General features: G+C 38.9%; 1 protein-coding gene across 1 annotated transcript; it reads left to right on the plus strand.

Annotated features, from left to right (window-relative positions):
• Nucleotides 1–29,918: 29,918 nt before the first annotated feature.
• On the plus strand, nucleotides 29,919–100,988 carry CYSLTR1 (cysteinyl leukotriene receptor 1). Its single transcript, XM_007534341.2, has 4 exons — nucleotides 29,919–30,138; nucleotides 50,370–50,404; nucleotides 94,690–94,775; nucleotides 99,732–100,988. The coding sequence occupies exon 4, from the start codon at nucleotides 99,764–99,766 to the stop codon at nucleotides 100,784–100,786; it is 1,023 nt and encodes a 340-aa protein (XP_007534403.1). The 5' UTR covers nucleotides 29,919–30,138; nucleotides 50,370–50,404; nucleotides 94,690–94,775; nucleotides 99,732–99,763; the 3' UTR covers nucleotides 100,787–100,988.
• Nucleotides 100,989–144,179: the final 43,191 nt, after the last annotated feature.

Consider the following 144,179-nt stretch of genomic DNA (forward strand, 5'->3'; position numbering starts at 1 on the left):
CAAAAATAGATGTGCAAACACTAAGTCAGAATGAGAAACCCAGAACATAATTCCATTTACTACAAAAGGGAAAAACAAATCAAATACCTAGGAATAAACCTAAATTGAAAGACTTGCACACTGAAAAACTATGACTTCCTTTTTTTGCTTGTTTTCAAACTTTTATTATGGAAATTAGTAGCTTACTGCCAACAATACAGTTGTTGTATTGTTGTATATGTGCAAAATTTCTTAGTGTCTTGCAAAAGACTCTCCCCACCTAGGTCCTCCTCCACCAACATGCACCAGGACCTGAACACCCCCTCCTACTCCCAGGAGTTCATTACTTTGGTGTAATACACCAAACTCAGTCCAAGTTATACTTTGTGTTTCCCTTTCTATTCATATTTCTCAACATCTGCTGAGAAGGAGATGGTTTAATATGCATTCTTCTCTTTCTTAACTAACTTAACATGATTCCTTTAAGCTCCATCCAAGATGAGGTAAAGAAGCTGAATTCATCATTTTTAATGGCTGAGTAATACGCCATTAGGTATATATACCACAACTTTCAAAACCACTCATCTTTTGTAGGACATCTAATATGCATCCAGGTTTTGACCATTACAAATTTTGCTTCTATGAACATGGGTATACCACACATCTTTTGGGGTATGTTTGGTTACTTAGGATATATCCTCAGGAGAGGAATTGTCTGGTCATAGGGTAGGTCCATTTCTAGCCTTGTGCAGATTCTCCAGACTGCTCTCTGAAAGGGTTGCACCAATTTATATTCCCACAAATAATGCAGGAAGGTTCTTTTGCCCCCACAGGCTCTCCAGTATTTGTTGTTACTATACTTTCTTGTGTATTATATTCTCACAGGGGTGAAATGGTATCACATTGTGGAATTTATTTGCATTTCCCTGACAATGACTTGGAGCATTTTTTCATATTCCTATTAGCCTTTTTGATCTCTTCTTTGGTGAATATTCTGTTCTAATACTTTGCACATTTTTGAAAAGGATCATTGGATTTTTCATTTTTGTTGCTGAGTTTGGTGAGCTCCTTATATATTTTAGTTATTAGTCTTTGATCTGGCATATAAAGATCCTCTGCCATTCTGTGAGGGAACTGTCTCTTTGTTTGGGTGGTGGTTTCGTTTTCTGTGCAGAAGCTTTTCAATCTGATGTAGTTGCATTGGTTTATTTTTCCTTTTTTATTTAATTTTTTATTTATAAAAAGGAAACATTGATTAAACCATAGGATAAGAGGAGTACAACTTCACACAATTCCCACCACCAGAATTCCGTATCCCATCCCCTCCCCTAATAGCTTTCCTATTCTTTAACCATCTGGGAGTATAGACCCAAGGTAATTGTGGGATGTAGAAGGTTGAAGGTCTGACTTCTATAATTGCTTCCCGGCTGAACATGGGCGTTGACAGGTCATTCCATACTCCCAGCCTGTCTTTTGCTTTCCCTAGTGGGAAAGGACTCCAAGGCACACTGGTGGGGTTGTCTGTCCAACAAAGTCTGGTCACATCCTGCTAGCATCTGGAACCTGGTGGTTGACAAGAGAGTTAACATACAAAGCCAAACAAATTGTTGACCAATCATGGACCTAAAGGCTGGAATAGTGCAGATGAAGAGTTGGGGGGCCTCCATTTTGTAGATAGCTAGTAGGCATATTTTAGTTATATTTCAAAGGGCCTGTGGCTATACTGGTGTTGGGTGTTTGTTTGTTTGTTTTTTGCTTGAGCTTGAAAACTAATATGCAGGTGGATCCTAATTATTGTCTGGGGAGGTGGTGTCATGGCTGACAGAAGGAACAGAAAGCTGGATCAGGGAAGAGAATAGCTCCCAAATATGGGAAAGGTGTATAAATATTGTTGACTGTAAACCCCATCGATCTGATGTGATCTGGGGCCCATATTCAGCTTAGGAGCCTATGTAACCTCTGGATACCTGTAGATCTGAGCTCACATTCTGTGGTCATCAGTAGGAATGTTCCAAGATGCCCCAATTTCAGGACCCATCTTCCTCAGGTGTAGCATAGAGTATGTTGTCCATCCTCTCTTCGGAGGATGGAACATTCTCTACCGTTGTTGATCCAAGTTGAGGGCAAGGTCCTATGGGGGGCCCACAAAGGGGTCTATTGTGTTTTCCTGATAGGAATGACCGGTAACAATGGAGAGAGGGATTTATTCAAGGTCTAGGCCCATCATTTCTGTTTGGGAATCTCAGGACTCCCCATATAGGGCCCCAGCTGATGGGGTTGCCTGATAGTGACTAAAAAGTCATCCTTAAAGTATGCCAGTCACTTGCCCTTATTCACCTTTTGCAGTCCTTGCTGTGATGAGGCTAGCTCTGGAGTGAAAGAGAGAACTGCAATAGGAAGTAAGTGAAGAGGGTATCTAAGTCTAAGTAGACACTATTTCATTATGAACTTGATACTGACTCACTACAGACTATTGTGTACTTTTGCTTTCAGGTATATATTTTTCCCTAATTTATGGGCACATGTGAACATATGCTCTATCTCATAGGACCTGGTCTATATCTAGGATTTGGGGTTTTGTTAGGAAATGAACCTCCTGGAATGGAATTAGAGAATACTATGAAAGGAAAGGTCTTACCCGAATAATGAGGGTGAAGGGTTGACATTCCATGCCTGACATCTCTGGACACAGTCTGAAGTGAAGCATGCTGAGGTGGTACTCGTTGCATTGATTAGGTTGGGATCAGAGAGTGCAATATCATTTGGTATGAATTGAGAGAAGCATGCAGAAAAGTGAGCCCCACCCCAGAGGTTCCAGGACTAGGGGAAATATAGGCTCTATAGAGGAAGCGGGAGGTTCCTGCTGTCTTCGGGTTTAAGAAGACAATAGATAGTTATTGTTATAATCACATTATTTGGCATTTGGGTTAACTTTTAAATATCCCTTTGTTAGGACTTGCTGTATCATAAAAACATCACCGTAATTTATGTCCTTGGACATTATTTGTATATAGCTGTGCCACCATTTGCTTCTGTTCTCCCCAGTCTAAGCTTTTAAGAGAGTCAACATATCAAAAACTCAGCCTATGTATTAGAAAGACTCAGTCTGTCATATAAAAGGTTTGAGACATTCCATCAATTTTTCCCCTTTCATATTAATTAAATAGTGATTTATATGACTACAAATTAATAGGAGTGTACATAAACACCATTCCCACCACCAAAAGACTATGTCCCATCCCGTCTCTCCCCCCCACCCCCGGTGAAGCTGAACATTAACACTCACCGTCACCCCAGCGTTTTTACTTTGGTGCCCTACTCCAAGGTTTATTTTTCTTTTAGTCTTCCTTTCAATTGGATTTGTATCATTGAAGATGCCTATAAGATTTAGATGGAACATTCCAGGCTGTGACAATTTCAGGATCCACCATCCTCGGGTGATAGGCAGAGTATGCTATCCAACCTCCCTTCAGAGAGTGGAACTTTCCCTACCACAGTTGATCCACATTGAAGGCCAGGTCTGATAGGGGCACAGAGCCATGACCACAGAATATGAGCTCATATCTACAGGGATGTAGAGGTTACATAGGCTCCTGTGCTGAATACGGGCCCTAGATCAAATCGATGGGATTTACAGTTAACAATATATATATATACTTTCCCCATATTAGGGAGCTGCTTTCTTCCCTCAGCCAGCTTTCTGGTCCTTTTACCAACTATGACACCATTCCCCCAGACAATAACTTAGGTCACCTGCATATTAGATGTCAGGCTCAGGCAAAAATTAATTGGGTCATGGGCTACTTGGAATATACCTAAAATAGACCTACTAGCTTTTTCCAAAACGGAGATCCAAATCTTTATCGGCAATATTCCAGCCTTTAGGCTCATGATTAGTCAACAATTTGCTCTGCTTTATATGTTAACCTTTTTCCAGCCACCAGGTTCCAGATGCTACCATGATGCCAACCAGACTTCCCAAGGCAGATGACCCCACCAATGTGTCCTAGAGCCTCACTTCCCCAGAGCTCTGTCCCACTAGGGAAACAGAGAGAGAGAGAAAGAGAGAGAGAGAGAGAGAGAGAGAGAGAGAGAGAGAGAGAGAGAGAGAGAAACTGGGAGTATGGATCTACCTGTCACTGCCCATGTTCATCAGGGAAGCAATTACAGAAGCCAGACCTTCCACCTTCTGCATCCCATAATGACCCTGAATCCATGCTCCCAGAGGGTTAAAGAATAGGACAGCTATCAGGAAGGAATTGGGATACAGAGTTCTGGTGGTGGGAATTGTGCGGAATTGTACATCTCTTATCCTATGGTTTGGTCAGTGTTTCCATTTTATAAATAATTTTAAAAAGGGGGAGAGTTCACTGAAGGCCAAGTTGAGCAATATAAATTTGCACTCAAAGTATTTATGGGCATCTAATAGTTCACCTGCTAATGTGCTCCATTAGGAAGTACCTTATGCATAAAAACTGTTGGTTAATTTTTTATTTGTGAAATTGTTTAGCCTGCTAGCTACTTGGGGAGGGAAGGAGTTAATAATCAAGATATGATAACAGATAAAACAAAAATCACCTGGATGACTCCAGAAAAATATTTATATGGAATAGAAGAGTTCTTCCATAGTTTCCTCTAAGTATTTGGTAGTTTCTGGTATAATATATACATCCTTGATCTATTTGGATCTATGTGTGAGTAAATGTAGTGGATAAGTTTCACTCTTTTGCACTTATCAATACAATTTTCCTAAACCATTTGTTGAAGTTACTCTCCTATCTCTATTAAATATATTGGGCCCCTTTGTTAAAAATTAGATTACCATAGGTGTGGGGACTCATTTCTGGGCTATAAATTCTATTCCACTAGTAAATATGTCTTTTTTAAAAATATTTATTTTATTTATTTATTCCCTTTTGTTGCCCTTGTTGTTTTATTGTTGTAGTTATTATTGTTGTTGTCGTTGTTGGATAGGACAGAGAGAAATGGAGAGAGGAGGGGAAGACAGAGAGGAGTAGAGAAAGATAAACACCTGCAGACCTGCTTCACCTCCTGTGAAGCGACTCCCCTGCAGGTGGGGAGCTGGGGTTCAAACTGGGATCCTTATGCCGGTCCTTGTGCTTTGCACCACCTGCGCTTAACCCACTGTGCTACAGCCCGGCTCCCAAATATGTCTATTTTTGTTCCATTATCATAAATGGCCCTATAATATAGTTTGAGATCTGGGAGTGTAATGCCTACAGTTCTGTTCTATTTCTCAAGATTGTTTTAGTGATTCTAGATATTTTCTTGTTCCAGATAAACATTTGTAGCTTTTGTTCTATAATCTTAAAAAGTAGTCTAACCTAGCTAGAGATTTCATTAAATCTGTATATGGTTCTAAGTAGAATATTCACTTATATGATGTTTTTTCTTCCAATCCATGAACATTATATGTCTTCCCACTTCTTTATATCTTTTTCTATTTCCTTGAACAGTGACTTACAATTTTCAGTAAAGAAGTCTTTCATTTCTTTTGTTAGGTTTATTCCTAGACTTTTTTTTTCTGCTATAGTCAATGGGACTGATTTCTAGATTTCTACTTTGGCTTAGTATTTATGGATTTTATTTGGTTAAGGTATTTTTCATCTATTCTCATTGTATATAGTGCTTTGATCATAGAGGGATGTTGTAGTCTGTCAAAGGTATTCTTTTTCTTACTGAGATAAACATGTGAGTTTTCTTTTATGGATGTAGTGGATCACTTTTATCAGTTTATGTATACTGAAGCAGCCTTGCTTCCTGGGATAAATCCCACTTGGTTGTGATATGTATTCCTTTTAATACAATGCTGTATCTGGTTGTCTAGGATTTTGTTCAACATTTTGACATTATATTCATCAGATATATTGGTCTGTAGTTTTCTCTCTCTCTCTCTCTCTCTCTCTCTCTCTCTCTGTGTGTGTGTGTGTGTGTCCCTGTTTGCTATCGGTATCCAGACTATGTTAGTTTCATAGAAGTTTCAAGGAAGTATTTCTGTGTCTTCAATATTTTGGTATTAACTCTTCCTTGAAGGTTTTGCAGAATTTATTTGCAAAACCATCTGTGTCTGGACTTATACTGTTAGGAAAAAGTTTCTTTTTTTTCTTTATTAAGTTTCTTGATAACTATTTAATTTCTTTAACTGTGAATGACCTGTTTTCTACTTCCTCTTGTTTCAATTTGGGAAGGTCATATGTTTCTAGGAACGCTTACATTTATTCCAGGTTCTCTAGCTTGGTGGCATATAAATTTTCATGGAAGCCTCACAGATTTTGGGTTTCTTTGGTGTCAGTTATAATACCTCCTCATTCATGTACATTCCTATTTACTTGAGTCTTCTCCCTTTTTTAGTGAGTCTGACCAAGGGATTGTCCATTTTGTTTACGCTTTCAAAGAACCAATATTAGCTTCATTGATCTTTTGTATGGTTCTCTTATTTCCAATGTTATTTACTTCTTCCTTAATTTTAGTTATTTTATTCTTTCTATCGCTTTAGAGTTTCTTTGCTCATCTTTTTCTAAGTCCTAACGGTGTGTAGTCAGGTTGTTTATTTGAGCTTTTTCTTGCTTCTTAATGTGTGTCTGTATGGCTATGAATTTTCTTCTTAGTATTGCATTAGTTGTGTTCTAAATACTTTATTAGCTCAAAGCCAATTGTCATTTGATTTTATGAGAATTTTAATTTCTTCCTTAATTTCTTTAATAAACCCATTAGTTTTTTATTATTTATTTATTTATTTATTGGGGAATTAGTGTTTTACATTCAACAGTAAATACAATAGTTTATACATGCATAAAATTCCCCAGTTTCCCATATAACAATACAAACCCCACTAGGTCCTCTGTCATCCTTCTTGGACCTGTATTCTCCCTACCCACCCACCCCCACCCCAGAATCTTTAACTTTGGTGTGATATTCCAATTACATTTCAGGTTCTACTTGTGTTTTTTTCCCTTCTGATCTTGTTTTTCAACTTCTGCCTGAGAGTGAGATCATCGCATATTCATCTTCTGTTTCTGACTTAATTCACTTAACATAATTTTTTCAAGGTCCATCCAAGATCAGCTGAAAACAGTAAAGTCACCAATTTTTACAGTTGAGTAGCATTCCATTGTGTATATATACTACAACTTGCTCAGCCACTCATCTGTTGTTGGACACCTGGATTGCTTCCAGGTTTTGGCTATTACAAATTGTGTTGCTAAGTACACAGATCTTTTTGGATGGATGTGTTGGGTTCCTTAGGATATATCCCCAGGAAAGGAATAGTAGGATCATAGGGTAGGTCCATGTCTAGCCTTCTGAGAGTTATCCAGACTGGTCTTCACAGAGGTTGGACCAATTTACATTCCCACGAGCAGTGTAGGAGGGTTCCCTTGACCCCACATACTCTCCAGCATTTGCTGCTATTACCTTTTCTGATATATGACATTCTCACAGGAGTGAAGTGATATCTACTTGTTGTATTTATTTGCATTTCTCTGACAATCAGAGATTTAGAGCATTTTTCATGTGTTTTTCGGCCTTTTGGATCTCTTCTGTGATGAATATTCTGTCCATGTCCTCCCCCCATTTTTATATGGGGTTATTTATTTCCTTTTTGTTGAGTTTGGCAAGATCTTTATATATGTTGGTTATTAAACTCTTATCTGATGTATGGCATGTAAAGATCTTCTGCCATTCTGGGAGGGGTCTCTTGGTTTGGGTAGTGATTTCTTTTGCTTTGAGGAAGCTTTTTAATTTGATGTAGTCCCATAGGTTTGTACTTGCCTTAGTCTTCTTTGTAATTGGATTCGTTTCATTGAAGATGTCTTCAAAATTTATGCAGAAAAGAATTCTGCCAATATTTTCTTCTAAGTATCTGATAGTTTGTGGTCTAACATCCAAGTCCTTAGTCCACTTGGAATTTACTTTTGTATTTGGTGAAATAGAGTGGTTCAGTTTCATTCTTCTGCATGTTTCAACCCATTGTTTCCACCACCATTTGTTGAAGAGACTCTGCATTCCCCATTTAATAGTCTGGGCACCTTTGTCAAAGATTAGATGTTCATAGGTGTGGGGGCTCACTTCTGGGCTCTCAATTCTATTCCACTGGTAAGTATTCATGTTCCAGTACCAAGCAGTTTTGATGACAATGGCCCATAATACAATTTGAGATCTGAGAGTGTGATGCCTCCGGTTCTGTTCTTTTTTCTCAAGATTGTTTTGGCAATTCTAGGTCTTTTCTGGTTCCAGATAAACATTTGTAGCATTTGTTCTATTCTCCTAAAAATGAAGCTGGGATCTTGATGGGGATAGGATTAAATTTGTATATGGCTCTGGGTAGTATATTCATTTTGATGATGTTAATTCTTCCAACATATGAACATTCAATATCTTTCCACTTCTTTTTGTATTTTTCAATTTCCTTGAGTATTGACTCATAACTTTCAGTATACAAGTCTTTCACTTCTTTGGATATGTTTATTCCTAGATATTCTATTGTTTTTGTTGCTATAGTAAAAGGAATTGATTTCTGGATTTCAATTTCTTCTAACTTAGTGTTTGCATAGAGGAATGCCACTGACTTTTGAATGTTAATTTTGTAGCCTGACACCTTATTGTATTGCCTGATAATTTCCAAAAGCTTCTTGCTGGATTCCTTAGGTTTTTCTGTGTATACTATCTTGTCATCTGCAAATAGGGAGAGTTTGACTTCTTCTCTTCCAATCTGTATTCCTTTAATTCCTTGGTCCTGCCTGATTGCTATGGCAAGAACTTCCAACACTATGTTGAATAGTAATGGTGATAGTGGGCAGCCCTGTCTAGTACCTGATCTGAGTGGAAATGCTTCCAGTTTTTCAACATTGAGTATGATGTTGGCTGTAGGTTTGCTATATAAAGACTCCACTATCTTCAGGAATTTTCCATCTATTCCCATTTTTTGTAGTGTTTTGATCATAAAGGGATGTTGTATTTTGTCAAAGGCTTTCTCTGCATCTATTCATATGACCATGTAGCTTTTGGTCTTGCTTTTGTTGATGTGGTGGATCACATGATTGATTTATGTATATTAAACCAACCTTGTATGCCTGGGATAAACCCCACTTGGTCATGATGAACAATCTTTTTAATAGACTGCTGTATCTGGTTGGTTAGAATTTTGTTCAGTATTTTCGCATCTAAGTTCATCAGAGATATTGGTCTGTAGTTTTCTTTTTTGGTTGTTTCCCTGTCTGCTTTTGCTATCAGAGTGATGTTGGCTTCATAGAAGCTGTCAGAGAGTACTCCAGTGTCTTCAATATTCTGAAAGACTTTTAAAAGTAGAGGTATTAGTTCTTTGAAGGTTTTGTTAAATTCATTTGTAAAACCATCTGGTCCGGGACTTTTATTTTTGGGAAGACTTTTGATAGCTGTTTCAATTTCTTTAGCTGTGATGGGCATGTTCATGTTATCAACTTCCTCTTTACTTAGTTTTGGAAGTTGGTAGGTAGCTAGGAACTCGTCCATTTCTTCCAGGTTTTCTAGCTTGGTGGCATATAGTTGTTCATAGAAGCCTCACATGATATGTTGAATTTCTGCAGTGTCTGCTGTGATATCTCCTCTTTCATTTACTATCTGATTTATTTGGGTCTTCTCCCTTTTTTGTTTTGTGAGTCTGGCTAAAGGTTTGTTGATTTTGTTCACTCTTTCACAGAACCAACATTTACTTTTGTTGATCTTTTGTATGGTTTTCTAATTCTCAATGTTATTTATTTCTGCCCTAACTTTAGTGATTTCTGTCCTTCTGGTTGCTTTAGGGTTCCTTTATTGTTCTTCTTCTAGGTCTTTAAGATGTGTAATCAGACTGTTTATTTGTGCTTTTTCTTGTTTCCTAATGTGTGCTTGTATAGCTATGAACTTCCCTCTTAGGACTGCTTTAGCTGTGTCCCAAATATTTTGATAGCTTGTGTCTTCATTTTCATTGAAGTCTCGAAACATTTTGATTTCTTCCTTGATTTCCTCTTTGACCCAGAAGTTGTTAAGAAGTGTACTGTCGAGCTTCCACATTTTGGCACTGTTACTAATCTTTTGTTGATTATTAAGTGTTAGTTTAATTCCACTGTGGTCTGAGAAGATGCTTGGGATGATTTCAATGCTCTTGAATTTGCTGATGCTGTCTTTATGGCCTAACATATGGTCTATCCTTGAGAATTTCCCATGTGTATTTGAGTAAAATGTGTATTCCAGTTTCTTGGGATGAATGACTCTGAAAATGTCCAATAGTTCTAGTTTATCTGTCTCTTCGTTTAGCTCCCTTATGTCTTTATTGATTTTCTGCCTGGATGATCTGTCAAGTTGAGATAGTGGGGTGTTGAAGTCCCCTACTATGACTGTGTTGCTGTTAATATATTGTTGTAGCTCTTTCAGTAGAAGTTTGATGTATTTAGATGGCTTCTCATTGGGTGCATAGATGTTAAAGATTGTTAAGTCCTCTTGATTGACTGATCCTCTGAGCATTAAGTAGTGTCCATTCCTATCTTTTTTAATCTTATCTATTTTAAAGTCTATCGTGTCAGATATGAGAATAGCTGTTCCTGCCCTTTTTTGTGGGCCATTGGCTTGTATGATAGTTTTCCATCCTTTCACTTTAAGTCTGTGTTTGTCTTGTTGAGGTAGGTGTGTTTCCTGTAGACAGCATATTGTTGGGTTGTGTTTTCTGATCCATCTTCCTACTCTGTGTCTTTTAATAGGTGAATTGAGGCCATTGATATCAAAGATTGAAGATACTTTAACGCCATTCTTGTAGAGTTTTAGAGTGTTCTGATATATGACCTATTTATGGTGGTCTGACTGTTTATAGAAAGCCTTTCAGAACTTCTTTGAGGGCAGGCTTGGTGGTAGTTGAGTCCTTCAACTGTTGCTTCTCTGAGAAGGTTTTGATGCTTCCATCTAGTCTGAATGACATTCTAGCAGGATATAGTATTCTTGGTTGAAAGCTTTTCTCATTGAGCACTCAATAGATATCTTGCCATTCTCTTCTGGCCTGTAGTGTTTGTGTGGAGAAGTCTGCTGCTAATCTTGTGGGTTTTCCTCTGTAGGTGACCCTGTTTTTCTTCAGGATCCTTTCTTTATCCTTATTCCTTTCCATTCTAAGTATGATGTGTCTTGGTGTCTTTAAGTCTGGGTTAATTCTGTTTGAGACCCTCTGGGCTTCTTGAATCTTTATGTATTTGATGTTGTCTAGACTAGAGAAGTTTTCAGCTATTATGGTCTGAATAAGGATTTCTTCCTCTCCCTCTCTTTCTTCCTCTGGTAAGCCAATAATGCATATATTGTTTCTTTTGAAGTCATCCCATAGGACTCTGTTGTTGTTTTCAGCATCTATTAATCTCTTTTTGAGATCTCTTACTTCTTTTTTAGTTGTCTCTAATTCATCCTCGATCTTGCTAATTCTGTCTTCAGCCTCATTGATTCTATCTCTCTGCCCTCTACTGTTTTCTGGAGTTCAGCTATTTTGTTACCCTGTTCTGATACTGTTTTAGCTTGTTCAGCTAGTTGCGTTCTTAGCTCAGCGATTTCAGCTTTCAGGTCTCTAATAACCTTGAGATAATTAGTGTTTTCTTCCATAGTCTCATTTGTTGTTCCTGTATTTCTGATTACAATTCTTTCAAACTCTTTACTCACTCCTGTGATTATTTCTTTAGCTAGTCTTTGGATGTTGAACTCGTTATTTTGTGCTTCACCCTTTGGGGGGCTTTTAGCTGGACTCTTATCCTGGTTTGTTTCTCCATTATTTCTTCTTGTTGGTTTAACCATTTTTTTTATATTATGTTATGAGTTCTCTCTCTCAGTACTTTTCAAATTACTGATGACTATTGTCTGGATTGACCTGTGTAAGGTAATTAAAGGGTTCACAGTGGTGGAAGTTAACAGTTGTATTTTAATCCCTGAGTTGGAGCTCAGTGGTTTAAAAGCCTCTTTTTCTCTTTCTTCCCTGTAGGCTATGGGAGCCTGAGGGCTTTTAAACTACAAATAGGCTTCTTAGCTTAATCACTAACTCTTGACCAAGAGATAAAGCAGGATGTGGCAGAGATACTCCAGTGGTTATGCAATGAGACTTTCATAGCCCCTCAGTTATGCCACCTAGGTATAGGTCTTCTCCTGAGTTTCCTGGCTAGATCTCTGTCCCCTGTTGTCCCTCCCTGCTGCGGCTCCAGACTCTGAGGGCAGTAGCAATGGAGACACAGAGTTGCACTTGGTGAGTCTCCAGGAGTCCTCTCCTCCCCTCAGCTATCCCCTTGTTGGTGGAACAGACTGGAGGTGGCATCTCAACTAACAAACTGCCTTACTGTTACCATCCACTTAATCTCTCCCTAGGCTCCTCTCTGTCACACGTGTTTGCACTCACAGGTGACCTGGTGGCTTCCCGTAGTCATTCCAGTTGGTCTCCTTTGGTATTCCTAGTTGATCTGGGAGAGGAGAGGAGAGGAGAGGAGAGGAGAGGAGAGGAGAGGAGAGGAGAGGAGAGGAGAGAAAGAGATCTACTGCTGCTCGTAGCACCACCTCTGGAAGTCTCCCCTAAACCCAGTAGTTTTTAAGTAGTACTGTTGAGTTTTCATATTTGGGGACTTTTACAAACACACAAAGAAAGTGCATTCCATTTTCTTGGGATAAAGCACTCTTACAATGTCTTTTTTGAAGTCAGAAAGTACTTCTTTCTTATATTTGGGTTCATGCCTTTGGTGAGCATATATATACACAAAGGTATATCTTCTTCTTGGATTGATCCTCTGACCCATATGATCAAAAGATATGTTAAGTGCAGGTGGCACCAAGTGCAAGGACCGACTTAAGGATCCTGGTTCGAGCCCCTGGCTCCCCACTTGCAGGGGAGTCGCTTCACAAGCAGTGAAGCAGGTCTGTAGGTGTCTATCTTTCTCTCCCCCTCTGTCTTCCCCTCCCCTCCTCATTTCTCTCTATCCTATCCAACAACAGTGGCATCAACAACAACAATAACTACAACAATAAAACAACAAGAGCAACAAAAGGGAATAAATTAATTAATTTGAAAAATAAAAATTAAAAAAAAACTTTAAAGAAAGAAAAAGAGACAAGTCTGTCTCTTTTCACCTTCTTTTCCTAAAAGCCTAATTTATCTGACATTAGAATAGCTCATATTGCCCTTTTATTTGCAGTATTTGTTTAGAATACTTTGTTCCAGCCATATGCTCAGAGCTTCTCTCTGTCTTTCTTTTAAATGTATGTTTGCTGTAGACATAAACTGATCTTGCTATTTAATCCATTCCTTCACCCTGAATCTTTTGTCTAGTGAACTCAAGTCATACACTTGTAGGGTATTTAATCAATGTGGTTTGCTTATACCCATCCTGGTGTTTGTTTCAATGTTCTTTTTTGTTCTTACTGACTCTTTCTTTGTTGGTTTATGTTTGTTACCTTATGTGGATGGCTTTCGATAAAGTTACTGCCTACTATATATATGATTCCTATTTGTGCTGTATCTTTTTCCTGTGTTTATCATTAGTATTGTGTTTTTTTATGAGACAGCCTGTGAATAGGATTTTGGGAAATGATCAGCATATGAATGAGGACTGACCATAAGAACATAATTAGCAAATGGCTGATTAATGTAATTAGCATATGGCTGACAACAGCCTACAAGCACAGTATGAACTCATACCAACAAGGGATTACTATTAGGAGGATTCTCTTTTTTTCTTTAGTGAGGTTCTTGATAACTATTTAATTTCTTTAACTGTGAATGGCCTGTTGTCTACTTTCTTTTGGCTCAATTAAGTGATCTAACTTATTTAAGCTTATGCCAGGTGGAAGATGGCCTCTTTTCCTGTGCACTTTCCTTCTCCTCCCCTCAGAACACCTCTGTGCCTACTGTTCCCAGAGACTAAACATGTGTAGCCAGACTCTGCCCCAGCACTCTCTCTCTTTTCCTGTGCCTTCTCTTCTGGCCTCTCTCTTTTTCCTCCTTGCTCTCAGTGGGTGCACTGCTCCCCAGAAGCTGCCATACTGCTTCTTGCTGGACCCGAACTCAGTAAACTTAGTTTAAATGACTCATGCATCTCTGACCATAATGACTAGCGGATATTTGCCTATTTACTGTACCTAAATAACTGCAGTGTAATAAACCTTTATTTGTCTTAAACCTGTGCCAAGCCCCCAAAGTCTTTTCTATTTTAATCACTACAGTGTCTAACTTAAAATAGCTACAATAGTCTTTTTTAAGTTGTCCTTAGCTCACCAACATTGAATAGTCTCACTCTTTCTATTGTGTTTTCCCATTTCCCATGTGTTTTTCCCTGTTGTAGTTGTGTTCCTGGTTCTATTCCACTACTAATCATATCATTAAATGTTGGAATTCCTTTGGTTGTTCTATTCACGTGGAACTCTTCTTTTTTATATATATATTTATTTATTTTCCCTTTTGCTGCCCTTGTTTTTTTAATTGTTGTAGTAGTTATTGTTGTTGTTATTGATGTCATCATTGTTAGATAGGACATATAGAAATGGAGAGAGGAAGGGAAAAACAGAGAGGGGAGAGAAAGATAGACACCTGCAGACCTGCTTCACCACCTGTGAAGTGACTCCCCTGAGGGTGTGGGGGCAGGGCTCAAATCAGGATCCTTATGCTGGTCCTTGGGCTTTGCTCAACCTGCCCAACTCCCCAGAACTCTTCTTAGTAACTCTTGCAAGTCTGGATGGAAGTGAAAATTTCCTTCACTTCCTGAATATTTGAAAAGATCTTTACTTCTCCCTCATTTTTGAAGTTTAACTTAGCAGGTACAGTATTTGTGACTGGAAATTCTTATCATATAACACTTTGAATATGCCATTTCATTCCTTCCTTATCTCTAGTGTTTGTAATGAGGAATCTGATGAAAGTTTGATGCTTTTACTGCTGTATGTGACTTTCTTCCTTTCCCTAGCAACCATCAGAACTCTTTATCCATGGTTTATGATAGTATTACTATTACATGTCTTGGTATGTGCTGTTTTGGATTCAGGAATTTATGTGTGTGTACATCTTCTGGTATTTCTGTTTTGAACATTGCTCAGGAGTGTAAGATTTTAGGCTATAATTTTTTAAATATATTCTCTGCTCTCTCTGCCTATATTCTTCCTCAAGGATCACAATAACTCTGATGTTCATCTTTCTGATGCATGCGTTTTAGGGAAAGGAAAGAAGTAATATACAAATAGGAGTTATCAGGCTTTAGTCAGACTTATCACAAATTTTAGACAAGGATAGTCTAGTAATATATCCAAAATAATCAAAGATAATAACTGCTAACGACAGATACTCTATCCTTCAAGATTATCCTTAAAATATGGGGGAGAAAAAGGTGTTTTCAAACATACAAAAACTAAAGGAATTGCCATTGCTGAACCTGCCTTTCAAGAAATACTGAAAGGAGTCCCACAAGAAAAAAGAAGCAAAGGACTACATATTTTAAGTGAAGTGATCAGCAACAGAATAGAACTAACAACACAACATCAATAGTAAAAATAATAGAATAGCAAAGGAGAGGGAAATGATAATTGATACAGCAAAAAAATAGTGCCAAGTAAATCAAGAACAATGTGACATGCACTTTTTTACATATGTAAAATATTATATTATACTAATAGTAGTTATTACACTTATCAAGACCACAATACAAAATAAAGAACCCATATAAATATAGCTGACATCAGTGGAGAAATCATCATAAAAACTCACTCATGCCAAGTGGCAGATGCAAACAAGACAAGAATCGATTTAAAGACTGATTTAAAAGGAGAAAAATTTTAACTTTTTAATTATCTTTATTTATTTATTGGATAGAAACAGCCAGAAATTGAGAAGGAAGGGGGTGATAGAGGGGAAGAGAGGCAGAGAGACGCCTGCAGGCCTGCTCTACTGCTTGGTGGGGTTGTCTGCCCAAGGAAGTCATTAACTGCCCAAGGTTGACATCATGCTAGCATCTGGATGGAACCTAGTGGCTAAAAAGAGAGTTAACATAGAAAGCCAAACAAATTGGTGATTAATCATGAACCTAAAGGCTGGAATAGTTCAGATGAAGAGTTGAGGGGGTCTCTGTTTTGTAGATAACTAGTAGGCATATTTTAGTTATATTCCAAGGGGCTTGTGGCTATACTATTTTTTTCCTTTTCTTTTTTTTTCCCTGAGCCTGAAAAGTGATATGCAGGTGGGTTCTAGTTATTGTCTGGGGAGATAATGTCATTGCTGGGAAAAGGACCAGAAATCTGCATCAGGGAGGAGAGTAGCTCCCAAATATGGGAAAGGTGTAGAAATATTGTTGACTGTAAACCCGATCGATTTGATGTGATCAGGAGCCCATATTCAGCTTAGGCGCCTATGTGACCTCTGTATCCCTATAGATCTAAGCTCACATTCTGTGGTCATGAGTAGGAACATTCCAATGTGCCCCAGTATCAGGACCCATCTTTCTCAGGTGTAGCATAGAGTATGTTGTCCATCCTCCCTTCAGAGGATGGAACATTCTCTACCGTTGTTGATCCAAGTTGAGGGCAAGGTCCTATGGGGGCCTACAAAGGGGTCAGTTTTGTTGTTCCTGATAGTGATGACTGGTAACAAATGGAGAAAGGGATTTATTCGGGGTCTTGTCCCATCATGTTTGTTTGGGAATCTCATGACTCCCTAACTAGGGCCCCAGCTGATGGGGTGCCCTGAGAGTGACTAAAGAGTCATCATTAAAGTATGCCAGTCTCTTGCCCTTATTCAACTTTTGTAGTCCTTACTTTGATAAGGTTAACTTTAGAGTGAGTGAGGGAAGTATAATTGGAAGTAGGTGAGGAGGTTATCTAAGTTTAAGTAGAAACTATTTCATTGGGAACTTTATGGGGTCTTTTAAAGTCTTTTCCCCCAGCATTGTGAGCATATTCCTAGTGAAGGATGATCTTGTTATGTCCTCAGTTTCATATTGTTAGGACAAGCCCACACTGCCTGCCATGTCCTTCAATAAAGGAAAAATTATATCTTCTGAAAAAATGTAGGTAGATGCTGAAAGAAGTAGTAGTGCATTTTAGAGAACTATCCAATGAGTATGTTTCTTTTCTTTTCTCTTCTTTACCAGGAAAGTATTTTGGTATGGGTTACTAACCTTTTGATAGCACTCTATTTTCAAATTTTCAGACTTAGAGGCTACCTCCTGCTTGCCAGCCTGGGCCTGTATGTATCCAGACAGTTAGTTGTGGTCTTATACTTTTTAAATTTTTTTTGTTGACTTCATTTATTTATTTATTGAATAGAGACAGCCAGGAATTGAGAGGAGGAGGGGAGATAGAGAGGGAGAGAGACAGATACCTGCAGACTTGCTTCACCACTAGCAAAGCTTTCTCCCTGCAGGTGGGGACTGAGGGTTTGAACCCAGGTCCTTGTGCACTGTAACATGTGCACTCAAAGAAGTGAGCCACAACCCAGCCACTGTGGTCTTATACTTTATCTCCTCCTCTGCTTGGTGGAAATGTTTTGGAATCAGAATTACACAAACATGGAGGTACAAGTTCTGGCTTTATTACTGGCCTTTAGTTTGCCCATCTGAAAAACAAATGTCTAATTTACCATGTGTACATGTAGTTGTTGTTTTGTAAGAGAACTGAATGTGGTAGTCAATTACTTTCACATGTATAAAGTGAAGTGCTACTGGTTGAATTTATTGTGGAGACTAAAACATTTAGAAACTATTTTTACTTGAGTAATCAGTCGGAAGAAACTTTCAGACTAAAAGTCATCATCAGGAAAAGATTGGCAAGAATTTTATTTAATAAGTCTGTAATGGTTTGTGAAAAGAAAGTAGAATCATATGTTCCTTGCATGTTTCTCTGGATAAAGCCAGAGAAATATATCAATAAGTATATCAAGATAGAGACATCTTATAGGCATACAGATTTTTATTTTATTTTTTTTAATTTTTTATATTTATTTTTATTTATTTATTCCCTTTTGTTGCCCTTGTTGTTTTATTGTTGTAGTTATTGTTGTCATTGTTGTTGGATAGGACAGAGAGAAATGGAGAGGGGAGGGGGAAGACAGAGAGAGGGAGAGAAAGATAGACACCTGCAGACCTGTTTCACCGCTTGTGAAGCGACACACCTGCAGGTGGGGAGCCAGGGCTTGAACCAGGATCCTTATGCGGGTCCTTGTGCTTAGCGCCACCTGCGCTTAACCCGCTGTGCTACAGCCCGACTCCCCAGATTTTTATTTTTAAGCCTTAAATACAGATAGTTGCACAAGACTGTGTATGTAGGAGAAGAACTAAGATGACTGAAGGACAATGACACAATTGTTTATTTCCCTGAAAAATCTAACCAATCTGCAATGTAATTTTAGATAAATATACATGAAAAGCAGGTTGTAACCTAACTGAAGAGATCCAGAGCAGTAAGAAAAGTGTATCCTCCATCCAGGAAGGGAAGCAACAGAGGAATATACAGTAGCCAAACCTTAATATTATGTCCCAAGAGTACCTGAGAGAGGATAACTCTCTGAGGAAGAGGGAAATCATTACCAAAATATCTGAAATCCTACCATCATAAGTAGCTCTCCATCATTTACTGAAAGACCAGATGCCTGATCTCATCTGTACCTTGCAATCTCTCCTTTCAACCTTGTGATTGGTCTATCCACTTACCGGGAAAACTTTTACAACATGAAAATTCACCAAGGGCCTGGGCGGGTGTGGCCTGCCTACTGCACAACCTTCTTGAGGTTGGACTTCTTCAAGCCTCTGAGACAAACCTGCCTTTTTGCTGGGTTTTGCTGTGACTATAGGTCAGCTCTCTGGGAGGATGTGGCCTGCCCACTTCCTGGCCTTGCAAAGGCAGGAAATTCACATGCCTTTGAGGCAGCCCAGCCCCCTTTCTGGATCTTGCAGCTACTGTACTCCAAGCCACTAGGAGGGTATGACTAGCTCTCTATACAGACTTGAGGCAGAAATTACGTCAGCCACACCTCTGGAGCAGTCCAGTCTTCCAGGAGCTCCCCCCCCCACTCATCTCTACTGCAAGAACTTACAAAAATTATGCCACCAAAGCTCTCTGAGTTGGCAGAGGCAAATAAATTTTAAGCTTTGAAAATAACTTTACACCTGTGACCCCCCCCCCATGTACTTCTATCTAGCAATTTGTCTATAGCTTACAGCCCATAAGACCTTATGTGCTACAAACTTCAACAACTCCAGGTCTATCACCTCTTCATACTATGAAATACAACTGGATTATGTTGGTTTCAGACATCACATTCTCAATTTTAATGCACTCTGAATCAGATCACTTGCTATCTTCCACCCCTTACCAACCCATCAGACCTAATTACCACCACAGTAGTAAGCTCACAACAGTCATGTCTCCAGACACCACCCCATTGCTTCCACAATAAAAACCTATTGCTACTGATGCCAGTCCTAGTGGTTGGGAAACCCCACTGCTAGTCAAACTCAACATATTCTTTATATAGGAGATGTTACACCCTGAAAAACTTGCCTCTCCTCAGTTCTCATCAAGTTAGGGTCACTAGTACAGATTAATGAAGTACAGCAACAATATCAAGGAGAAAGGAAATTACCTTCACCAGTGAGTCAGTAGAGAGTCTTTTTAAAAAGGTTTCAAATACATCATAGGTAGTAAACCTCCTTAAAAACAATTTGAAAGCAATACTTGATGCTGAGATGAGGAAATCAATAGTTGAAAATTTCAACAGTCACAGAGAAATTATGAAATTATGAAAGGGTGAGGTAAGTCAAAACAGGAATTAAAGAGCTAAAAGACATAGTAACAGAACTGAAGAATATAATTTAGGGGCTCAAGAGCAGAATGAAGGGAACTGAAAGTTAATTTAGTGAGCTTGAGTATAAAGAAACTAAGAAAAAAATTAGAAAAGAAAAATAATAATGATGATAACATTAATTTATGGAGCAAAATTAAGGTAAAAACATTTATATCATTAAGTGTTCCAGAATGAGAAGAGACAGAGTAAGGGAGATAATTCCAACTGGATGTTATTATAGCCGAAAACTTACCAACTTGGCAAAGAGGTAAATAATCCGGATCAAGGAACCTCAGAGAGTTCCAAACTGAATAAACTCAAATACACATAAAACAAGACCTAAAATTATTAAATGGCAAAATTTAAATAGAAAGAAAGAATCCTCAGGGATCCAAGAGAAAAACTAAGAGTCACCTGCAAGGGGAATCCCATGAAAGTATCAGCATATTTCTCAAAAAAGACTCTGAAAGTCAGAAGGGAATAACAGGATTTTCACAGACTGCTCAACAGGAAAGACTTCTAAGCAAAAATAGTCTATCCTACTAGACTATCTTTCATATTTGATAAAATAATGATTTCTTTTTTATATTTTATTTATTTTTATTGGATAGGGACAGAGAGAAATTAAGAGGGGAGGAGGAAGGTAGAAAGGAAGAGAGACAGAGAGACACCTGCAACACTGATTCACCACTTATGAAGCTTTCCCCCTGCAGGGGGGGACCAGGGATTTGAACCTGGGTCCTTACTGCTTTGTAATATGTGTTCAACTAGGTATGCCACCACCAAGTCCAAGAAATAATAATCTCTTATACAAGCAGCAGCTGAAGGAATTTACCAGTACTTATCCTTCTATAGAAAAAAAAATTAAATGTACTCCTATATGGGAAAGAAAAAAAAAACTTCAGGAACAGTCAATGTCCACACATAATAATGACAATGAATGCTCTTATATCCATATTTCCACTATATATCAATGGTCAGTGCTTACCTAGCAAAACGTATATGGTAGTAAAGTGGGTTAGGATACATAACTCATTCCTATGTTTATTAAAGTGACACACTTTTTTGTTTTTTTTAATTTGTGTTTAAAAATGGGTTACAAGATTATAATATTACAGTGTATAGTTCCACATCACATCCATCATCAAAGTTCTGTGTCCCCACTCTCCTACCTTCCAAAGATAACCACAATAGTTCTAACAAGTCTGAGAACAGTTTTTTGTTTCTGATTTTTGTTTTGTTTTGAAGTTCATGTGCATCAGTTCCCAAGGTTCCATATATAAATGAAACCACCCAATAATTGCCTTCCATATCTACTTATTTTGTTAAGCATAACCACCTCCAGTTCCATCCATTTTTGTCCCAAATGACACAATATAATCTCTTTGCAGAGTAATATTCTATGAATTATATATCCTATAACTTCCTTATACAGTCATTTGTTGAAGGGCATTTAGGCTGCTTCTACTCTTAGCCTATTGTGAATATGTAGCTATGAACATAGGAGTGCATATGTCCCTTCAAATTAGTGTTTATGAGTACTGTGAACAAATGGTATCGTGGGTAAGTGGTACTGTGGATAAGTGGTATGCTGGATCCTAGGGTAATTTCATTTTTATTTGTTTAAGAACTCTTTTATAGAGTCTTTCAAAGAGACTGCATCAGTTTGCATGCCCACCAGAAGGACAGCAGAGTCCATTTTCTCCACAACCTCAACAACACCTGTCATTTTCTGTTTTGTTAATGTAAGCTATACTCAGAAGTATGAGATGGAATCTCAGTGTAGTTTTAATTTGCATTTCTCTGATGATAAGTGAAGTGAAGTATTTCATCGTATTTCTGTGGCACATGTATATCTCTTCTTTAGAAAACTGTCTAGTTCTTTGGTTCACTTTTGTATGGGTTTTTTTTCTTTTGTTTAATTGTACCAGTTTTTAAAAGATATTACATACCAGTAGCTTGTCAAATATGTGATATGCAAATACATTCTCCCATTTACTGGGTTGCCTAATTATCCTTATATACTTATTTTTCATGTGTAGAAGATTTTTAGTTTGATGTAGTACCATTTATTTACTCTTATGTTCATTTCTCATGTCTGAGAGTTGAGTGTTCAAATATATCTTTGATGTGAAGCTCATGCAATGTTCATCAATGTTTTCTTCTATAAATTTCAGATTCTCTAGTCTCATATCCAGATCTTTGACCCATTTTGATTTGATTTTGACTTATGGTGATCACTGGCAGTCTAGTTTCACTTTTATATATGTTGCTGTCCATTTTTTTAAGTTTTATTTATAAAATGGAAACACCAACAAGACAATAGGATAAGAGGAATAGGGTTCCACAGCTTCCCCAGGTCTCTGCCCCACTAGAGAAAGAGACAGGCTGCCCAACTTTATTGACAGTCTTTCATCAGTACTCATCAGGCATATAGTTTTAATTTTTCTGTTTTATTTTATTTTCATTAGAGGGTTACAAGACTGTAATATTACAGTGTACAGTACCACACTACATGCACCACCAAAGTTTTCTGTCCTCATCTTTTCACCTCCCTTAGATAACTACCATAGTTCTTTCTCACAAGTATTAGAAATAGTTATCTTTTTTTAAATGTATATGTATCTGGGTTGCTTCCAAATTTGAACTATTACAAACTGACCTACTTTGAACATCAATGTACATAGGTCTTTTCTGATAGGTATCTTTGTTTCCCCCTAGTTATATCTACAGGAGAGGAACTGCTGGGTCTTAAGGTAGATCCATTTCTAGTGTTGTAATATTCTTTTTTTAATTGTTGTATTATTTTAAATTTGTTTTTTATTTAAGAAAGGATAAATTAACAAAACCATAGGGTAGAAGGGGTACAACTCCACACAATTCCCACCATCCAATCTCCATATCCCATCCCCTCCCCTGATAGCTTTCCCATTCTCTATCCCTCTGGGAGCATGGACCCAGGGTCATTGTGGGTTGCAGAAGGTGGAAGGTCTGGCTTCTGTAATTGCTTCCCCGCTGAACATGGGCGTTGACTGGTTGGTCCATACTCCCAGTCTGCCTCTCTCTTTCCCTAGTAGGGTGGGTCTCTGTTGTAATATTCTAATGAATCTACAATGTTTTCTACAGGTGTTAGACCAAGTTACATTCCCACCAGCAATGTAGGACAGTCCTCCCCCCCACACATCTCCAGTAATTCGTATTTCTGTCTTTTCTAAAGTATCACATTCTCACAGCTATAAAGTGGTATCTCATTGTTGTTTTTATTTGCATTACCTTAATCATCAGTGACTACGAGTATTTTTCATGTGTGTGTTAGCCCTTTGAATCTCTTTGGAGAAGACTCTGCCCATGTCATTCCCCCAATTTTCCAGTGGCATTATTTGTCTTTTTATTAATGAGTGTGGTGATTTTTTTGTATACTTTGGTTGTCAGCTCTCTATTTTTACATATAACATATAAAAGTCTTCTCCCACTTGGTGGAGACTCTGTTATGGTGGTGATATTTTTTTTACCATGCATAAGCCTTTCAGTTTGATATAGTCACATTGATTTATTTTTGCTTTTGTTTTCACATCAAATCAATGGGGTTTACAGTAATATTTATACCCCTTTCCCATATTAGGGAGCTACTCTCTTCCCTGATCCAGCTTTCTGGTCCTTTTGCCAGCCATGACATCATCTCCCCATACAATAATTAGGATCTACCTGCATATCAGATTTCAGGCTCAGGAAAAAAAAAAAAAACAGTAGTATAGCTATAGGCCCTTTGAAATATAACTAAAATATGTCTACTAGCTATCTACAAAATGGAGTACCCCCCCAACACTTTATCTGAACTATTCCAGCCTTTAGGTCCATGATTGGTCAACAATTTATTTGGTTTTGTGTGTTACCTCTCTTGTCAACCACTAGGTTCCAGATGCTAGCAGGATGCGACCAGACTTTGCTGGACAGGCAACCCCACCAATGTGCCTTGGAGCTCTGCTTCCCCAGAGTCCTTCCCCACTAGGGAAAGAGAGAGACAGGCTGGGAGTAAGGATTGACCTGTCAAAGCTTATTTTCATTGGGGAAGCAGTTACAGAAGCCAGACCTTCCACCTTCTGCATCCCACAATGATCTTGGGTCCATACTCCCAGAGGATTAAAGAATAGGAAAGCTATCAGTGGAGGGGATGAATACAGAGGTTTGGTGGTGGTAATTGTGTGAAGTTGTGCCCCTCTTATCCTATGGTTTTGTCACTGTTTCCTTTTTTATAAATAAAAATTTTTTTAAAAGAAGAATTTGGTCACAGGCAGTGAAGCAGGTCTGCAGGTGTCTATCTTTCTCTCTTCCTCTCTGTCTTCCCCTCCTCTCTCCATTTCTCTCTGTCCTATCCAACAACAACAACAACAATAATAACTACAACAATAAAACAACAAGGACAACAAAAGGGAATAAATTAAATAAATAAATAATTTTTTTTAAAAAAGAAGAATTTGGTGTCAATAGGTGTAAGAACTAATTTCTGGGCTCTCAAATCTATTCCACTGGCCTGTGTGTGTCTGTTTTGGTTCCAGTATCAGACCATTTTGATTATAGTGGCTCTGTAGTATGCTTTGAGGTCAGGAAATATGATGCATCCATTGTTGCTTTTTTCTTTCAGGATTGTTTTGGTTATCCTGAGTATTTTCTTTCTCCTGATAGTCATTTGCATTGAAGAGATAATTTTTATTATTTCAATATTCACATATATATTTTTAATTATTGAATATTGATTTACAAAAGTATGAGGTAACAGGGGTATAATTGTACACTGTTTCCACCAACAAAGTACTCATTCCCTCCATTGGAAACTGTAGTAGTTCTACCATGGTCACAGTTATGGCTTGATTATTAGTTTCCATAACTATCTTTATTTCTATATAGTTGCCCATTATTTCTATGATTTATTAAGGCTATCTTTTTGTCCCAACAAATGGTCAATCATTGACAATTTCCATGTATACTTGAAAAATGTGTATATGCTTTTAATTTGGGATAAAAGATTCTGAACATATCAGTTAGACTCATCTAATTCATGATTCATGTAAGGCTTCTATTTCCTTCTTAATTTTCTGGCTGACCTCTTGCTGTGAGTAGTATGTTAAGATCTCCCACAATTATGCAGCTGTCAGTGTCTCCCTTGAGGTCAGTAAGTAGTTATTTTATATATTTGGGTGTACTTTTATTGGAAGCATATATATATATTGACTATGATTACGTCTTCTTTTTTCCTATATATATATATGCTTCCAATAAGATCACAGAGCATGCTTATTATATCCTCTAACCCTGGTCGTCTCTCTCCAATCTTATTTAGTCTACTTCCTGGACCTCTTACCTGAGATTAAATTATATTCAAATTGTTCTTCATGGTTATTTTGGTTATTACCAAGGCACCTCATCTTCCGGGGGTCCTAGTCAGGGAAACCTGGGATTCCCACACAGACATGATGGACCTAGACCTCTTAAAAGATCCCTCTCTCCACAGTTACTGGTCATCTCCATCAGAAACAACATAATAGTTTGGTATAAGATTGTACTATTTTGTGGGTCCCTATAGGAACTTGCCCTCAATGTGGATCAATGATGGTAGGGACTGCCTTATTCTCTGAAGGGAGGTTGGGACAAAATACTCTCTCTCGAGGAAGATAGATCCAGCAATGGGTGCAACCTAGAATGTTCCTAGCTATGACCACAGAATGCAAGCTCAAGCCCACAAGGATGCAGATGTTACACAGGCTCCAGCGATGAATATGGGCACCAGATCAAATCCATGGTGTTTACAGTAATGGTATTTATATACTTTTCCCATATTTAGGAACTATTCTATTCCCTGATCCAGCTTTCTAATCCTATTTCCAACTCTGACACCACCTCCCCAGACAATACCTTTGGTTCACCTGCATGTTAGCTGTTGGCTCAGGCAAAAATTAGTAGTCATGGGCCCCTTGGAATATATTTAAAATAGACCTACTAGCTTTTTCCACAATGGAGACCCCAAATCTCATCTGCTGTATCCTTGCCTTTAGATTCCTGATTATTAAACAATTTGTTCTTTTTTATATCTTAATGCTTTTTCAGCCAGCAGGTTGCAGATGCTACCATGACGCCAACCTGACTTCCCTATACAGGTGACCTCACCAGGGTACCTTGGAACCCCATGTCCCCAGAGCCCTACCCTAATAGGTAAAGATAGAAACAAGCTGAGAGTATGAATTGAATTTCCATTGCCCATGTTCAGTAGAGAAGCAATTACAGAAACCTTATCTTCCACCCTCTGCACCCCATAATGACCCTGGGTCCATGCTCCCAGAAGGGTAAAGAATAGGAAAGATTTTAAGGGAGGGAATGGGATACAGAACTCTGGTGGTGTGAATTCTATGGAATTGTTTGTACCCCTCTTATCCTATGGTCTTGTCAATATTTTTTCATTTTTATTTTATAAATAAACTAAAAATTAGTTTGTGATATTAACAGTTTAATAAATGAGTAGTAGTATCTCAAAAAAAATCTTCTACACATACAAAGCAAACTACACAAGGATAACCAGGCCACTGAGTATGTGAGAGAAGATTTTTGCACATCACACGTCAAAACAGCAACTGATATCAAACATTTATTCCAAGCAATAACTTGGATCCACCTGCATATCAGATGTCAGGCTCAGAAAAAAAAACTAGTATAGTTTGGACCCTTTGGAATATAACTAAAATAGGCCTACTATCTACAAAACAGAGACCCCCCAAATCTTCATCTGCAATATTCCAGCCTTTAGGTTCATGATTAATCAACCATTTTTATGTCTCTATATGTTAACTCTTTTTTCAGCCACCAGGTTCCAGATGCTACCATGATGCCAACCAGACCTCCCTGGGCAGACAATCCCACCAATGTGTCCTGGAGCCACCCAGTAAAACAATGGGCACAAGATCCAAACAGTCCTCTACAAGATAGTCATGTAGACTATCCATAGTTGTCTCTAGACATACTGTCTCTAGTTCCACCTATAAGTGAGGTCATTTGGTATTGGTCTGTCTTTTTCTGGTTTGTCTCATTCAACATAATGCCTTCAAATTATGACCAAGATATTGCAAAGGAGATGACCTCATCATTTTAGAAGCTGCATAGTACTCAGTTGTGTATATATATACACCACAACTTCACTAGCCATTATCTGTCATTGGGCATCTGGGTTGTTTCCATGTTTGGGCTATTACAAACTGTGCTCTTTATGTATCATATATTGGACAGAGAACTGATAACCAAAATATACAGAGAACTCACCGAACTCAACAACAGTAATAAAATAAACATTGAAAAATGGAGTGAAGATATGGGCAATATTCTGTAAAGAAGAGATGCAAAAGGTCAAAAGACAAATGAAAAATGTTCAGTCCCTTATCAGGGAAATTCAAGTGAAATAAAACAATAGTGAGATAACACTTCATACCTATGAGAATGTCACACCTTAGGAAAGACAGAAACAGGAGTCAGGCGGTAGCACAGCGGGTTAAGCCCAGGTAGCACAAAGTGCAAGGACTGGCATAAGGATCCCGGTTCAAGCCCCCGGCTCTCCACCTGCAGGGGAGTCGCTTCACAAGCAGTGAAGCAGGTCCACAAGTGTCTATCGTTCTCTCCCCCCTCTGTCTTCCCCTCCTCTCTCCATTTCTCTCTGTCCTATCCAACAGTGACGACATCAACAACAATAATAGCTACAACAATAATTAAAAAACAAGGGCAACAAAAGGGAATAAATAAATCAAAATTTTAAAAATTAAATTAAAATTAAAATTAAAAAAGACAGAAACACCAGCTGTTGGAGAGACTGGGGAAAAGGGAGTCTCTAATATTTCTGGTAGGAATGTAAATTGGTCCAACTCTTATGGAAAACAGTATAGTTTACCATCCTGAATATGCCTATTCTCATCTGGAAGATAGTCTGAAGATTCATCAGAATTCTAGAAATGGACCTGTCTTAGGACCAGCTTATGACCTACCTAATGATCCCTCTTCTAGGGATATACCCAGGGAAAACAAAAACACTTATCAGAAAAGACCTATACATATCTAGCAGGTTTTTATTTTAAAATATTTATCTTTAGTTTTGAAAGATGAAATAGCATCATTCAGTGCAAAATGGAAAGAAAACTGCAGGGTAATTTTTCTCATGTGTGGAATATAGATAATAAAAACTACAAAAAAGGTAAACAGGATATATCCTAGATTTTTGTGGTAATCATGGCTGTTTTCAGTAAGAGGAATTGATCTGTGGGTTGTATGACTTGCACTTTATATGTATGAAGACATCAAGAAAGAAGATAAGGAATCTGTTGTCAGTTACAGAAAACAGTGCATAAACTATGAGGAAAGGCACAACTGAAGATGGTTGTTACCCAATAAATAAAGAATTAAATAGAGAAACAATTAAATAGAGAAGCAATTGAAGAAGAAAACAAGTAGAAGAGTAGTATAAGGAATCCCCATTTCTGTTAGCTACTGTGCTGCATTTTGAAACTCAAATATCTAGACTTTTTTTTCTTTCCTTCCTTACCTGTGTATAAATTGACTTCTACTATATCTTAAGATGACTGGAAGTATTCAGACTGGAGGGGAAGTAATATCTTGCCCTCTGTTTCCTTTATGAACTTACCCCTAAATATCTGGAGTTTCAAAATCAGTTGAAGAAATTCTATTTATAATATCACTTTAGTTAGTAAAAATTGCAGGGACAAAATTAGAGTCTGGTCTTAGATTCAAATGTTATCTCCCCATTTAATTTCACAGAAAGGCCTTCCTCCATAGTCATGATCACAGCAGAGCATTCTATGAAAGAGATGAAAATCCCAGAAATCTGAGAATCCTAACCCTCAACAGACTCTAAAGTAATTCTAGTATCTACAGATTCAAAGTTTTAGTAAATGATTTCATTCCTGAAGTAGATAGTAAACCAGAAGACTATTGTTGGGTTCATGCTTCACAGAATACATGAATGAGTTACTAGTTTTGAGGCCAGATTTTAAAAAAAAGTTAACATAAGCATGTGTGTGTCCAGGCTCATATTGATTTTATATTTATAATATAGTATTATATCAGTTTTTTATACACTTCACTCTTAATATTAAGGTACCTTCCCAGAGGCTAAAGAAATAGCTAGTTAGGTACAGTACAAGCTTTTTCGTGAACAGGGGCCCAGGTTTGTGTCCCAGCACCACACAGAAGTACCACAGCAGCAGAGTCAGCTCTAGTGTCTCTCCTGTCTCTCAATCTGAATGAAATGCAGCCCAGGAGTAGTGAAAACAAGTGCTTAAGCCTAGTTCATAAAAGCTGCCTCCAGGCACTAATTAGCATACATCAGAATGATTCCACTGTCAGGAAGCCAGACAGAGGACCCTACAGTTACAACATCAGTGCCAAGCCATAGGACTCAGTATTTAGCTGGGACTTCTAAAATTTTTGAGATAGTATGGTACTACTGACAAGTCCATTCATTCCAGACCATCTTCAGTGAAACAGATGTAAAAAAAAATAATTAATCCAATTTGGGGTAAAGAAATGTATTGTGGGATTTCAGGAAACCAAGTTCAAACTAAAATTTATCTTCCAGGATGTATGGTACCAGAAAGGAAAGCTGTTTTTCTAAAGCACATAAAGCTACAGATGTAATAAAAGAAAGAGAGAAAGAAACGTGAAATTCATCTTGTGGGGGAGATAGCATTTATCTTGCCTAAGATCAAATTTCACTTAATGTCAGTTACTTCAGTATATACTTGTATTATCTTTCTCCACCTACAAATGCTCTAAGCACCACCAAAGTCAGAAAACTTGAGATAGAACTAAGATGAGCAGAGTATGTATAACTTTCTACTTCTTGTCTTGAAGCAGCTATATAAATTCCTGAGGATCTTGTTGCTATAGTTAGAGATAAAGTTTATTTATATACACAACAGTCTGATTTGCGACTCTCCAGTTTCTATTTTTCCTCCATTCCTTTGATACCCCTCCCCCACTTTGTACTAACAAAGCTTTAAACAGTTTTGAGGACTAATCTGAAAGAGGAAGAGGATTCTGTACACAGTGACTAGCGTATGTTCTGTCCTCTCTCCCCTTAAAAGTAGCAGCAAAATAACTTTTTAAGGAAATGTGTCTAGAGAGCAGACACTCTGTGAATGGAGTTTGATTTCAAGACCCTAAAGGGTATTCATATTTACTTCAAGGAACACCAATGAAGGCTACTCTGTAGAGGACAAATAAATTTGACTTATTGAAGGCCTAAAGAGCTTGTTTCTGAGAGGAAATTCAAAATGACGGTAAACTACCAATCTTGAAGCTAGCAGGTAAGGCAATTCAATATTTCAATGCTAGAATGAAAACTTTAATAGTTCTTCTTACTGCAGCTTTTAGCAAATTCTTGCTAATTTTGACATAACTAATCTGCATTCCCTGCTTTAAATTAGATAGCTAATGTGATTGTTTTTCTTTTTTACTTGATGGAGTGTTTAACAATCTAACACCTCTGTACTTGTTAGGGGCCCAAAGGGACAAAGTATAAAATGCACACTATAAACCTCCATCATGTTCTAAAATCCTAATTTACAACTCAGTGAAGTTTGTTGAAGGTTAAACAGTAAATAGCTGATATTTTTATAAGGTACTTTCACCTTTATTGTCCCATTTGAATCCTCTCAGCATCCTTCCAAGTACAGGTGAACAAGAAATTGTCTGGAAACATACAACTAGAAATTGACCAGTGATGACTAGAGGTGTAAACAGAAAGTTCTAACATCTTTAATGAATAAGGAAATTGCATGATACGTAACTTAGATATGTGTAACATAGACCAGGCTTACACGGAAGGAGCAATTCATACATTTTAATCAAAATCTTTTTCCAAGAGGTTTTCTTTTTCATTTAGTAGCAAAGAAGCTATTTCCACAGGTAAACAAATGGATTAATTCCATTTCTAGTTAACTTAATAAAACCTTGAATTCAGTGGTTTCTATCTTCCAATGTTCCAATTTTTCTGAAACCCAGAAAGAGACTATGACACTATACAATCACCAGGTGATTATTCAAAGACAAATGTAACTAAACCTGAGACTGGGTTTGCATTGTATTTCAAATATTTCATTAATATTTGTTTCTAGATATTTTTAAATTTCTGGTGTCTATTGTAACAACATTAAATTTGTGGTATTGCAAACATTCAAAAACTGTTCCCATTTTATTATTGCCAGATTAATACAGCAAGAGTCTGTGTTTACTTCTATTACTATATTGACATCCATACTCTTAACAAAAACTGACCTCTAAGTTTCTGTGATATTTAAGTGACTACATTAGCTAATCAGTTCCTGCAAATAAAATGAATCAACCTGGCATCCAGTGAATCTAAAAATAACTAAATATGTCAAAGAAAGTTTGTAGGTTGAGTCCAATCTCAGTCTAATATTTCAGTGTTTTACTAGCCTAAGAATGATCATTTCATTTTTCTGCTACATTTTTTCCTCTTACCTTTAATAAAAATATTTAAGTGGGAATTGTGTGGAATTGTACCCCTCTTATTCTATGGTCATGTTAAGATTTCCATTTTATAAATAAAAATATTTAAATTGCCTTTTTAATCATAAAATATTTAACTAAATACTTTTTATAACTGGAATAAACAGGTAAAGCACCCATGTCATCTTAATTTTTTAATAATTATTTTTGGGAGCTTAGATATGTTAAATAGGCAGGTGGTAAACATATTATTATTAGAAGTTATTTTCAGGGCCGGGAAGTGGTGCACCGGCCTAAGTGCACATGCTACAATGCACAAGGACCTGGGTTCAAACTTCCAGTCCACACTTATGGAGTGGAGGTGTGGAAGCTTCTTAAGTGGTGAAGCCGTACCACAGATGTCTCTTTATCTCTCCTTTTCTATATCCTCCTTTGTTCTAGTTTCTGTCTGTCTCTTTCCCAAAAATAAAATAGTAAAGAAGAGATTATTTTCAACTAAAATGATTTTAAGTGTTCAAGAGCTATATATCTTGGATAAGAATGAGATTCTGGGAGTCGGGTGGTAGCCCAACAGCTTAAGCACACGTGGCACAAAGTGCAAGGACCGGCCTAAGGATCCCTGTTTGAGCCCTTGGCTCTCCACCTGCAGGGGAGTCGCTTCACAAGCGGTGAAGCAGGTCTGCGGGTGTCTATCTTTCTCCCCCCCCACCGTCTTCCCCTCCTCTCTCCATTTCTCTCTGTCCTATCCAACAAAAACAATAACTACAATAAAACAAGAGCAACAAAAAGGAATAAATAATTTTTTTTTAATTTTAAAAATGAGATTCTTCCCTGGTATAGAAAATTAGTACCGCTGGGGATTAAAAGGATAACATAAATCATTCAAGTCCAACACTGAAAATTTGATCTAACTGTCACCATAATTCTCACAGTCGTTGACACAGTTTATTTGTTTCTGTTTTTTTTTGTGTGTGTGTGTGTGTGTGTATGGTCATGTATTACAGTTCTCTAGATTCCACATATGAGTGAAATCATCCAGCAGTTGTTATTCACATCGTTATTTCACTAAGCATAGTCACCTCTAGTTCCATCTACTTTGTCTCAAAAGATTCAATGTCACTTTATTTTTTACTGCAGAGTAGTATTCCACAGATTATAAATTCCATAACTTCTTTAACCTGTCATCTGTCATTGGGTATTTATGCTGCTTCCAGTCTTTAACTCTAGTAAATAATATGGCTATGAATATAAAGGTGCATATGTCTTTTATTGTTTCCATATCCTTTGAATAAATACTTAAGAGTGGTATTGCTGGATCATAAGGTAGGCTTTTTTTTTTAACTTATTTAAGGACTCTCCATGCAGTCTTCAAAAGGGGCTGCATAAGTTTGCATTCCCACAAGCATTTTAAGAGAGTAGTCCTTACTCCACAGGCTTGCCAATACTTGTTGTTTCCTGCTTTGTTGATGTAGGCCGTTCTCACAGCTGTGAAGTAGAATCTCAGCATGGTTTTTGTTTGCATTTCTCTAATAATAAGTGAAGTAGAGCATGTCTTCATAAGTCTGTGATATATATCTTCTTTAGAAAACTGCCTATTCAGTTCTTTTGCCCACTTTTTTTTTTACTGGGTTATTAGTTTTTTCTTTCCTTTTGTTGGGCTGTTCTTTAGTGATCTTTGATACCAGTCGTCTGATGTGTAAATATCTTCTCCAAGTTATGGACTTGTCTGGTTATCCGTGTATAGTTTGCTTTCAATGTGCAGAAACTTTTTAGTTTTAAAAAGTCCCATTTTATTTATTCTTGTTTTCATTTCACATGCCCATGGACTCAACTCCAAATATGTTTTTGATCTTAAGTTCCTACAATATTTCACTGAAACTTTCTTCTATATATTTTATACTTTCTGATATAATATACAGATCTTGGATTCACTTTTATCTCATTTTAGTGCATGGTGTTAGATGATGATCTAGGTTTATTTGTCTTTTTTTCTATATGGTATATGTATTATCATAATAAAAATAATTTAAAAACAAGAGTGCAATATTATTATACCTGTTGCCTCATCAATGCTCTAAAAGAAAACGAATTCCAACAAAGAAACTAATTCCAACTTTCTGCCAGATTTAGACCTTCAATCTTTCCTTTTTAATTGTTTTATTTTTTATTAGTGATTTAATAATGATTGACAAGACTGTGCTATAAGAGGGGTACAGTTCTATACAATTTCCACCAGTAGATTTCCATATCACTCCCCTCCATTGGAACCTTCCATATTACTTTTTTATAATTTTTATTTATAAAATGGAAACACCAGCAAAATCATAGGATAAGAGGGGTACAATTCCACACAATTCCCACCACAAGAACTCCATATTAAAACCTCTCCCTTTATAGCTTTACTGTTCTTTAACTCTCTGGGAGTATAGACTCAGAGTCATTATGGGGTGCAGAAAATGGAAGGTCTGGCTTCTGTAATTGCTTCTCCACTGAACATGGGCATTGGCAGGTCAAACCTGTCTCTTTCTCTCCCTAGTGAGGCAGAGCTCTGGGGAAGCAGGGCTCCAGGACACATTAGTGGGATCATCTGCCCAGGGAAGTCTAGTTGGCATCATGGTATCATCTGGAACCTGGTGGCTGAAAAAGAGTTAAGATATAAAGCAGAAAAAATTGTTGACTGATCAAAAACCTAAAGGCTGGAATTGTTCAGATGATTTGGGGTCTCCGTTTTGGAAAAAGCTAATGGGACTATTTTAGGTATATTCCAAGGGACCCATGACTTTCCCTATTCTTTATCCCTCTGGGAATATGATCCAAAGATCTTTATGGGGAGAAGAAGGTGAAAGGTCTGGCTGCTGTAACTGCTACTCCACAGGACATGGGCTTTGACAGGTAGATCCATACCCCCATCTTGTTTCTATATTTCCCTAGTAGGGTAGGGCTCTGGAAAGGTAGGGTTCCAGGACACACTGTTGAGGTCGTCTGCCTCACCATCTATCCCCAACACCATCCCACCCAAGCTTTTAACTTTGGTGCAATACTCCAAACTCAGTCAAATTCTGCTTTGCTTTTCACTTTCTTTTTTATTATTATTCTCTTTATTTATTAGACATCCAGAAATTGAGAGGAGAGGGAGAGATAGAGAGGGAAACAGACAGACACCTGTGGCTCTGCTTCACCACTTGCAAAGCTTTCCTCCTGCAGGTGGTGGCGGGGGACGATAACCCAGGTCCTTGTGCATTTTAACCTGTGCGCTCAACCAGGTGAACCACCACCTGGCCCCTGCTTTTCAATTTCTGTTCTTCTTTCTCAACATTTGTTTATGAGCGGTATCATCCCATACTCATCTTTCTTTTTCTGGCTTCTCTTACTTACCATAATTCTTTCTAGCTTCATCCAAGATGGATCAAAGAAGGTAGATTCATTATTCTTAATAGCTGAGTTGCATGACATTGTGTATATATACCAAAACTTTCTCAGCCACTCATCTGTTGCTAGACACCTGAGCTGTTTCCATTTTTTGGCTATTATGAACTGTGCTGCTATAAACATAGGTGTACACATATATTTTCGGATGGGTGTGTTTGGTTCCTTGAGATATATCCCTAGGAGAAGAAATACTAGGAAGGTACATTTCTAGCTTTGTGAGGGTTCTCCAGACGGGTCTCCATAGGGTTTGGACCAATTTACATTCCCACCAGCAGTGCAGGAGGGATCCTTTGTCCCCAAAACCTCTCCAGCATTTGTTTTCGCGGTCGTTTCTGATGTATGACATTCTCACAGGGGTGAAGTAGTCTTTCTTTGCATTTATCTGACAATCAGTGACCTGGAGCAATTTTTCATATCTGTTGGCCTTTTGTATTTCTTCTATAGTGAATATTATGTTCTCTTTTTACTTTTAAGTTGGGTCATTTGCTTTCTGTTGCTAAATTTAGTGATCTCTTTATATATATTTTTTTCTTGTCTGATGTATGGCATGTAAAGATTTTCTAGCATTCTGTGAGGAGTCTCTTTCTTTGGGTGATGGTTTCTTTTGCTTTGCAGAAGCTTTTCAATTTGATATATTCCCACTGGTTTATTTTTTTATTTAGCCTTTCTTGCATTTGGGTCTGTATCATCAGAGATTCTCTTGAGATTTAGATAGGAAAGAGTTCCAACAATATTTTCCTCTAAGCATTTGATACTTTCTGTTGTAACATCCACGTCCTTGATCCATTTGGAGTTTACTTTTCTTTCTGGTGAGGTAAAGTGGTTCAGCACCATTTATTGAAGAGTACTTTCTTTCTCCATTTGATAGCTTAGGGTCCCTTATCAAAAATTAGATATCTATAGGTTTGAAGGGTTATTTATAGGCTTTCAGTTCTGTTCCACTGATTTGTGTATTTATTTCTGTTCCAGTATCAGACAATTTTTATTACAGTGGCCTTATAATATAGTTTGAGATTTGCTAGTGTGATGCCTCCATTTCTGTTATTTTTCTGAAGATTGTTTTGGTGATTCTAGGTGTTTTCTGGTTCTAGATAAATGATTGTAATTTTTGTTTTAATTTCTAAAAGAAAATTGGTGGGGCCCCAATGGGTATTGAGTTAAATTTGCACATGGCTCTAGGTAGAATATTCATTTTTTAGAGGGCAGGGAGTTAAGTTTATTTTGCAATAACGGGCTACAGGTCTATTCCTACCAGACCTGCACAAGCTTGTCCAACAGCAGACAGCATTTATCAGTATCAAACTGGGTGCGGCACAAGCTGATTGGTTAGAAACAAAGTTCATCAAGTTGCTGACTGTCAGGAAATTGTGAGGATGTGGTTGAGCTTGGCAGGGTTTGAACCTGAGGGGTGCATCTATCCTGTTAGTCTCTCTCTCTACTGAGAGATTGAACAAGGAGAGACAATAGTACCCCCAAAGGTGTGCCTCATCCTATCAGACTCCCTGTCTCACAAAGCACCCTGCATTTCTGATGCTATGTCCATTAGATAAAAAGAAAGAGGAGTGTCGGCATTAAACCAATTCTCCCCTGCTCTATCCTGCATTGCTGATGCTATGGGTTGTTTACATAATCATTGTTTTGCCTGAAGGATCTCCACCCATCCCATTGATCTATCTTCTTTCTACCTCGAGACCTGCCCTGCCTGCAGGGTAACATTAATCCCACCAGTTAAAACCCTCGCAACAGTTGCTAAGGAAGCTTCTACCTTCCCAGCATGCTTTTGCCTTTCTCCACCCCCTTTCCTAACCATTTCCGTGACTTGCCACTTCTGGTTTTATCCGATAAAAGCATTGGCTCTCTGATCAATATATCCTTTTGCATTACCTCACACCATGTGTTTGGTTCCTGAGTCATCTATCTCCTGCGTCCCTGAATGAGTAGCAGCCCAGGCTGGCTCCAGTCGAGTTCTCTCCAACCCAGAGAGTACAAGCCCAGGAAAAAGCACCCCCTTGCTAGCCCAGCAGCTGACAATAAGGGTGAGAGCAGGTTGGCTACCATCACAGCCCGCCACTGGGATGCTGGAATGTAGAAGTGGGCATCCACCAGGAGCCTATAGATTTTTCATTTCATCCCTCCTCTTCTTGTACCCAGGAAATCTTTCCTGATGTTTTGGATTACCTCAGTTTACATTCTCCCTGTACCAGCTGTAACTTAACTGTTTCTAGGCTCTCAGTTACAAACTTTACTGACAGGCTGACGGGCTTTCATGAGGAGATAGGGAAACCATACCCATTGCACCAGTTTATAAACTTCTAAGCTTGCTTCTGTTTTTGTTTTTTTCTGCCTCCAGAGTTATTACTGGGCTTGGAGCCTGCACTACAAATCCACTACTCCTGGAGGCCATTTTTCCCATTTTGTTGCTTTGTTGCACTTGTTGTAGTTGTTATTATTCTCATAGCTGTTGTTGGTGGATAGGACAGAAAGAAATCCAAAGAGGAGGGAAAGATGGAGATGGGAGAGAAAGATAGACACCTGCAGACCTACTTCACCACTTGCAAAGTGACCTCCCGCAGGTGGGGAGCCAGGGCTTTGAACCAGAATTCTTACTTTGGCCCTTGCACTTTGTGCCATGTGCGCTTAACCCACTGTGCTACTGCCCAGCTCCCACTTCAGTTTCTTTTCTTTTTTAATATTTATTTTTATATTTATTTATTCCCTTTTGTTGCCCTTGTTGTTTTATTGTTGTAGTTATTATTGTTGTTGTCGTTGTTGGATAGGACAGAGAGAAATGGAGAAAGGAGGGGAAGACAGAGAGGAGGAGAGAAAGATAAACACCTGCAGACCTGCTTCACCGCCTGTGAAGCGACTCCCCTGCAGGTGGGGAGCCGGGGTTCGAACCGGGATCCTTATGCCGGTCCTTGTGCTTTGCGCCACCTGCACTTAACCCGCTGCGCTACAGCCCGACTCCCCTTCAGTTTCTTTTCTAAGCCACACCCACATCTGTTAAAAACTTCTTTTTCTAATAACATGAGAAGCCCCTGTATCTGGGGAGGAAGTACTCTAGCATGTCACAGTACTGCCCATGTTCCCCAGGTTCTGCCTGTTTATTTTCTAGCCTCAAAATTAGGCATATGGACCAGAATTTCCCTGTTTAGGCATATGGACCAGAATTCTTTTTGGATGTTAAAGGATGGAGTCACACACTTCTGTAACTGCTTCCTGCTGACATGTGGGCAGTTGCCTGGTCGATCCATACTCCTAGACAAACTTATACTGTCCCTAATATTTGCTAATGGGCGGGGCTCTAGAGAGATGAGGTTTCTGGACACTTCGCCATGTAGTCATCTGTCCAGGGTGGTCAGGATGGGGGCCTGGCAGCATCTGGAACTTGATGTTGGTGATTTGGTAGGTTCCTAAAGTCGTTCTAGTCCTGTCTTGTTGCAGTCCCAGGTGGTCTCCTTTGATATTCCTAGTTGACCGGGGAGAATAGAGAGAATATTCATTTTGATAATGTTAATTCTTCCATTTCATGAGCATGAGGTATCTTTCCACTTCTTTGTATCATTTTCTATTTCCCTGAATAGATACTAATAGTTTTCTGTGTATGAGTTTTTCACTTCTTTGGCTAAGTTTATTCCTAGATATTTTATTGATTTTGTTGCTACAGTGAATAGGAGTGATATCTGGATATCTTCTTCTGACTTAGTATTTATGTAAATGAATGCCACTGACTTTTGTATGTTAATTTTGTAGCCTGACACCTTGCTATATTGCCTAATGATTTCCAGAAACTTTCTGCTGGATTTGTTAAATTTTTCTATGTATATCATCATATCATCAGCAAATAGTGAGAGTTTGATTTCTTCCCTTCCAATCTGTACTCCTCTGATTCTTTTCTCTTGCCTGATTGCTATGGTGAGTACTTTCAATACTATGTTGAAGAGCAATAATTATACTGGGCATCACTGTCTTGTCCCTGATCCAAATGAGAATGCTTTCAGCTTCTCCCCATTGAGTATGCTTTAAGTCTGCTGTATATGGACTCCACTATCTTGAGGAATTTTTTTATCTAGTACCATTTAATATCCATATTTTGGATCCATTTTTATCTCATTTTAATGTATGTTGTTAGATGATAATCTAGTTTTATTTTTCTACATGATACTTTTTAGTTGTTCCAGTACTATTTATTGAAGAGGCCTTCTTTTCCCCATTGGCTACCTTTTTGCCCTCTTTGTCATATACTCGATGACTATATATGTGTGTACTTATTGCTGGGCTCTCAATTCTGTTCCATTGATCCAAGTGTATATTTTTATTCTGGTACCAGTTTTAATTATTATTGCTTTATAATATAAATGGAAGTAGGAGATGGTGGTACCTCTATTATTTTTCTCAGAAGTGCTTTCACTTTCATTTTTTTCCACTCACAATTTTTTAGATAAGTTGTTTAATTTCATTGAAAAATGTCGTTGATATGTTGATAGGTATTGCATTAAAACTGTAAATTGCTTTTGGTAGGATAATTACTTTAATAATATTGATTATTTCAATCAAAGAAAAATGGATGCTATTCTATTTCTTTGTATTATTTTCTATTTCTTTTTACCAAGATCCTATATCTTTAACTATAAATATCTTTCAGCTCCTTTGTGAAATTCACTCTGAGGTGTTTTATTTGGGGGGTTGATTGTAAATGGAACTTAAGTTATTCCATTTTAACCCTCTTAAATGTGATTTACACTCATTACAGTATGTGACACAAAGTAAGGTAAAGATTGCTTTCTATCCTTAGGAAATTTACAATGCTGCTGCTCTCACAAGACTTTCAGAGCAAATAAACATTAAACTAAAGTGATGCTTTTAATGGCAAAGATGTTAGGGAAGAAAGAAGTAAACTGGAGTGAATAGAGAAAGCTAAACAGAGGAGACAAAATGAGATATACCTAAAAGAAAATCTAGGATATGGAAACAAACATGCTGAGAAGACTTTCCATAAGTGGTTAATATTGTTACTTGAATTCCATTTTAGTAGCAGAAATATCAGAAATATATTGTCAGGAGTTAGTTTTGTACCTGCAGGATAAACTTAGAACCTGGTTTGTCTAGGGTAGAAGGACTGAGTTCACAAGTAACAGAAAATAAAGTTGGATAGACAAAAACATAACCAGATTATTCAAAATTGCATTTCAAAGCATATCAGCAAATATTGAATAAGTTGAGGACATGGTAGAAAAAAATTAGTGTGTGAATCTGGTAGCATCTACATAGGTTTCTAACTACAATTAGAAAAAAAAACTGGAGTTGCAGATGTCATAAAAGTTTATGAGGGCCGGGCAGTGGCACACCTAGTTAAACACACATAGTACTAAGCACAAGGACCTGCAAAAGGATCTGTGTTTAAACCTTTACCCCCACACCTGCATGGGGAGAAGCTTCACAAGCAGAGAAGCACATCTGCAGGTGTCTTTCTCTCTCAATTTCTTCTCCCCTTTCTCTCACAATTTCTTTCTGTCCTTTCTAATAAAATGGCAAAAATGGATTTGTAGTGTCAGTACCAAGTCCCAGTGATAACCCTGAAGGCAATAATAATACTGATGATGATGATGATGAAGCTCAAGGCTAAAATGGAAATGGCATGCAGAGGAATGCAAAATACATTTAAAAGAACAAAGAGTAGGAGTCGGGCAGTAGCACAGCGGGTTAAGCACAGGTGGCACAAAGCACAAGGACTGGCATAAGGACCCCAGTTAGAGCTCCAGACTCTCCACCTGCAGGGGAGTTGCTTCACAGGTGGTGAAGCAGAACTGCAGGTGTCTTATCTTTCTCTCCTCCTCTCTGCTTTCCCCTCCTCTCTCCATTTCTCTCTGTTCTATCCAACAGCAATGACATCAATAACTACAACAATAAAAAAGGGAACATTGGGGGAAAAAAAGAACAAAGAGATGGAAGTTTTTGAGTGATCATATTACAGGCATAGAAGAGGGACAAGTTAATGCCATCTTTGAAATATTGAACTTATGATATCTTGGCAGAGGTGTTAATAATATTCATAGAAATAAATATTTTGGAGCTAGTAGTGGAAATGTAGGGGATGATGAGTTACATTTCTTTCCAATTAGTTTCATGCAATGGCAAGAATTCCAAGAAGCAGTGTATGATGGGTAGAAATTTGGATTGGAGTAGTGGATAAGAAATAGAGATTGAAGTTAAATTTGGAGTGGGTGATGGCCAAGTCACTAAGAATACCTGTGAGGCAGGGCTACAGAATAGTTGCAGTTGCTTCTCTCACCTCTCCCAGATCAACTAAGAATAACAAAGAAGATCCCCTGAGAACACAAGACAAGACTCAGAATACTCTGGGAACCCATAAAGTCATGGGGAAGTGCAAACACATGTGGCTCATGGACAGAGAGGGGCCTAAGGAGAGATTCCAGGGGCTGAAATCCTGTACCTACTCAGGAGGGACTAGTAACATTCCTGCAGTTTGCCAGTTAAGACACCACCTCTGGTCTGAATTTTATCAACAACTAAACTGCTGATGGGAGGAGAGGATCCCCTAAGGCTTACCAGATGTAACTGTGAGTCTCCATTGCTACTGTCCCTAGAGACTGGAGCAGCAGTGAGGAGGCCCTGTGCTGACATCAGAGGCAGAGACCTGAACGGGCAACTCAGGAGAAGACTTATACTCCCAGTGGTCTGAAAATGGGGCTGTATAATGGCAGCCTTTCCACATTGTTCTCCTAATGAATTTGGAGACATGTTGAATAATTGCCTCAGAACCCACAGAGTAAAACAAGATTTCTTTAGAAACTCACAGGGGTAAGGACTACTGCCCTTCTTGGTTCTGACTGCTGTCAGAGAAGCTGAATTGGGCATGGGGCTTTGGACCCTTGGGGTGTGGGAATCTTGTTGCATAACCACTGTGCTATCTTTCTCTCTTTTCTTTTCCTCTGGTTAGGAGTGAGTAATTAAGCTTTAAAAAAAAATCTACTTATAGTTAAAAAGCCCGCAGGCTCCCATACCCTACAGAGAAGATAAAAAACAAAAGAGGGTTTAACAGCCACAGTGCTTCACCTCAAGGATGGAGAGAATATTGAAACAACAGTTTCCATACCAGCAAACTCTTTAAGTAATTTACTTAGACACAAGTCAATCCAGGCAAGTGTGATTAGTGGATTGAATAGTATTGACAGAGGGACCTCATAACATATCATATACAATGGTTAAACCAAGAAGAAACATTGGAAAAAGGAAACAGGACAAAAGCCCATATAACCACCATCCACCCACCCCCCGCCAAAGATAGAAGCACATTAGAACAAGGACAACATCCAACCACTAATTGAGGCATTAGTCACAGGAGTGAGGAAAGCTTTTGAAAGTAATAGCATCAGAAATGCAGAAACAGCACATAAGACACTGAAAGAAAACACTATCTCGAGGTAATTAGAGAGCTGAAAGCTGAAATAGCTGAGCTAAGAGCACAACTAGCTGAATCTTCTTCTAGCGTTTGCCCTTCTTCCGTAGCCAGTCAACAGCTTGTTGCTGGCTTTGAAAGTGACTGGGATCCATGTGGATTCAGTCGGCTAGGAAGGATCGTCAGTTTTCCCAATGAATGGGTACTCACAGGATGCACCACGGGAAGGTCGATCCAATGCATCCCTGAATAAGCTAATATAGTATAAAGGGTAACAAAACAGCTGAGCTATATAAAAAAACAGAGGGGAGAAAGAATAGAATTAGTGAGGCAGAGAACAAAATTAGCAAGATTGAGGATGAATCAGAGAAAAATAAGAAGAGATCTCAAAGAGATTAAGAGATACTGAAAACAACAGAGACATATGGGATGACTTCAAAAGAAGTAATATACATATTATTGGCTTGCCAGAAAGAAAGACAGGGAGGGGAAGAAAGCATTCTTTAGGACATAATAGCTGAAAACTTCCCTACTCTAGACAACATAAAAGACACAAAAGTTTAAGAAGCACAGAAGGTCCCAAATTGAGTTAACTCAGACTTCAAGACACCAAGACACATCATATTTAGAATGAAAAGCAATAATGATATGGAAAGGATCTTGAACCCTGCAAGAGAAAAACAAAGAGTCCCCTACAGAGGAGAACCCATAAGATTAGCAGCAGATTTCTCCTCACAAACACTAAAGGCCAGAAGAGAATGGCAAGATATCTATCAAGCACTCAATGAGAAAGGCTTTTTTTTTAAGATTTTATTTATTTATGAGAAAGATAGGAGGACAGAGAAAGAACCGGACATCACTCTGGCACATGTGCTGCCAGGAATCGAACTCAGGACCTCATGCTTGAGAGTCCAAACAAAGCTTTATCACTGCACCACCTCCCAGACCACGAGAAAGGCTTTTAACTAATGTATCCTGCTAGACTGTCATTCAAACTAAATGGAAGCATAAAAACCTTCTCATACAAGCAACAGTTGAAAGAATCAACTATCACCAAGCCTGCCCTGAAAGAAGTCCTGAACGTTCTCTTATAAAAAACCATATCATCCACCACTGGCCCAGGAAGCTGCATGTCTACCCCTCACCACAGGGTTTTTACTTTGGTGCCCTACCAGTGGGGGGTGGGAGTGGGTGGGAGGGATGGGTCACAGTCTTTTGGTGGTGGGAATGGTGTTTATGCATACTCCTAGCAAAATGTAGACATATAAATCAGTAGTTGATTAATATGAGAGGGGGAAAATCAATTGTATGTCTCAAAGTTTTTCAAAACACAAACTGAATCTTTTTAATATATAGGCTGTGTATTTGATATGCGGGCTCTCTCAAAAGCCTAGACCAAGTAGATTAGAAGCATCCAATAGCACAGCTATATACAAGATACTGGATACTGTACAGCAAAGCCTAACCAAAGAACTTTTCAAAGTTAACCCAATTACCAAATAATGTGATGATAACATTAACTATCAATTGTCTTTTTGAACCCTAAGACAGCAGGAACCTCACATCTCCACTATAGAACCCCTACTTCCCCCAGTCCTGGAACCCTTGGATAGGGCCCACTTTCCCGTATGCATCTCCCAATTCATTAAGAGAAAAAAAAACAACATATCATCATAAACATGTCATATATCAGAACACTCTAAAATTTTAGAATAATGACATTAAATATCTTCATTCTATAATATCAATAAATGATAGTGACCTGAATTCACTTATTAAAAGGCACAGAATAGGGAGATGGATCAGAAAACACAACCCAACCATATGTTGTCTGCAGGAAACCCACTTAATTCAACAACACAAACAGACTCAAAATGAAAAGTTGAAAAACCATCATAAAAGCCAATGGCCCACAAAAAAGGGCAAAACCAGCTATTCTCAGTCTGACACAAGAGACCTTAAAACCAATAAAATTTAAAAAGAAAGGGATGGACATTATTTAACGCTCAGAGGATCACTCAATCAAGAGGACTTAGTGATTGCTAACATCTACATGCCCAAGGAGAGGCCATCTAAATACATGAAAAATCTACTGAAAGAGCTACAACAATGTATTAACAGTAACACAGTAATAGCAAGGAATTTCAAGACCCCTTGGATGTTAGACCAGAAATTATCAAATGCTTAGAGGAAAATATTGGCAGAACTCTTTTTTCTATGCAATTTTTAAAGTATTTATTTATTTATTTATTCCCTTTTGTTGCCCTTGTTTTATTGTTGTAGTTATTATTGTTGTTGTTATTGATGTCGTTGCTGGATAGGACAGAGAGAAATGGAGAGAGGAGGGGAAGACAAAGAGGGGGAGAGAAAGAGACCTGCAGACCTGCTTCACCACTTGTGAAGTGACCCCCCCCCCCCAGGTAGGGAACTGGGAGCTCGAACTGGGATCCTTACGCTGGTCTTTGTGCTTTGAGCAGCTGGCGCTTAACCCGCTTTTCTACTGCCCAACTCCCTTGCCTCTCTCTTTTGACTAGCAATCAACTCTAAATATCTGCCCAACTCTTCCTTTAGCATGCATATTTTTATTTTCCATGTTTCTTCTTGCTGAGATAAAATTCATCTTGTAATCTTGTGTATTATATGTCACCCACTTTGAAGCAATATTTTTCTTTTTTATTTATTGGGAGATTAATGGTTTACAGTTAACAGTAAAATACAATAGTTTGTACATGTATAACATTTCCACATAACAATACAACCCCCACTAGGTCCAAGTCTTCCATCATGTTCCAGGACCTGAACTCTCCCCTCCACTCCAGAGCCTTTTACTTTGATGCAATACACCAACTCCAGTCCAAGTTCTGCTTAGTGTTTTCCCTTCTGACCTTGTTCTTCAACTCCTGTCTATGAATGAGATCATCTCATATTCATCTTTTTGTTTCTGACTTATCTCACTTAACATGAAATCTTCGAGCTCCATCCAAGATAGGATAAAAAAAAAAGAAGGTGAATTCACCATTTTTAATAGCTGAGTAGTATTCCATTCTGTATATATACCACATCTTACTCAGCCACTCATCTGTTGTTGGACACCTGGATTTATTCTTGGTTTTGGCTATTACAAATTGTGCCGCTATGAACATAGGTATACACAAATCTTTTTGGATGTGTATGTTTGGTTCCTTAGGCTATATCCTCAGGAGGGGAATTGCAGGGTCATAGGGTAGGTCCACTTCTAGCCTTCTGAGAGTTCTCCAGACTGCAGCAAGATTTTTCTTGTATATTTCCTTCATATACTCTGTCCTTGTAATATATATTTAGTATCTCGTCTGAGGGCTATATATTCAGCTATCCTATTATTTACATTTGAATGAGATTACTTTTCTGAGACCATCTAATGCAAGAATGACCTGAGGTGGTAGATGGGAGATAAATTAGCCAGTAGAATGTTTGAGCCCTGGCAATACAAGTGAACACCATGGAAGCCCCCAAGAGATCTTCCTGGATGGTGGAACAATGCTGTGGTATTTCTCCTGTCACTGTATACAAGAGATCTTTAACTCCATTTTTCTTTTTTAATATTCTTTTTTGTTTCTTTTCTTTTTCTTTTTTCTTTTCTTTGGAGTACTTTCCAGCTCTTGTATATGATAATATCTGGGATTAAACCTGAGACCCTGGAACTTGAGGCATGAACATCTTTTGCATAATGATTTTATTATCATTCATCCTCTGACTATAAATTTTAATGTGTGTGGGGTGGGGGAAGGCATAAAATGTGAAGTCAAAGAGTTTTATCTTTCACTTTACTGTGTTCAAAGACTTATTACGATAGCTGATATCTGTCGCTGAAAGACCTACATTTTTCTGAAGGACAGTTGCCAGATGGTTTTGCTCATATGTGCAATATAAAGAATTGAAAAACCTATCAATAGATGACTGGCTAAAGAAGTTAGGGGGTAGGGGATGGTGCAGTGGTGCAATTGGTTGAGCACACAAGTTACAGTGCAGTACAGTTCTTACCCAGGTTTGAGCCCCCAGTCCCTACCTGCAGAGGGAAAGCATTGCAAGTGGTAAAGTAGTGTCGCAAGTATCTATCTCTCTCCTTCTCTGTCTCCTCTACCCTGTTAATTTCTGACTATCTCTAACCAATAAATAAACAAAGATAATAAAAACCTTAAGTTATTGGATATATATTCCATGGAATACTACTTTACAATTTAAAAAAGACAATATTTTTTCCTTTGGGACAAAATGGATGAAACTGGGAGTGATTATCCTTAGCAAAATAAGTAAAGAGATGAAAGACAACTACTCATATGTGGAATCTGGACATCTGATTCACGTGAACATGGGGAAAAAAATCCAAACAAAACAGAACTAAGCAACCTGTTCCTTTCCCTGGCAGCTTGCAATTTTTTTTCTTCCATTTAGGAATTTGAGTTTTCCCCACTTAGTGAATATCTATATCCAGACCATATCTCAAAATTGAAAATTTTTCCATTATTTCTTTCAGTGTGGTTTATGCTCTCTTCTTTTTCTCCTCTTCTTCTGAGATCCCTACAATTATGATATATGCTTTTCTAGTGGAGTTTTCAGTCTCTTGAAGAGTTGCTTTGTTTTCCCTCAACATTTTGTTTCTGAGTTTGAAGTCAAAGAGTGTGGTCATTTTTTTTTTTATTGTGGTCATTTTGTCTTCTATCCTTGGTGTTCTCTCTTCGAAATGCCTGCTTCCTTGACTTGCTATTTGAAATTGGAATGCATTTAAATTGCCCTTCACACTGTGTAGCTCTGTTTTTTTCATGTTTTCCATTTTCCTATCTAGTGAATATTTGAGTTCATGCATTTATTTTATAATCCATTACTTCGTATTAAATTGAAACCTTTACATTTGTTCAAATTTCCTGACAATGTATTTCTTAAATTCTCTTGAATCTACATCATTGTTTCTGGCCTTCACACTAATTCTCTGGAGCCAGTGTTTTCCTAATTTTACCCATCTATTTTGACTTCTGTTTTTGGTCAACAGTTGGAGCTGAATTTTGTGTTGTATAAAAGTTGAGGAGGAGCAGAGAAGTTTTGAAGAAATGACATAGTATTATAATACCTAATGTCCTTAAAAGAAGCTTAACCTCACTGCAAACTCTAGTGTACTTCTGCTTTCTTACTTTGGTGCCATACTCCAAACTCAGTCAATTTCTGCTTTGCGTTTCTACTTCTTTTTTTTTTTTTTTAAATGCATAACATTCCCCATTCATTGCAGTGAGTACCTCCCTAATACTTCCTCTCCACTTTTCCAAGCTTTGGGTCCATGATTGCTCAACAATTTGTTTGGCTTTGTATGTTAACTCTCTTTTCAAAAAAAAAAAAAAAAAAAAAGAAGCTTAACCTGCTGAGCGAGAGGAAGAACCCAGAATTTTTTTTCCCTCTTTCCAGGCTGTTTTCTGACATTCCCACCAGCAGTGAAGGAGAGTTTCTTTGACCCCACAACCTCTCCAGCACTTGCTGCTGTTACTTTTTCTGATGTATGATATTCTCACAGGAGTGAAGTGGTATCTCGTTATTGTCTTTATTTGCATTTCTCTGGCAATCAGAGTCTTGGAGCATTTTTTCATGTGTTTCTCAGCCTTTTGGATCTCTTCCGTGGTGAATATTCTGTCCATGTCCTCTCCCCATTTTTGGATGGGGTCATTTGTTTTCTTGTTGTTGAGTTTGGTAAGCTCTTTATATATTTTGGTTATTAACCTCTTGTCTGATGTATGGCATGTAATGATTTTTTCCCATTCCGTAAGGGTCTCTTTGTTTGGATATTGGTTTCTTTTGCTGTGCAGAAGCTTTTTAATTTGATGTAGTCCCATAGGTTTATGCTTGTCTTAGTCTTCTTTGTAATTGGATTTGTTTCATTGAAGATGTTTTTAAAAATTATGTGTAAAAGAGTTCTGCCAGTATTTTCCTCTAAGTACCTGATAGTTTCTGGTCTAACATCTAGGTCCTTGATCCAATTGGAATTTACTTTTGTATTTGGTGAAATATAGTGTTTAAGTTTCATTCTTCTGCATGTTTCAACACATTTTTTCCAACAACATTTGTTAAAGAGACTCACCTTTTACCATTTAATAGTCTGGGCACCTTTGTCAAAGGCTAGATGTCCATAGGTGTGGCAGCTTACTTCTGGGCTCTCAATTCTATTCCACTGGTCAGTGTGTCTGTCTATTCATGTTCCAGTACTAAGTAGTTCTTATTACAGTGGCCCTATAATACAATTTGAGATCTGGGAGTGTGATGCCTCCGGTTCTGTTCTTTCTTATCATGATTGTTTTGGCAATTCTAGGTCTTTTCTGGTTCCAGATAAAGATCCATAGCATTTGTTCTATTCTCCTAAAAAATGTAGTTGGGATCTTGATGGGGATAGCATTAAATTTGTATATGGCTCTAGGTAGTATATTCATTTTGATGATGTTAATTCTTCCAACATATGAACATTGAATATCTTTCCACTTCTTTATGTCTTTTTCAATTTTCTTGAGTAGTGACTCATAATTTTCAGTATACAAGTCTTTCACTTCTTTGGTTAGGTTTATTCCAAGATATTTTATTGTTTTTGTTGCTATAGTAAAAGGAATTTATTTCTTGATTTCATCTTTTTCTAACTTAGTGTTTGCATAGAGGAATGTCACTGACCTTTGTATGTTAATTTTGTAGCCTGTCACCTTACTGTCTTGCCTGATGATTTCCAAAATTTTCTTGCTGTATTCCTTAGGTTTTTCTATGTATACTATAGTGTCATCTGCAAATAGGAAGAGTTTGACTTATGAAGTAACTCTCTCAGTACTTTTCAAATTACTGGTCACTCTTGTTTGGATTGACTTGTGTCTAAGTAAGGTACTCAAAGAGTTCACAGTTGTGGTAATTAACAGTTGTTTCAATATTATTTTAATCGCTGAGTTGGAGAGCAGTGGCTGTTAAAGTGGCTCTTTTGTTCTTTTTCTTCCCTGTAGGCTATGGGAGCCTCAGGGCTTTTAAACTATAAGTAGGGTTCTTAGCTCAATCACTCACTCTTGACCAAAAGACAAAGCAGGGTGGGGGAGAGATAGCACAATGGTTATGCAAAGAGACAGTCACACCCCAACGATTCAAAGCTTCAGGCTCAATTCAGCTTCTCTGCCAAGCCAGGCAGCACTGCTGGGCCCTGTGAGTTTCCATTTATAGTCTGTAGGTCCTGAGGCAATTATTCACCATGTTCTCATCAGGAGAACAATGTGGAAAGGCTCCCACCACACAGTCCCACTGCTAGGCCACACTGCTAGGTGTAGATCTTCTCCTGAGTTTCTTGGTCAGTTCTCTGTCCCCTGATATCAGCACAGAGCTTACCCCCTGATGCTCCAGCCTCTGAGGGCAGTAGCAATGGAGACTCACAGTTGCATTTGGCTAGTTTTAGGGGAGTCCTCTCCTCCCTTCAGCAGTCTTTTTGTTAGTAAAACAGACTGGAGGTGTTGCCTTAACTGGTAAACTGCTGGACTGTTACCAGTTACTCTATCGTGTTTGCACTTACTGGTGATTTGGTGGGTTCCCAAAGTCGTTCTAATCCTGTCTTGTTGTGGTCCCAGGGGGTCTCCTTTGGTATTCCTAGTTGGCCTGGGAGAGGAGAGAAGAGAAAAACAGCTGCTGCTGCTCCATAGCCCCACCTCCAGAAGTTTCCAAGCTCTACTTCTTTATCTGCTTCCACTCCCTCTAAAACCTCTGTTATACAAATGTTTTTCCATTTGATATTGTCCCATAAAATCTTATATTGGGGTAGGGGGAAAAGCGTAATGGTTATGCAAAAAGATTTCCAGGTCTGAGGGTTCACTCCCCAGTACCACCATAAGCCAAAGCTGATTAATACTTTGGTAAAAAAAAATCATATGTTGTTTTCATTGGTTTAATTATTTTCTTTATCTTCATCTTTTTACTTAGTTGTTTCTACTGTATTCTCCAACACATTGATTCAACATTTGGTATCTACTGTTCAGTTGTTTAACCTCTCCATTGTGTTTTCTAGTTCACCCATTGTTTCCACTATATTAGTTAGCACCATAATATATGATTGTACAGTTCTTACATTTTCCCAGCTTTCTTGATCTCCTTTGCTATTGATCTCTTCATTTCTGTGATCATCATTAGTTATGTTTTTGTTATGTCCACATCAAGTACTTTACATAGTTATGTTCTATTTCACAGATCATTGTCTTGATCCATCTACTAAGTTGATGCTGGTGAGTAACTCTATCTCCTCATTATCATCTGGGTGTCTGTGTTGCTGAGGAGTTATTCTGATGCAGTCTCCACCCCCAGGTTTTACTACGCCTTCCGAAACCCTAGCATTGCCCCCTTCAACCAATCCTGGCCCTACACGTCATGCCGCGCGAAACCCTAGCATTGCCCCCTTCAACCAATCCTGGCCCTACACGTCACCCCTGGTTGTCTCCCAATAAAAAGCCCCCTCACCCCCCCCCCTCTCTGGGCTCTCAGCTCTCCCTCTCTGAGGTCTCGCTCCCTGCTCTCCCCCCGTGGTCGGCCATTGCCGGCTGGCTCCACGTGGTCTGAACCAAACCCCCCCATCCTATAATAAAGATTTGTGTACCCCTTTGCTCTGGACATCCGGTCTCTTCTCCGCGGTGCAGCCCGACACCAGACCACCTCAACAACATGTCTGCACATGAACAGAACTGAGTATCAACAAAGATTCACAGTTGTAATTGTCTTCCAGTCTTGTGGACCTATGGTAAACAGTGGTTCAAGCTTATGCCCAGAAGCATCTATAGGCCTGTGGTTCACTGGACCTGAACAGTAACCCAAAATTCAGGATCTCAAGGACATAGTAGTGAGTTGGAATAGGCTTAGGAAATATAAAGGATTTTCCATTGTGAATGTTCAGGTCATTTGTGCATCAAGTTCCTGTTGCCATGGGTTGCCTATAGGTGCACAGCAGCAGTTGCAGCACTAGGGTAATTCATACAGACCTGGATGGTGACCAGAAGTTTTGTGGAATTATTATTCAGTATCCTCTTTTTGCCATATTTGAATAGATATGAACAAGATTGGGGGTTTATAGTCACCTATGCCCAGTACTGGACATAGCAACTACATAAAGATGGCTTATGAATCAATCTGCAGTTCAATATTGTAGATGTACAGTGGCATCTGTGGCTTCATATTAAACTTATTTGTGTGAGGCTAGGGGTTTGTGGTTACTACTATATGGTAATGGTAATGACACCAATCTTGCTTATCTAGAGATTAACTAGTGGTTTGACAAAATGAATATCCAGTAGTCTCTGTGCACCAGTTCAAAAGGGTCTAAGCAAGACAAGGTATTCAAAGTCACAAATGTCCAGTAATGGCTACAATATCAAAATTAAATGGGATTTAAAAGCTACTTTTATTTTACTGCAATGTGTGACCTGTGCCATTTGTGCACCCAACTCAAACAAGCCTTGTGGTTTAAATATCCATTAGTAGATATAACAGAAGAATCAAATAAGCCTGAGTGTGACTGAGTAGCAACCTGAGGTTTGAGATCTTTTAAAAAGCATTTAATTTATTATTGGATAGGGACAGAGATAAATTGAGGGGGGTAGAGAGGGAGAGAGACAGAGAGACACTTATAGTACTGCTTCACCACTCATGAATCTTTCCCCCAGCAGGTGGGAACCAGGAACTTAAATCTGGGTCCCTGCACACAGTAATGTGTACACTTAACCAGGTGTGCCACCACCTAGCTTCTTAAGGTTTGAGGTCATTAAGGACAAATAGCACCAGAGTGCCACAACCATGCCAGCCTGGGCATAACCAATGGTCAATGATTGTGAGTAACTGTGTTCTCAGTCATGTTGACCTTGGCAGAGTAGGAGCAGAAACATGAGTCCTCAAACAGGTATGAAGAAGGCCGAATCAGACCTTAGTTCCAACTGGTTATAGAAAATATACTCTATTAAGGAAACTGGTGTAATGCAATGGGGAGAATGAAGATTCAGAGATTTAGTGGTGGGAATGGTGTGGATTCAAACCCCTGTCGACATGTAATTCTGTAATATAAAAATAAAAATAATAATTAAAAAAATAAAATATCCTCTTGGGTTGGCAGGAAGCATAGTCTTGCAGATCGTGGAACAACAGAGGTGTAATCAGTGGAGCCCTCCTGCTTGCTGGCTATAATTCAACAGGGCTATGCGACACTTAGGAGCATGGTGTGGAATTTAGATATGTGTTTATGGTGACCAGGACTGTTTGTCTGCCAGGAGAAAGCACACTGCATAAATATTTCTCTGTCCCTAGCTGGCTCAATATTTAGCTAGAAATGAGTGAATCATTCCTCAGGGGTTTGCTTCAAAAATTTCTTAAAAAAAAAATTTCTTACCATGAAACTTAAGATCCACTATGGCAGATTCACTTTTACTTAGAATATAAATAACCAAATCCAATGAACTTGCAAAAACAACAATAGTTTCTGGGAAAACTAAGATTATGGGGACTGGGTGGTGGCACATATGGTTGAGCATACATGTTACAATGCCTGAGGTCCCGCCTCTGAGCCCCTGCCCCCCCACCTGCAGGGAGTAGCTTCACTAGTGGTAAAGACGGTCTACAGTTGTCTCTCTGTCTCTCTCCTTCTCTATCTCCCTTTTCCTTCTCAATTTCTCTTTGTTCTAGGAAAGGGAATAAAGAAATAAACAATAAAAAATTTTAAAAGAAAACTAAGGTTGCTATGGTGTAGGTAGGAGGAGGAATAGGGCTAGTGAGAGGCACATCTTTGGTGTGATGACATTGAAAATTTGGTGGTAGGTATGGTGAATCTTATATAGAGATAAGAAACTATGTTCTCCCAAATTTTATATTATTATAAAACAATGCTAAAGCAATACATATTTTAAAGAAAGGAATGGAGAAAAAAATCTATTAAAACATGTAATAAAGGAAAAAAAATCCACTATGGCATCCACCCCGTAAGGCTGTTAGAGTGAAACAAAATGTTGTCTGCCATTATGGGAATTTGGACTGTACTATTTCCAATCACCAGTTCATTTTTTTAGAGGTATAAGACTATAAGATTGGGATTTCTGGGGCTTAGCACAAACCTTTCCCCTCATCCCCCAAGGAAAGTTCCACACTTTAGCAATCTCTTCTGGATTGTAGCTGTTTATGCACAGTGAGATATCTTTCCTGGATATTATAACTTTATATTTTGCTGTGGAAGCTCTTCACACAGGTTTCAGAATGATTTCTGCACGAAGTGGTCTCTGTGCTGGTTTATATTTGCTTTTTACACTTCAAGAGACTTCTCAGATTCTTCCTATACATCCATCTCAATATCACTCTCTGGTTTCATGTATCACATCCAAGTCTTTAATATATTTGAACTAACTTTGTGGAAGGTGATAAGTCTACTTTAATTGTTCTAGCATTCATTTTTCAATTTTCTCTTCCAGATTAGGCCCTTGGCTCTTTTGTTGTAAATTATTTTCCCATATATGTGTAGTTTTATTTTGGTGTTCTGAATATTATCCCATTTGTCTGTGTCTGTTTCTATTCCACAAATATTCTATTTATTTCATATCATTTAATATTATAGTTGGAAGTCTTTGAAAATAATAATTTTATTTTTTAATTTTTATTTATAAAATAGAAATATTGATAAGACTATAGCATAAGAGGGGTACATTTCCACACAATTCCCACAACTAGAGCTCCATATCCAGTCCCTTCCCTTGATAGCTTCTCTATTCTTCATCCCTCTGGGAGTATAGACCTAGAATCACTGTAGGGTGCAGAAGGTGGAAGGTCTGGCTTCTGTAACTGCTTCTCCACTGAACATGGACATTGGCAGGTCAATCCATACTCCCAGCCTGTCTCTCTTTTTCCCTAATGGGGCAGGGGTCTGGGGAAGCTGGGCTCCAAGACACATGGTGGGGTCCTCTGCCCAAGGAAGTCAGGTTGGTATAATGGTATCATCTGGAACCTGGTGACTGAAACAGAGTTAAGATATAATGCAGAACAAATTATTGACTAATCATGAACCTAAAGGCAAGAATATTGAAGATGAAAATTGGGGTCTCCGTTTTGGAAAAATCTAGTAAGTCTATTTTAGGTGTATCCAAGGGGGGCATGACTTTGCTAGTTTTTTTTTTTAAGCTCTTTTCTTTTTTATTTATTTTTATTTTTATTTTTTATTTAAGAAAGAATTAATTAACACAACCATAGGGTAGGAGGGGTACAATTCCATACAATTCCCACCACCCAATCTCCATTTCCTACCCCCTCCCCTGATAGCTTTCCCATTCTCTATCCCTCTGGGAGCATGGACCCAGTGTCATTGTGGGTTGCAGAAGGTAGAAGGTCTGGCTTCTGTAATTGCTTCCCCGCTGAACATGGGCGTTGATGAGTGGCTGAGAAAGTTGTGGTATATATACACAATGGAATACTATGCAGCTATCAAGAACAATGAATCCACCTTAGCTGACCCATCTTGGACAGAGCTAGAAGGAATTATGTTAAGTGAGCTAAGTCAGAAAGATAAAGATGAGTATGGGATGATCCCACTCATCAACAGAAGTTGAGTAAGAAGATCTGAAAGGGAAACTAAAAGCAGGACCTGACCAAATTGTAAGTAGGGCACCAAAGTAAAAACCCTGTGGTGAGGAGTAGACATGCAGCTTCCTGGGACAGTGGGGGGTGGGAGTGGGTGGGATCGATGGGTCACAGTCTTTTGGTGGTGGGAATGGTGTTTATGTACACTCCTAGTAAAATGTAGTCATATAAATCACTAATTAATTAATACAATAGTGGGAAAATTAATTGTATGTCTCGAAGTTTTTCAAAACACAAACTGAATCTTTTGAATATATAGGCTGTGTAATTGATATGCAGACTCTCTCAAAAGCCTAGACCAAGTAGATCAGAAGCAACCAATAGCACAGCTATATACAAGATACTGGGTACTGTACAGCAAACCCTAACCAAAGGACTTATCAAAGTTAACCCAATTACCAAACAATGTGATGATAACATTAACTATCGATTGTCTTTTTGAACCCTAAGACAGCAGGAACCTCACATCTCCACTATAGACTTTGCTAGTTTTTGCCTGAGCCTGACATCTAATATATAGGTGGACACAGGTTATTGTCTGGGGAGATGGTGTCATAGTTGGAAAAAGGACTAGAAAGCTGGATCAGGGAAGAAGGTAGCTCCCAAATATGGGGAAAGTATATAAATATTGTTAACTGTAAACCCTATCGATTTGATCTGGGGCCCATATTCAACACAGGAGCCTATATAACCTCTACATCTACATCCCTCTAGGTCTGAGCTCGCATTCTGTAGTCACGGCTAGGAACTCTTCAGGCTGCACTAAGTTCAGGACCCATCTTCCTTAGGTAGTAGGTAGAGTATGTTATCCATACTCTTGGGAGAATGGAACATTCCCTGCTATTCTTGATCCATATTGAGGGCAAGAACCTATAGGGGCCCACAAAGGGTGCATTATGTTGCTCCTGATGGAGATGACCTGTGACAGTGGTGAGAGGGATCTGTTAGAGGTCTAGGCCCATCGTGTCTGTGTGCAAATCGCAGCAGAGAATTCCTCTTATAGCCTAAACCAGTTTTGAACCACGTTAGCCCTTCTGGATCACTTCTGCTTTTTATTTTAAATTATTTCATTTCTCTTCTTGAATATATGAATTTATTTGCCCAACTTCATCCCCTTACTTTTCTTCTCCAATTACTTGTACAATGCCCATCCATAAATCACAGTCCTCTACATTCATTTTGATTTTCAGTTTTCTTTTAAATAGATTCCACCCTCCTAGAGATGTTCACTTTTCACTTCCACTTTATGCTATAATCTGCATTTTAGCACAACGGCACCATAACAAGTACATATCCTTCCCTCAGTTCTCTAGACATATTCCATAGAGAGTTGCTTTATTACTCTTAATACCATAGTCATTCTTTCAAAGTTACTTAATTAGAAGAAAGAGTAGAAATGACAGAACGTATTTCACTACCAGTAATGGAATCACTATCTAAATGAGTAACAGAATATTTACTCTGACAGGGAGAGAGAACAATGAGCCCAGTATATATCCTAAGGTTTTACGTATTTGGTATAATGCATTTGGAATTAGCATGGGCTAGAAAGATAACCATCTAAGTATCTCAAGTTCCAGCCCCAGAACCTATAGAAAAAGCTGTGGCTCATGAGGAAGCTACAATGCTGTGTTGCCTCTGTATCACTATATCTAAATGTAAAAGCAGGGCTGGGGGAGACAGTGTAATGGAAACACTTTCATGTCTGAGGCTTGGAGGCCCCAGGTGCAAACCTCAGTACCACTATAAGCCACAGCTGAATAGTGCTCTGGTGTCTCTCTTTCTTTCTATCTTTCTCATTCTCATTTCTATCTCTGTGTATGTATGTATGAGTGTATAAAATCAAAAAATTAAATTTAATTTTAAAATGAATTTGACAGATATATAAGCAAAAGAAATTATTAGGAGAAACATCACAATGCTTATGTTAAACTACTTTATTTTTTAAATTTATTTATAAAATAAAAATATCGACAAGGCCATAGGATAAAAGGGGTACAATTCCACACAATTCCCATTACCAAAGTTGTGTATCTTATCCCCTCCATGCTGGGCTAGCATCGCGAGAGAGAGACCAGGAACTCATGGCGGCGTGGTAATACAATTCTTTATTCATGTGGGAGCCCCAGAGTCGGGTGTGAGCACAGCTGGTTAAGCTACGTGGTGCTAAACTGCAATGGCTGGCGTCCACCTCCCTGTCTGCACACCTGCTCTCCTCCAGGTTGGGACATGGAATGAGGAAGAGAAGAGAAGGGAAGGGAAGGGAAGGGAAGGGAAGGGAAGGGAAGGGAAGGGAAGGGAAGGGAAGGGAAGAGAAGAGAAGAGAAGAGAAGAGAAGAGAAGAGAAGAGAAGAGAAGAGAAGAGAAGAGAGGAGAGAGAAACCAGAAACAGAAGTGACTTTATAGGATAAAACCGGAAGTGGCAAGTTGGAAATGGAAATGGCTAGGAAAAGGGGGTTGAGAAAGGAAAAAGGCACGCTGGGAACTTCCTTAGCAACTGTTGTGATGATTTTAACTGGTGGTATTAATAATACCCTGCAGACAGGGCAGGTCTCGAGGTAGAAAGAAGACAAATCAAAGGCAGGGGGGACTGGCTTAATGCCTGACACTCCCTTGAAAGTTTTCCTATTCCCTGGGATATGGAGTTCTGGTGGTGGAAACTATATGGAGTTGTACCCCTCTTATCCTATGTTTTTGACAGTGTTTCCTTTTTATAAATAAAATAAAATACAAAAAAGAAATAAAGACAGAAAGGAAAAAATATAAGGTGAAACTTGGACTGGGTGTGGCATATTAGACCAAAACAAAGGATACTGTGGAATGAAGAAAAGGGAAAGAGTGGAGAGGACATTGTGGTACTGGGGCATAACAATAAAATAAAACCAAAGTTGGGGTGAGATTGTTCTTCAGACACCTACCACAGGAAGATGAGAAATTACACCCATATATCAACAAACATACTGTAAACTATTAACCCTCTGGTAAAATGATAAAAAGAAATATATCCTTCAAAAAGAAACAGCTAGGGAGATATCATAATGATTGTGCAAAAGACTTTTGTGTCTGAAGTCTGAGGTCCCAGGTTCAATAAACAGCACCACCATTAAGCCAGGGTTGAGCAGTGCTCTGACCTCTGTCTTGTCTGTCTGTCTTCATCTTTCTCTCTGTATATCTCTCTCATTAAAATAAATAAGACAGAAACACAACAAAAAAAAGAAAACTACAGACCAATATCTATGAAGAATATAGATGGTAAAATATTGAACAAAGTTCTAGCCAACAGTATATATTAAAAAGATTGTTCATCATGACCAAGTTGGGTTTATCCCAGGAATACAAGGTTAGTTTAATCTACATAAATCAATCAATGTGATTCACCACATCAGTAAAAGCAAGACCAAAAACCACATGATTATATCAATAGATGCAAAGAAAGCCTTTGACAAAATCCAACATCCCAGGACAGGGTGTTGGCACACCTGGCTGAACACACATGTGACAATGCCAAGGACCCGAGTTCAAGCCCCCAGTCCCCACCTGCAGGAGGAAAGCTTTGCAAGTGGTGAATCAATGTTGCAGGTATCTTTCTTTCTCTGCCTCTCTATCACCCCCTTCCCTCTAGATTTCTGCTTATCTCTATCCAATAAACAAAATAAAGTTAATTAAAAAAATAAAAATTAAAAAAAAATCCAACATCCCTTCATGATCAAAACACTAAAAAAAAAGTGGGAATAGATGGAACATTTCTTAAGATAGTGGAGTTCATATATAGCAAACCTACAACCAACATCATACTCAATGGTGAAAAACTAGAAGCATTCCCCCTTAGATCAGGTACTAGACAGGGCTGCCCACTATTATCATTACTATTCAACATAGTGATGGAAGTTCTTGCTACAGAAATCAGGCAGTATCAAGGAATTAAAGGGATAAAGATTGGAAAAGAAGTCAAACTCTCCCTATTTGCAGATGATAATAGTATACATTGAAAAACATGAGGAATCCGTCAGGAAGCTCTTGGAAATTATTAGGCGAGACAGTAAGGTGTCCGGCTACAAAGTTAACATTCAAAAGTAATAGACATTCCTCTATATAAATACTAAGTTAGAATAAGAAGAAATTCATATAATAATCCCTTTTACTATAGCAACAAAAATAATAAAATATCTTAGAATAAACCTAACGAAAGACTTGTAAACTGAGAATTATGAATTATTCAAGGAAATAGAAAAAGACATACAGGGAGTCTGGCAGTAGAGCAGCCGGTTAAGCACACGTGGCGTCAAGCACAAGGACCAGTGTAAGGATCCTGATTGAAACCCCCAGCTCCCCATCTGCAGGGAGTCGCTTCAAAGGTGGTGAAGCAGGTGTGCAGGTGTCTTTCTCTCCCCCCTCTGTCTTTCCCTCCTCTCTTCATTTCTCTGTCCTATCTAACAATGACGACATCAATAATAACAACAATAATAACTACAACAACAATAAAAAACAACAAGGGGCAACAAAAAGGATGATAAATAAATATTTTTTTAAATTTGAAAAAAACATAAAGAAGTGGAAAGATATTTCATGTTCATGGGACGAAAGAATTAGCATCACTGGGGGAGTCAGGTGGTAGTGCAACGGGTTAAGCACACGTGGCGCAAAGCACAAAGACCCGCATAAGAATCCAGGTTTGAACCCAGCTTCCCACCTGTAGGGGAGTCGCTTCACAAGCGGTGAAGCAGGTCTGCAGGTGTCTATTTTTCTCTGCCCTTCTCTGTCTTCCCCTCCTCTCTCCAATTCTCTCTGTCCTATCCAACAGTGACGACAACGATAATAACTACAACAACAATATAAAAACAACAAAGGCAACAAAAGGGAAAAATAAATAAATAAAATTTAAAAAAATTAAAAAGAAAGAATTAACATAATTAAAATGAATATACTATCCAGAGCCATATAGAGATATAATGCAATCCCAGTTAAGGTCCCATCCAATTTTTATAGGAAATTAGAACAAAAGCTACAAATGTTTATCTGGAACAAGAAAAGACCTAGAATTGCCAAAATTATCTTGAGAAGAAAGAAAAGAACTGGAGGCATCACACTCCTAGATCTCAAAGTGTATTATAGAAGCATTGTAATCATAACTGCTTGGCACTAGAGCATAAATAAATACATTGACCAGTGGAATAGAATTGAGAGTCCAGAAATAAGTCCCCACAATTATGGACATCTAATCTTTGACAAAAGTGCTCAAACCATTAAATGAGGAAAGGAAAGTCTCTTCAACAAATGGTGCTGAAAAAATGGGTTGAAACATGCAGAAGAATGAAACTGAACTACTGTGTTTCACCAAACACAAAAGTAAATTCCAAATGGATCAAGGACTTGGATGTTAAACCAGCAACTATCAGATACTTAGAGGAAAATATTGGCAGAACTCTTTTTCCATATAAATCTTAAAAGCATCTTCAATGTTATGAATCCAATTACAAAGAAGAATAAAACAAAAATAAACCAGTGACTACATCAAATCAAAAAAGCTTCTGCACAGCAAAAGAAACCACCACCCAAACAAAGAGACCCTTCATAGAATTGGAGAAGATCTTTACATGCCATATATAAGACAAGAGGCTAATAACCAAAACAAATAAAGAACTCAGCAACAAGAAAATAAATGAACCTATCCAAAAATGGGGAGAGGATGTGAATAGAATATTCACCAAGGAAGAGATCCAAAAGACCAACAGTCATATGAAAAATTGCTTCAGGTCACTGATTGTCAGAAAAATATAAATAAAGACAACAGTGAGATACCACCTCACCCCTGTGAGAATGTCTGTCGTATGCTTTACATTGGTTTGTTCTAGCCCTCCCCCGCCAAGAGAATTGGATGAGTCCTGTTAATTTCGCGGGCCTGCTTGGCCCCGCCCCAAGGAACCCAGAGAGGGGGTTCCCGAGTACGAGAGTTCCAGAGTAAGAGAGAGAGTTCCTGAGTTCGAGAGTTTCAGAGTTACAGAGTAAGAGAGAGTTCCATAGTTGAAGAGTTTCAGAGTGCCAGAGTTGGAGAGTTCCTGGGTTCCTGAGTTCCAGAGTAAAAGAAAGAGTGCTTGCACCGCCGCAAAGAGACAGCAGAGTTCTGTTTGGTGATTAGTTTGTCTTAGTTTATGAATCGTTGTTCCTGAATAAAGAAATACAGCTTCCCTGCCCAGCTGTTGTCTCCGCTTCTCTGTTACCCGCCAGTGAAGCTAGCCCGCCCGGCAAGAGCCTTCTGAAATTTTAACAACAAATGTCATACATCAAAAACAACTGCAGCAACAAATGTTGGAGAGGTTGTGAGGACAAAGGAACCCTCCTATGGTATGAATGTAAATTAGTAAAACGCATGTGAAGAACAATCTGGAAAAATCTCAGAAGGATAGAAGAGGACCTACTCTAAGACCCTGCAGTTCTTCTCCTGGGGTTATATCCTAAGTAGCCAAACACAATCTTACAAAAAGATCTGTGTATAGCTATGCTCATAAGAGCACAATTTGGAATAGACGAAACCTGGAAGCAACCCAGGTGTCCAACAGATAAGTGACTGAGTTGTGATCTATATACACAATAGAATACTACTCAGCTATTAAAAATGGTTAATTCACCTTCTTTTAAAAAAACTTTATTTATAAAAAGGAAACACTGGGAGTCAGGAGGTAGTGCAGCAGGTTAAGTGCTTGTGACACAAAGCACAAGGACTGGCGTAAGGATCCTGGTTCAATCCCCCGGCTCCCCACCTTCAGGGAAGTCGCTTCACAGGCGGTGAAGTAGGTCTGCAGGTCTCTCTCTCTCTATCTATCTATCTATCTATCTTCCCCTCCTCTCTCCATTTCTTTCTGTCCTATCCAACAATGATAACATCAACAATAATAATAACTACAACAACAATTAAAAAAAAACAAGGGAACAAAAAGGAAAAAAATAAATATTCAAAAAAAAGGAAAAATTGACAAAACCATAGGATAAGAGGGGTACAACCTCACACAGTTCCCAGCACCATACCTCCATATCCCATCCCCTCCACTGATAGCTTTGCTATTCTTTATCCCTCTGGGAGTATGGACCCAAGGTCATTGTGGGATGCAGAAGGTTGAAGGCCTGGCTTCTGTAATTGCTTCCCTGCTGAACATGGGCATTGACAGGACAACCCATACTCCCAGCCTGTCTCTCTCTTTCCCTAGTGGGGAAGGGCTCTGGGGAAGCGGAGCTCCAAGGCACATGGGTGGGGGTTGTCTCTCCAGGGAAGTCTGGACGGCATCATGCTAGCATCTGGAACCTGGTGGCTGAAAGGAAAGTTAGCATACAGAGCCAAACAAATTGTTAACCAATCATGGACCTAAAGGCTGGAATAGTGTAAATGAAGTGTTGGAGGGGGTCCTCCATTTTTTAGATAGCTAGTAGGCATATTTTAGTTATATTTCAAAGGGCCTATAGCTATACTAGTGTTTTTTGGGGTTTTTTTTTTTTGTTTTTTTTGTTTTTTGCCTGAGCCTGAAATCTGATATGTAGGTGGATCCAAGTTATTGTCTGGGGAGATGATGTCATGGCTGGGAAAAGGATCAGAAAGCTGGATCAGGGAAGAGAGTAGATCCCTAATATGGGAAAGGGGTATAAATATTGTTAACTGTAAGCCCCAATGATTTGATGTGATCTGGGTCACATAATTAGATTAGGAGCCTGTGTGACCTCTGTATCCCTCTAGATCTGAGCTCACATTCTGTGGTCATGTGTAGGAACATTCCATGCTGCCCCAGCATCAACCCATCTTCCTCAGGTGTAGCATAGAGTATGTTGTCCATCCTCCCTTCAGAGGATGGAACATTTTCTACCATTGTTGATCCAGGTTGAGGGCAAGATCCTATGGGGGCCCACAAAGGGGTCTATTTTGTTGTTCCTAATAGAAATGACTGGTAACAATGGAGAGAGGGATTTACTTGAGTTCTAGGCCCATCAACTCCGTTTGGGAATCTTAGGACTCCCCGATTAGGGCCCCAGATGATGGAATGGCCTGATAGTGATTAAAGAGTCATCGTTAAAGTATGTCAATCTCTTGCTCTTATTCAGCTTTTGTAGTACTTGCTTTGATAAGGTTACCTTTGGAGTGAGTGAGAGAACTGTAATAGGAAGTAGATGAGGAGGGTATCTAAGTCTATGTGGACACTATTTCATTATGAACTTGATACTGACTCACTACAGACTATTGTGTATTTTTGCTTTCAGGTATATATTTTGCCCTAATTTATGGATACATGTGAACATATGCCCTATCTTACAGGATCTGGTCTATATCTAGGTTTTGGGATTTTGTTAGGAAGTGAACCTCCTGGACTGGAATTAGAGAATACCATGAAAGGAAAGGTCTCACCTGAGTAATGAGGGTGAAGGGTTGGAATTCCATGCCTGATGTCTCTGTACACAGTCTGAGGTGAAGCATGCTGAGATGGTACTTGTTGCATTGATTAGACTGGAATCGGCGGATGCAATTCACCTTCTTCACCCCATCCTGGACAGAGTTTGAGTGAATCATGTTAAGTGAAATCAGCCAAAAAGAGAAGGAAGAATATGGGATTATCTTACTCATAGAAGTTAATAAATAAGAACAGAAAGGAAAACACAAAGCAGAACTTGGAATGGAGTTGGTGTATTGCACCAACATAAAAAACTCTGAGGTGGGGTGGAAGGTTCAGGTCCTGTAACACAATCACAGAGGACCTAGTCGGGGTTGAATGGAAATGTGGAAAACTAAGAAATGTTACATATTTACAAACCATTGTATTTTACTATTGACTGTCAACCATTAATCCTTTAATAAATAAAAATTTTAAATACTTAAATAATGAATTAATAAATATTGAAATTTTTTTCTCCTCCAGGGTTATCACTGGGGCTTGGTCCCTGCACTATGAACCCACTGCTCCTGGAGGCTATTTTTCCCTTTTGTTGTTTATTGTTGTTGTTACTATTATTGTTTTTACTGTCGTTATTGTTGGATATGACAGAGATATGACAGAGAGAATCCAGGAAAGGGGAACACAGAGAGGGGGAGAGAAAGATAGACACCTGCAGACCTGCTTCACCGCTTGTGAAGTGACCCCCCTGTAGGTGGGGGACCAGGGACTGGAACTGGGATCTTTGTACCAATCCTTGTGCTTAACACCATGTGCTATTAACCCCGCTGCACTAACACCCAGCCCCTTAAAAAATATTTTTTAACTAAATAGAAATTAAATCCCCGAAATAAGCTCCTTCTTTAGAGAACAAATAGGCTTCTTAGTAAGTTGTATTGGGAAAATTAGACCTTGACATTCATAAGAATCTAAGGAAGGGAACCACCACATCTTACAGTGCACAAGCATGAGCTCAAGATGGGTAGAAGATATAGATGTTAGGCCAGAAACCATAAAATATATAAAATACAAATAGAACACTCTTCAGTATTGTATTAATAAATGTCTTCAGAGACATTAGTCCAGCAAAAGTAAAAATAAGCCAGTGAGATTGTATCAAAATGAAAAGCTTATAACAACCAAAAAATTACCGCAGCAAACATACATCCTACGGAATATGAGAAAGTATTTTCACAGCATACATCAGGCAAAAGGCCAATAGTCAAAATTATGATGAGTTCACAATTTTCAGCAACAACAACAAAAAAACTACTAATAACCAGGAAGTAGACATGAACAGAATTTTCATCATAAAAATGCTTAATATCATTGCTTATCAGAGAAATGCAAGTTGAGACAATAATGAGATATTATCTCACACCTATAAGAATGTGATTCATTAAAAGGGACAGAAACAGCAAGTGCTGATAAGAATATGGTGGAAAAGGAATCGTTTTACATTTTGCATTGGAATGTAAATTGTTCTCACCCCTGTGGATAATAAAGCATCCTCAAATATTACAATTAGACATACTATATTTTCTAGCAACTCCTTTTCTGAGGATCTATGCAAAAAATTAAAAGGCACTTATCTGAAGAGAAATATGCACATGTATGTTGGTTTTCCACTCCCTTATCATTAGTAATTTAGCAGGGCAAACGCTAGAAGAAGAAGTAATTTAGCAAATTTATGGGGCACAACTTCACAACCATATATAGTCAGTGCAAGTCACGACCCCTTCCACCAAAGTTCTGTTTCTTCCCGTACAACCACCATAATTATCACAAAGTCCAACAGACAGTTTAGTTATCATTTTTGAGAATTCATTTGGTTAAGTCACATCAATGTCACTTATATCACTATTTGTAACAGGAAAAATTTGGAAACAACCCAAATGTCTAATGTTAAGGAAGCTGCAGTATATATTCCACAATAGAATATTACTCAGCTATAAGAAATGGTGAAATAATCTCTTTTGACACAACTTGGATAGAACATGGAGTGCTTTTATTGCTTTATTAGTGAAATAATCATTTACAAGACAACTGTTGTCACATAAGTAAATTTTCTTATATTGTCACGATAGGTGTCTGTGCACCTTTCTCACCACCAACCTAGATGTGCCCTCAGAATAGTACACAGGATCCTTTGATGTGCACTCAAACTTCCCACCTCTGCTACTTGTGAAGATGCATGATTGCCTATCTCTCCCGACAGATTCTGGTGTCCTACCTGGCTTCAATTAAGTCTCATAGGTTGAACTCCATTCTCACACAGTTCAAAAAGTGTACTTTCAATCTGATCTACGTCTACAGATGGGTTCCTGCAACCCTCCTAGATGTCCAGTATGATACCAGTCAGATTAGGTCAACGTCAATCCTGTAAGACTTTACCCTAGCACATAGCATTGGTAGTATATAAATTAGACTCCACACAGCCCACAGAGATAAACACATTACGGAGGACATCTGAGGATGAAGCATAGGAAATCAAGAAAAAATATAGAAAAGACATTAAGACATCATGAAACAACAAGAGACACATAGGATAACTTAAAAAGAAACACCATTCAAATCACTGGTCTGGCAGGCAGAGAAGAGGAAAAGAAAAAGGAAGAACACATAAATAACTAGGAGCACATAAAAAAAAAAATCCAAGCAGTTCAAATGAATCCCAAACAAAATGGACCCATAACTAAATACAAGACAAATTACGGTTAATCTGACAATGACCAAAGAAAAAAGAATATCATGAAAGCTGGAAGGAAAAAACCAAGAATCACATACAGAGGTAAATTCATAAAACACAACCCAACCATATGCTAATTTCAGGAGTCCTACTTGACCCAAATGGACAAAAAAAATAAGTAGAAATGAAACAAAAGAACATCATCACACAAGTTGATGGACCTTGTAAAAGACTGTGAAAACAATAATCATATCTGAGATAACAGACTTCAAAATAATTAAAGTAATAAAAATATGGGTAAGAACAATGTAATTCTTCTATTAATGTGTTGCATTGACTTTTGGTTTAATCTGGAGAGTGTATATCTTTCTAGAAATGTATCCATCTCCTCCAGATTTTCCAGCTTTGTGGCATATAGTTGCTCACAGAAGCTTCATATGATGCACTGGATTTCTGTGGTGTCTGCTGTGATCTCATCCCTTTCATTCATAATAAAATTTATTTGAGTCTTCTCTTTGTTTTTTAGTGATTTTGGCCAAAAATTTATCAATTTTGTTTATCCTTTTAAAAAAAAAAGCTCCTAGCTTCATTGATCTTGTGTATAGTTCTTTTGTTTTCAGTGTTGATAATTTCTGCTCTGATTTTTATTTCACTCCATCTTCTTGCTTTAGGTTTCATTTTTTTAATTAATTTATTTATTTTAAAAAGGAGACATTAACAAAACTATAGGATAGGAGGGGTCAACTCCATACAATTCTCATGACCAGATCTCTATATCCCCTTCCCTCCCCTGATAGCTTCCCCATTCTTTATCCCTCTAGGAATATGCACCCCAGATCATTGTGGGTTGCAGAAGGTGGAAGGTCTGGCTTCTGGAATTGCTTCCTCGCTGAACGTGGACATTGACTGGTCGATCCATACTCCCAGCCTGCCTCTCTCTTTCCCTAGTAGGGTGGCTCTCTGGGGAAGCAGAGCTCCAGGACACATTGGTAGGGTCATCTGTCCAGGGAAGTCTGGTCGGCATCATGCTGGCATCTGGAATCTGATGGCTGAAAAGAGAGTTAACATACAAAGCCAAACAAATTGTTGAACAATTATGGACCTAAAGGCTGAGATAGTGCAGATGAAGTGTTGGGGGGTACTCACTGCAAACTATTGTGTACTTTTGCTTTCAGGTATATATTTTGCCCTAGTTTATGGATATGTGTGAACATATGCTCTATCTCCTGGGACCTGGTCTATATCTAGGATTTGGGACTTTGTTAGAAAGTGAACCACCTGGAATAGAATTAGGGAATACTATGAAAGGAAAGGTCTCACTCGAGTAATGAAGCTGAAGGGTTGTCATTCCAGACCTGAAGTCTCTGGACACAGTCTGAAGTGAAGCATGCTGAGGTGGTACTCGTTGTGTTGATTAGGTTGGGATCTGCAGATGCAATGTCATTTGGTATGAATTGAGAGAAACATGCAAGAAAGTGGGCCCCACCCTAAGGTTACAGGATTGGGGAAAATATAAGCTCTATAGTGGAAACGTGAAGTTCCTGATGTCTTAGGGTTCAAGAAGACAACAAATATTGTTATCATCACATTATTTGGTAATTGGGTTAACTTTGAAAAATCCCTTTGTTAGGATTTGCTATATAATACCTAACATCTTGTATATAGCTGTGCCACCGGTTACTTCTGTTCTCCGTGGTCTAGGCTTTTGAAAAAGTCAACATATCAAAGACTCGGCCTATGTTTCCCTTTCTGTTCTTCTTTGTCAACTTCTGTTGTTGAGTGGGATCATCCCATACTAATCTTTATCTTTCTGACTTAGCTCACTTAACATAATTCCTTCTAGCTCCATCCAAGACTTTTTAAAAATATTTATTTATTCCCTTTTGTTGCCCTATTGTTTATTGTTATAGTTATTCTAATTGTCGTCATTGTTTGATAGGACAGAAAGAAATGGGGAGAGGAGGGGAAGACAGAGGGGGGAGTGAAAGAAAGACGCCTGCAGACCTGCTTCACTGCTTGTGAAGCAACTCCCCTGCAAGTGGGGATCAGGGGCTCGAACCAGGATTCTTATGCTGGTCTTTGTGCTTTGCGCCACGTGCACTTAACCCACTGTGCTACTGCCTGACTCCCGCTTTGGGTTTCTTCTGTTATTCTTTTTCTAATTATTTCAAGTGAAAAGTCAGGTTGTTTATTTGTGTGTTTTCTTATGTGTTAGTGCATGGATGCATTGGATCGACCTTCTCGTGGTGCATCCCGTGAGTACCCATTCATTGGGGAAACTGACGATCCTTCCTAGCCGACTGAATCCACATGGATCCCAGTCACTTTCAAAGCCAGCAACAAGCAGCTCCTGACAGCTTTCAACCTGACCTGTTGACTGGATACGGAAGAAGGGCAAACACTAGAAGAAGAAGAAGTGCATGGATATGAATTTGCCTCTTAGTATTGCTTTCGTTATGTCCGAAATATTCTGATAGCTTGTGGTTTTATTTTCATTGATTTCCAGGAACACTTTAATTTTCTCTTTCACCCAATAATTATGAGTAATGTACTGTTGAGTTCCCAAATTTGGGGGTACTCTCTACCATTTTGCTTGTTGCTGAATGTTAATTCAACTCCACTATAGTCTTAGAAGATACTTTGGATGATTTTGATGCTTTTAAATTTATTGGTGCTATTCTTGTGAACCAATATATAATCTATTCATGAGAATGTCCCATGTGAGTTTGAGAAGAATGTGTATTTTGCTCTTTTAGGATGCAGAGTTCTGTATGTGTCTAGTAGGTCTAATCTATATATCTCATTAGTTAATTCTCTTGTTTCTTATAGATTTTCTGCCTAGTTGATCTATCTGTTTGCAAGAGTAGGCAGTTAAAATCCCCTTTCTCAGGTGTCTCAGTAACTGCTTTACATATTTCTCTACCCCTTCACTTGGAGCATAGATGTTGATTATTGTGAGATCATCTTAGTTTGCTGACCCCCTTAACAATATGTAGTGGCCATCCTCATCTTTTATTATTTTAATTGGTTTGAAGTCCACTGTAACAGATATGAGAATGGCTGTCCCTGTGCTTGTTTGTTTGTTTATTTGTTTGTCTTGACATCCATGGACTTGTATAATGATTTTTTAGTTTATTTATTCCCTTTAGTTGCCCTGGTTGTTTATTGTTGTAGTTATTCTTGTTGTCATCGTTGTTGGATAGGACAAAGAGAAATGGAGAGAGGAGGGGAAGACAGAGAGGAGGAGAGAAAGGTAGACACTTGCAGACCTGCTTCACCACTTGTGAAGGGACTACCTTGCAGGTGGGAAGCTGGGGGCTCTAACTGGGATCCTTAAACTGTCTGTGTGCTTCGGGCCATGTGAGCTTAACCCGCTGCGTTATTGGTATGCTTTTAAAAACCCCTTCTGTTTCATTTGGTTTAAATCCCGCCTACTCAATACTATTCTATCTACATAACCACTTCATTCTATTTACATAACCACTGTTAACAAGCACCACCCTCCCTCCAGGGCATTAGTGGTTCAGTGATAGAATTCTCGCCTGCTCCACCCCCTCTCCTTGTCACACCCTGATCCTCTCCTTGTCACACTCTGATTTTCACCAGTCACTTTTCTCTCCACCCTCTCTATGTCACATCCTGTTTCCACCCTACTTGGCAAGTATATATAAAGACAACATTGTTCGTTTTAGAAGAGTTTAGCTTAGCTCGGCTTAGATTGTGCTGCGTCCTGCATGAATAAAGAGATACTGCCTACAGCTCAACCATGAGTCCCTGGTCGTCTGTTACCCGCCTGTAAAGCCAGCCCACGGAAAACAACATAGCCCGGTGAAAACAACACTGCATTACCACCCAACTCCCTGTATAATGATTTTTCCATCTTTTCACTTTGAGCCTGTTATTGTTAGGATTACATGGGTCTCCTGCAAATATCATACTGTTGGGTCATATTTTTCCATCAACATTCTTATTCTGTGTCTTTTTAAAATTTTTTTATTTATAAAAAGGAAACACTGACAAAACCATAGGATAACAGGAGTACAACTCCACACAGTTTCCACCACCAGAACTCCGTATCCCATCCCCTCCTTTGATAGCTTTCCTATTCTTTAACCCTCTGGGAGTATGTCTGTTTCTTTTGATGGGTAAGTTCAAACTACTAACATTTAATGAAATTATGAACTTGATATGTTCCAGTACTATTACTTTATAAAGGTTTCGAGTGTCCTTGCATGTGTTTGTATGCTTTTATAAGAGTCCCTTTAGAACTTCTTGTAATGCTAGTGTGGTTGTAATTGACCATTTCAGCTTTTTTTTTTTTTCTGAGAGTGTCTTTATTTCTCCCTCCAATTTGAATGAGAGTCTTGTGGGGTACAGTATTCTTGGTTGGAAGCCTCTCTTGCTTAGTGCTCTATAGATATCTTGCCATTCCCTTTTGGCTTTTAGGGTTTCTGTTCAGAAATATGCAGATAGCCTTATGGCTTTACTTTTGTATGTTACTATTTGTTTTTCTCACACTGCTCTCAGTAGATTTTCTATATCTTTGTTCTTTATCCTTTTGATTATGATGTGTATTGGTATCTGAATCTCCAGATCAAGTCTATTAGGTATTCTCTGTGCTTCTTGTATCTTTATATTTTTCATCTGGGATAATTTTTCTGCTATTATTTCATCAAGAATGTGTCCTTCCACTTTTTTTCTTCATGTCCTTCTGCTAAACTGATGATTCAAATGTTGTTTCTCTTCAGGTCATCACACATGTCCCTGGTGGTGTTTTCATTGTTTCTTAACTTCTTCTCTGGGCCTGTCAATCTTTTGTAGGTTTTTACCCCCACCATCTTCAGATTTGCTGATTCTTCAGTCTCTGTTGTTCTGCTTGCAAGCACTTTGTCTATTTGATAATTCATCTATTTTGTCCTTTTGTTCAACTACTTTTGTTTAGTTAAAATGCTGTAGCTTTTGTTTCATTTATTGTTTGTTTTGGTTCATCTGCTGCAGTCTTTAATTGTGATATTGTGCTATTCTTTATTTTATTTGTGATTCAATATTGATCCACAAAATTACATGTCCACAAAGTTATAATTTCACACCATTCGCACCACCAGAATTCTGAATCCCCAATACCTCCATTACAAGCCACTGCAGTTCTCCTAAGGTTGCAGACATGGGTTAACTATCATCTCTACAACTACCTATCCACATTTATACATAACTTCCCCCTTTTTCTTCCAAGTCCAGTCCTTTCTTCCCCTCCAAACCACACATAACCCTAATACTGCGTCCAAATCTCCCTCCCATTTTCCTCCTCTCTCTCTGGGTCCTGATGGAGCTGGAATTCAGAGCCCTTTTATCCTCTTCCACCTATCATGTCTCCTCACTGGAAGTATGCATCAAAATTATTTTTGTGGTGCAGAAGGTAGGAGTTTTGTAATTGCTTCTCTACTGGACATGGGCATTGCCCAGCCTATTTATACAATTCCCTAGTGGGGTAGACCTCTGGAGAGACGAGGTTCCAAGACACATTGGTAAGATTGCCCAGAGAAGTCAGGGTGAAAGCATGATAGCTTGGTGGCTGGAAAGTGGCAGGTTATAAAACAGGATACAATGGTTAATGAACAGGAGCCAAAAAGTAGGAACATATAAGATGAGATTAGGAATCCCAATGTGAAAGGAAGCTAAAAAGTCCACCCTAGGCATGTTTCTAGGGACTTACTATAGTAGTTTTTGTTTGAGTTTAATAATTAACATGAAATTGGATAAAAATGTTGTCTGAGAAAATGGTGTCAGAGTCAATAAAGGGCTAGAAAGTTGGATTAGGGGAGAGAGTAGTAGTCAAAAAAATTGGGGGAAGAAACTATGAATAAAATTAACTACCCCCATCCACAGACCCAGGGCCTATATATGTACTTGTATTTATATATTGTGCTATTTTATTGTTCTATAGTGGCCCTTGCTTTGGCTAATGCCACCAGTAACTTCTCTATTTTGGAATTTGGTTTCTTTTCCTGGTTATCTCTTTTGTGTATTATTGTTCCCACTCCTTTGTGATTTTCTTCCATGAGTTTTATCACTTCAGTTGTGAACTTGTGGAGTAGTTTTTCAGGTTCTGCCTCAAAAATTCTAATAGCCTCCAGTTTATTATGGGTTTTTTTTCTTGAGCTTTTCCTTTGATTTCCTGGTAGTAAGAATGTTTCCAGTCTTCCCATTCTGTCTGATGCCACACTTCAGATTGTGTTGAGGTTTCAAAGATGGACGGTTGATTAGGAATGATAGGGGTATGTCACGCCCAGAGTTCAGCTTCAGGCAAGCACACCATGGTTCCTGGAATGGTGAGAATGCTCAACACTATTCAGTAAGACACCAGTAGTTTGTCAGCCTGGGAAGATTGTGGAGGTGCTCCTGGGTTGGTCAAAGGTATGATGTCCTGCTTGGGACTGAAAGCCACCTGGTTGGCTTTGGAGAGTTGGGTGAAGCCTGGCAAGTATACATGGGCTTTCCACAAATGTTCGGTGTCTCTACCTGAGAGAACTTGATCCATCTCCTGGAGGAGCACATGGAATCTAATAATGCAGTAGGGAATGCTGCAATTCTGTGGGGGACCCTACATAGGCTGAAATAGAACCATTGGTTCCCAAGGAAGACAGGCAAGGTCTAGTGGCCACAGGAGAATGGTATCTCCGCTAAGGCAGTGTGGGGGCCCATCATTATCGCTGACTGGGTGCTCAGGTTTCTGGTGTAACAATTAGCAAAAGATGGTGGGTTCCTACCACGGGGGGGGGGTCTCTAGGGTTTCACTGAATGCAGACCTCTGTTGGCCAAATGCTGGAGGTGGGAGGTCCCTTGCTGGATATCCCCATGGTCTTGGCAGGAGTGCCAGGCATCTACCTCTGGTGATTAGGCAAGTGGGCAAATTCCCACCCTGAGACCCATGGGGAGCCTCCTGGAGCTAGGGCACCACTGGCAGATTGGTGCACCGCAGGCTCATTCCATCCCACAAACACAGGAGACCCCTGGAGCTGGGGAACCCCTGAAAACTAGACTCAAAGACTGCTTGCTCCATCAGTGGTCCTATAGGAGCCCCCTGGGTTGTGCGCTCCTCTGTTGGTGTGTGTGGATTGGATCTTTTCCTAGATGTGCAGAGTACCCACTCCCATGGAGAGACTGAGGGGTCCCTCTGTGACCTGAAGAACACGTTGGATATAGGGTAACTTCCGGTGGGGAGTGTAGTGAACATTCTCTGGGAGCCAGAGCTTGGACTGAGTGGGGCTGGTTATTTGGGGCTGGATGCTCACAGACTGGAAGGCTTTTGCACGTAAAATGATGGAACAGGGAAAAGAGGACTGGAGAATCCGGACATGGTGCTGTGAAAAACCACCAGAGTAGGTCTCTGGATGTGTGTGGGTTCCCTTTGGGAGGAAACCAACCCAGTAGAATGAATAGTTTGGAAGTCAAGAAAGATTCCTACTGTGACCTTGTCTCATATCTTTTAGGATCCAACTAGTTGTGGGAGCATAAAACACTTTGAGAGAGTGATCTGTACCTGGAAGATGCTTTTATCTCAGCTCCAGTGTTCCCTGGGCTTCTCGTCTGCTTCTGGGCTTTCTGTGTTTCACGGCATGTTACAATTATTAATGGTTTGTGTAGCTCCCTTGCTTCTTGCTTGTTGTTGCCCCTGTTGTCTCTGTTCTGCAGAGCTCAGTCACATGCTACCAGATGGTTGCCATCTTCTCCCACTCCCCCACCACCACCCCATTTTATATCTTACCGCCTTTCAGCCACCAAGTTGCAGTTGCTACCATAATTCCATACTGACTTCCCAGGGCAGACAACCTCACTAATGTGTCCCAGAACCTCACCTATCCAGAGCCCTAACCATCTGGGGAAAGATAGAAACAGACGGGGGGTATGGATCAACATGCCAACACCAGTGTCCTTCAGAGAACCAATTAAAGAAGCCAAAACTCCCATCTTCTGCACCACAAAAGGAATTTTGATACATATCCCCAGAGGTGGTGAATTGGTAGGGGTAAATGACTAGAGGGAGCTGAACTTCAACTCCATCAGGACCTAGAAAGAGAAGAGGAAAATAAGAAGGGCGTTTGGAAGTAGTAATAGGTACAGGTGTGACTTAGAAAGGAAAAGAGTGCAAGACCATAGCAAACAATGGGCAAGTATAGAAAGATAGTTATAAAAATAATCGTCAACCCATATGCCACCTTGGGAGAACTACCTTAGTTTCCAATGGAAGGAATAGGGATACAGAACTCTGGTGGTGGGAACAGTGTAGAACTATTCCTGTTATCTTATAATTTTATAATTCAATATTAAGTCACTAATTAAAATAAAATATATTGATGGGCACTATCTGATTCTCAGGGGATCAATCAACTAAGAGGCATGCACAATAAGTAACATCTGTGCTCCAAATAAAGGGACAGCAAAATATGTAAAGCAGTTACTGAGAGAACTGAGAAGCTACATCAGTAGCAATATAATAAGAATAAGATATTTTAACACCACACTCACTTAGACAGATCATCCAGGCAGAAACATAATAAGGAAATAAAGGAATCAAATGAAGATGTGAATGGTTTAAACCTACTAGACATCTTCAGAGATCTTTGCCACAAGAAAGGGATATATAGATTCTTCTTAAGTCCACATAGAACATTCCTATGGACAGACTATATACTAGGCCACAAAGACAGCATCAGCAAAATCAGAAGAACTGGGATTATGCCAAGCATCTTCACACACAAGAGTGGAATTAAACTAACATCCAACAACAAGCAGAAATTTAGAGAAAAATTCCAAAATATAGAAGCTCAAAAGTACATTACTTAGGGGGCAGGTAGTGACACACCTGGTTGAATGCACTTGTTACAGTGTGCAAGGACCTGGGTTCAAGTGCCCCATACCCCTCCTGCAGTAGTGAATCAGTGCTGTAGGTGTCTCTCCTCTTTCTACCTCTCTTCCTTCTTGATATATATATATATATATATATATATATATATATATATATATATATCCAGTCAATACATAAAAGACTTATTTTAAACAGTATAATACCTACCAACTACTGAGTCAAAGAATAAATTAAAATATTCCTGTAAATAAATAAAAATGAAGACATGAGTCACCTGAGTATTTCGGATATAGTTAAAGCAGTACTAAGAGGGAAATTCATAGTCATACAATCACACAACCGGAATTAAGAAAAAGTTCGACTAAACCACCTCACTTAACACTTAAAGGACCTAGAAAAAGAACAAAGAGACAAAGTCAGAGACTTTATTTATTTATATATAATTTTGTTGGGGGTTAATGAGTTACAGTGGAGTTGTTTACATATAAATAAAAGTTCTCATCTCAGCATGATAGGTATCTCAAAAGAACACTCTCACCCCACCCTTGTGTACTTTTACATTGTCATACACTAGACCACAAAGATACCCAGTCCCCTCACTACACTTCCATCCCAATGTCCTTTGCTTGGATGCAATACACCAAATCCAGTCCAAGTTTTACTTTGTACATAATTTATGTAGATGATTCTTAAATTCCACCTATGAATGAAATAATCCTGTATTTGATTCTGCCATAATAATCCCCACAGCACACCACCTTGTTTTCTCCCACAATATCCAGCACACCAGATTTCTAGTCCAGGGTCCTAAGACCAATCACTCAATCCCCTCTAGGTGTCAGGAAGGGGCATGGAGCCTGAGATCAAAGGTCCTGAAGAACTTCAGAGGCCTGGCTGGCTGAGGAAGCAGGTGGTCTCAGGCTCAGGCTCAGGACCACCCCACCACCACCATGACTGGAGGTTGAGCCAGGCACTGGGAGGGCCAAGAGGTGAACTCTCAGACTGGAGAGCTTCTGGATCCTGCAGGAAGAGCTACTTCACATCTAAGACTCTTACATGACCTCTTCTGAGAATCTCTCAAAGTGTGATGTGTGCACTCCTGGACACCCTCTGTCCTCTTTCACAGGCCACAGGAGCAATTTCCTTAGCAGAACTCAAAAGCTGCTTGAAACTGGGAAATTCCCAGTGAAGGCAAAATTTCCAGGCTAGTGGTGGAGGAAATGTACAAGAGAGGTCAGAGTGGATCCAAGGAAGAGAGCTGAAGATCACATATAGGCTTGAAGGGCTACAGAAGAAGAAAGCACACTGAATGAAGTTTCTGTGAGTTAAAATTGGCCCTCTGTACATCCCTCCTACCCCAAACCCCTCACTCCAGAGGAGTTAGTGAACCAACTACACACAAAGAGGCCTCCTGTGGAGACAACCTCATTCTCAAGATTCCAAGCTCAGCAGGAGCCATCAGAAGGAGCTGTCTATTTTTTTTTTAAATACATCATTTCTCTCTTCAAGGGAGCTAGAACTCTTTCTGATTGGTCAACTTCCTTGACCAATCTCTTGCCTCTTCTGGAGCCCTGAGAACATTCTGCCCTAGCTTTTTTTCTTCCCTTCTAGCTCTTTAGCTTATGTTGCTTGTATGCAATTGTTTTTGCTTTGGGGAGGTCAAGGATAGACAATTTAGAATAGATTAAACTGTAGACTAATCTTTAGGTGGTTTTTTGTTGTTGTTGTTGTTGTTTGTTTGTTTGTCTTGGTTTTTTTTTGTTAGTTTGATTGATTTTTTTATTATTGCTATTCGTTTATTTTACCTTCTCATTCTTCTGACCAAAATCAACCTTGGCCGTTGGTGCTTGTGCTATTAACTTTTTTCTTTTCTTTACTCTCTCTCTCTTCCTCGCATTTTTTTCCTTCCTTCTCTCTTGAAAATCTTAACCTTGCTCTTGTATTTGCTGTATTACCTTGTGCATGTCTGTGACCTATCTTGTTCAAAAAGACTGATGTGGTAAGGTTTTTCTTCCTTTATCACTCAATTTCTCTCTTCCTTTATTTCCTCTCCCCACAATCTCTTAAATTTATATTTGATAGTGGACTTTGAGAAAACCAAGAAGGAGGGGGGTAAAAGAGCTAATGAAGAGATTGAAAGACATTGAAAACAATAACAGAGACATATGGGATGATCTCAAAAGAAGTAACATTTTCATAATTGGCCTACCAGAAGAAGAGAGTAAGGGGAAGAAAACATCCCAGAGGAAATAATAGAGAAAACTTCCAGCCCTAAACAGTAAAAAGTTTCAAGAAGCCCAACAGTCCCAGTCAGATCAACCCAGACCTGAAGACACCAAGACTGATCATAGTGAAATGAAAAGAATTAAAGATAAAGAAAGGACCCTAAAATCTGCAAGAGAAAAACAAAAAGTCACATACAGGGGAAAACTCATAAGACTTATTAGCAGACTTCTCCACTCAAACTCTAAAAGCCAGAAGAGAATAGCAAAATATCTATCAAGCCCTCAGTGAAAAAGGGTTTCAACCAAGGATAATATATCCTGCTAGACTTTCATTCAGACTAGATGGTGGGATAAAAACCTTCTCTGAAAAGCAACAGTTAAAGGAGACAACTATCACCAAGCCTGCCCTGAAAGAGGTTGTAAAAGACCTCCTATAAAGTAAAACATCACCAAAATACTGAACATATTATCAGAGCAACTAAAAATTGTTGAATAATGGCACTGCAATACCTTAAATCCACAATATCAATAAACATCAATGGCTTAAATTTACCCAATAAAAGTCACAGAGTGGGATGATGGATCAGAAAATACAACCCAGCCATATGCTGCTTGCAAGAATCCCACCTGACCCAACAAGACAAACACAGACTTAAAGTGAAAGGATAGAAAACTATCATACATTCTAATAAACCACAAAAAAGGCAGGAACAGCCATTCTCATATCTGACACAATAGGCTTTAAGTTAAATAATGAGATAGGGTATATGTACATATATCCATAAGTTAGGGGAAATATATATACATTAAAGCAAAAGTACACAATAGTTTACAGTGAGTCAATAAATGAAGCAAGCAAATAGAAAGACCTAAAGACACCTTAAAGTACCTAATGAAACAGTTTCTACTTAAGCCTACATACCTTACTCACCTACTTCCTATTACACTTCACTCAGTCACTTCAAGCTAACCTTGTCAAAGTAAGAACTACAAAAGCTGAAAAAGGGAAAGAGACTGGCTTACTTTAATGATGACTCTTTAGTCACTACCAGGCCACTCCATCACCTAGGGCCCTAGTCAAGGAGTCCTGGGATTTCCACACAGACATGATGGGCTTAGACCTTTAACAGATCCCTCTCTCCATGGTAACTGGTCATCTCCATCAGGAACAACATAATGCACCCCTTTGTGGGCCCCTATAGGACCTGGCCATCAATCAATAATTATATTATTGATATAATTGCAGGGAATGTTTTATTCTCCAAAGGGAGGTTGGACAACATACTCTACCTACTGCCTGAGGAAGATGGGTCCAGAAATTACTGCAGCCTGGAATGTTCCTAGCCATGATCACAGAATGCAAGCTCAGACCTACAGGGATGCAGAGGTTACACATAAGCTCCTGTGCTAAATATAGGCCCCAGATCAAATCAATGGGATTTACAGTTAATAATATTTATATATATTTCCCCATTTGGGGGAGTTGCTCTCTTCCCTGATCCAGCTTTCTAGTTCTTTTTCCATCTCCCCAGACAATAACCTGGGTCCATCTGCATATTAGATGTCAGGCTCAGGCAAAAACTAATAAAGTCATGGCCTCTTTGGAATATGCCTAAAATAGACCTACTAGCTTTTTCCAAAATGGAGACCCCAAATATTTATCTGCAGTATTCTTGCCTTTAGGTTCATGATTAGCCAACAATTTGTTCTGCTTCCTATCTTAATGCTTTTTCAGCCACCAGGTTCCAGCTGCTACCAAGATGCCAACCTGACTTCCCTGAGCAGACGACCCCACCAATGTGTCCTGTAGCCCTGCCTCCCAGATCTCTGCCCCACTAGGGAAAGAGAGAGATGGGCTGGGAGTGTAGGTCAACCTGTAAATACCCATGTTAAGTGGAGAAGCAATTACAGAAGCCATGTCTTTCATCTTCTGCACCCCACAATGATCTTGGGTCCATACTCCCAGAGGGATAAAGAATAAGGAAGCTATCAAGGGAGCAGATTGGATATGGAGTTCGGGGGGTGGGAACTGTGTGGACTTGTCCCCCTCTTATCCTATAGTCTTATTAATATTTCCATTTTATAAATAAAAAATTTTAAAACATATCCTCTATTCAACCTTCTCTCTTTGGCTTATCTCACTTAACATAATTCCTTAAGCTCTATCCAAGATGAGGCAAAGGAAATAACTTCATTATTGTTAATAACTGAGTAGTATTATCATATATATATATATATATATATATCACAACTTTTTTCAGCTGCTTATCTGTTGTTGGACACCTGGGTTAATTTGAAATGTGAGCTATTACAAATGTTGCTGCTATGAACATAGAAGTACTTAGATCACTTTGGAAGGAGTGTGTATGGAGCAAAAACAAACATATGATAAACGGAAGAGAAGGAAAAGTCTAGAAATAAACCTCCCAGCACCAGGGAGATAGCATAATAGTTGGACAAAAGCCTTTCATGCTTGAGACTCTCAGTCCCCAGGTTTAGTCCCCAACACCACCATAAGCCAGAACTGATAGGTGCTCTAGTGTTTCTGTCCGTCTTTATCTCTGTATCACTCATTGAAGTAAAGTAAACAAAATAAAAATAAAGAGGGGCCAGGTATTGGCACACCTGGTTAAGTGCACACACTACAGTGCACAAAGACCCAGCTTTAAGCCCCTGGTCCCCACCTGCAAGGGCAAAGCTTCACAAGTCTTGAAGTGTCTCTCTTCCTCTCTACCTCCCCCACCCTTCTCAGTTTCTCTCTGTCTCTATCCAATAATAAATAAAACATTTTACAAAGAAATTTAAAGAATAGAGAAATTAACCTCCACATCTACAGAAAAGTAGTTTTTGACAAGGGGGTTCAAACTGTTAAATGAAGAAAGTCTCTTCAAAAAGTGTTATCAGGAAAATTAGGCTGAAATGTGAAATTAGTGAAACTATAGCACCACATGTCACGATACAGAAAAATCAACTCCAAATGGATCAAAGACATGGACATTAAACCAGAAATTATGAAATATATAAAAGAAAATGTTAGGCTAGCACTTCATGATGTCTGTGACATATCTTCACAGCATCAAGTCCAACAGCAAAGAAAACAAAGGCAAAATAAACCAGTGGGACTACATACAGCAAAGGGAACTATCACCAAAACAGACACCCTACAGAATGGGAGAAGATCTTATATGTTATACATCAGATAAAAGACTAATAACCAAAGCTTATAAAGAATTCAGTAAACAAGAAAACAATCCCATTAAAAATGTACAGACTTTTGACCAAATAAGAGAGTCAGATGGCCCACAAATGAAAAACAAATGCTCAGTCACTAACTACCAGGGAAATGCAAATGAAGGCAACAGTTAGATACCATTTTACACCTGTGACTATGTCATACATTGGGAAGGACTGAAACAAGAATTGGCGTGAATGTGTGTGGGGGGGTACAACCCCTGAGGGAAACAGTCTAGAAATTTCTCAGAACATTAGAAATGGGCCTTCCCACTGACTCAGCAATTTCTCCCTGTGGAGATTTATCCAAAAACAAATAATAGAAATAAGCACACATGTTCATAGCATCAAAAAACTAATAACTCAATCTTAAAAGTCAGTCAAGTGTCTAATGGCAGATGAGTTGCTAAGAAAGTTGTGGTATTTATGCACAATGAAATACTATACATCTGTTAAAAATAGGCTTTTGTTTTATTTTTACCAGAGCATTGATCAGCTCTGGTTTATGGTGGTGTGTGGGATTGAACCTGGGACTTTGGAACCTCAGGCATGAGAGTCTCTTTGCATAACCATTATGTTATCTACCCCACCCCTCAGCTGTTAAAAAATAACAAAGTTATCGCTTTTACTTCATCTTGGATGGAACTTGAAGAAGTGACGCTAAGTGATATAAGCCAAAAAGTAAGGACAAATAGTGGATGTTATCACTTATAGGTGGAACTTAAGAAACAAGGACAGAAAGAGTAAACACAAAGTGAAACTTGGACTAGGGGTGGTGTATTACAAGAACATCAAATGACTCTGGAGAAGAAGGGGAAGGAAGAGGCTCAAGAGGGGGTTGGACCAAGGTACATAATGGTGGAAATGGACCTAAGTTTCCGGGTAAGAGTGTTTTGAAGGCACCTGTCATTGGGAGATTAAAAATTTTTTTTTAAAAAGACTACTCATTTGTTAGCATGTGTACTGTAAACAATTAAGCCCCTGATAAAGTGATGAAAAGTAAGTTATTGGATGTATATGTGACAGGATGCTACTCTGAAGTTTAAACAAGATATTGTTTCCTTCAGAACAAAATGTATGGAAATAAATTAAATTATATTAAGTGTAATTAAAGAGGTAAATGACAACTACCAGATGGTTTTGCTCATGTATAGAATATATATATAGGTAACTAAAGCAAACAAACTTGCAATAAGAATCATAATAAACAGAAAACTGTCACTGAGACATTGAAAGACCTATGGTGGTTATCAAATAAAGGGTGGGGGCACTGTACTTTGGTGATTAGTGCATACTGTGACTTAAACATACACATGCGCGCATGCGCGCACACACACACACATAGATCTGAAACTAAACCCTCAAAATATTGCAATTGTTAAAACACTAACAATAAAAATTATTTTAAATGTGTTCTTAGGTCTGATGACCTCACTCAGAGGTAGAACTTAAGAAACAAAGAAGGGAAAAAACACAGGATGAAACAGACTAGCTGTAGTCTAGTATGTTAGAGCTGAAGACTATAAATGGGGAAGGAAAGGGGGTTGAAAGGATAAGGAGGGGCCCGTGCACAATGAAGGAAGGAAGTCTGCATTTGGGGGTAAGAGTAAGGTGTAGATACTTAACATGTAGAGATAAGAAACTGCACTTATGTGACAACTATTTTGTAAACCATTATTTCCACCATAAAGAGCTTTGAAAAAAAAAGAAATATGAGCTATATTGAAATGTTCAACAAAATACTGTTCATAAACTTAAAAAGATACTGCCTCAATCCAGACAAAATGGGTAGAATTTGGATGAAAATGCTAAATGAATAAGGTAAAGAAGTGGAAAGCAACTACAGGATGATTTTGCTCATATGTGGAATACGAATAACTAATACAAACAAACTTATAATATATATATATAGCCCAATGATCTCTCAGACTCTGTGAAAATTATGGTAGTTATCAGAGGTTAAGACAAGGCACAGAATTTTGGTGATTTCTGTAGTTGATTCCCCACATGCACACACACATACACATGTACATGGCAATATGACTATAAAATCTTATAGTTTTGTAAACTACTTTTAAATTACTACTAATGAAAACTATAAAAGAAAACAAGACATAGTAACTGACAAAGCCAAATGAAAACAAAGCATTAGACTTTAACCACAGAGCTGATATCATCAGAGGTAGAAAAAAGGGTGGGAAGGTGGGTTGTGTTATATGTTAAGTCATCATTAAGAGGTTTAAAACTGTGCTCCTCAATCATATAATCTTTAAAGCAAAATATATTGAATCTAAAATAGTTAAGCTTTCCAGGAATGATCAACCTCTATCTTTGCTGTCTTACTCCTTTTTCTCATTACATGTAAGTATTTTTTTTCTCACTGGACCTCTAGTAGGTCATTAAGATAAGAATGGACATTACTTAAGGCTCAGGGGATCAGTCAATCAAGAGGACTTGTACCCCTCTTATCCCACAATATTGTCGATCATTATTAAATCTAATTTTTTAAAAAAGAAGTTGAAAATAAGAAAACATAAAACAGAACTTGTATTTTTTTTTTTTTTGGTGTATTGAACTAAAGTAAAAGACTCTGGGGTGGGGAGGAAGGTTCAGGTCCTGGAACATGATAGCAGAGGAGGACCTAGAGGGGGTTGAATTGTTATGTGGAAAACTGAGAAATGTTACACATGTACAAACTACTATATTTTAATGTTAACTGTAAACCATTAATCCCCAGTTAAGAAAATGAAATAAAAGTGTGCTGCACACATTAAAGTGTGCTGGTCTCTTACCTTTATCCAGCTTTTGTCATCCTTACTTTATTTGACAGGGATAGACTTAGAGTTGTTGGGTTGTTCTCTGTTTCTGGGCCTGACTAGGGAGGAGACAAAATGAACATGAAACATCAGTGGAATACCAACAGTCTCTAGGGATTAAGGCACTTTATTGGATTTTGCTACACCTTATATAGAGCAAGACTGTGACAAAAAAAAAAACATGAAGTAACCTTTAATTATAACAATACCTTTTATAGTTAAACCTTAGGAGTAACTTATGCTTATGATCAACCTTTATTGTCTCTGCTCTCAAGGACATTTCCCAGAACAGGTAGGCATCTGTGGTTTGCCTCCAGATGGCCAGTAAATTCATTCTATCTGAGGTTTGCCTTCAGAGACTGTCATTTGCTTACAGAATGCCATGAATCTATTGTTCTGGGTTTTTCAGTCATTGAGAACAGAGCCAGCTTAGTTTCACAGCACTAAAGATGATGTGTTTTCCCCACATAGAGTGATTGAGGGAAGTGAAAAAGGAAGTAGGTAAGGAGGGCATCTAGGTCTAAGTAGAAAATATTTGATTAAGTACTTTATGGTGTCTTTTTTAGGTCTTTCTACTTGCTTGCTGCACTTATTGAGTCACTGCAAACTACTGTGCACTTTTATTTTAAGGTACATATTTTTCCACCAAATTATGAATACGTGTGCACGTATGTCCTATCTCATGGAGCTTGGTTTATATCTAGGTTCTGTAACTTTGTTAGGAAGTATGCCACTCTAAATAGAAGTAAAGAGTCCTATGAGATAGGAAAGGTCTCACCAGAGTATTGGAACTGCAAGGTTGACATTGCAGGCCTGATGTCTCTGTACTTAGTCCAAAGTGAAACATAATGAGGTGGCACTGGCTGTATTGATTTGAATGAAGTCAGCAGGTGCAGTATCAAATGATATGGATCAAGAGAAGCATGAAGGAAAATAAGAAAAGCCCCAGAAGTTCTATGACTAGGAGAAATAAGGATTTATAGAGAATGAGGAAGGTTCCTTGCTGCCTTAAGGTTTAAGAAGGCAATAGGTAATTATTATTATAACCAAGTTATTTAGGAACTTGGTTTACTTTGAAAATCCCATGGTTATGATTTATTGTACTACACAAGACCTTACCATGATTTATATCATTTAATGCTATTTACAAATAACTATATCTTATATACTGTCAAGACCAGTTACTTCTTGTCTTCTTGGTCTAAGATTATGCGTGATTTAATATTTCAAAAAATTTTATTATTAGAAATATATTGAGGGCCTAGTGGGGGTTGTATTGTTATATGGAAAACTTATACATGTACAAACTATTGTATTTACTGTCGAATGTAAAACATTAATTCCCCACTAAAGAAAGACATTAACAATTTAAGCCCAATATTAACATTCAATCAGTTTTGTTTATTTATTTATTTATTTTAAAAAGGAGACATTAAAAAAACCATAGGACAAGAGGGGGTACAACTCCACACAATTCCCACCACCAGAACTCTGTATCCTATCCCCTCCCCTGATAGCTTTCTTATTCTTTATCCCTCTGGAGTATGGACCCAAGATCATTGTGGGATGCAGAAAGTGGAAGGTCTGGCTTCTGGAATTGCTTCCCAGCTGAACATGGGCATTGATTGGTCCATCCATACTCCCAGCCTGCCTCTCTCTTTCTCTAATAGGTTGGGGCTCTGGGGTAGTGGAGCTCCAGGACACATTATGAGATCGTCTGTCCAGGGAAGTCTGGTCGGCATCATGCTGGCATCTGGAACCTGGTGGCTGAAAAGAGAGTTAACATACAAAGCCAAACAAACTGTTGAACAATCATGGACCTAAAGGCTGAGATAGTGCAGATGAAGTGTTGGGGGGGTACTCACTGCAGACTATTGTGTATTTTTTCTTTCAGGTATATATTTTGCCCTAGTTTATGGATATGTGTGAACATATGTTCTATCTCGTGGGACCTGGTCTATATCTAGGTTTTGGGACTTTTTTAGGAAGTGAACCACCTGGAATGGAATTAGAGAATACTATGAAAGGAAAAGTCTAAACTGAGTAGTGGAGCTGAAGGGTTGTCATTCCACACCTGAAGTCTCCGGACACAGTCTGAAGTGAAACATGCTGAGGTGGTACTCGTTGAGTTGATTAGGTTGGGATCGGCGGATGCAATGTTATTTGGTATGAATTAAGAGAAGCATGCAGGAAAGTGCACCCCACCCTAAGGTTCCAGGACTGGTCTATAGTGGAAATGTGAGGTTCCTGCTGTCTTAGAGTTCAAGACAGTAGATAATTATTATTATCATCACATTATTTGGTAATTGGGCTAACTTTGAAAAATCCCTTTGTTAGGATGTGCTGTATAATACCCAACATCACCATAATTTATGTCCTTTAATATTATTTGTATATAGCTGTGCCACTGGTTGCTTCTGTTCTCCCTGGTCTAGGCTTTTGAGAGAGTCAGCATATCGAAGACTCAGCCTATGTATTAAATGAACTCAGTCTGTGCTTTAAAAAGTTTGAGACATACAATCAATTTTTCCCTTCTCATATTAATTAAATAGAGATTTATATGACTACAAATTAATAGGAGTGTACATAAACACCATTCCCACCACCAAAAGACTGTGTCCCACCCCCCATCCCCTCACCTCACCCTGCCATCCAGGGAAGCCGAATATCCACCCTCACACTCACCACAGGGTTTTTACTTTGGTGCCCTACTCCAGATTCAGTCAAAACCTGCTTTTAGTTTCTCTTTCTGTTCTTCTTTCTCAACTTCTGTTGATTTTTCTGACTTAGCTCACTTAACATAATTCTTTCTATCTTTGTCCAAGATGGGTCAGAGAAGGTGGGTTCATTGTTCTTAATAGCTGCATAGTATTCCATTGTGTATATATACCACAGCTTTCTCAGCCTCTCATCTGTTGTTGGGCATCTGGGTTGCTTCCAGATTTTAGCTATTATGAATTATGCTGCTATGAACATAGGTGTACAAATATCTTTTTGGGGGGTCGGGTGGTGGCGCAGTGGGTTAAGCGCATGTGGCGCAAAGCACAAGGACCAGCGTAAGGATCCCGGTTCGAGTCCCCGGCTCCCCACCTGCAGGGGAGTTGCTTCACAGGTGGTGAAGCAGGTCTGCAGGTGTCTATCTTTCTCTCCCCCCTCTGTCTTCCCCTCCTCTCTCCATTTCTCTCTGTCCTATCCAACAATGAACAACATCAACAATAGCAATAGTAATAACCACAATGAGGCTACAACAAGGGCAACAAAAGGGGAAAAATGGCCTCCAGGAGCAGTGGATTCATGGTGCAGGCACCGAGCCCAGAAATAACCCTGGAGGGAAAAAAAATTTTTTAATCTTTTTGGTTGGGTGTTATGGAGTCCTTGGGGTATATCCCCAAGAGAGGAATTACTGGGTCATATAGAAGGTCCATGTCCAGCCTTGTAAGGGTCCTCCAGACTGCTCTGCACAGAGGTTGGACCAGTTTACATTCCCACCAGCAGTGCAGAAGGGTTCCTTTGTCCCCACAGCCTCTCCAGCATATGCTGCTGCTGTCCTTTTTGATGTATGCCATTCTCACAAGAGTGAGGTAGTATCTCAATGTTGTCTTTATTTGAATTTCTCTGACAATCAGTGACCTGGAGCAATTTTTGCATGTGCTTGTTAGCCTTTTGGACCTCTTCTGTAGTGAATATTCTGTTCATATCCTCTGCCCATTTTTGGATGAGGTCATTTGCTTTTTTTTTGTTGCTAAGTTTGCTGAGCTCTTTGTATATTTTGGTGATTAGTCTCTTGTCTGATGTATGGCATGTGAAGATCTTCTCTCATTCTGTGAGGGGTCTCTTTGTTTTTGTGATAGATTCTGTGGCTGTGCAGAAGTCAATCAGTTTTCTATGTATTTTATGTTATACAATTGAGAGAGCAAGTAAATCGATGAATTTGTATTTTGTGCAGTTCTCTGCAGAGGAATTTGTTCAGTATCTTTATATGTAGTTTTCTTTTGTCAGTTTTTAGTGACAGGTCTTGTGAAATATGAAAGTTAGCAATGTGGTATAGTGAAAATAGCAATGATTGATGGGTCAAGGTATTCTGCCTTTGTCACTGGCTATGTGTAGTATTTTCAGCAATCATTTTATCTTTCTGGGTCATGAAAGAGGCACCTCTGTAAGTGTTCTTCAAGCTCTAAAGTTTTCTTAAACTGAGTCATTCAGTTCTGAGCAGACATTTTAATTGTCATTTCTAAAATCTTCTTTCAGCAGAATAACTCTTTGGCAAATACCAGGTGACCTCATTTATTGGTGAACTTAAGAAACAAGGGAAAAAAGGGAAAACACAAAGTAAAAATTTTAATGGGTGTCCTGTATTTCACCGAGGCACAGGAGTCTGGGGAAAAAGGGGAAAGGACGGAACTGAGAACAAAAAGGACCTAAATTGGAGGTGAGTGTTTTGCAGGCACCTATCTCAATGAGATGAGAAATTGTACCCATGTGCAATATCTGTACTATAAACCATCACACACTCAATAAAATCATTTAAAAACAATTCATTAATAAATTATACTTAACAACTTGATAGAAAGGGAGAAAAAGTGTTAAAACTAAACAAAATGAATTACTAAAAATATTTTCAGTATTCTGATGTTTCTTTCATTTTTTTCCTTGTTCACATTGACCTGATTTACCTAAAATTTTTATGAGGACATATCTTCCATCCCTTTTCATATGACACACTCTGTGATAATGATTACTCTTAAATACTCATGAATACTGCTAAATTACTCTTACTAGTAGTATTTCTTGTTGTTTTTTATGTTATTAATAGTCTTATTTACCAGACTGTAAGATTGCAATGTATATAGTTCCACAACACCCCCAACCAGTAAAGTTCTGTATTTCAACCTTCACACCTCACAAAGATAACCATCATAGTTCTCCTAAGTCTTACAGTTTGTTTGCTTTTGTTTGGATTATTTTTTGCAAAACTTCAATTTGGTAATCAGATTGAATTTAAACAGTGGGCTCAAATTGTTAATACATCTCTAATAATGACTTGTGCCTTGAAATATTAAATCATCTATAAGCTTAGACCAGGGAGAACAGAAACAATTGTTGGCGTCACTTTATAAGATACAGGTATATGTAAATAACAATAAAGAATATGAACTCTGATGAGGTCTTGTATCATACAGCAAATACTAATAGTGGAATTTTAAAAGTTAAACCAACTGCCAAATAATTTGGTTATAGCAATAACTATCTATTGCCCTCTTATACCCTAAGACAGCAGGAACCTTCCCCATTCTCTGCAAAACCCATATTTCTCTCCCAATCATAGAACCTCTGGAGTGAGGCTCACTTTCCTGCATGCTTCTCTCAATTCATACCAAGAGATACTGCATCTACTGATCCCAACCTCTTCAATGCAACTAGTACCACCTCGACATGTTTCACTTCGGATTGTGTCCTGAGACATCAGGTGTGGAATGCAACCCTCCAGCTTCATTACCCTAACTTATGGATACATGTGTACATAAGCTCTATTTCATGGGCTCTCCCTGGTCTATATCTAGGTTCTATAGCTTTGGTAAGAAGTGTGCCACCCAAAATGGAACTCAGGAGTCCTATGAGCTAGGAAAAGTCTCACAAGCGTAATGGAGCTGAAAGATTGACATCCTACTCCTGGCATCTCTGGACACAGTCCAAAGTGAAATATGTCTAGCTACCACTGGTTTGCATTGATTTGACTGAGATCAGCAGATGCAGTATCGAATGGTATGGATCAAGAGAAGCATGAAGGAAATGAGCCAAACTTTGGGGTAATTTCTTTTCCTTTATTAGTTTATTTCTAGTTTCATGGTGTAAGAAGATGCATTTTATAATTTTAATATTTACATATTTGTTTAGGCTGTCTTTGTGGCTCAGCAAATGGTTAATCCTAGTGAATTTTCCATGTGTACTTGAGAACAATGTGCATTCTGCTTTTGGTATGTCAAGTTCTGTATTTATCTATTAGGTCCACTTAATCTGTGGCTTCACTTCAGACCACTGTTTCCCTATTGATTTTTTTTGTCCAGATGATCTCTCTCTTGCTGTGAGTGATATGTTAAGATTTTCTACTATTACTGTGTTGCTTTCAATGTCTCCCTTAAGTTCAGTATTTGTTCTATATATTGGGTCTACCTGAGTTTGGGGTATATATATTTATAACGATTATGTCTTTTCGTTGAAAAGGATAAATGTTCATTCAAAGGATAAATCTTTGACCATTATGAAGTGTTCCTCTCTACCTCTGCTTACTTTCTTTACCTGAAAATCTATTATATCAGAGAACAGAAAAGCTGGCCTTGCCCCTTTTTTTGTGTGTGAATTATTAGCTTTGAACATCTTGCTCCTACCTCTTACATTAATTTTCTCTTTGTCTTTTCTTTGGACGTGTGTTTTCTGAAGACATAATGGATAGAACCTGTTCTTTAATCCACTTACCTACTATGAGTCTTTTGACAGGTGAATTTAGGCCATTCACTTTTAGGGTGCTTATCAACATATGTAGTTTACTTATGTCCATTCTGATTTTTGTTTTGGGTTTGTTTTAAAATGTTGATTCTTTTTTAAAAATATCTGTTTCTTTTTTAAATTTTTTAAAATTATCTTTATTTTATAGAGACAGCCAGAAATCAAGAGGGGAGGGGATTATAGGGAGAGAGACCTGCAACACTGCTTCACCATGTGCAAAGCTTTCCTCCTGCAGGTGGGGACTGGGGGCTTGAACCTGGGTCCTTGTGCATTGTAACATGTGAGTTCACCGAGGTGCACCACCACCCAGGCCCTAAAATATTGATTCTTTGCCCATTTATTTCTATCTATTTTGTGTAGATGAGTTTCTGTGATGAATTCCTCACTAATTTCTCTTCTACTTTCTATAAATCTCTATTCTTTGTTTTTTATTGTGGCTACCATAAGTATAGTAACTTAGTGTAGCTAAATAAGGCTTTTAAATTGATCTTGTTTAGCAGCATTCTGTAGAACTGCTTTGTCCATTAGTTCCCTCCCTCTTCCTATTTTGTTGTTCTTTCCTATTTTTATTGTGTTCTTAGCTCTAATCTACCACTATTCACCTTGCTTAGAACATGTATTCCTGGGAATTGGGCGGTTGTGCGCGGGTTAAGCACACGTGGCGCAAAACGCAAGGACAGGCGTTAAGGATCCCGGTTCAAGCCCCCGGCTCCCCCCCTGCAGGGGAGTCTCTTCACAGTTCTCCCCCTCTCTGTATCCCCTTCTCTCTCCATTTCTCTCTGTCCTATCCAACAACAACAACATCAATAATAACTACAACAATAAAAAACAACAAAGGCAACAAAATGGAAAATAAATAAAATTAAATTTAAAAAAGAACATGTATTCCTTTGTTTCTTCTTTTCTGTGGGACTCCATTCAGTAATTCTTGTAAGTTGAAGTTGATTATGACAAATTCCTTTAGCTTTTGGATATTTGAGAAGACCTTAATTCCTCCCTCATATCTGAAGGGTAATTTTGCAGGATACAAAATTCATGGCTGGGATACCCTTTTAGTATTTTGATATGTCATTCCACTCTCTCCTTGCCTCTAGGATTTGTGAAGATGAGACTGATGAAAGCATGATAACTCTACTTTTAGATGTAACTTCTTTCATTTCCCTAGAAGCCTGCAATTTTTTTCCATGTCATAAGTTTAGAAAATTTTACAATAATGTGCCTTAGTGTTTGTCATTTTGCATTCATGTACCTGGGTATGCATTCTGCCTCTTGCATAAATATATTCTGAGGATTGCCTAAGTGAGGAAAATTCTCAGCTAAAATTTCTCTGAAAATGGTCTCTGGTCCTTTGACCGTGTCCTCATCATCAGATATTACTATCACTCAGCTATTCCTATCACCTTTTGATGGAGTCTGCAATTTCACATAGATTTGCTTAATTCTTTCTAAACCTTTCCTCTCCCTCATCTTTAAATTGAAAGAATGGGGTGGGGCTAGATAACATAACGGTTACACAAAGAGACTCGCATGCTTGAGGATCCAAGGTCCCAAGTTCAGTCACCTGCATAAACATAAGCCAGAGCTGAGCAGTGTTCTGGTTTTTTAAAAGAAAAAAAAGGATTTATTTATTAAATTGAAAGAGTTGAATAACAGTATTTGCTAAATTGGAAATTCTTTCTTCTTCATGAATGAGTGATTTCCTGAAGCCTTCTACCTGTACTTCTGTTTGGGGGTTTTCTTTCATGCTTCAGAACTGCTTAATGAATTCTGATTGAAGTTCTTCTTTCATGCTTTCTAGTTTCTTAGTGAACTTGATTCTGAACTCCTCTTTTGTGTTTCGTAATTCCACAGTGAAACGTTCATTCAACTCTTGAGTATGTTTCTCCATAGTATGCTTAGATTTTTGGAGAGTCCTCATAATGTGCTTTCTGTAGTCTTTCTCTGATAGTCTTTCTATATTACTTTTGGAGTCTCTCTGTTTTATTTCTATCTGACTGATATGGCATATGCTTTGTTCCTTCCTACTATTTCTCTATTTACACATTTATTGTTTTGGTTCTTTATTGCTGACCAGAAGGTGGTGCTATTGTTGTGATCTCTAGCCTTCCCTTTGTTGATATGTTGAAGAGCAAGCGGGTGGGGGGTAGGGGTAGGCTTTTTTAGTCTGTGTTCCTTGTGTTCATGTACATAGCTACTCTGTATGATTTTTTAAATTTTTACAAATTATTTAATATTTGTTTACAAAATTATAAAATATTAGGGACATAACTCCATAACATTCCCACCACCTGAGTTATTTTTTTTTAAGTTTTTATTTATAAAATGAAACACTGACAAAATCATAGGATAAGAGAGATACAGTTAGGGCCAGGTGGTGGCGCACCAGGTGGTTGCACATCCACCAGGACCCAGGTTCAAGCCCTCCGTCCCCACCTGCAGGGGAAAAGCTTTGCAAGTGGTGAAGCAGGGCTGCAGGTGTCTCTCTGTCTCTCTCCCTCTTTATCTTCCCCTTCCCTTTCAATTTCTGACTATCTCTATCCAATAAATAAAGATAAATATTTTTTTTTAATTTTTTATTTAAGAAAGGATTAGTGAACAAAAGCATAAGGTAGGAGGGGTACAACTCCACACAATTCCCAACACCCAATCCCCATAACCCACCCCCTCCCCTGATAGCTTTCCCATTCTCTATCCCTCTGGGAAGATAAATATTTTTTTAAATTTTAAAAAGAGGGGTACAATTCCACACAATTCCCACCACCAGAACTCCATATCCCATCCCATCCCCTGATAGCTTTCCTATTCTTTAACCCTCTGGAAGCATGGACCCAGGGACGTTATGGAGTGCAGAAGGTGGAAGGTCTGGCTTCTGTAATTGCTTCTGTATGGTTTCTATCTGTAATCACACTTCAGGGCTTTAGCTGTGTTGGTAAAAGCAGGACAAACTGCTGTTTAGATGGTCAGTCACCACCAGCTGCCACAAATGACCTTTGTTTTGACAACAAATGCTTCCTGATTTTGTGTGTGTGTCTTTGCCTGAAATTCAGAATGGTGAAAAGGCTGGATTAAAAGGTCTTAAGCTCTTAAACTCCCTTCTCTCAACCGCTTGCTGTGTGTAGAAACAAATGGCAAGAAACTCCACTGCCCAGATAAGAAATGTCCTATTTGGTTTCAGATGCATGCCCCTTTTCACACCAGCCATGTGTGAGCACCCACCTAAAGCTGCGGATGTCTCAGTTGTAGTTAGTAGATTTGGTAAGGTCTATAGTTGTTGATATTTGGGGGCTTTAGGGGATGGGTATCGTTTCTGTTCCATGTTTCTCCATGGCCATTGTTGGGGCTCTGCGTAAGCTTGATAGAGCTTAGGGAGAACTCCCCCCATCCTTGGATGGAGGTCTGAGAAGATACCCTCTTGTTAGTCTCTCTCAACCGAGGTAAGCAAAGGGGAGAAACCATCTCTCAGACTAAGTTCTTCCCTTCCTGACTCTCAAGCCCACGGAGACCTCACTGCCTCTCTCCATTAACTGCAGGCCACATGGCTGCCTGCCTTACTGTTCATTCAAAGTTCACAGTCATCCAGAGTTCACACAACCACCCCACTTCTGATCACTAGAGAAAGCATACTCTATCACACACCTCTCTGACAACAGTCAGTGAAGCACCAAACTTTATTTCTTTACAGCTTTGATACCTACCATGCTCTGTTTATCTTTACCCTATCTCACCCTGCTGACTTAACCGCTATGTTACTCTCAAATACCTCTGGATAATTAAGTTGCTTGCATCATGGAGAATAATTGTCTTGACCTTTATGTATCTCATCAATTCCTGTCATTCCAGCCCCCTACCATAGGGGCAAGCTGACCTTTAAGAAACCTGTAATTCCTGACATGTTTGAAATATGTTCTTTGTTTTGTTTTCTATTTAAACTCATATCCACCTGCCAATAAACAAGATATGAGCACGCTTCAGTCTCCCTGGTGTCTTTGTTTCGTTTCGTCCCTTGAGCGAGTGAAAGAGAACCTGTTGGTTGCCTTCCTGCTGGTATCACCCCGCGTGAACGCCGACAGGCCATGCCTCCTGCAAGTCCCCCAGTTCTTCTTCTTCTAGCGTTTGCCTTTCTTCCGTAGCCAGTCAACAGGTCAGGTTGAAAGCTGTCAGGAGCTGCTTGTTGCTGGCTTTGAAAGTGACTGGGATCCATGTGGATTCAGTTGGCTAGGAAGGATCGTCAGTTTCCCCAATGAATGGGTACTCACGGGATGCACCACGAGAAGGTCGATCCAATGCATCCCAGTCCGCCAGTAAAATGATTTAAAAACATAGGACAACACAAATTTAATAACATAGCAGGTTACTTATACTTTTTTAAAAAGTAATTCTTTGCTTAGTCCTTAGAATTTTTTTTTACAATTTGCTAGTTTTTATATAATTAAACAGAAGAGTAGATACACACACACACACATACACACACACACACACACACACACACATATATACACTCATGAAAAGTTAACTATTCAAAGTATAAAACATAAGGTCTCTAAAGGTATATAGTATATGCCAAATTATTTATGTAAATAATATCTGCCGTTACAAGCTTCTAGGGATACATCCTAGGCCCTCTAAGCCAACTTCTTCCAAATAGCTATCTTTAAGTCATCACAGATAGATACTTGATATTCCTAATGTTTTAATTCCTCTTTCTAACAAACTAGATGCTTGGATATAAACCAATAAATAAAGTATTTCCTTTTTGAACTTTAAATCAAACTTTCTCTCACCAGATCACTACTCAGGTGTGGTTTATAGTAGTGCAAGTGATTGAACTTTGGAGCTTTTGGACATGAAATTTCTTTTACATAACCATTAAGCTATCTCCCCTGCCCCAAGGTAAATAGAGAGAAGCATGTTTACATTATTGTGTCTATCTTTAGGTACAGAAGCTACATGAAGGGAGCCACAAAAATCTAAGTTCAACACTGGTCTGCAGTTCAAGTTTGCCCCTAGGGATGTGAAAATAAAGTGAAACAGAGGCACAGAATACAATAGCCAACCTGTCAGTAAAACTTTAAAGTCCCACCACACACCTTGAATCTTCTAGGACTGCTAAACGCATGTGTCCCTCTGCACTACTTATAATGTTGTTAACTTCCTTTTCAATTTTATGATTTCAGCTTTGGTTTCATTTTGTATTACACCGTAGGAAGCACTGACAACTAACCAGGAATATTTGTGAAGGGTACTACAGTTCCACAAATAGGTATGGCTCCATTTTCTTTTTTTTAAAATTTACATAAACACCGTTCCCACCACCAAAAGACTGTCCCATCCCTTCCTCCCCCTCCCCAGCCCCATGAAGCTGAACATCCACCCTCCACTTTCTAAATGAATTTTTTGGGTGTTTTTTTTTTTCCCGACTTGCTAGTTATCTTAAGAAAGTAACTTTCTTCATCATCTACACTAAAAATTAATGTCATATATGTTTATTGCTTATTTATTCTACTCAATTAATACCTTGTCTGTTTGATGTTAAGTTAGCACATGTAGGGAGTATGACAGTAGCGTAGCGGGTGAAGGGCAAGTGGCGCAAAGTGCAAGGACCCGCCTAAGGATCCTATTCGAGTCCCTGGCTACCCACCTGCAGGGGAGTCACTTCACAGTTGGTGAAGCAGGTCTGCAGGTGTCTATCTTTCTCTCCCCATCTCTGCCTTCCCCTCCTCTCTTCATTTCTCTCTGTCCTATCTAACAACGACGACATCAATAACAACAACAAAAAGTACAACAACAATAAAAGAAGGGCAAAAAAAGGGAAAAACAAACAAACAAACAAATAAATAAGATAGTACATGTAACCTTTTCATACTTCTAAGTTATTTCACCTCTTGCCCATCAAATTAAGAACTGCTCTAAGGTAAGGATGAGATCTTACGCACCTCTCATATAATTTAGTTTTCGCTGCTGGAAGATCACAACAAATTCTATTAGAATGATCCAGTGCTATTTTAGGCCATCTAAACCAACATGTGTGAAATGAATGATTTGAACAAAACCTCCCTAAGATTCTATTACTTATTTTAAACTAATAAAATCTCTTTATGACCTAATACACGGCAATAACATAAACAAATTTTAATATTAAATTTATGTATCTATACATATTGAAAGGTAATCGGGAGAAGGGGAGAGAAAAGGAATCACCTTCAGCACTGTTCCAACACTCACGAACCTTCCTCCCTGAATGCAGGAACCAAGGGCTTGACCCTGGATCCTTGCACACTGCAATGTGTGTACTCTATCAGATGCACCACCACCTGGTGCTAATATCAAATTTCCTAAGAAAGCTTATTTTGATCAGTAAGACTAGGAAATTTCTTTTTTCATTATTAATGAGATTTAATGGAAAAATAAATGATTAATTGGTATCAAGATTTGTAGTAATTTAGTCCAAGGGAAACTTCTGCTATACAGTTTGACTTATGATTTGCTACTTTCTTTAGAACTTTAGGAAGTTGCTTTACTTGACAAATTTAGGAGATGTGCCTGAAAGTAGTTTTAATTATATTGGAATGAAAAAATAATTCTAAATGTTTTTGAATGATAAGTAATATTTTCTATGATAAACTTGTTTCATGATTCATTTACTCATTTACTCAATTAAAATTTGTTGAGAATTTATAGGCAAGACATATATTTTAGCTTTGTGTAAGATGTCTTCTTATATATAACCATATAAATCATGATCTGTAAGACAGACTCAATGTTCCCTAGAAAAGAAAAAAGATAGAAATTATTTTGAGGGTGAGGGAAGATAGCATAATGGTTATGCAAACAGGCTCTCATGCATGAGGCTCCAAGGCCCCAGAGGTCCTAGGTTCAATCTCCCTAACCACCAGAAGCCAGAGCTGAGAAGCGATCTGATAAAAAAAAAAAAATAGAAATAAAAATAAAAATTATGGGCCAGGTGGTGGCACACCTGATTAAGTGCACATATTGCAGTGTACAAGGACCCAGGTTCAAAGCTCGAATCTCCACCTGCAGGGGGAAAGCTTTGCAAGTGGTGAAGCAGGGCTGCAGGTGTCTCTCTGTCTCTCTCCCTCTCTATCATCTCCTTTCTCAATTTCTGGCTGTCTCTATCCAATAAATAAATGTAATTTAAAAATTTTTTAAAAGAAATAGAAATTATTTTGAAAGCAAGCTGGTGGGAAGACCCCTTAAGAAGATATAATGTAATTTGATGGATAGGTAGTTTTTACAAACACATAAATGGAGAAAAGAAAATTTCAAGGAGAAATACCATGAAAAAGGATGGGTAAGTAGATAGACAATGTCCTTGATATAGTGGAACAGTTATTTTAATGAACAGAAAGTGTACACAGAGACATGAGAGAAGAGCCAGGGAATTTTATTTGTGAAATTACTGTGGAAATCTCTAAATATCAAACCAAGAAGTTTAGACTTGATTCTGAAGGGTTATGGTTATGCAAAGAGACTCTCATATCTGAGGATCTAAAGTCCCAGGTTCAATCCATCATACCACCATAAGCCAGAGGTAAGCAGTGCTCAGGTAAAAACACCCCGCCACACACACACACACTAAATCTAGTGTTTCAGAACATAACACTGACTAATTTATAGAAAACCCAATAATGGGCAGGAAAAAACTACATTCAGTTTAAGCATTTTTCTTTTCTCACATAGTCATCTGAGTTCAGAGAATTAATGGTGGAAAATGCAGGAAATTGAGAAGTAAATCAAAATAATGCAAATGTTGAGAATAGTGAACTCATTTATCCCTAAGATCTTAGATATTCCCCTCAGAATTATTCATCTTCCTTTTCTATCATATGTCAATAGTTCTTGCGGAAGATAATAGCATTAGTGAAGAGAAAAAAAAAACGAAATGCCAAGCCCAAATGGATGAATAGATTAAGAAATCCTCACGGCAAACACAATTGTTAGCAGTTTTAGACCTGGAAAGTTAGATATCACCACAAGAACTATTATAGCTGCCAGTTCAGTTTTTGAATCCCTAGTATAGAGAAGCAGTCATTCCATCCATTGATGGCAGTTCTTGCATGCTCAGTCCATCTCCCCACATTATAAATGTCAACCCTCTCTTACCAGAGATTAAAGGAACAACATTTCAGACTTCAATAAAAAATTATTCACCTGGGGTGGGGGAGTCAGGCTGTTGCTCAGCGGGTTAAGTGCACGTGGCGAAAAGCGCAAGGACAGGAGTAAGGATCCCGGTTCGAGCCCCCCACCCACAGGGGAGTCGCTTCACAGGTGGTGAAGCAGTTCTCCAAGTGTCTGATGTCTTTCTCTCCCCCTCTCTGTCTTCCCCTCCTCTCTCCATTTCTCTCTGTCCTATATACAACAAAGACGACATTAATAACAACAGCAATGATAACTATAACAATAAAAACAACAAGGGCAACAAAAGGGAAAATAAATAAATAAAATAAAAATAAATAAAATAAAAATATTCATCATATGTTATGTCAATGTGCTATTTCTTTTTTTTTTAAGTAGTTTTTTTCTTTCTTTTTTTATTTATTTATTTTTTTAATATTTATTTTATTTATTTATTTCCTTTTGTTGCCCTTGTTGTTTTATTGTTGTAGTTATTGTTGTTGTTGTTGGATAGGACAGAGAGAAATGGAGAGAGGAGGGGAAGACAGAGAGGAGGAGAGAAAGATAGACACCTGCAGATCTGCTTCACCACCTGTGAAGCGACTCCCCTGCAGGTGGGGAGCCGGGGGCTTGAACCAGGATCCTTATGCTGGTCCTTGTGCTTTGCGCCACCTGCGCTTAACCCGCTGCGCTACAGCCCGACTCCCGTCAATGTGCTATTTCTACCTCTTCCTACTCCACCTCTTTCTCACCCTCCTCCTCCTTCTCTTCCTTTCTTCTGATTGCCAACAGGGTTATCACCAAGGTTCGGTGTCTGAACAACAAATCCACCAGTGCTAGTGGCCACTGTTCTCCTTTTCCCTTTGCTTTCTTTTTATTTAATAGGACAAAGGGAAATTAAGAGGGAAGGGGAGGGGAGAGAACAAGAACTGCAGCGCTGTTTCACCAGTTAAGAAGTTTCCCCTTTGCAGGTGGGAATAAGGGACTCAAACCCAATCCTTGTACATAGTAATGTGTGCACTCAACCAGGTACACCACCACTCTGTCCCTGTGCCTGCCTTCTTAAAGAATGACTCGAAAGAACACTAAAGAAATGATTATGTAACATTACCTTACCCCAGCTCTTGCTGATCAGAACCTATTAACGGCCATGATTGACTACTCTGATGCACATGAACTAGGTTAGACCAAGAAACAACCTCTTGCAATGAAATGAAAAAATGATTAATTCTTAAAGAGTAAGGTTCTGAGTGTACATCTAGAAATAGAAAAGGGATAAACAGCTAAAATAATATATTCATGCTGATAGTATATTTCAGTTAATATACTATAGCTTTTCTCAGATCCTTAATATTTGGTCCAGATTTCAAAACTGTGTTTCACCTCTCTGGAACTGTTTTTCCTCAGTAAAATAACAGTGTTAATTCTAGTGTTTCCATTTTGTGCTTTTCAGAAAAACTTAACCATACTCTAGATTAAGATTCCCCAATAGGAGAATGTGTTCTATTATAACAAACCCACTTATTTCCCTAAATATGAACACCATCTGGTAGATATTACCCAAGAATCCTTCTTCGTAAGGGAGCCAAGCATTTTACTTAGATTTTATTCTGTAAGTGAGTTCTATGCTCTTCACATAGGTAGGTGATAGTTAAGTGGTAGATGGATAGATAGCAATTGATAGATAAAACTATTATCTTAAAACTTTTCTCTAATCAAACAAGAAGCTAAAATATTTACAGAACAGTTTTGAAACTATATGACTTAAAATAAGGAAGAGCTCTTAGGTCTTGAAAATTTTAAATTTCATCAGGCAAGCATGGATGGAAAAGGAGGAAAAAAATAAGAGTTTCCTGGTTGTGTATAGTGTTCAAACCCATATCCTGGGAACACGATACACTGGAATCACTCCTCAGTGATCCACCACTCTTGCCTCCTGTTATAGCCAAAAGGTATACATAATACCACTATAATGTTAAACCTTGATATTTCTTATAATTTATGATCTGGTAAGAATTGACAAAATGTGTGTGTGTGTGTGTGTGTGTGTGTGTGTGTGTGTGTGTGTGTGTGTATTTTGTAGGCACCAAGAAGACATCCTGAGAGGAAAGGAACATGGATGGAGTTGGAAATATGACAGTATCTTCTACCAGTACTAATATATGCAATGACACTATCGATGATTTCCGCAATCAAGTCTATTCCACCTTGTACTCTATGATCTCTGTTGTGGGCTTTATTGGCAATGGTTTTGTGCTCTATGTCCTCATAAAAACATGTCATGAAAAGTCAGCCTTCCAGATTTATATGATTAATTTAGCAGTAGCAGATCTACTGTGTGTGTGCACACTGCCTCTCCGAGTAGTTTATTATGTTCATAAAGGCATTTGGCTCTTTGGTGACTTTTTATGCCGCCTCAGTACCTATGCCTTATATGTTAACCTTTACTGTAGTATCTTCTTTATGACAGCCATGAGTTTTTTCAGATGCATTGCAATTGTTTTTCCAGTACAGAACATCAAATTGGTTTCACACAAAAAAGCCAGGTTAGTGTGTGTTGGCATCTGGGTTTTTGTGATATTGACTAGTTCTCCATTTTTAATATCCACTTCTTACAAAGATGAGAAAAACAATACCAAGTGCTTTGAGCCTCCACAAAACCATCAGCCTAAAAATCATGTTTTTGTCTTACATTATGTGTCATTATTTGCAGGATTTATCATTCCTTTTATTATAATAATTGTCTGTTACACAATGATCATCTTGACCTTACTTAAAAAGTCAATGAAGAAAAATGTGTCAAGTCGCAAAAAGTCTGTAAGAATGATCATAGTAGTGACAGCAGCTTTTTTGATCAGCTTCATGCCATATCACATTCAACGCACAATCCATCTTCATTTTTTACACAATGAAACTAAACCCTGTGATTCTGTCCTAAGGATGCAAAAGTCAGTGGTCATAACATTGTCTCTGGCTGCATCAAATTGCTGTTTTGACCCTCTCCTATATTTCTTTTCAGGGGGAAACTTTAGGAGAAGGTTGTCTACGTTTAGAAAATATTCTTTGTCCAATATGACTAACGTACCCAAAAAGAAAGCCTCCTTTTCAGAAAAAGGAGAAGAGATGCATAAAGCATAGTTTAAACCCATCTCCAGTGCAAATCAGTGAAAGAATTCAGCAATAAGTATTTTCTCAAATCATTTACAGTAAAATATAAGAATGTATATTATTAGCAAAAAATAACCGAATGTGTCTCTATAAATCTATTTCATTGTTCATCTACATTATTAAAAGCTGTAGGGGCCGGGTGACGGTGCATCTGGTAAACTGCACATGTTACACTGAGCAAGGACCCTGGTTCAAGCGCCCAGTCCCCATCTGCAGGGGGAAAGCTTTACAAGTGCTGAAACAGGGTTGCAGATAACTCTCTTTCACTCTCCCTCTCTATCTCCTTCTACACTCTTTATTTCTGGATGTCTCTATACAAAAAATAAATAAAGATAATAATAAAATTAAAAAAGAAAATTAAAAAATGCAGTCTATATTAAAATAAACAAGTAAATAAAAACTATAGTTATTTAAAGTATGTAAAAATCAGTTCTCAACTATGAATGAAATTATAATTGATTTTCTGATCATTCATCAAAATAAGAATATTCTACCATAGCACTGTAAAAATGAATCTGAGATTTAGTTTTTCCCCTTAAGTAAGTCTTACAAAGGATAAGAGCTAGCTTTGTACGGCATAAAATTAGCAGATAGTTGCTAATTATGTGAACATACATTTTTGTATGCATACTATCAGATGAGTTTTGGATGTTAACCAAGAGCTGCACAAAATGCATTATCACCCTCTTCCTGTACACTGTTGGCTAGTGAAAGAAAGTATGGCCATTTCTACTAAATGAGAATATATAAGTGCTGGAACAACTGAATGTGTAGCCAGAAGACCTTAAACATACATGCAATGTACAATATAGAATCTGAGGGAGAGTGGCCAGCTGGTGGCTCACTTGGCTAAGTGCATACATTACAGTGTGCAAGGACCTGGGTTCAAGCTCCCAGTCCCCACTTGCAGGCAGAAAGCTTCACAAGCAGTGAAGCAAGTCTGCAAGTGTCTCTCTTTCTCTCTGCTTCTCTGCCTCCCACTCCCCGTCTCAATCTCTCTCTGTCTATCCAGTAAAATAAATAAAATAAAATTTTAAATTTAAAAAAAGAAAGAAACTGAGGAAGATATACCTGGTGAAATATAATTTTACGTTCAGTTTTTTTTCTGGTTCTCTGTCCCCCAACAGAGAATAGTCGAATTTTTGTTGCTTATAGAAAGACTTACAGAGTATTTATTCTCTCCCTATACAACATACAATCTTCCTTAAGAAGCCAGGCAATGGTCACTTCCATATGCAACCAAAAATCATTTTAGAATTATCTAAAAAGAAGAAGAAAGAGAATCTTCCACAGTTATTACAGAAACCACACTTGATGACAGTGGGCTTTTGAACAAAAATTTGAAGTTTATATTACAAATTTTAAGAAGTACTTACATTTATGTTATGAATATAATACATGTGAGATTTTTTTCTAGCGTATGAATTATAAGTGGAGGTTAATTATAAGCTTTATTATTGCATGGTCCAGGAGGTGGTGCAGTGGATAAAACATGGGACTTTTAAGCATGAAGTCTCTAGTTCAATCCCCAGCAGCTCATGTACCAGAATAATGTCTGATTCTTTCTCTCTCTCTTCTTATTGTTTCTCATGAATAAATAAAATCTTAAAAAATAAAAATAAACTTTATTATTGCTTTATACATTTTATTTGTTGATGTATGTTTATATGAATATCAAGGATTTGTTCATATTAGATTTGTTTATATGACAATAAAACTTTGTTGTTAAAATGGCAATAACTTTATCAAGCTGAACTATAATATCAACATGAAAGCTTTTGCTAAAATATGGTCTATTCTTTAATTTTGTCCTTTAAAAGATACATTGCTATAAATGATAATAGTGAGGAAAAAGCATAGCTATGAATGAAGTTCTAGCTGAAATTTTGTTTGATTTTTATTATTATTTTTTTTTTACTTCTTCAAAAAAAATGTTTTTTACCTCCAGGGTTATTGCTGGGGCTCGGTGCCTGAACTATGAATCCACTGCTCCTGGAGGCCATTTTTTTTCCTTTTGTTGCCCTTGTTATCGTTATTATTATTGTTGTTGTTGCCATCATTATTGGATAGGACAGAGAGAAATCAAGAGAGGAGGGGAAGACAGAGAGGGCGAGAGAAGACAGACACCTGCAGACCTGCTTCACTGCTTGTGAAGCGACACCCCTGTAGGTGGGGAACTGGAGGCTGGAACCGGCATGTTTGAGCCTGTCTTTGCGCTTTGCGCCATGTGCGCTTAACCGGCTGCGCTACCGCCCAGTGCCTATCTGAAATTTTTTACCTGTATGTTATATCTATTTCACTTCTAGTGTTGTAGTCCCTTATAAAATTAACATCACATGGAAAGGACTTATAAGGCCCATTAATAATTAATGTCTATTTTTCTTTAACATGCCAAATGTTTCATAATTACCATACCTACATCTTATGCCATATTTTTCATGCTAAAGTCAGAAACAAAGTATATTACGTATCATGAAATCAATCCACATTTCTCATTTACTGAGTTCTGTGCTATTCAGTAAATATAGTTTGGTAGAAGAGCTCTATATTGGAAGCCAAAACGGTGGATGTTACAAGGTCTCTAACTTTAAGTGCATAAAATTAACTGTGGTTCTCAATATTTTCATTTTTAAAATGGATATACAATGCTCTGCCTTACTTAGAGGGTATTTTTGAAATTCAAATTACATCATAATGCAACACATATGCTAACAGTTCTCTATTAAATAGTGTGATATAATTGTTTAAAACTTAAGGATGGCTTGTTAATAAATATATTTATTCATATTTATGTCATGAAGTATTAATTTTTGAAACATTTGAAAAGTATAAGGCTATCTTAAATTCTGTTGCACATAAATGAACCGTGATGCTTTCCTTTCCCTATATTCAAGAATTTTTGCCTATGTTTTCACTTTCATGCAAAGTGCCACTGCTTCCCACAAAGAAATATACCTGATAAAATATACTTCAATCACATAAAAGCTTACCATGGGTTTGTCTTCATTTAATGGTACATGTCTTTATATCCTATACCACACTGTTTAGGACAAAATTTTCAGACAATTTCTTATATGTGTTAATTTTTTCTCCCTAAGAGGAGATGAAAGAGAATCCTCCCTCCCTTTCCCCACTACAATCTATAAACAGGAAAATCCAGCATTGTAACCATACCACCATCTGCTGACTCAACAACAGAAACCACACTTAATGTGTAAGCTGAACCATAATCAAGTACAGCCATAGCAGAGGTTACAGAAAAATATCATGAACTGACAACACTGGAAGACATATCACATAGAGAGTTTAGAAAATTCATAATGAAGACAATTCAAGCATCTGAACTTAACATACACAACATATTCAATAAATGAGAGATAAATTCACCAGAGAGTTACAAAATAACAAAAGAACTCCAAACAAAATTTGCAGAGAAGTTGGAAATCATGAAGCTGGAACTCCAAATGGAGTTCAATAAGAGGCTAGACAGCATAAAAGAAAAACTCCAAAGTTCCATGGAGTTTCCATGTATTAAAAGTTCCACTTTTAATACAGTTAAGACTCAGATAGCAGGCCTAGAAAGTAGACTTAATCATATAGGAAAGAGACTATCAGGTTTAGAAAATAAATCATATGAGGGACAGGTGGTAGTGTACCGAGTTAAGCACACAGAGTGCAAAAGATAAGGACTGGCACAAGAATCCCAGTTTAAGTCCCAAGCTCCCCACCTGCAGGGGAGGTTGCTTCATAAGCAAATGGTGAAACAGGTCTGCAGGTGTTTATCTTTCTCTCCCTCTCTCTGTCTTCTCCTCCTCTCTCAATTTCTCTCTGTCCTATGCAAAAACAGCAACAACAGCAACAACAACAATAGGAAAAAAATGGTGCTGCCACAAACAGTGTATCTATAGTGCAGGCACCAAGTCCTAGTGATAAACATGGAGACAAAAAAAGTGAGAAGAGAACAGAAAATGTACACACACCATGAATTCAAAGATAATGGAAAAGAGAGGTTTATGAAAAATGAAGCATTTCTCTATGGAATGAAAAAAAACTCTTCAGAAAGAAAAAATGAAAAAAAAACTCTTCAGAAAGAAAAAATGTGAGCAATTGGAATTCCTGAGAAAGAAGAGAAGGACGAGGAGCAGAGAACATATTCAAGGAAATCATAGCAGAAAATTTTCCACACCTGGGCAATAGTCAAATCATAGCCATCCAGGAAGCTCAGGTTCCTGAATCCAAAGTGACCACAACAAGACACAGCATAGTGAAACTATCAAAATCTAGAACAAAGAAAAATGATGCAGGCTGCTAGAGAAAGAAAAAATTGACATGCAGATATAGAACCATCGGGCTTTTATGAGATTTCTCATATAAACCTTAGAGGCAAGAGGGAGTGGAATGAAATAGTCAAAGTATTACAGATAAGAAATATGAGCCATGAATACCTTGCCCTGTCAAATTGTGCTTCAATATGAGGAAATAAGTCTTCACAAATATACAGAAACTAGAGAAATTAGCCACTGCAAATCCTGCTACACAAAGAGTAGTGAAAGGAGTCCCACATGAAAAGAATGAAGAGACTACATCAAATTGAAAAGATTCTGCACAGCCAAAGAAACTGTCACACAAAAAGACCCCTCACAGAATGGGAGAAGATCTTCATATGCTATTCATTAGAAAAGAGACTAATAAACAAAATATATGAAGAGGTCAGAAAACTGAGCAACAACAAAGCAAATAACCCCATCCAAAAATGGGTAGAGGATATGAAAAGAACATCCACTACAGAGAGATACAAAAGGCTAACAAACACATGAAAAATTGCTCCAGGTCACTGATTGTCAGAGAAATGCAAATGAAGAGAACACTGAGATACCACCTCATCCCTGTGAGAATGGCATACATCAAAAAGGACAGCAGCAACAAATGCTGGAGAGGCTGTGGGGACAGAGGAACCCTTCTGCACTTCTGGTGGGAATGTAAATTGGTTGAATCTCTGTGCAGAGCAGTCTGGAGGACCCTCACAAGGCTAGACAAGGACCTTCCATATGACCCAGTAATTCCTCTCCTAGTGATATACCCCAAGGACACCATAACACCCAATAAATAAGATATGTGTACACCAATGTTCATAGCAGCACAATTCGTAATAGCTAAAACCTGGAGGCAACCCAGATGCCCAAAAACAGATGAGTGGCTGAAAAAGCTATGGTATATATACACAATGGAATACTAAGCAGTTATTAAGAACAATGAAGCAACCTTCTCTGACCCATCTTGGATGGAGCTAGAAGGAATTACGTTAACTGAGCTATGTCAGAAAGATAAAGATGAGTATGGGATGACCCCACTCATCAACAGAAGTTGAGAAAGAATAACAGAAAGGTAAACTCAAAGCAAGATTGGACTAAATTTGGAGTAGGACACCAAAGTAAAAACCCTGGGCTGAGGGTAAGGGTGGATATTTGGCTTCACGGGGTGGGCGGGGGAGGGAGGAAGAAAAGATGGCACACAGTCTTTTGGTGGTGGGAATAGTGTTTATGTACACTCCTATTATTTTTTAATTTCTTTATTGGGGAATTAATGTTTTACATTTGACAGTAAATACAGTAGTTTGTGCATGCATAATATTTCCCAGTTTTCCATATAACAATACAGCCCCCACTAGGTCCTCTGCCATCCTATTTGGACCTGTGTTTATTGGTATTCTTGGTTTGGCCCCCTTCCCCCTACCTCTGAGAGAAATGGTTTGGTCCTCGCTAGTTTCACGCCCCTCCTTCTCCCCACCCCATATGCTAAGGACATGCAGAGTCCCAGCAGCAGCTGAGAAAGAAACATGGGGAAGCACATGGTGTGGCGATTTGCCCATTCATGAATAAAGATTAAACTGTAGCTTCTCAGCCCAGCCGTGTGTCCCCGAGTCTGTCTCTGTCTACCACCGTGACACTAGCCAGGCCTGCTGGCGCCCCCAAAACATTAACAACAAATGGAGCCCACGTGGACCTGACCTGCGCATCTCTCAGATAAGTGAAGACAATTTGGCTACCTATGCACTATGGCCTTCTCTTCTGCTTGTGAAGAGATCTCCAAAGGCCTCTGCCCTTTCTTCACGAGACTGTTTCGCTGTTTCTGGAACATTTATCTCTGGACCACTCTGTGGTTTCTGCCCAACACCAGCTCGCAGGAGCCCAACGCCAGACCGCATGAGCCGGCTTTCCACCGCGTGGCGCAGGGCATTGGGTGTGGGCTCCCTCCATGCTGTTCAGCTGCTGGGAGCAGGGCAGAAGACATGGCAGGGCCATGGGGCAGGGCCGTGGCAGCCTATCCTGGCCGCCACCCCGGGGCACCTCGGCCCGCGCCTTCTGCACGGCTGGCCCGCCCGCCCTCATGCTATGAAGTCTGGACAGAGCCCGGACCACCCGGAGACCGTGGACTCCCTGCTGAAACTGGGTCCCCTGGCTGAGATCTCCAGCTTGGGTCTGAAGGCAAACAAGCTAGAACACGCAGAGATTCATCCAGAGATCACAACCTACAATTCCTAGAAGTGGAGCTGCGCAGGAAGCCACCTCCGGATGGTGACCCCTCCCAACAACAACTAAGACAGTACAGATCTAAATTCGCGTTTAAAATAACATGCCTTCGAAACAAAGGTTTCTCTCCTTGTGTATTAAAGACCATGTTTATGTGTGTGTTTAAAGTTTGGTAAACAGTAACTTTAAGGTTAAAAACGTAACTTTAAGGCTAAATTCTTACCAGGTAAAGTTAAATGAAAAAGGTTTTCAGCGTAATTCTCATAAAGATAAAATTAACTTACATTTAAAGTCTGAGGTAAAAAATTAGTTAAAAATCAATATATTTTAACCAAGTTGGTCTAAACAAAACCTGCGCATACCTAGGGTCTGTCTCCATCTTGAATGGGTGTAACAAAAGGTTAAACTTGTTGATATGTGAAACTCTCGATTACCTTCTCTATTAGAAATGGTAGATTACACAATGGCTATGCTAATGATTCTCATGCCTGAGGTTTTCTTTCCTTGATTCTTATGTCTACCTTTTCACATTCTATTGTTTAAAGTTTAAACAACCTTAAAATCATTCTAAAAAAAGACTTCTAATTGTAATAGAGTTATCAATTGTGGTAAACTTCTAACCTGCTACAAGTTTGTTTCATAGTAAGTAAATTGCAGCTGTCAAGTTCTCTACAGAAAAGCAGAATTCCGATGGCTGACATTCCCCATCGAGACAGACGTACAACAATTCACCCCCTGGCAATTCTTCAGTGGACATTTGCTTTGCACTTCTATCAGACTCACTGGTACACCTCAGACACTGCACAAAACTAGCAGCTTCCTTTATGCTGCTGGGTTTCTCAAAGACTGACTGCAGCCATGCCTTGGGACTCGAGGCCTCACCCTCCCCCCATGCTAGAAATTGCCCGTCGAGGCAAGTACGCCCCCCAGAGGCAGGAAATGTTTTTTTAAGCTGATAAAGTTTTGCCCAGAGGCAAAAAAATGGCCCCCTTAGGCCTTCTCTTGGCAGCACACTGGTTCTTGTTACTCACAAGTTTCTCCATGTTTGTGCCAGTTTCTTTTTTGAAAATGCCTGTACGATATAGGTTTCTGTTCACCCCACACCCCTGATACTGTGGTCATTTAGTTAAAAAGAAAAGGGGGAATATGTTGGTATTCTTCGTCTTGGTTTGGCCTCCTTCCCCCTACCTCTGAGAGAAATGGTTTGGTCCTTGCTAGTTTCACGCCCCTCTTTCTCCCCTCCCTGTATGCTAAGGACATGCAGAGTCCCAGCATCAGCTGAGAAAGAAACATAGGGAAGCACATGGTGTGGTGATTTTCCCGTTCATAAATAAAGATTAAACTGCAGCTTCTCAGCCCAGCTGTGTGTCCACGAGTCTGTCTATGTCTACCACCGTGATGCTAGTTTGTGCATGCATAATATTTCCCAGTTTTCCATATAACAGTACAGCCCCCGCTAGGTCCTCTGCCATCCTATTTGGACCTGTGTTCTCACCCCCACCCACCCCAGAGTCTTTTACTTTCAATAAGACAATTCCAGTTCAGGTTCTACTTGCGTTTTCTCTTCTGATCTTGTTTTTCAGCTTCTGCCTGAGAGTGAGATCATCCCATATTCATCCTTCTGTTTCTGACTTATTTCACTTAACAAGATTTTTTTCAAGCTCCATCCAAGATAGGCTGAAAATGGTGGTCACAATTTTGTTGTTGTTGTTGTTGTTGTTTTTAATTTTTTAATTATTTTTTATTTCCTTTTGTTGCCCTTGTTGTCTTATTGTTGTAGTTATTGATGTTGTCATTCTTGGATAGGACAGAGAAATGGAGAGAGGAGGGAAAAAGAGAGGAGAAGAAAAAGAGAGACACCTGCAGACTTATTTCACTGCTTGGGAAGTGACTCCCCTGCAGGTGGGGAGCCAGGGGCTTGAACCTGGATCCTTACCAGTTCTTGAACTTGGTGCCATGTGCACTTAAACCACTACGCTACCGCCCAACTCCCAAAGTCACCGTTTTTAATAGCTGAGTAGTATTCCATTGAGTATCTATAGAAGAACTTGCTCAGCCACTCATCTGTTGTCAGACACCTGGGTTGCTTCCAGGTTTTGGCTATTACAAATTGTGCTGCTAAGAACATATGTGTACACAGATCTTTTTGGATGGGTGTGTTGGGTTCCTTAGTCTGTATCCCCAAGAGATGAATTTCAGGATCATAGCGTAGGTCCATTTCTAGCCTTCTGAGAGTTTTCCAGACTGTTCTCCACAGAGGTTGGACCAATTTACATTCCCACCAGCAGTGCAGGAGGGTTCCTTTGACCCCACAACCTCTCCAGCATTTGTTGCTGTTATCTTTTCTGATGTATGACATTCTCACAACACCTCTATTAATTTGTAGTCACAAAAATCACTATTTAATTAATAAGAGAGGGGAAAATTCATTGAATTTATCAAGCTTTTTAATGCACAGACCATAGGCCAAGTCTTTGATATGTTGACTCTATTAAAAGCTTAGACCAGGGAGAACAGAAGCAACCAGTGGCACAGCTATATACAAATAATGTCAAAGGACATAAATTGTGGTGATATTGTGTATGATATAGCAAATCCTAACAAAGGGATATTTCAAAGTTAACCCAATTGCCAAGTAATGTGACTATAGAAATAACTATCTATTGTCTTCTTAAACCCTAAGACAGCAAGAACTTCCCGCTTCCTCTATGGAGCCTATGTTTCCCCCAGTCCTAGAACCTGTAGGGTGGGGCTCACTTTCCTGCATGCTTCTCTCAATTCATACCAAATGATATTCCATCCGCTGATCCCAACCTAATCAACGCAAGGAGTACCACAAAGCATGCTTCACTTCAGACTGTGTCCAGTGACATCAGGCATGGAATGTCAACCCTTCAGCCTCATTACTCAGGTGAGACCGTTCCTTTCATAGCATTCTCTAATTCCATTCCAGCTCGTTCACTTCCTAACAAAGTCTCAAAACCAGATATAGATATAGACCAGATCCCATGAGATAGAGCATATATTCACATATATCCATAAATTAGGGCAAACTATATACCTGAAAGCAAAAATACACAATAGTCTGCAGTGAGTCAGTATCAAGTTCAGAATGAAATAGTGTTTACTTAGACTTAGATACTCTCCTCAGCTACTTGCTATTACAGTTTTCTCACTCACTCCAAAGCTAACCTTCTCAAAGCAAGGACTGCAAAAGCTGAATAAGGGCAAGAGACTGGCATACTTTAATGGTGACTCTTTACTCACTCTCAGGCCACCCCATCAGCTGGGGCTCTATATGGGGAGTCTTGAGATTCCCAAACAGAAATGATGGGCCTAGACCTTGAATAAACCCCTCTCTCCATTGCTACTGTTCATCTCTATCAGGAACAACAAAATAGACTCCTTTGTGGGCCCCCATAGGACCTTGCCCTCACTTGAATCAACAACGATAGAGAATGTTCCATCCTCCGAAGGGAGGCTGGACAACATACTCTACGCTATACCTGAGGAATATGGGTCCTTATATTGGGGCAGCTTGGAACGTTCCTACTCATCACCACAGAATGTAAGCTCAGATATACAGGAATGCAGAGGCTCCCAAGATGAATATGGGCCCCAGATCACATCAAATTGATGGGGTTTACAGTCAACAATATTTATATACCTTTCCCATATTTGGGAGCTACTCTCTTCCCTTATCTAGCCTTCTGGTCCTTTTTCCAGCCATGACATCATCTCCCCAGAAAATAACTTGGATCCACCTACATATCAGATTTCAGGCTCAGGGGGAAAAAAGAAAAAAAAAACTAGTATAGTCACAGGCCCTTTGGAATATAACTAAAATATGCCTACTAGATATCTACAAAATGGAGACCCCCCCACAACTCTTCATCTGAACTATTCTAGCCTTTAGGTTCATGATTAATCACCAATTTGTTTGGCTTTATATGTTAATCTCTTTTCAGCCACCAGATTCCAGATGCTAGCATGATGCCGACCAGACTTCCCTGGACAGACAACCCCACCAATGTGTACTGGAGCTCTACTTCCCCAGAGCCCCACCCCACTATGGAAAGAGAGAGGCAGGTAGGGAGTATGGGTGGACCTGTCAATGCCCATGTTCAGTGGGGAAGCAATTACAGAAGCCAGACCTTCCACCTTCTGCACCCCACAGTGACCTTGGGTCCATAATCCTAGAGGGTTAGAGAATAGGAAAGCTATCAAGGGAGGGGATGGAATAGGGAATTCTGTTGGTGAGAATTGTATGGAGTTGTACCCTTCTTATCCTATGGTTTTGTCAGTGTTTCCTTTTTAGAAATAAATTTTAAAAAGAAGAGAGAAAAGAATGAGGAAGGGAATTTCAACTCTAAATGAGATCATCAGTGGTAAAATAAAACCAGGAACACAAAAACAGCAACAGGAGAAAGCAAAGAAATAGGAAAAGAGAAAATGAGATGGACAGAACAACACAATTAAATTCTGGTGCATCAATGCTAACTTCAAAGCCACTGTTGTCAGTTAAACACAGCACTAATAGTAACCACAAAACAAGATATAGTAAGATATAGAGAAGATATAGACAGATGGGAAATACATGTGAAGTAGGTGAGACTAACATAGAAATTCATCCATAACCTCACATTTCTACTATAGAGTCTTTATTTCCCCCAATCATGGAACCTTAGGGTGGGGCGCACTTTCCTGCATGCTTCTCTCAATTAATACAAAATACTATTGCATCCGCAGATCCCAACCTAATCAACACAAAGAGTACCACCTCAGCATGTGTCCAGAGACTGTGTCTAGAGACTTCAGACTGTGTCCAGAGACTTCAGATGTGGAATGACAACCCTTCAGCTTCATTATTGGAGTGAGACCTTTCCTTTCACAGTATTCTCTAATTCCATTTCAGGTGGTTCACTTCCTAAAAAAGTCCCAAAACCTAGATATAGGCTAGGTCCCATGAGATAGAGCGTATGTTCACACATATCCATAAACTAGGGCAAAATATATACCTGAAAGCAAAAGTACACAATAGTCTGCAGTCCATGTTCAGCGGGGAAGCAATTACAGAAGCCAGAACTTCTACCTTCTGCAACCCACAATGACCCTGGGTCCATGCTCCCAGAGGGATAGAGAATGGGAAAGCTATCGGGGGAGGGGGTGGGATATGGAGATTGGGTGGTGGGAATTGTGTGGAGTTGTACCCCTCCTACCCTATGGTTTTGTTAATTAATCCTTTCTTAAATAAAAAAAAAAAGAAAAAGAAAGAAAAATAAAACAATAGTCTGCAGTGAGTACCCCCACAACACTTCATCTGCACTATCTCAGCCTTTAGGTCCATGATTGTTCAACAATTTGTTAGGTTTTGTATGTTAACCCTCTTTTCAGCCACCAGGTTCCAGATGCCAGCATGATGCCAACCAGACTTCCCTGGACAGACAACCCCACCAATGTGTCCTGGAGCTCTGCTTCCCCAGAGCCCCACACTACTAGGAAAAGAGAGAGGCAGGCTAGGAGTATGGATCGACCAGTCAATGGCCCATGTTCAGTGGGGAAGCAATTACAGAAGTCAGACCCTCCACCTTCTGCATCCCACAATGACCTCGGGTCCATACTCCAAAAGGGATAAATAATAGGAAAGCTATCAGGGGAAAGGATGGGATACGGAGATCTGGTGGTGGGAATTGTGTGGAGTTGTAACCCCTCTTGTCCTATGGTTTTTTTAATGTCTCCCTTTTAAAATAAATAAATAAATAAAAGAAATTCATCCACAAAAAGTGACAGGGAGAAGCAAAGAGTTAAAGAATCAACAAGAACGTAAAATAACCTCAAAACAATAACAAAAAATCAGAATAACAGTAAGTAAACCACATATACAAATAATAACCTTAAATGTAAATTGCTTAAATTCACCAGTCAAAAGAGTCAGACTGAGTGAACTCATGTATCAACAACTGTATTTACTGTAAACCATTAATCCCCCAAAAACAAAAAAAAAGAAGAGTTAAAAGAACTCTTTGTTAAAAGAACTTCATGTATTCTATATCTCCAGAGAACACACATCTGAAGGAAAAACAAAAGTTCAAAGTGACAGGCTGGAGCAAGGTTTTTCAAACCAATAATGTGAAGAAAAAAAAGAGCAGGAACAGCTACTCTGCTGTCAAGATACAGTAGACTTTCAGGCAGAGGAGATAATAAAAGACAAAGATGGATGTTACATATTGGTCAGAGAATAGTCCAACAAAACAACAACCATAGTCAATAAATACTCTCCAAAAAGGTGCACCCAATTATATAAAATAAGTACTTACTGACCTCAAGGGAGACATTTACAGAAACGCAATACTAGTAGGCCAACTTAAAGAACCACTCACAGCAAAAGACTGCAAAACAAAATTCAACAAGGAAATAGAGGCCATAAATGAAGTAACAGAGGAGTTAACTTAACAGATATATTCAGAAGATTTCATCCCCCAAAGAAAAGAATGTACATTCTTCTCAAATGCATATGGAATATTCTCAAGGACTGATAATACATTGGGGCACAGCAGTCTCAGTGAATATGTGAATATTAAAATCATAATATGATGACCATGAGAATGTGATGACAGAAATCATTCTCTCCCTCTGCCTAGCTAGAAGCATCAACATGTGCATAAATTTCCACTCTCTCTCACTCTCTCTTTCCCCTTTCTCTCTCTCTCTTTCTCTCCTCTAGCATGCATGTTCTCAATTTTCCTGAATAAAGCTTAAAATTCTTGGAAAAAATTAATCAATCATAAAAAGAAAAAAGAAATACTGCTCATAAAAATATGGAGACTAGACTGAATAATGTGCTTCTAAATGATATCGGAGTTATCAGATAAACCAAAAGATAACTTGAAAATTATCTGAAGAACAACAAAAATGAAGAGATCAGCTACCAGATGCTATGAACATAGCAAAAGTAGTCCTAAAAGGGAAGTTAATAGTAATACATTAACAAAGAACAAATATCTCAAACTACTACCACCACAACTGAACCAGCTAGAAAAGGAACAACAAAAGGACTCAAGTTAGCAAGAGAAATTAATGACAGAAACAATGAGAAAATAATGGCAGAAATTAATAAAATAGAAATCAAAAAGGTGATTCAAATAATTAATGAAAGTGAAAGTTGTTTATTCAAAAGAATAAATAAAGTAGACCATTAGACCCACAAAAAAGAAAAATAGATAAATGAAGCCCAGAAACAGACTGATTCCAGGAAGGCTTCAGGACAAATGAGTGGTGAGTTTTCTGCCTCATCTCCTGCTTAACCATTACCTTCAGACCCAGACTCAGATCCTTCTGTATTCCAGACCCCCTACAGAGTTACCTGGCTACATTCCAGAGCAGGCAAAGCAGCCCTACAGATACCAGTGTTTCAGCATACAAGTCCAACACACACTGAACACAACACCCCTTTTGTGAACTCAGGAGGACAGCCTAGGAATTGAGCCCTTGTCAGCCAATAGCTCTCTGTCCCTTGAGAATTCTTGTGGAGGCGAATTGTGGGAACATCTGAGAAGTGAACTGCAGTGAACTGTTTATGGCAGCCTAAAGCAAGGGAAATTGAACTTCCCTGAAAGAACAACTTATGTAAAACCTACACTGGGCTGGAGTAGATAGCGTAATGGTTATGCAAAGAGACTCTCATGCCTAAGCCTCTTAAATCCCAGGTCCAATCTCCTGTACCACCATAAACCAGAGCTAAATAAACAAATAAAATGAAAATAAATATGTAAAACCTACACCCTGAAACAACCAGGTAGCCACCTGCTCGATGCAAACCTGGAGCTCCAACCACTCAGCACTAAAGCACAGACTTCCAATGATAGGTACCATGGGAAATGAAGAAGCTCCATCAGACCAACATTATCCACAACGGTAATAAAGGAACCAATTGGATACCCATCTATGACAAAACTTCTAAAAACCAACACCAAGGGCTGGGTGATGGCACACCTGGCTGAACACATATGTTACAATGCACAACGACCTAGGTTCGATTCCCTGGTCCCCACCTACAGGGGGAAAGCTTTGCGAATGATGAAGCAGGGCTGTAGGTGTCTCTCTCTCTCTCCCCCTCTTTATCTCCCCCTCCCCTCTAAATTTCTGGTTGTCTTTATCCAATAAAATAAAGGTAATTTTAAAAATTAAAAAAATAATAAATAATAAAATAAAAACCAGCACCACTACCACCATTAGGTGTGGTGAGTGCATGTATGTACTCTTCTATTTTTTTTTTAATTTTTTATTTAAGAAAGGATTAATGAACAAAAACATAAGGTAGGAAGCGTACAACTCCACACAATTCCCACCACCCAATCTCCATAACCCACCCCCTCCCATGATAGCTTTCCCATTCTCTAGCCCTCTGGGAGCATGGACCCAGGGTCATTGAGGGTTGCAGAAGGTAGAAGGTCTGGCTTCAGTAATTACTTCCCCGCTGAACATGGGCGTTGACTGGTCGGTCCATACTCCCAGTCTGCCTCTCTCTTTCCCTAGTAAGGTGTGTCTCTGGGGAAGCAGAGCTCCAGGACACATTGGTGGGGTCTTCAATCCAGGGAAGCCTGGCCAGCATCCTGGTGGCATCTGGAACCTGGTGATTGAAAAGAGAGTTAACATACGAAGCCAAACAATTTGTTGAGCAATCATGGATCCCAAGCTTGGAATAGTGGAGAGGAAGTGTTAGGGAGGTACTCACTGCAAACTCTAATGTACTTCTGCTTTCTGGTATATATTTTGCAGTAGTTTATGGATACGTGTGCACATAAGCTCTCTCTCACAGAAACTGGTGTATATCTAGGTTATGGGACTTTGTTAGAAAGTGAACTACCTGAGATGAAATTAGAGTGTACTATAAAAGGAAAGGTCTCACCCGAGTAATGAAGCCGAAGGGTTGTCATTCCACATGTGAAGTCTCTGGACGCAGTCTGAGGTGAAGCATGTTGAGGTGGCAATCGTTGCGTTGGTCAGGTTGTGATCGGCGGATGCAATATTATTTGGTTTGGATTGGGAGACGCATACGGGAAAGAGGGCCCTGTCCAAGGGTTCCAGGACTGGGGGAAGTAGGGGCTCTATAGTGGAGATGTGAGGTTCCTGCTGTCTTAGGGTTCAAAAAGACAATCGATAGTTAATGTTATCATCACATTATTTGGTAATTGGGTTAACTTTGAAAAGTCCTTTTGTTATGGTTTTCTGTACAGTATCCAGTATCTTGTATATAGCTGTGCTATTAGATGTTTCTAATCTACTTGGTCTAGGCTTTTGAGAGAGTCCGCATATCAAATACACAGCCTATATATTAAAAAGATTCAGTTTGTGTTTTGAGAAACTTTGAGACATACAACTGATTTTCCCCCTCTCATATTAATTAACTACTGATTTATATGTCTACATTTTGCTAGGAGTGTACATAAACACCATTCCCACCACCAAAAGACTGTGACCCATCCCTCCCACCCACTCCCACCCCCCACTGGCCCAGGAAGATGCATGTCTACCCCTCACCACAGGGTTTTTACTTTGGTGCCCTACTTACAATTTGATCAGGTCCTGCTTTTAGTTTCTCTTTCAGTCTTCTATTTATTTTTTTGCTATTTTTATTTTTATTTCATTAGTGACTTAATATTGATTTAAAAATTATAAAATAAGGGAGTTGGGCAATAGTGCAATAGGTTAAGCTCACGTGGCAGCAAAGTGCAAGGACCATAATGATTCTGGTTCACCCCCGGTTTTCCACCTGAAGGGGAGTTGCTTCACAAATGATGAAGCAGGTCTGCAGGTGTCTCTCTTTTTCTCCCCCTCTCTGTCTTCCCCTCCCCTCTCCATTTGTCTCTGTCCTATGCAACAATGACAATATCAATATTAACTACAACAATAAAACAACAAGGGCAACAAAAGGAAATAAATAAATAAATATTTTTTTTAAATGTAAGATGACAGGGGTATAATTCTTCAGTGTTCCCACCACCAGAATTATGTATCCCCATTCCCTCCTTTGGAAGCTACAGAAGTTCTCCCAAGGTCACGGATATGGATTGAATACTATATATATTTCCTCTTCTTTCTCTGAGTCATGATGGAGTTGGAGTTCAGAACCCTCTGGTCATCTTCCCCCTATCATTTCTCCCTCATGGAGGCCAGGATGAGGTCATGGTAACATCTGTAACTTTATGGCTGAAAGTCACTAAGGTATATAAATGTTTAATAAACAAAGGACCAAAGAATAGGATCAGTGCCAATAAGAAGCCTAGTATGAGAGGAAGATAGGATGTCTATTTAAGTATAAATGTTGCTAGAAGATGAGGACTATTTAACAATCTTTGAGTGAGCTATTAACATGAAAAGTAGGGTTAAGAAATACCTGGGAGGATGGTGCTAGAATGGATAATGGAGCTTGAGAACTAGATTAGGGAAGAGAGAGCTCTCATATTGAAAAAGATACATACAGATATAATTAAATCTGTACCACATCAATCTGACCTGGAGTCCATGTCTATTAAAATTTAAGAAGCAGCCTATATGACCTCTGGGTCCCTGTCAATTTAAGCTCACACACGATGGTCAAAACCAGGGCCATGTCCACATGTTGTAGGACCAGCCTTCCTCAAGTGGCAGAGTAGAGTGGGCCAGACTGCCTTCAGTGAGTGGGGAAGTCTTTATCAGTGTTACTTTTTCAGTGAGGTCAAGGTCCTGAGAGCCCCACAATAGGGCTGATGGTGACACATCCGAGGGAAAGTGACCAGTAATGGCAGACAGAGGGATCTCTTGCATGTCTAGGCCCACAGTATTTATGGGGACATTTAAAAAGACCAAGACCAGGTGATGGTGTGGCCTGGCATTAGCCAAAATAGCCATCACTAGGTACACCCGTCTCTTGTAACCATCCAGTTTCTGTAGTCCATTTTCTATCTAATAAACTTAAACTTTCCCCCAATTGTTAAGTTCTTGAGGGGCATTTGCTATACAACATCCAAATAACCATTACACATCCTGCTGGACAGAGATTTTACAACATAAGAATTTAATCAAATTGATTTTTAAACACCCTTAAGTCTTAGTGAATAGAGTATTAAAGTATCTTTACTATTTATTAGTAATGGGAGATGTAGAGAGAAAGCTACACAAGGAAAGAGGTAAAGAACAAACACCTCATCACAGACCCCTGCAAGCGTCAACCTGGCTTTGACCTAGCACATTATGATTGGGCCCTCCTCAATCGCTATCGAACAGGCCATGGCCGCTGCGCCACTATGTTCCATCGCTGGGGAGCCAGAGACGACCCGAACTGCCCCTGCGGCTACAGACAGACTATGACCCACATAGTCAACGGCTGCCACCTCTCCAGATTCAAAGGAGGTCTCGAAACTTTACATCAGGCTCAACCTGACGCTGTTGACTGGCTACGGAAGAAGGGCAAACGCTAGAAGAAGAAGAAGAAAGGAGAGAGACCAGAGTACTGTGCAGCTCTGGTCCATGTTGGTACTGGGGACTGAAATAGGGACCTCAGACCTTCAGGAATGAAATTCATTTGCACAACCAATGTTGTCTCCCCAGCCCTATTATAATTGAGTGAAAACCTAAATTTGGTCTAGATAATTTCTAGTTTGCTCCCAGTGGCATTACAATTTTAAAAATATTTTAAAGGTTTTGAATATCAATCATATTCTTATGGCCTTTAGCCTCATCCATATCTTTAGATTTAAAAGGCTTTGCTTAATAATCTTAACTTTATTGTTAAGTTCCACCCATATTTTAGTTAGTAAGATAGAGACACATGCTAGGTGGGGGCTTTTAGTTTAAAAAAAAGAGTAAATTTTAAAATAGCTTACTTAACCTTGTATAGCAGCTCCTTAAACAACTGCCTTTTTAAAAGCATTTTACTTATTTATTTTTGAGAGATATGCAGAGAGAGAGACACAGAGAGAGACACCAGAGCACTGCACAGCTCTGGCTTATGGTGGTGTGGAGGATTGAACCTGGGACTCTGGAGCCTCAGGCATGAGAATCTCTTTGCATAACCATTACATTACCTACCCCCGCCCCAACTGTCTTTATGAAATCTCATATCTAGGTTGGTAAGTTACTTGGAGTTCAACCTGAAGTTAAAGTGTATTGATTTAACAATCTAATAATTTTTTTAATTTTTTAATATTTATTTATTTATTTTCCTTTTTGTTGCCCTTGTTTAACATTATTGTGGTTATTGATGTCTTTGCTGTTGGATAGGACAGAGAGAAATGGAGAGAGGAGGGGAAGACAGAGAGGGGAGAGAAAGATAGAGACCTGCAGACCTGCTTCACTGCCTGTGAAGCGACTCCCCTGCAGGTGGGGAGCCAGGGGCTCACACTGGGAACCTTAATGCTGGTCCTTGCGCTTGTGCCATGTGCACTTATCCTGCTGCGCCACCACCAGACTCCCTAACAATCTAACAATTTTTGGGACATTAAAGGTTAGTGTTGGAGCTTGTAGAATTAATTAACCACAAAGAATTATTTAACTATGGTAATAAACATGTTAGATTTTAAAAACTCAATAAATTCAAGGTACACTTAGAGAGTTTTAGACACATGTGACAATTCTTAGAAATTTTACATTTCCAAAGAAAGCCAAATTTGTTTTGGATTAATTTTCCACAAAGAGAGTTCACAGAATATTCTGGGACCCTCAGAATATCCTTGAATATCTCTTACCTAATTACATATATACACATTTATATAATTTTGATTTTAGAGTTTGACTATGAAGAATTATCACATCAAAAACATTTTAAAGAATTTGACATCCATTATAAAAATTGTCTTTATTTACATTAACAAAATTTTACTTTGATATTACTATGAATGGAGAACCCTCAAACTTTTTTTATTTTATTTATTTATTTATTTTCCATTTTTGTTGCCCTTGTTGTTTTTCATTGTTGTTGTAGTTATTATTATTGTTGTTGTTGATGTCGTCGTTGTTAGATAGGACAGAGAGAAATGGAGAGAGAAGGGGAAGACATAAAGGCAGGAGAGAAAGATAGACACCTGCAGACCTGCTTCACCGCCTGTGAAGCGACTCCCCTGCAGGTGGGGAGCCAGGGGCTCAAACCGGGATCCTTTTGCTGCTCCTTGCGCTTTGTGCCATGTGTGTTTAACTCGCTGAGCTACCACCCGACTCCCTCAAACTTTTTTTAATGCTTCTTTTACTGTAGTTGGCAGAGGGCTCATAACGAGACCACCTACCCACTTCCATAGAGAACTCAGGCTAGGAGAAATTATCTAACAGCTCACCCTTGGGAAGTTCTCTTAAATATAACTGACAACATTTAAATTATAACTGAAACTGTTAAATCTAAAAAAGAAACCTAGTTATATTGTATGTGAAGTGTATCAAACACTATTTTAGCCCTTCCTTTTCAATGGCAAAGTAAACAATTACAGGGCCATGTTAGACTTTTAGTTAGCTTATACTCAAACCAAACTTATTTCAAGAGTATGTTTCCCTGTGGATTTAGGTGAAATTCCTAAAGACAGGAAAAGATGTACAGCCCATATTCATTTTTGGTAGGTACTATTTCGCCCCAGGCCCCAGATGACAGTCGCCCCATATTTGCCTTCAAGATGTCTCAAGAAGAAATAGAGGGAAGAGGAGATCTTTACAGATATCTCCGTTTCTTTGAACTACCTGACTAACATGCATCCACATCTTGAGGCCTTAAGATCTGATGATCTGATTTTTGTACATTTCGTAATGCAACCAGTAGAAATCAGGTAACCTCACCTTCATATTAAATTGAATCTACACTCAGTTTCAAAGTTGGGAATAGATTGATACATTTACCAAAATGGCTAGCATAAAGAAAAAAAAGTAGAAAATAAGAATTCCCCCTAATTCAAAATTTCTACATGATGAACAAACATGGCAACTAATCCAGTGTCAGTCAAAGATGGTGCTGTTGTGGGGTAGACATGCAAGGAAGACAACTGAAGACCAAAGTCTAATTTTAAGAGTCTTTATTTCTCAGCTGGGGACTGTCTGTCCCGGCCAGGGACTGTCTCTCACCAAAGTGCTGTTCAAAGAGCAGTCCTGGCCATTGTTACATAGCTGGTTATAAAGGGAAAAATCATAGCTTTTGCAAGCAAGCAAGGTATAGAAGCTAATATAGGCTAATATAGTTAATTTTAGAACACACTTTGCCCTCAGCATGGATTAACAAAGGCAGAGAATGTTCCATCCTCCAGAAGGAGGCTGGACAACATACTCTATGTTCCACCTGAGGAAGATGAATCCTAAAATTGGGGCAGCTTGGAATGTTTCTACTCATGACCACAGAATGCAAGCTCAGGCCTACAGGGATACAAAGGTTACACAAGCTCCTGTGCTTAATATGGGCCCCAAATCAGATTGATGGGATTTATAGTTCATGGTATTTATAACTCATTCCATACTTGGGAGTTACTTTCTTCCCTGATCCAGCTTTTGAGTCTTATTTCCAACTCTGACACTATCTCCCCAGACAACACATTTAGCCCACCTGCATGTTAGCTGTTGGATTCAGGCAAAATTTAGTCAAGTCATGGCAGCCTTGGAATATACCTAAAATAGACCTACCAGCTTTTTCCAAAATGGAAACCTCAAATCTCATCTGCTATATCCTTGCCTTTAGTTTCCTGATTATTAAACAATTTGTTCTTTATATCTTAATGCTTTTTCAGACACAAAGTTGCTACCATAGTGCCAAACTGACTTCCCTGGGCAGACTACCCCACCAGTGTGTCCTAGAACCCTGCCTCTCCAGAGCCCTGCACCACTAGGGAAAGATAGAAACAAGCTGGGAGTATGGATCGACCTGCCAATACCCATGTCCAGTGGAAAAGCAATTATAGAAGCTAGACCTTCCACACTGTGTACCCCATAATGATCCTGGGTCCATACTCCCAGGGGAATAAAAAATTAGAAAGCTTCCAATGGATGGGATGGTATGTGGAACTCTCGTGGTGGGAATTGTGCCCCTCTTATCCTACCATCCTATCAATTATTATTAAATCTACAAAAATAAATTTTTTTAAAATCATCATCCAAGGGGCCTGGCGGTGATGCAGCTGGTTAAGTGAACACATTACAGTGTGCAAGGACTTGGATTCAAGCCCCTGGTCCCCACCTGAAGGGGGAAAACTTCATAAGTGGTGAAGCAGGGATGTAGGTGTCTCTCTGTCTCTCCCCCTCTATCTCCCTCTCTCTTGTCAAGTTCTCTCTGTTTCTATACAATAATAAGTAAATAAAAATATTTTTAAAAGGCTAGAAAGTACAGACAAAGAAATGGAAAGACATCCCATGCTCATGGATTGGAAGAATTAATATCATCAAAATGAATATTCACCCCAGGGCCATATACAAATTTAATGTGATACCCATCAAAGTTCCACCAAGCTTCTTTAATAGAAAAGAACAAAAATTACAATCATTTATCTGGAACTATAAAACACCTAGAATCACCAAAACAATGTTCAGAAAAAGAAACAGAAATGGAAGCATCACACTACCAAATCTCAGTCTATCTTATAAGGCCACCATAATCAAAACAGCCTGGTACTGGAACAAAAATAGGTACACAGACAAGTGGAACAGAATTGAAAGCCCAGAACTAAACCCACACTCCTATGGACATCTAATCTTTGATAAAGGGACCTGAAGTATTAAATGGAAGAAGGAGGCTCTCTTCAATAGTTGGTGCTGGGAAAACAGGGTTGAAACATGCAGAAGAATGAAACTTAAACACTCTATCTCACCAGAAACAAAAGTGAACTCCATCTGGATCAAGGACCTGGATGTTAGACCAGAAACTGTCAAATACTTAGAGGAAAACATTGGTGGAACACATTCCTACCTAAACCTCAAGGTCATTTTTGATTATACAAACCCAATTGCAAGGAAGACTAAAACAGAAACAAATCAATAGAACTATATCAAATTGAAAAGCTTCTGCACAGCCAAAGAAACCATCACACAAATGAAGAGACTCCTCACAGAATGGGAAAAGAACTTCACATGCCATACATCAGACAATAGACTAATAACCAAAATATATAAAGAGCACCAAACTTAGCAACAACAAAGCAAATGACCCCATCCAAAAATGGACAGAGGATATGAACAGAATACTCACTACAGAAGACTTCAAAAAGGATAAAAAACACATGAAAAATTGCTCCAAGTCACTGATTGACAGAGAAATGCAAATAAAGACAACACTGAGATACCACCTCAGCCCTGTGTGAATGGTATACAACAAAAAGGACAGCAACGACTTACGGAGGTGGAGCTACGAGCAGCAGCAGATCGCTTTCTCTCCTCTCCTCTCCTCTCCTGGATCAACTAGGAATACCAAAGGAGACCAACCGGGACTGAAACAAGACAGGAGTAGAATGACCACAGGAACCCACTAAATCACCGGTGAGTACAATCACGTGTAGCTGGTGACAGAGAGGAGAGAGGAGCATAAGGAGAGATTAAGTGACTGCTAACAGTCCAGCAGTTTATAAGTTGAGACACCACCTCCAGTCTGCTCCACCAACAAGGAGACAGATGAAGGGAGGAGAGGACTCCCCAGAGACTCACCAAGTGCAACTCTGAGTCTCCATTGCTACTGGCACAGAATCTGGAGCAGCGAAAGGGAGGGACACCAGGGGACAGGGATCTAGCCAGGAAACTCAGGAGAAGACCTATAACTCGGTGGCATAGCTGAGGGGCTGTGAAAGTCTCTTTGCATAACCACTGGATTATCTCTGCCACACCCTGCTTTATCTCTTGGTCAGGAGTCAGTGATTAAGCTGAAGCCTATTGTTAGTTTAAAAGCCCTCAGACTCCCATAGCCTACAGGAAAGAAAAAAAAGAAGCTTTTAAACCACTGAGCTCCAACTCAGGGATTAAAATACTATTGAAACAGCCGTTAACTTCCACCACTGTGAACTCTTTAATTAACTTACTTAGACACAAGTCAATCCAGGCAATAGTGATCAGCAATTTGAAAAGTACTGATAAAGGGAACTCATAACATAATATATAAAATGGGTAAAACAACAAGAAGAAATATTGGAGAATCAAACTAGGACAAGAGTCCAGCTAAAAGTCCTCCAGAGGGTGAAGAACAAAATAACGAGTTCAACATCCAAACATTAGCTAAGGAAATAATAAAAGGAGTGAGTAAAGAATTTGAAAAAATTGTAATCAGAAATACAGGAACAACAAATGAGACCATGGAAGAAAATACTAATTATCTCATAGTTATTAGAGAGCTGAAAGCTGAAATTGCTGAGCTAAGAACGCAACTAGCTGAACAAGCTAAAACAGTATCAGAACAGGGCAACAAAATAGATGAACTCCAGAAAACAGTAGAGGGCAGAGAGAATAGAATCAATGAGGCTGAAGACAGAATTAGCAAGATTTAGGATGAACTAGAGACAACTAAAAAAGAAGTAAGAGATCTCAAAAAGAGATTAAGAGATGCTGAAAACAACAACAGAGTCCTATGGGATGACTTCAAAAGAAAGTTATTATTGGCATACCAGAGGAAGAAAGAGAAGGAGAGGAAGAAAGCATTTTCCAGGTGATAATAGCTGAAAATTTCTCTAGTCTAGACAACATCAAAGACATAAAGATTCAAGAAGCCCAAACAGAATTAACCCAGATCTAAAGACACCAACACATATCATACTTAGAATGGAAAGGAATAAGGATAAAGAAAGGATCCTGAAGGCTGAAAGAGAAAAAACAAAGAGTCACCTACAAAGGAAAACCCATAAGATTAGCATCAGACTTCTCCATACAAACACTACAGGCCAGAAGAAAATGGCAAGATATCTATCGAGTGCTCAATGAGAAAGGCTTTCAACCAAGAATATTATATCCTGCCAGACTGTCATTCAGACTAGGTGGAGGCATCAAAACCATCTCAGACAAGCAACAGTTGAAGGAAGCAACCATCACCAACCTGCCCTGAAAGAAGTTCTGAAAGGTCTCCTATAAACAATTAGACCACCACAAATAGGACATATATCAAAACAATCTAAAACTTTACAAGAATGGCGTTAAAATATCTTCAAACTTTGAGAGCATTAAATGACAATGGCCTGAATTCACCTATTAAAAGACACAGAGTAGGAAGATGGATCAGAAAACACAACAATATGCTGTCTACAGGAAACTCACCTTACACAACAAGACAAACACAGACTTAAAGTGAAAGGATAGAAACTATCATACAAGCCAATGACACACAAAAAAGGGTAGGAACAGCTATTCTCAAATCTGACACGATATACTTTAACATAGATAATATTAAAAAAGATAGGAATGGACACTACTTAATGCTCAGAGGATCAGTCAATCAAGAGGACTTAACAATTATTAGCATCTATGCACCCAATGAGAAGCCATCTAAATACAGCAATATATTAACAGCAATGCAATCATAGTAGGGGACTTCAACACCCCACTCTCTCAACTTGACAGATCATCCAGGCAGAAAATCAATAAAGACATAAGGGAGTTAAATGAAGAGATAGATAAACTGGAACTATTGGACATTTTCAGAGTGATTCATCCCAAGAAACTGGAATACACATTTTACTCAAATACACATGGGTCATTCTCAAGGATAGACCATATATTAGGCCACAAAGACAGCATCAGGCAATTCAAGAGCATTGAAATCATCCCAAGCATCTTCTCAGACCACAGTGGAATTAAACTAACACTTAACAATCAACAAAAGATTAGTAATAGTCCCAAAATGTGGAAGCTCAACAGTACACTTCTTAACAATTTCTGGGTCATAGAGGAAATCAAGGAAGAAATCAAAATGTTTCGAGAGTTCAATGAAAATGAAGACACAAGTTATCAAAATATTTGGGACACAGCTAAGGCAGCACTGAGAAGGAAGTTCATAGCTATACAGGCACACATTAGGAAACAAGAAAAAGCACCAATAAACAGCCTGATTGCACATCTTAAAGACCTAGAAGAAGAACAACAAAGGAACCCTAAAGCAACCAGAAGGACAGAAATCACTAAAGTTAGGGCAGAAATAAATAACATTGAGAATAGGAAAACCATACAAAAGATCAACGAAAGTAAATGTTGGTTCTTCGAAAGAGTAAACAAAATCGACAATCCTTTAGCCAGACTCACAAAACAAAAAAAGGGAGAAGACCCAAATAAATTGGATAGTAAATGAAAGAGGTGACATCACAACAGACACTGCAGAAATTTAACATATCATGCGAGGCTTCTATGAACAACTCTGTGCCACCAAGCTAGAGAACCTGAAAGAAATGGACGAATTCCTAGATACCTAAGAACTTCCAAAACTAAGTAAAAAGGAAGTGGATAACATGAACAGGCCCATCACAGCTAATGAAATTGAAACAGTTATCAAAAATCTCTCCCAATATAAAAGTCCTGGACCAGATGGTTTTACAAATGAATTCTACAAAACCTTCAAAGAAGAATTAATACATCTACTTTTAAAAGTATTCCAGAAGACTGAAGACACTGAAATACTCCCTGCCAGCTTCTATGAAGCCAACATCACTCTGATACCAAAAGCAGACAGGGACACAACCAAAAAAGAAAACTACAGACCAATATCTTTGATGGACATAGATGCGAAAATATTGAACAAAATTCTAGTCAACCGGATACAGCAGTATATCAAAAAGATTGTTCATCATGACCAAGTGGGGTTTATCCCAGGCATGCAAGGTTGGTTTAATATATGTAAATCAATCAATGTGATCCACCACATCAACAAAAGCAAGACCAAAAACCACATGGTCATATCAATACATACAGAGAAAGCCTTTGACAAAATACAACATCCCTTTATGATCAAAACACTACAAAAAATGGAAATAGATGGAAAATTCCTGAAGATAGTGGAGTCTATATATAGCAAACCTACAGCCAACATCATACTCAATGGTGAAAAACTGGAAGTATTTCCACTCAGATCAGGTAATAGACAGGGATGCCCACTATCACTATTACTATTCAACATAGTGTTGGAAGTTCTTGCCATAGCAATTAGGCAGGACCAAGGAAGTAAAGGGATACAGATTAGTAGAGAAGAAGTCAAACTCTCCTTATTTGCAGATGACATGATAGTATACATGGAAAAACCTAAGGAATCCAGCAAGAAGCTTTTGGAAATCATTAGGAAATACAGATAGGTGTCAGGCTATAAAGTTAACATTCAAAAGTCAGTGGCATTCCTCTATGGAAACAGTAAGTTAGAAGAAATTGAAATCCAGAAATCAATTCCTTTTACTATAGCAACAAAAACAATAAAATATCTAGGAGTAAATCTAACCAAAGAAGTGAAAGACTTGTATACTGAAAATTATGAGTCACTACTCAAAGAAATTGAAAAAGACACAGAGAAGCGAAAAGATATTCAATGTTCATGGGTTGGAAGAATTAACATCATGAAAATGAACATATTACCCAGAGGCATATACAAATTTAATGTTATCCCCATCAAGATCCCAAGCACATTTTTAGGATAATAGAACAAATGCTACAAATGCTTATCTGGAACAAGAAAAGACCTAGAATTGCCAAAACAATCTTGAGAAAAAAGAAGAGAACCAGAGGCATCACACTCCCAGATTTCAAACTGTATTATAGGGCCATTATCATCAAAACTGCTTGGTACTGGAGCATGAATAGACACATTGACCAGTGGAATAGAACTGAGAGCCCAGAAATGAGGCCCCACACCTATGGACATCTAATCTTTGACAAAGGTGCCCAGACTATTAAATGGGGAAAGCAGAGTCTCTTCAACAAATGGTGGTGGAAACAATGGGTTGAAACATGCAGAAGAATGAAACTGAATCACTGTATTTCACCAAATACAAAAGTAAGTTCCAAGTGGATCAAGGACTTGGATGTTAGACTACAAACTATCAAATACTTAGAGGAAAATATTGGCAGAACTTTTTTCCACATAAATTTTAAAGACATTTTCAATGAAATGAATCCAATTACAAAGAAGACTAAGGCAAGCATAAACCTATGGGACTATTTCAAATTAAAAAGCTTCTTCACAGCAAAAGAAACCACTACCCAAACCAAGAGACCCCTCACAGAATGGGAGAAGATCTTTACATGCCATACATCAGATAAGAGTTTAATAACCAACATATATAAAGAGCTTGCCAGACTCAACAACAAGACAACAAATAACCCCATCCAAAAATGGGGGGGAGGTCATGGACAGAATATTCACCACAGAAGAGATCCAAAAGGCCGAGAAACACATGAAAAAATGCTCCAAGTCTCTGATTGTCAGAGAAATGCAAATCAAGACAACAATGAGATATCACTTCACTCCTATGAGAATGTCATACATCAGAAAAGGTAACAGTAGCAAATGCTGGAGAGGGTGTGGGGTCAAAGGAACCCTCCTACACTGCCGGTGGGAATGTCAATTGGTCCAACCTCTGTGGAGAACAGTCTGGAGAACTCTCCAAAGGCTAGAAATGGACCTACCCTACGACCCTGCAATTCCTCTCCTGGGGATATATCCTAAGGAACCCAACACAGCCATCCAAAAAGATCTGTGTACACATATGTTCTTGGCAGCACAATTTGTAATAGCCAAAACCTGGAAGCAACCCAGGTGTCCAACAACAGATGAGTGCCTGAGCAAGTTGTGGTATATACACACAATGGAATACTACTCAGCTATAAAAAAAATGGTGACTTCACCGTTTTCAGCCGATCTTGGATGGACCTTGAAAAAAATCATGTTGAGTGAAATAAGTCAGAAACAGAAGGATGAATATAGGATGATCTCGCTCTCAGGCAGAAGCTGAAAAACAAGATCAGAAACAAAAACACAAGTAGAACCTGAAATGTAATTGGCATATCCCACCAAAGAAAAAGACTCTGGGGTGGGAGTTGGTGGGTGGGGAGAATACAGGTCTATGAAGGAATGACATAGCGGGGGTTGTATTGTTAAATGGGAAACTGGGGAATGTTATGCATGTACAAACTTGGGGAATGTTATGCATGTACAAACTGTTGTATTTACTATTGAATGTAGAACATTAATTCCCCAATAAAGAAATTAAAAAATAATAAATAAATAAATAAAGGACAGCAGCAACAAATGCTGGAGAGGCTGTGGGGACAAAGGAACCCTTCTGCACTGCTGGTGGAAATGTAAACTGGTCCAACCTCTGTGCAGAGCAGTCTGGAGGACCCTTACAAGGCTGGACATGGACCTTCCATATGACCCAGTAATTCCTCTCCTAGGGATATACCCCAAAGACTCCATAACACCCAACCAAAAAGATATGTGTACACCTATGTTCATAGCAGCACAATTCGTAATAGCTAAAACCTGGAAGCAAACAAAGTGCCCAACAACAGGTGAATGGCTGAGAAAGTTGTGATATATATACACAGTGGAATACTATGCAGCTATTAAGAACAATGAACCCAACTTCCCTGACCCAAAACTCCTTCTCTTGGATGGAGTTAGAAGGACTTATATTCAACACAATGATTGCCACCTCAACATGCTTCACTTCAGACTGTGTCCAGTGACTTCACATGTGGAATGACAACCCTTCAGCTTCATTACTCTGGTGAGACCTTTCCTTTCATAGTATACTCTAATTCCATCTCAGGTGGTTCACTTTCTAACAAAGTCCCAAAACCTAGATATACACCAGTTTCTGTGAGAGCATATGTTCACACGTATCCGTAAACTACTGCAAAATATATGCCTGAAAGCAGAAGTACACTAGAGTTTGCAGTGAGTACCCCCCCTAACACTTCCTCTCCACTATTCTAAGCTTTGGGTCCATGATTGCTCAACAATTTGTTTGGCTTCGCATGTTAACTCTCTTTTCAGTCACCAAGTTCCAGATGTCATAAGGATGCCGGCCAGGCTTCCATAGACTGAAGACCCCACCAATGTGTCCTGGAGCTCCACTTCCCCAGAGACCCACCCTACTAGGGAAAGAGAGAGGCAGACTGGGAGTATGGACCGACCAGTCAACGTCCATGTTCAGTGGGGAAGCAATTACAGAAGCCAGACCTTCTACCTTCTGCAACCCACAATGACCCTGGGTCCATGCTCCCAGAAAGATAGAGAATGGGAAAGCTATCAGGGGAGGGGGTGGGATATGGAGATTGGGTGGTGGGAATTGTGTGGAATTGTACCCCTCCTACCCTATGGTTTTGTTAATCCTTTCTTAAATAAAAATTTTTTTTTAATTTTTTTTTTTAAAAAAGGATTTATATTAACTGAGCTATGTTGTTGTTTATTTTCGGAGGCTCCTGCTGGCCGGGCTACCTTCATGGGCGGGTAACAGAGACACATGGCTAGGCAGGGAAGCTGTATTTCTTTATTCAGGAACAACGATTCATAAACTAACCCAAACTAATCACCAAACAGAACTCTCCTGCCTCCTTCCCCCGCGGCGGCACCAAGAACTCTCGAACTCTGTCACTCTGGAACTCTGTCGGGGTTCCTTCCTGGGGCGGGGACAAGCAGGCCCGCCAAACTAGCAGGACTAAACCACAATCAACTAGAGATGGGGGGAAGGGGACCAAACCACTATGAAGAATACCAACATATTCCCCCTTTTCTTTTTAACTAAATGACTACAGTATCAGGGGTGTGGGGAGAACAGAAACCTATATCGTACAGGCATTTTCAAAAAAGAAACTGGCACAAACATGGAGAAACATGTAAGCAAGTAACAAGAACCAGTGTGTTGCCAAGAGAGGGCCTGAGGGGGGCATTTTTTTGCCTCTGTGGGCAAAACTTTATCAGCTTAAAAAAAACATTTCTTGTCTCTGGGGGGCATACTTGCCTCGACAGGCATTTGCATGGGGGTGGGGAACAGCCTAGAGTCCCAAAGGCAGCTGGCTGCAATTTATTTACTATGAAACAAAACTTGTCATTAGCATAATCATAGCGCAATCTAACGTTTCTAATAGAGAAGGAATTTGAGACTTTTACATATCAACAACGTCTTTTTAACCTTTTGTTACACCCACTTAAGATGGAGACACACCCTAGGTATGCACAGGAAAGAAAACCTCAGGCATGAGAATCATTAGCATAGCCATTGTGTAATCTACCATTTCTAACAGAGAAGGTAATCGAGAGTTTTACATATCAACAAGTCTATTTAACCTTTTGTTACACCCACTTAAGATGGAGACACACCTTAGGTGTGTGCAGGTTTTGTTTAGACCAACTTAGTTAAAATATATTGATTGTTAACTAATTTTTACCTCAGACTTTAAATGTAAGTTAATTTTATCTTTATGAGAATTACATTGAAAACCTTTTTCATTTAACTTTGCCTAGTAAGAATTTAGCCTTAAAGTTACATTTTTAGCTTAAAGTTATTGTTTAACAAACTTTAAACATACACATAAACATGGTCATTAATACACAATGAGAGAAACTTTTGTTACGAAGACATGTCATTTTAAACACGAATTTAGATCTGTGCTGTCTTAGTTGTTGGGGAGGGTCACCATCCGGAGGTGGCCTCCTGCTCAGCTCCACTTCTAGGAATTGCAGGTTGCGATCTCTGCACAAATCTCTGCGTACTCCAGCTTGTCTGCCTTCAGACCGGAGCTGGAGATCTCAGCCAGGGGGCCCAGTTTCAGCAGGGGGCCTGTGGTCTCTGGGGGGGCCTGGATCTGTCCAGACTTCATAGCACGAGGGCAGGCGGGCCAGCCGTGCAGAAGGCGCGGGCCAAGATGCCCAGGGGTGGTGGCCAGGATAGGCCACCGCGGCCCTGCCCCATGGCCCTGCCATGTCTGCTGCCCTGCTCGTAGTGGCCGAGCAGCATGGAGGGAGCCCGTGCCCAGTGCCCTGTGCCACGCGGTGGAGAGCCGGCTCCTGTGGGCTGGCCTTGGGCTCCTGCGTGTTGGCATCGGGCTCCTGCGTGTTGTCATCGGGCTCCTGTGTGCTGGCGTCAGCCTCCTGCAGGCTGCGGGGCTGCGGGCGCAGTGCGTGGGGTTGTCCCGGCATAGCTGGCTGGCTGGCTGGATGGCTGCTCCAACAGGTGAAAACGGCAGCTCCGCACCTCGCCCCCCGCCGGCTGGCTCCTCCTGGCGCCGCTTGCTTCTCTGAGTGAGCCCGAGTGAGTGGAAACCACAGAGTGGTCCAGAGATAAATGTTCCAGAAATAGCAAAACAGTCTCGTGAAGAAAGGGCAGAGGCCTTTGGAGATCTCTTCACAAGCAGAAGAGAAGGCCATAGTACATAGGTAGCCAAATTGTCTTCACTTATCTGAGAGATGCGCAGGTCAGGTCCACATGGGCGCCATTTGTTGTTTATTTTCGGAGGCTCAAGCTGGCCGGGCTAGCTTCACGGGCAGGTAACAGAGACGACCAGAGGCACACGGCTAGGCAGGGAAGCTGTATTTCTTTATTCAGGAACAACGATTCATAAACTAACCCAAACTAATCACCAAACAGAACTCTCCTGCCTCCTTCCCCCATGGCGGTGCCAAGAACTCTTGAACTCTGTCACTCTGGAACTCTGTCGGGGTTCCTTCCTGGGGCGGGGACAAGCAGGCCTGCCAAACTAGCAGGACTAAACCACAATCAACTAGAGATGGGGGGAAGGGGACCAAACCACTATGAAGAATACCAACACTGTGTCAGAAAGATAAAAACGAGTATGGGATGATCCCATTCATAAACAGATGTTGAGAAAGAAGAACAGAAAGGGAAACTCAAAGCAGGATCTGGCAGAGTTTGGAGTAGGGCACCAAAGTAAAAATTCTCTGGGTGGAGGGTGAGAGTAGCTTCACTGGGTGGGGAGGGGGGATCAGAGCACAGTCCTTTGGTGGTGGGAATGGTGTTGTGATACACACCTATTAATTTGCAGTCTCATGAATAATTATTTAATTTATATGAGAGGGGGAAAACTGATTGAATGTCCCAAATCTTTTAATGCATAGACCATAGGCTGAGTATATGTTCCTTCAATCTAAGCACTTAAGAGATTCTTAAACAGACGTGATGGGCCTAGACCTTGAATAAATCCCTCTCTCCATTGTTACCAGTCATTTCTATCAGGAACAACAAAAAAAAACGTTGAGTCCATTGCTCCCAGAGGGTTAAAGAATAGGAAAGCTAAAAAAAAAAAAAGAAGAAGAATAGGAAAGCTATCAGGGGAGGGGATGGGATACAGATTTCTGATGGTGGGAATTGTGTGGAGTTGTACCCCTCTTATTCTATGGTTTTGTCAATGTTTTCTTTTTATAAATAAAAAAGAAAAATCCAGTTATGAATCTGGAAATCAACTAGAGACATATAATGAATGAAAGAATAAAAGTATTTAAAAATTTTAAAAAACTTCAAACGTGTAATCAGACTGAATTTTAACAGTGGTCTCAAATTGTTAATACATTTCTAATAATGACTTGTTCTTTGAAATATTGACTCTCCTAAAAGATTAGACCAGGGAGACCAGAAGCAACCCATGCTGTTATTTTATAAGATATATATATATGCATAAATTATGGTGATGTCATTATATGATAGAGAAAATCCTAAGAAAAGGATCTTCAAAGTTAACCCAATTGCCAAATAATCTGATTATAGCAATAACTATCTATTGCCTTCTTAAACCCTAAGATACCAGGAACCTCCCACTTCCTCTGTAAAGCCCATATCTCCCACAGTCTTGGAACCTCTAGGGTAGGGCTCACTTTCCTGCATGCTTCTCTCAGTTCATACCAAATGATACTGCATCTGCTGATCCCAGCCTAATCAATGCAACCAGTACTACCTCAGCATGCTTCATTTCGGCCTGTGTCCAGAGTTGTCAGGAGTGGAATGTCAACCTGTCAGCCTCATTAGTCAGGTGAGACCTTTCCTTTCTCATAGGATTCTCTAATTCCATTTCAGGTGGTTCACTTCCTAACAAAATCCTTAAACATATATATAGACCAGGTCCTGGAGTTAGGGAATATTTACACATAAATTAGGGCAAAACATATACCTGAAAGGAAAAATACACAATAGTCTTCAGTGAGTCAATAAATGAAGAAAGCAAGCAAGTAGAAAGACCTAAAAAGACACCATAAAGTTCCTAATGAAATAGTTTCATCTTAGATCTAGATACCCTCCTCACTGACTTCCTATTACACTTCCCTCAGTCACTCCAAAGCTAACTTTATCAAAGTAAGGACTACAAAAGCTCAATAAGGGCAAGATACTGGCATATTTTTTTAAATTTATTTCTTTATTGGGGAATTAATGTTTTACATTCAACAGTAAATACAATAGTTTGTACATGCATAACATTCCCCAGTTTCCCATTTAACAATACAACCCCCACTATGTCATTTATCATCCTTCATGGACCTGTATTCTCCCCACCCACCCACCAATACTGGCATATTTTAATTATGACTCTGTCACTATATGGCCACCACGTCATTTGGGCTCTAGTCGGGGAGTCCTAGGATTTCCACACACCCATGATGGGCTTAGACCTCAAATAGATCCCTCTCTCCATTGTCACTGGTCATCTCCACCAGGAACAACATAATAGACCTTTTGTGGGCCCCATTGGACCATGCCCTTAGTGTGGATCAACAGTGGTAGAAGCTGTTATGTCCTCCAATGGGAGGTTGTACCCCCCATCCCATGATTTTGTTAATGTCTCCTTTCTTAAATAAATAAATAAATGATAAAATTAAAAATAAAAGATTTGGGAGCTACTTTCTTCCCTGATACAGCTTTCTAGCTCTTTTTTTCCAGCTATGGCATAATCTTCCCAGATAATAACTTAGGTCCACCTGCATATTAGATGTCAGGCTCAGGCAAAAACTAGTGAAGCCATGGGCCCTTTGGAATATACCTAAAATAGACCTACTAGCTATTTCTGAAACGGAGACCCCAAGTCTTCATCTTCAATATTCCAGCCTTTAGGTTCATGATTAATCAACAATTTGTTCTGCTTTATATCTTAACTCTTTTTCTGCCACTGGGTTCCAGATACTAACATGATGCCAGATACTAACATGATGCCAACTTGACTTCCCTGGGCGGATGACCCCACCAATGTATCCTGGAGACCTGCTTCCCCAGAGCTCTGCCCTACTAGGGAAAGAGAGAGACAGGCTGGGAGTACGGTTTGACCTGTCAACGCCCATGTTCAGTGGGAAGCAATTACAGAAGTCAGACTTCCACCTTCTGCACCTCACAATGACCCTGGGTCCATACTCCCAGAGGGTTAAAGAGTAAGAAAGCTATCATGGAAGGGGATAGGATATGGAGTTCTGGTGGTGGGAATTATGTGGAATTGTACCCTTTTTATCCTATGGACTTGTCAGTGTTTCCATTTTATATAAAAAATTTTTTAAAGAGTATGAACCAAAGAAGAGACTCAAAAGGCCAACAGACATATGAAAAAATGTTCCAAGTCCCTGATTGTTAAATAAGTGCAAATAAAGACAACAATGAGATGCCACTTCACCCCTGTGAGACTGTCATACATCAGACTTTAATAAATACTGGAGAGGTTGTGGGGTAAGTGAAACCTCCTGCATTACTGGTAGGGATGTAAATTGGTCCAACCCCTGTGGAGAGCAGTCTGGAGAACTCTCAGAAAGCTAGAAGTAGACCTACTCCCCATGACCCCAAAATTCCTCTTCTTGGGACATACCCCAAGAAACCAAATGCACCCATTCAAAAAGATTTGTGTATACCTATGTTTATAGCAGTACAATTGTAATAGCCAAAATCTGGAAGCAACTTAGGTATCCAACAACTGATGAGTGGCTGAGAAAGTGTGGTATATATACACAGTGGAATACTACTCAGCAATAAAAAATAATGAATTCACCTTCTTGATTTTATCTTGGACAGAGCTTAAAGGAATCATGTTAAATGAGTTAAACCATAAATAATAGGATGAATATGGGATAATTCCACTCATAGGCATGAGTTGAAAAATGAGAACAGAAAGGAAAACACAAAATAGAACCTGACTGGGTTTGGAGTATTGCACCAAAGTAATGGACACTGGGGAAAGAAGGAGGATTTTCAGCTCCACAATGGGGATGGGGACAGGGACTCAGTCCTTTAATTGTGAAAGTGGTGTGAAACAATACCTCTATTAAGTCATATTCTTATTAATCACTATTAATTAAATATATCAGGGGAATCTTTTCTGATAGCATCAGCATTATTGTCAACCCTTGATAATCTTTAGAAAAAGCACAGTGTACATTTGGCCAAGGGGTATACTGACAAAATATATATATATATATATATATACATCAACTAAAGGACAATTATTGTTCCTATGACAAACTTTATTAGAATCATCAAACAAGTAAGTGAAGTAAAATTCAAGGTTAACTTAGACCTCACTAAAATCCTGGGTGTATTTCCTCCATAACTTGAGGCCCTACTCCATGGATCTAATACCAGTTTGGATACAAAAATAACACTCAATGCTTTAACATCTGGGAGAAAGTCTAAGCTCATCAGATAAAGGAGGGACTACAAAAACTGGATAAGAGCAAGAGACTGGCTCACTCAATAGCTGTATGTCTTCTTACATAAATGTAAATACAAAGCCTGAGTATATCTAGCTTAATATTTTTTTGCAGCTTGTGAGACTTTTTTCTGCTTCCAGGAAACCTAATATTACTTTCTGTGTTCTGAAATTTCTTACTGCAGAGTTAATGGTTTTTCTGATGAAATATATATTAAATGAAATATTTTAAGCAGTGCTGAAGATGTCTTTCTTATTTATTTATTTATTTATTTGTTTGTTTGTTTGTTTTTCACCACTTCTGTTGCCAAAGTCTGTATACCCATTCCCACCCCAAAAGATAACCACTATAGTTCCTACCACAGTCTTGAAAATAGGCTGACATTTTGTTTTATCACATTCTTTGAATATTTCAGATGGAGATTTGAGGTCTCCATTTTGGAAAAAACTAGTAGGTCTATTTTAGGTATATTCCAAAGGGCTCATGACTTTACTAGTTTTTGCCTGAGCCCAACAGTTAACATGCAGGTAGACCAAAGGTATTGTCTAGGGAGATGGTTCTAGAGTTGGAAAAAGGACTAGAAAGCTGGATCAGGGAAGAGAGTAGCTCCCAAATATGGGAAAATATATAAATATTGTTAACTGTAAACCCCATAAATTTGATCTGGGGCTCATATTCATCACAGGAGCCTGTGTAACCTTTGAATCCCTATAGGTCTGAGTTCACATTCTGTGGTCATGGATAGGAACATTCTAGGCTGCACCCACTGCTGGACCCATCTTCCTCAGGTATGCTATCCAACCTTCTCTCAGAGAATGGAAAATTCCCTGCCATTGTTTATCCACATTGAGGGCAACGTCCTAAAGGGGTCCATTACCTTGTTCCTGATGGAGATGACCAGTTACCATAAAAAGAGGGATCTGTTAGAGGTCTAGGCCCATCATGTCTGTGTGGGAATCCCAGGAATCCCTGACTAGGGCCCTGGGTGATGGGTTGGCCTGGTAGTGACCAAGAACCATCATTAAAGTATGCTGGTCTCTTGCCCTTATCCATCTTTTGTAGTCCTTACTTTGTACATGACTTTTTTCACCATTAAAGTTGTTTCATGTAAAAGGGCTGTCTTTATCATACAACTTCAGCACAATGTAGTAGGGAAATATGATGAACTTGTTAGTAGAAAACAACAGTAAAATTGAGACTTCTGTAGAATTTCATCTAAATATTTCCAGAACCCAAAAGGCAAAATTATTTAAATAGCAATGAAAAAAAGTACTTCTCTGAGCAGCTACTTGACCTAAGGAGATAAAATTGGTTTTGTATGGGGAACATACTTAATGAAACACCTCTAGAAATTATCTTATGAAAAAAATCCTTAACATCATTATTGTTGGCAAATTGTTCTAAGGTGTTTACCAGGTAAGGCACATGTCTTGCCATGTGTGTGTTCCAATTTTCAGTCCCAGCACCACATATTAGTTCACTAGGCCCAGGGAAAATTCTAGTTCTGTGGTGTCTTTCCCCCTCTCTCTGTTTCTCTCAGGCACCCTATCAGAAGGAAAATTAAGCCAGAGCTATGGAAAGCATACATGCAGAAAATTATGGTCCCTAAAAGAGATTAAAATTGTCCTTCAAAAAATAAAATAAAATAAAATTGTCCTTCACTAGGCCCCACACCTATGGACATCTAATCTTTGACAAAGGGGCACAGACTATTCAATGGGGAAAGCAGAGTCTCTTCAACAAATGGTGGTGGAAACAATGGGTTGAAACATGCAGAAGAATGAAACTGAATCACTGTATTTCACCAAATACAAAAGTAAATTCCAAGTGGATCAAGGACTTGGATGTTAGACCACAAACTATCAAATACTTAGAGGAAAATATTGGCAGAACTCTTTTCCACATAAATTTTAAAGACATTTTCAATGAAAAGAATCCAATTACAAAGAAGACTAAGGCAAGTATAAACCTATGGGACTACATCAAATTAAAAAGCTTCTTCACAGCAAAAGAAACCACTACCCAAACCAAGAGACCCTTCACAGAATGGGAGAAGATCTTTACATGCCATACATCAGATAAGAGTTTAATAACCAACATATATAAAGAGCTTGCCAGACTCAACAACAAGACAACAAATAACCCCATCCAAAAATGGGGGGAGGACATAGACAGAATATTCACCACAGAAGAGATCCAAAAGGCAGAGAAACACATGAAAAAATGCTCCAAGTCTCTGATTGTCAGAGAAATGCAAATCAAGACAACAATGAGATATCACTTCACTCCTGTGAGAATGTCATACATCAGAAAAGGTAACAGCAGCAAATGCTGGAGAGGGTGTGGGGTCAAAGGAATCCTCCTGCACTGCTGGTGGGAATGTCAATTGGTCCAACCTCTGTGGAGAACAGTCTGGAGAATTCTCAGAAGGCTAGAAATGGACCTACCCTATGATCCTGCAATTCTTCTCCTGGGGATATATCCTAAGGAACCCAACACAGCCATCCAAAAAGATCTGTGTACACATATGTTCTTGGCAGCACAATTTGTAATAGCCAAAACCTGGAAGCAACCCAGGTGTCCAACAACAGATGAGTGGCTGAGCAAGTTGTGGTATATATACACAATGGAATACTACTCAGCTGTAAAAAATGGTGACTTCACCGTTTTCAGCCGATCTTGGATGGACCTTGAAAAAATCATGTTGAGTGAAATAAGTCAGAAACAGAAGGATGAATATGGGATGATCTCACTCTCAGGCCGAAGTTGAAAAACAAGATCAGAAAAGAAAACACAAGTAGAACCTGAAATGGAATTGGCGTATTGCACCAAAGTAAAAGACTCTGGGGTGGGTGGGTGGGGAGAATACAGGTCCATGAAGGATGATAAATGACATAGTGGGGGTTGTATTGTTAAATGGGAAACTGGGGAATGTTATGCATGTACAAACTATTGTATTTACTGTTGAATGTAAAACATTAATTCCCCAATAAAGAAATAAATTTTTAAAAAATTGTCCTTCATTATGTAACCGTTTATCTGACATATATATACCAGAGCACTGCTCAGCTCTGGCTTATGGTGAGGACTGAACCTGGAACTTTGGAGCCTCAGGCATGAGAGGCTTTTTGCATAACCATTATGCTATCTACCCTCTCCCAAAATAGTTATTTTAACATTTTATTAATTAATTTATTTAATTTTTCATTTATGAAAAAGATAAGAGGAGAAAGCAAAAGAATCAGACATTACTCTGGTACATATGACTTTGATATATTGATAGTAGATGAAAGCTGCTCTTAAAATAAATATTAAATTCAGTTTTCAACAAGAAAATTACACTGTTTTTATTCCACATCTTCTTACAATACTGATATACCTACAAAAATCAGGCTCTACAGCTTCTTTAGTTTGAATATATGACTATCTCTAGGGTTTTACCATTTTAGTCTATCTTTTTTGGACAGAAATATAGAGAAGGGGCCCTAATCAGGGAATCCTGAGATTCCCAAACAGACTTAATGGGCCTAGAACTCAAATAAATTCCTCTCTCCATTGATACCGGTCATTTCTATCAGGAACAACAAAATAGACCCCTTTGTGGGCCCCCATAGGATCTTGCCCTCAACTTGGATCAGCAATGGTAGAGAATGTTCCATCCTCCAAAGGGAGGATGGACAACATACTTTATGCTACACCTGAGGAAGATGGGTCAATACTGGGGCAGTATAGAATGTTCCTACTCAAGACCACAGATTTACAAGGATGCAGAGGTCACATTGGCTCCTAAGCTAATTATGGGCCCCAGATCACATCAAATCGATGGGGTTTACAGTCAACAATATTTATACTCCTTTCCCATATTAGGGAGCTACTCTCTTCCCTGATTCAGCTTTTTGGTCCTTTTCCCAGCCATGACATCATTTCCCCAGACAATAATTAGGATCCACCTGCATATCAGATTTCAGGCTCAGCCAAAAGAAAAAAAAAAAAACTAGTATAGCTACAGGCCCTTTGAAATATAACTAAAATATTCCTACTAGCTATCTACAAAATGGAGACACCCCCCCCCCAACTCTTCATCTGCACTATTCCAGCCCTTAGGTCCATGATTGTTCAACGATTTGTTTGGCTTTGTATGTTAACTCTCTTTTCAGCTACCAGGTTCCAGATGCTAGCAGGATGCCAACCAGACTTCCCTGGACAGACAGCCCCACCAATGTTCCTTGGAGCTCCGCTTTCCCAGAGCCCTTCCCCACTAGGGAAAGAGAGAGACAGGCTGGGAGTATGGATCAACCTGTCAATGCCCATGTTCAGTAGGGAAGCAATTACAGAAGCCAGACCTTCCACCTTCTGCATCCCACAATAACCTTGGGTCCATACTCCCAGAGGGTTAAAGAATAGGACAACTATCAGGGGAGGGGATGGGATACGGAGGTCTGGTGGTGGGAATTGTGTGAAGTTGTACCCCTCTTATCCTATTGTTTTCTTAATGTTTCCTTTTTATAAATAAAAAAAATTTTAAATAAATATAGAGATATAGAGGCAGAGAAAAAAATAATCCTATATCAAAGCTTCCTTTAATGTGATGGAGGCTGGATTTGAACCTGAGTTGGGTACATGGTGAGCCATTTGGTCAACCCATTACTGTACATACTTAAAAGAATAAATGTATCTTCACAAAATAATTGTGATACTATTTCCATTTAAAATTTAAGTTGTTATATTAATAACTTGTCCTTGATAGAAAATAAAGACTGAAACATGAATTCAGAGTGTAATTTTAAAATTTTATAAGTAATGACAAAAATACAAGGACAAAATACAAGTTCTCAAATTCCAAAAGGTAATTTGGTTTCTTATATAATGGATATTATTTTAAATTACAAATGCATTATTTGATTATTAACGCTAACAATCTCTCTAACTGGAAAACTTATTCATGTATAATGTTGACTTTTAACAGATAAGAATTTTTCTTTTATATTTAAAAGAATCTAATACCAATCAACTGTAGTTTCAAACCAATTACTTTTTCTTAACTATTTTTATAGGATAATTGAAGGATAATTGGTGTATGTTAATTTACCCAATATTGAATTATTGACTAAATTTTTTAAAAAACTTAGGTCCAGGCAGTGCGTATAAGCTGAGCAGTGTTTTAATCTGTCTCACCCTCTTTCTCTCTATCTCTCCCTCTCTCATAAAAATAAGTACATAAATATCTTTAAAACTCTAAAGTTGTACTTACAAGTAAAAAGGAAATGATGTAGTGACTAGAATTATGACACAAGAACATTCTTCTGCATCACTGTTACCAAGGAGTTATCCAACCACAACAATATACTTTTTACTTGGAGGTCTTGCCTAGTTCCAAGAGGCTCCCTCTTGAGTATCACTTTTTTCCACCTTCAAAAGCATCATATTTTATTCTTTCTCAACTTTATCAAAGAGTTTATGGAATCAAGGATCTGGACTATTACACTATACTTTATCACTTGGAAAGTATTTTACTCTTAAAGGTTCGGGTTTAAGTTTTTGGATTATGGGGTTAGGAAGATAATATAATGGTTATGGGAAAATATAATATAATACAATATAATGGTTATGGGAAAATACTTTCATGTCTGTGTCTCCAAGGTCCCAGGTTCAATCACTGGGACCACCATAAGTCAAAGTGTTCTGGTTTAAGGGGGGGAGGGTTGGGTTGTGTTAATGAGAAGTGGTTTAAGTGTTTGTGTTAAGATAAATATCTACTTACCACTTTTAAGAGCTCTAGTTAATTCTTAGAGCTGTCTAAACAACATAAATATATTCGGCAGTTAGGAGCATAGATTGGAAATTAACTGATATCAGTCTCAGTGAATCAAATGACCAATGATAAATTTAAACCATTCCTTGCACCATGAAATGGAACTATATTTATTTATATTCAGAAGTGAATAGCATAAAAATAAAAAATCTTGACTATAAAATCTATATTCTACTATGTATAAAATAAATAATTATTGTGACTTTAGTGGTGTATGTGGTATGGAATTATCCAGCAGTTATGTTATTATAAATCATTAATAAAATTTAAAAATAATTATTGTATAATGTCAATAACTATTTTTGTTAGGTAGGCTTCCTTTTATTTATTTTTTTATTTTAATATTACAGAATTACATGTCGACAGGGGTTTGAATCCACACCATTCCCACCACCAGAGTTCTGAATCTTCACTTTCCCCACTGCAATACACCACAGTTCCCCTAAGGTTGTAGACATGGGCCAACCATCTTCTCTACAACTATCTGTCCACATTTATACATAGTTGCCCCTTTTTTTTCTGATTCAATCCTACCTTCCTCTCTAAACCACTCGTAACATCGTAGCTACCTCCATATGTCCCTCTCCTTTTCCTTCTCTCTCTCTCTCTGGGTGCTGATGGAGCTGGAGTTCAGAGCCCTCTTATCTTCATCCTATTCTCCCCACTGTGAGTATGAATCAAAGTTGTTTATGGGAAGCAGATGGTAAGAGTTCTGGCTTGTGTAGCTGCTTCTCCACTGAGCATGGGCGTTGACAGATTGATCCATACCCCCAGCCTGTTTCTGTCTTTCCTTAGTGGACCAGAGCTCTGAAGATGCGAGAGTCTAGGACACATTAGTGAGGTCATCTGCCCAGAGAAGTTGGTATGGCATAATGGTAGCATCTGTGACTTAATGTATGGAAGGTGGCGTGACCTAAGTGGAGACAAAATGGTTAATGAACAGGAACCAAAAAGTAGGATTAGAGCAGATGAAATTAGGGATTTCAGAGTAGAAGAAAACTAGAAAAACCATTTTAGGCACGGTCCTGGGGGCATACAACTATGGTAGTTTTGTTTAAATTTGGTAGCTAACCTGAGTTTGGATAAGAATATTGTCTGGGGGGTCGGGAGGTAGCACAATGGGTTAAGCATACATGGCATGAAGCACAAGGACCAGCGTAAGGATCCCAGTTCCAGCCCTCAGCTTCCCACCTGCAGGGGGGTTGTTTCAAAAGCAGTGAAGGCAGGTCTGTAGGTATCTATCTTTATCCCCGCCCTCTCTGTCTTCCCCTCCCATCTCAATTTCTCTCTGTCCTATCCAACAACAGCAGCAATAACAATGATAACAACAAGGGCAACAAAAATGGGGGAAAAAATAGCCTCCAGGAGCAGTGGATTCATAGTGCAGGCACTGAGCCCCAGTGATAATAACCCTGGAGGCAAAAAAACAAAAAAGAAGAAAAG

Source organism: Erinaceus europaeus, chromosome X (assembly GCF_950295315.1).
Source record: "Erinaceus europaeus chromosome X, mEriEur2.1, whole genome shotgun sequence".
NCBI classification, from domain to species: Eukaryota; Metazoa; Chordata; class Mammalia; order Eulipotyphla; family Erinaceidae; genus Erinaceus; species Erinaceus europaeus.

Coding starts and splice junctions, on each gene's coding strand:
- CYSLTR1 (XM_007534341.2), top strand. CDS start 99,764: ATGGATGGAGTTGGAAATATGACAGTATCTTCTACCAGTACTAATATA.